At 35.0% G+C, this 144,179-nt stretch overlaps 8 protein-coding genes and 1 pseudogene across 10 annotated transcripts; 4 read left to right on the forward strand and 5 right to left on the reverse strand.

Moving 5' to 3' along the window:
- The first annotated feature begins 27,285 nt into the window (after window positions 1–27,285).
- Window positions 27,286–34,948, forward strand: LOC115961207 (annotated as a pseudogene).
- Window positions 34,949–53,306: 18,358 nt separating this feature from the next.
- On the forward strand, window positions 53,307–54,124 carry LOC115959014. Its single transcript, XM_031077308.1, has 2 exons — window positions 53,307–53,450; window positions 53,528–54,124. The coding sequence occupies exons 1-2, from the start codon at window positions 53,403–53,405 to the stop codon at window positions 54,056–54,058; spliced, it is 579 nt and encodes a 192-aa protein (XP_030933168.1). The 5' UTR covers window positions 53,307–53,402; the 3' UTR covers window positions 54,059–54,124.
- A 2,012-nt stretch (window positions 54,125–56,136) lies between these two features.
- On the reverse strand, window positions 56,137–59,086 carry LOC115961208. Its single transcript, XM_031080226.1, has 4 exons — window positions 58,055–59,086; window positions 56,690–57,958; window positions 56,415–56,521; window positions 56,137–56,317 (listed from the first exon to the last, which is right to left on the reverse strand). The coding sequence occupies exons 1-4, from the start codon at window positions 59,084–59,086 to the stop codon at window positions 56,137–56,139; spliced, it is 2,589 nt and encodes an 862-aa protein (XP_030936086.1).
- Window positions 59,087–59,143: 57 nt separating this feature from the next.
- On the reverse strand, window positions 59,144–60,421 carry LOC115961209. The gene is made up of 2 exons (XM_031080227.1): window positions 59,531–60,421; window positions 59,144–59,479 (listed from the first exon to the last, which is right to left on the reverse strand). Exons 1-2 carry the CDS (start codon window positions 60,419–60,421, stop codon window positions 59,144–59,146), a joined length of 1,227 nt encoding a protein of 408 aa, XP_030936087.1.
- Window positions 60,422–68,642: 8,221 nt separating this feature from the next.
- LOC115962330 (laccase-14-like) lies at window positions 68,643–74,878 on the forward strand. Its single transcript, XM_031081243.1, has 7 exons — window positions 68,643–68,735; window positions 68,850–69,001; window positions 70,766–71,010; window positions 71,216–71,341; window positions 72,093–72,684; window positions 73,160–73,518; window positions 73,798–74,878. The coding sequence occupies exons 1-7, from the start codon at window positions 68,643–68,645 to the stop codon at window positions 73,995–73,997; spliced, it is 1,767 nt and encodes a 588-aa protein (XP_030937103.1). The 3' UTR covers window positions 73,998–74,878.
- Window positions 74,879–89,756: 14,878 nt separating this feature from the next.
- LOC115960516 (abscisic acid receptor PYL8) lies at window positions 89,757–93,612 on the forward strand. The gene is made up of 3 exons (XM_031079446.1): window positions 89,757–90,185; window positions 91,117–91,332; window positions 92,752–93,612. Exons 1-3 carry the CDS (start codon window positions 90,030–90,032, stop codon window positions 92,968–92,970), a joined length of 591 nt encoding a protein of 196 aa, XP_030935306.1. The 5' UTR covers window positions 89,757–90,029; the 3' UTR covers window positions 92,971–93,612.
- Window positions 93,613–96,128: 2,516 nt separating this feature from the next.
- Window positions 96,129–108,991, reverse strand: LOC115960164 (ATP-dependent zinc metalloprotease FTSH 11, chloroplastic/mitochondrial). Its single transcript, XM_031078918.1, has 17 exons — window positions 108,078–108,991; window positions 106,172–106,325; window positions 104,594–104,686; window positions 103,882–103,967; window positions 103,637–103,760; window positions 103,008–103,127; window positions 102,592–102,642; window positions 101,622–101,683; window positions 100,604–100,661; window positions 99,969–100,094; window positions 99,814–99,894; window positions 99,561–99,690; window positions 99,271–99,419; window positions 97,932–98,213; window positions 97,544–97,633; window positions 97,404–97,457; window positions 96,129–96,651 (listed from the first exon to the last, which is right to left on the reverse strand). The coding sequence occupies exons 1-17, from the start codon at window positions 108,800–108,802 to the stop codon at window positions 96,496–96,498; spliced, it is 2,541 nt and encodes an 846-aa protein (XP_030934778.1). The 5' UTR covers window positions 108,803–108,991; the 3' UTR covers window positions 96,129–96,495.
- Window positions 108,992–111,409: 2,418 nt separating this feature from the next.
- LOC115960165 (polypyrimidine tract-binding protein homolog 2) lies at window positions 111,410–119,317 on the reverse strand. 3 transcript variants are annotated; one of them, XM_031078919.1, is made up of 11 exons: window positions 119,111–119,317; window positions 117,887–118,129; window positions 117,487–117,696; window positions 116,126–116,188; window positions 115,964–116,037; window positions 115,473–115,568; window positions 115,200–115,257; window positions 114,432–114,536; window positions 114,246–114,327; window positions 113,423–113,535; window positions 111,410–112,011 (listed from the first exon to the last, which is right to left on the reverse strand). In XM_031078919.1, exons 2-11 carry the CDS (start codon window positions 118,070–118,072, stop codon window positions 111,652–111,654), a joined length of 1,347 nt encoding a protein of 448 aa, XP_030934779.1. In that variant the 5' UTR covers window positions 118,073–118,129; window positions 119,111–119,317; the 3' UTR covers window positions 111,410–111,651. The 3 variants fall into 3 exon arrangements, with proteins under 3 accessions (XP_030934779.1, XP_030934780.1, XP_030934781.1); XM_031078920.1 differs by lacking the exon at window positions 119,111–119,317 and adding an exon at window positions 117,278–117,338; XM_031078921.1 differs by lacking the exons at window positions 117,887–118,129; window positions 119,111–119,317 and adding an exon at window positions 117,278–117,335 and having other exon boundaries at window positions 117,487–117,613.
- A 12,560-nt stretch (window positions 119,318–131,877) lies between these two features.
- Window positions 131,878–136,905, reverse strand: LOC115960166. Its single transcript, XM_031078922.1, is given in 4 exon segments — window positions 131,878–132,080; window positions 132,083–132,193; window positions 135,375–135,631; window positions 136,530–136,905. Coding segments are annotated over 4 exon segments (840 nt in total). The 5' UTR covers window positions 136,888–136,905; the 3' UTR covers window positions 131,878–131,966.
- Between the last annotated feature and the right edge of the window lie 7,274 nt (window positions 136,906–144,179).

The raw sequence follows: 144,179 nt of genomic DNA on the forward strand, positions 1-144,179 counted from the left end.
TAGTTTGTACATGTACTCATAGGTTAATTAAGAAATTAATATTTCTTGTTTGTGTACCCTCTATAGCTTAGTTGAGCACTGTCATGCATTGTTGTTGCATTTTGTTCATTTAGCATAATGTGTGCTTTTTTGTTTTTGGTCAAAAATTTTGAAAATACAAAAAGTTTTTCGTATTATACATCTTCAAGATGTGTAATTGAGGTTGGCTTATGAAATTTACATTTCATGACTATGTACCTTATTTAGCTTAGATGAGCTTTATTTTTTTGAACTTTGCTAGTTTGTGCTATGTAGTGCTTATATTGTGTGAGTTGTGTATGGTTTTTAAACACATGCTCTTGATTTTGAAGTCACATTTTTTTGATTGTAAGGACTAAAAAATCTTAGGAAAAAGGCATAAATAACCATCTTACCATTGTTACTCGCCAATCATGAACACTTGTGTGCAAATCATAAAAGCCATGCTCAGTAAGGTGTAGCACTTGCACAACAAAATTATTAAGGTGTTATTGTACATTAGTAAAAGAAGCTAAAAGCAAAATAAAAAACAAAAGAAAATTATGCTTCAAAAGAATTATAAATTTTTTTTTTTGCATGGTTACAAGCATGTTTTCTATGAGATGTAGGAGTTAATATGATGTAACTCTTTAGATGATAGTCCCTTTCAAACTTATGTGATGGATAACGTAGAAAGTGTGTTTATTCTTCGTTTATATGCCACCTTGTGAGTTTCTTATACACTTGCTAGTTGCACACACCACAAACAAAACTTTGTTAAACCTTGTACATATGATTGTGTGTCTTTGTCAATATGTGACAAAAAAGGGGAGAAATAGATGAAATTTGAAAAGTTTTTTAACTGTTCTTATTTAGGGGGAGTTAGTTTGATTTAGTTTGCTTTTGATTTTATATTTGTTATTCATATTGTTTATCTGTCTTTATTTCCACACATGTCGTGATGTGTTTTTTAAATGCAGCTGCTTCTTTTTGAGAAGTTTCCCACTCACTAACGGGAGTAGTGGGCTTTTCCCATCCGTATTCAACGGAGTTCCACACTCTCTCATCAATAGATTTCAGGAATGCTTTCATCCTTACTTTCCAATAAGCATAATTATTCCCATCAAAGTGAGGAGGAATAACTAGAGAGTGTCCGTGTTCCATGACAACAGGGGTCAAGGATTAGCTCAGTGATCAAAAGATCAACAACAAAAGAGCAACCTGCTCTGATACCACTTGATGGTTTTTAGACCCCTTAAAACAATTGATTTAACCTAGGTAATTAGCCAAGTTGTTACTTAGTCCAATTTAACAAATCAAGATTATCACAATAATAAAGATCAAATCAAGCAAAGCAGCGGAAAAATAAATAACACAAGATATGATCACTCAAGAAACCAAACCGGTAAAAACCTGGGGAGGATTTGACCTAGCTATCCCCAAGGTAAACTTGAATCCACTATCTTGAAAGAATCGAAGTTCATACAATAAGACTTACAAACCCCCACGCTTAACTTCTTATTGCTACCAACCAGTAGAACTTACTAACACGACCACGTGCAAGTTCCGAATCTACGGACTCCTTCTTTCTTGGATTCACCACTAGATACAAGCACACCCGCTTGTGTTTTCTTTAAACTTCAATGGCAGCAACTGAGTTGATCATCAAGGTGTAGATAAATCTTCTCCTTGAAAACCTTAAGTTTGTGTAAAGGAAAGCTCCTCTAGATCTCACAAGAAATTTACACAAACCGCAATATGAGTAACACTAAAACGTGGCTTGGGTTTGCCTTTTATACTTAGGACAAATAAGAAACCCTAAAAATGTTTTAAAACAACTAGGGCTGAGTTAAAAAATTCTGCAGAAAAACATTCTGCCTGAGCTTCGATCAATCGATCCAAGCCGAAATGAATTAATCTTTTCTGCATTAAGCTCGATTCCAACTTTACATAAACGCACAACTTTGAGCAAGACTAAAACACTTCTAAACACATTGTTTTGATCATGGTTTGCCAACAATACAAATTAGAGTTCTAAATACATAAAATCCTAAATCTTTAGAACCTAACAAACTCCCCCTTTGGCAATTCGTGACAAAACACAACTTGGAAGCTCAAAGTTTACAAAATAAAAGCCCTTTACAAAAATAATGCTCATAAACAAATTCAATCCTAACTACTATCTATCAGTTGCAAGTATAGACAGCAGCTCAATTGAATCAACCTGTATATTTCCTGAAACACTAAACAAAATGCATAACCGCATGTGTGGAAACAATACAAGTAAACAAATTAAATTCTTGATTTCAAACAACACACAATAAAGACATATATCAATGAATAACTCATAAATAAAAATCAATAAACAGTTTGAAACAAGAAACATATAAGGTAACAAAAAAAACACTCCCCCTAACATGAATATCCCATCAAAAACATGGTAAGAGCTAAAAAAGTAAAATACAATGTGAAGCACCTAGATACAATCTAAACTCCACAAGCTCCAACCAAAGAAATACTCACTCTCCCCCTAAAAACAAAAACACTACAAAGTACTCCCCTTTTTTGTGACGGAATGCCAAAGGGCAAACAAGGTCCATCATCAAAAGGGAAGTGGTCTAAACTGTGCCAACTCCGCACGCAAGGCACAGATCTCATCCAGCACGTCCATCAAAATCTGTTCATGAGCCGCTTGAACGGTCAAGACATGATCCAACGTACGTCGAATGTCTGAATCATCTGAAGCAGTCGGTGGAGGAACATCAGCATTAGCAGCAGTAGCACCCGATGTCTCAGTAGCATCAGCACCTGTAGAAGAGGGAGGAGGGGGAACAACACTAGATGATGCACCTCTAGGACGCGAAGGAGCAACTCTCAAGTGAGCAGCCATTTATTTAAGAAAGGTGGCACCTATGGGAGCAACGACATGCACAGGCTCACTAGACGGGAAACCATCTAGACCTAAAAAGAGCAAAATCCTATGAATGAAAATAGGATGAATAAGCGCATGCCCTACGGCAAAACTCCTGTGAACCTCGTTCAAAGAACGAAGGAACAGATGAGAGAAACTGATCGACGCACCAGAAACAAAAGCATACAAAAACACACATCGCTCTAAAGGGATGGTGTGGAAGTGAGAAATAGGCCACAACGAATGACACACTATCCTAAAGAAAAGATAGGCAGTCTCGATAAGCTCAGCGGACGTGATCCGAGGATCAGAACCCCACTGGATAGATGACCCAGTGATGTATGACATGACAAAATCTAAAGAGGGTGACTCATCATAGGGATAGTCAGGCTCCCGAATAACCGGAACCCCAAGAGCCTCAGCCACTACCCGAGGGGTAATGGTGAACTCAACACCTCGTATCCAACTCCTAACAAGGGTGTTTGAATCATAGATGCGGCAAGGGAGGTTCGAGAAGAACTCTCTAATCAGGGCGGTCGGGGGTGGATGATCTATCTGTAAGAGAGGCAACCAACCTCTAGACTCAAAGTTAGCCCTAATGGCCGAATCAATCTCATCTAAAACCACAGCATGCTCAGCTCAAATCTTACGCTTACTGTTCAAAGTATCAAAGGCCTCTCTGCACTTATCATTCCTAAACACCTCAGTCCTAGAGGGAGACTTAGAGGAAGTGGAAGGGGTCCTATGGGCTCTAGTTTTCCTAGGCATGGTGCTAGGATAAGGACCAAAACACAAAGTAAAGAAACAAAAACACAAAAGAAAAACCAAGGGCAGACTGCAAGTTAGCACAAAAAAAATATAGAACAAAACTCTATATGATGTATGAAAAATTTAAATGGCATGATGTATGTTCTAATGCAGTGCAATTAAGTCCAAATAAGTTCAAATTCACAAAATTGGCTTGAACATAGAAGTATTAACACAAAACCCCAAAATTTGGAAAACCACTTGACCAATTTGAAAGATATTGACTAATTGATCATCTTACAAGATAGTTGTCATCAAATAATAATACCCAATTACATCAATTGATCAAGCCAATTTCATCAATTTAACCTAATTTGAACAAAATTCCCAAATCGGATCAATTACAAACCCTAGAATTTTCAATTTTTCACAAACCACAAAATTGATCAAATTAAACCACAATGATCATGATTATAACATCCTAGAACAAAAACCCAATGATCAATTTCAGAAAACATGGCTTGAAACATCAAAAACCCCAATCATGAATAGTTCTGAAAAATACCCAATGCAATGCATGAAAAATGCATGAAATCATGAAATAAAATGAAAAAGGAAGGGTATAAGGGTCTTACCGGCCTTGGGAGACAAAAACCGTGCAAAAATTCCAGAGGAAAACGACAAAAAATCCTTAGTGGAGCCTAGCCAAGTAGGAGAGAGAGAGGAAATATTGAAAAGTTTTGAAAAAGTGCCTTTGAAAAATTCCAATCTGACTTTTTAAAAAAACAAGATTCACGAGTTTCGATCGATCGAAAATCAGCCTCGATCGATCGAAACAGACAGAGGCTTTAACAAAACAATTTGAAAAAAATTCGATCGATCGAAAATCAATTTCGATCGATCGAAACAGTCAGAGGCTCTCTCAAACATATTTAAAAAATTTCGATTGATCGAAAAATAGAATGGATCGATCAAAATGGGTAGAGGCTCACTAAATTTGAGGAAAAACACAGTTTTTTTGAAAAAAATTCAGAATCAATTTAAAGCATTGAAATTTAAGAACAAAATGCATGAGTATGTGATGATGTGATTTTCAAAAACAAAAAATTTAAGCCCAAATTTCCCAAAGATAAAATGTCTTGCATTCTCCACAAATTTTCAAGCAACAAATTTACTTTGCACAAAATTCAAAGTATTTGCAAAACTTGGTTGGTCAGACCATAAACATACACAATAACATGTACAAAGTTTAGTAAAGAGTAACTCGTGTAGTGTGTGCAACTAGCAAAAGCTTGAGATATATGTGAGGTGATATGTGAATAGCAATCAATCACATAGTTTACAAAATTCATCACAAAGAATTTAAAAGAAACTATCACTTAAAGAGTTACATCATATAAGTCTCACATTTCCTAAATCATAAGCTTGCAATCATGTAAGTTTCTTGAATTTATGCCTCATAATATACACACCAATTTTAAGTCATGTGAGTTTGGCATCAAGCCTAATAGTACACACCAATTTTAATTTTAAGAATTAAGCAATTTAAACCGATGCTTCACCTTATGTTCTTTTCGTGCATGTGCTACACTTTCTTGAGCACAAAATCTTATGATATGCACTAAGGTGTTCATGATTGGCTAGTGAACAGTAGTGAGATGGTTATTTATGCATTTCTCTAAAAGTTCAAGTCCGACAGTCAAAAACATGTGACTTCAAGATTAAGACAGAGTAATCAAAAACCATAAACATTTTTCCCACATAACATGCACTACAAAGTTTCAACTAGTAAAGTGCAATAAGTAAGCTCATCAAAGCTAAATAAGGTACAAACGACATGTTATGTGAAAATAAATTGACCAACCTTGTTCTCAAAAACCAAGAAGAATAATACAAAACAAAATTTGCTTCCTTTTTCTTCCTTTTTTTTTTTTTAACCAAAAAAAAAAAAAAACACCTAGAATGAAATGCATGAATGTTATGCAATGCAAATCCTAGAAAAAAAAAAAAAAAAAAAAAAAAAAAAAAAACAAAACCAAAGAATAATGGTCACAAAGGGTAGAGCAATGAAGCATAAGGACCATGTCAGAAAGACTTCATTAGTTCGAGTCTTTTGCATCCAAAATCTTTTAGATGCACCATGAGCATTGGAGTTCTTATTCACATGGGAATGATTACCAACTCCAAGATTGGAATAAAGGTTTAAAGCCTTTACCAATTTACCAATAAGTACCATAGGATCTTGTGCTTGAGGCACAGGTACTTTTGGTTTGTTTGCTTTCTTTGTAGCTTGCAGCTTGTAACAGTTTGGACGAATGTGTCCAGACTTTCCACAAAAGTGACAAACCCATGCAGGCTTATCATGTGTCTTGTCCTTAGATTGGGTAGGTTTCTTAGACTTAGATTCTTTCAGATCAACCCTAATCTTCCTAGATGATGAAACTTCTATGGGTTTGACAACCTCACTCACAGGGGGTTTGACAGTTTCACTCACTATCTCACTCACAGAAGGTTCAGAAGAAGATGAAGGAACAAACTTAGTGGAATGGGGAGTAGACACAGAGATGCTTTCAACATAACCTAATCCAGTTTTGTCAGAAAAAGAGTTTTAAACACTCAATATTTGATCAAGTTTAGAACTAGCAGATCTAGCAACAGATAAATCAAGTTCCAAAGATTTAACTTTATCAAGCAAAAACATATTCTCAGTTTTCACATTGTTCAAAAGTTCATTAGCATCAAACAGTTTAACAAGCAAATTCTTCTTATCAAGCTTAAGAGATTCAATTTTTTTCAGGCCAAGTTCAACATTCATAGCATCCTTTGCAGTAACTTTGCAAAGTTTATTATAGGCCTCTTGAAAATTTGCATTTTCAGAGAGTTCCCCATCAGAAGGGTTCTCCTCAACAGATATGCTCTCATCGACTACAACAATAGCGGTGAAAGCAATGAAATTTCCATCCTCATCACAATCAGACTCATTATCAAAAACTTCACCATCACTAAGGGTTACAGCCATAGCCTTACCCTTAGACTTCAAATAGGTAGGACATTCAGATTTCATGTGACCATACCCTTGACATCCAAAACACTGAGAACCCAAAGAATTATTAGAAGATTGACCTATTTTTTCTTTAGGTTTATCATTATTGTTAACCTTAGTGGAATCATGCTTCCTAAAGTTTCTAGGTTCAGCAGTGTTTGTGCCTCTTGCTTTTCTGTTACTATTCCTGAGAAAGTTTCTAAAGTTCTTGGCAAGGTAAGCAATCTCTGTAGCAGAGAGCTCATCATCAAATCCACCTCCTTCAACATCATCAACTGACTTAAGAGCCATTGATTTGGATTTGGTAGTTTTGGGTAGATCCAACTCTTAGGATTGAAGAGATCCTACAAGTTCATCAACAGGGATGGAGTCCACATCCTTGCTTTCAGTAATGGCAGTCACCTTGGGTCTAAGGTCTTCAGTTAAAGATCTAAGAATCTTCTTAACAATTTTAGGTTGATCATAAATTTCACCCAAGTTAAAAGCAGAATTAACAATGTCATTCAATTTAGCATAGAATTCATCAAAAGATTTATCATCAAATCTCCTAATGCTTTCAAATTTAGAAGTCAATTGCTGCAATTTATTTATTTTGACAGCCTTTGTGCCTTCATGCACAGTCTGGAGGATATTCCAAACAATATGAGCAACCTCAACATTAGAGATTCTCTTAAATTCCTCCATAGAAATAACGTTAAAGATAGCATTCATAGCCTTGCTATTAAACGCAGTTGCTTCTTTTTGAGAAGTTTCCCACTCACTAACGGGAGTAGTGGGCTTTTCCCATTCGTATTCAACGGAGTTCCACACTCTCTCATCAATAGATTTCAGGAATGCTTTCATCCTTACTTTCCAATAAGCATAATTATTCCCATCAAAGTGAGGAGGAATAACTAGAGAGTGTCCGTGTTCCATGACAACAGGGGTTAAGGATCAGCTCAGTGATCAAAAGATCAACAACAAAAGAGCAACCTGCTTTGATACCACTTGATGGTTTTTAGACCCCTTAAAACAATTGATTTAACCTAGGTAATTAGCCAAGTTGTTACTTAGTCCAATTTAACAAATTTAGGTTATCACAATAATAAAGATCAAATCAAGCAAAGCAGCGGAAAAATAAATAACACAAGATATGATCACCTAGGAAACCAAACCGGTAAAAACCTGGGGAGGATTTGACCTAGCTATCCTCAAGGTAAACTTGAATCCACTATCTTGAAAGAATTGAAGTTTATACAATAAGACTTACAAGCCCCCACGCTCAACTTCTTATTGCTACCAATCAGTAGAACTTACTGACACGACCACGTGCAAGCTCCGAATCCACGGACTCCTTCTTTCTTGGATTCACCACCAGATACAAGCACACCCGCTTGTGTTTTCTTTAAGTTTCAATGGCAGCAACTGAGTTGATCATCAAGGTGTAGATAAATCTTCTCCTTGAAAACCCTAAGTTTGTGTAAAGGAAAGCTCTTCTAGATCTCACAAGAGATTTACACAAACTGCAATATGAGCAACACTAAAACGTGGCTAGGGTTTGCCTTTTATACTTAGGACAAATAAGAAACCCTAAAACGTTTTAAAACAACTAGGGCTGAGTTGGAAAATTCTGCAGAAAAACATTCTGCTCGAGCTTCGATCGATCGAGCCAGGCCGAAATGCATTAATCTTTTCTGCATTAAGCTCGATTCCAACTTTACAGAAACGCACAACTTTGAGCAAGACTAAAACACTTCTAAACACATTGTTTTGATCATGGTTTACCAACAATACAAATTAGAGTTCTAAATACATAAAATCCTAAATCTTTAGAACCTAACAGAGCCGACTCAGCTTCAATTTGCGTCGAATTGAGCCAATTCAGCAAGAATCGGATCATTTTGGCCGTATTGGATCGAATTGGCCGGCGGCCAAAACTGACCGAAACGGCCGAAATCATTTGGTTGTGAATAAAAGATAAAATTGCTTGCACATCGTTTGGTTGTGAATAAGAAGAAGAAATTACTAAGGTGAAGATAAGTGAGAAGGAGATGAAGAAAAGTTTAAAGGGTTGAAAATGAAGCATTGCCGTTGTCGGACTCTGCAAAAATCAGAATCACGTGAAGGCAAAGGGAAACAACAGAGTGTGACTGTGTTGAGAGAATACTGTTGAGATAATTTACTACTAACAGGTTAGCTTTGTTGATTGTTCATGGGCTTAGCTTTGTTGATTGTTCATGGGCTTTGGCTTTGTTGATTGTTCGTGGGCTTTGGCTGTACATTTTGCTTTTAATGTGCCATAGTAAAAATATTTTTATAGTAAAAATACTACTAACAGGCCATAGTAATTTTTCAGAATATTTTAATAGTAAAAATATATAGAAAATATAAATAAAAATATTTTTAATAATTTTTTAATCGCCGCACCCCACCGCATCCGCACCCTACTTTTTCAAAAATTGCCAAGTCCCGCACCCGCACCTGAATCTGGAAATGCATCCGTGCTTCATAGATAATTGCTGATTTTGATAATTTAATAGTTAGAGATGAGAGATTTAAATCCTGAATGTATTTGTTGAAAACACAAAAAGATGTTAGTTAAGCTAAAAAATTCTTAAACATGTATTAGAGATTTTTCAATTAAAAAATGTTAGGTTGAGATGAAAAATATTCCAAATTCAATCCAAGACTCTATGGCAACCATATCCATTAATTCACTTATACAAAATCACTGTACGCGTTGCCTGCGCTGACAAAGCTCAAACATTAAAAAGTAATAACCCAGCAGATTCACGTTGGCTACGGACTACCAAATCTTTCAACGTGAATTCAACATATATAACGACAAGGAGGTTCAACTCAACCTAACTATTCTATATGGGCAATGACAGATCGAGCCCCCATGAAAAACTTGCTTTAATTTCTCGGCACTAGCTGGCCCTCCATGAAAAAACTTGCTTTCTCAGTATTAGCCAGGAAGAAAAAGATGATGCTCTCGTGTCATGTGGGTTAGTGGGTGTATGAGTAGTCGATTTCAACGTTTGTTGAGGGTTTAGATGTATAACATGCAGGAACGGAGCCAGAACTTTGAATTAAGGGAGATGCGGTTTTATTGTTAATTATGTGTGGTAGTTTTAATTTCTAACTTTGCTACTATTTAGGCTTAGCTATTGAGAATTTTTTTTTATTTTTTATTTTTTATTTTTGTTTAGAATTTTTTAAAGGGTAGGGTTATTTATTTTGAATAAAATTAGTTAGTTGAGCTTAATTTTTTTTAGTTCTACTATTGATAATTTTTGTTGTTGAGCTATTTTTTAGTTTTACAAGCTTTTTTTACAGGGTTCCAGTTAGCTCAAATGGTAAAATCTCTGATGGTTGTATAAGAGATCTAGGATTCAATCTCCGCCTATAAGAGATCTGGGGTTCAATCTCTGGTTACACCAAAAACTGATTGGTGTCTTGGTGATAAAAAGTTATTATTAGAAGCGGACGTCATAAGTTGAAACTCTTTAAAAAAAAAGTTAAAAAAAAAAAATTACTGATATGATAAGTGTAACATTAATGTGAGTGGTGGGCCAATTATGCAAACCAATAAGAATTTGCTACAAAACAGTTTATAAAAATGTTATAAAAAAGTTTGTGAGTATAACATTATGCTTAAAAAAATCAATGATATTATTTAAGAGAAATAAAATGTAATTTTATAAAATAAAATTACTAAAATTAATATACATATATATATATATATATATAATGAGATGAGTTCAAGTTACACCTGGTGTAACTTCAAAAGAGTTACACATTGATTTCTCACATATCTAACGGTAGAAAAAAATGCTAGTATTTATTGCTTTCCAACTCATCTCATGTAATTAATACTAGCATTTTTGTCTCTCCCTTATTTATTAAATATAACCATTTATAAGCATCTTATAATAAAGTAAAAGTCAGCTAACTTCTCTGATCTCTATCTCTCTCGTTTGTACCATTAAAGAAAAAATATCTCTCGGTTAACTCTCAAACCCAAATGCAGGTTTTCTCAAAAAAAAAAAAAAAAAAAAAACCCAAATGCAGGAATTTATCAATGTCCATCACAAGAACATTTTCAATGATACTCAGCAATTTCAGTGAAATCGAGAGCCAATATTTGCGACTACCTCACTGACTACATGCCCATGCCCCAAATATTTAATAAATAAACACCATGGGAAAGGGAAAAGCAAGCCAAAGTCCCTACCTGATACACTTAACCAAACCTACATAGCTTCACAATTTCCTGTTTCATTGTTTCTTTAGTTTTGGATGCAATCCAGGTTCGTAGTTATCAGTGATTTTGCAATTCTTTTTTATTTCCCTAAAGGTTAAGATGCTTATAAATGTAATAATACTTTTTTATCTCCATAAATGTTAAGATACTTATAAATGTAATAAATAAGAGAGAGACAAAAATGCTAGTATTAATTAGATGAAATGAGTTGGAAAGCAATAAATACTAACTTTTTTTTTTCTATCGTTAGATATGTGAGAAATCAATGGTTTAAAATAGGTGTAACTCTTTTGAAGTTACACCAGGTGTAACTTGAACCCATCTCATATATAATAATTTTTTTTTATTTAAATTGGGGCCATTGCCCTAGGCCAATAATACCTCCGTCTCTGATCACATGGTCGGTGACTCTGTGGAGTTCAGTCGGAATTTCGATACGTACGGCGTCTATAGATCAATAATTCAGTCCCTATAATGAGGATCAAATGTCATATCAAACTTTCCATGTAAGAGATTCTCTATCTTAGTCAAATGGCATAAAAAAACACCAGTAAAAATTCTGGGAACTAAATGATGAAACAACGTAGTACGTTCAAACTTTCCATATTAAGATATTATCTTAGTCAAATGGCATAATATTTGTGGTACTATAGGATCTCTTGGGATTTTTTTTTTTTTTTTTTCCAAAATAACATCCATTTTCAAATAATTTTGTTAGTTACCATTGTTTTCAAACTATTTAGAAAATCAACATCTTAAGTCTAAAAGACTCGAGTTCACTATAGCAACTCAAGTATGAAAGACTTGATTTCTATGAACATCGAATTTCTAAGGGTATGTTTGGTACACTAAATGTAGATTACATTAGGAATAGTAATCTTTATTATTGGGAATAGAAGACATTATAATGGAATAACTATTACTATTCATAAGTTTGGTTGTTATATATGGAAAGCTTGTAAAAGATGATGTATAAGGAAACTTTATATTTTTAGAAATATATTAATTTTAAAACCTATTTTATGCACTAAGGAATAACTATTACTTCCATTTTAAAGAGGAATGACTATTCTTCAATTTAAAGAATAATTATTCCAATATAATAACTAATCCATGTAATAAAGATGCAACCAAATGACCAAATTGATATTACACATGAATAACTATTCCATTACAAGAGCTATTACAGCGTACCAAATGTACCCTAAGACTTGAGTTCCACAAAAGAAAATCAAGAAATCAAAAAATGTGTAAGTCTTCTTCTTCTTCTTCTTCTGGTCTCCCTCTTCTCCCTCTAAAACAACAAAAACACAAACACAAGCAATAGATCAAAGCAAAAACCACACGAAGTAAGAGATCAAAACAGAAACCATGAACCCAGGTGGCAAACCCACAAACCCAGGCGGCGAAACTCATGAACCCAACCTTGGATTGAACCCACGAACGTGTGATTTCTTAGGCGAACGTTTCGTTTTTCCTCTATTTCTCTCTTTTTCCTCCGATTCCTTAGGTGAAGGTCCTCTAATTCCTTAGGCGAAGGTTTCGTTTCCTCTATTTCTCTCTTTTTTATTTAGGTTGATTTCTTAGCAAAATTGAGTCTCTTAGACTCAAGATGTTAGTTTCCTAAATAGTTTAGAAACATTGTTAACTAATGAAATTGTTTAGAGATTGGTGTTAGTTTTCAATTTTTTTCGATTCTCTTGCTTCTCCTCCTGGCCAACATTAAAAGCTTACAACAATCATTCAACATAACTTGGAGGAAGCCCAACTGAACCTAATCGTACATGGACCCCTGAGTCCTGAGTACTTTATATATAAGCTTAGACTCCGCATATATCTGGCTCTCAAATATATTTGGCTCTCACTATGCAACAGGGTTTCTGTGGTTTGAATGATCTTGTTTGGGTTTCAGTTAAGTCTAATAGGCCAAGAATGTATTGACCCCTTTAGTAAATTAATCAATTTATTAGCCAAGCGAATTAATTAGATTCAATTACATGCAATAAGTGTGGTAGCACAAACAAATCACCAACTAAGTTAAATGCAACGGAAAATAAATATAACACATATGATTTGTTTACGAATGGAAAAAACCACCAAGGCAAAACCCCACCGGGTGAATTTAAGGTCATCACTCCCGAGAGTCCACTATTATCAAAACAAGCGGTTACAAATAAAAAGAATTCCAGTACATAATACCAACCTAGAGTTGAACCCTTACCCCAATACCCAATTGGACTTGTAATGTAGTGACAATCTCTCTTTTCAATGCATGGCTCCCAGTATGTGACTAACCAATTGATGCACAAATTCAAGTACGTGACTAACACATCAACTTTGAGAAAGATGTTGACTACAAAGTTCTTCAGTTCATCTAGACAATGAAGATCAAGAAGCTCCTTGGTTACAAAACCCTCGGCGCAAGGATGCAGCAGCTTCTACAATGAGTATGATGAACTAGGACAATTGTCTCCGGTCACAATATGCATGCACAATGACTTTGCATCAAGTCACATAACCTTGCATCATGTTTGACGGCCCTTAAAATAATCCTTATATATGTCTAGGGTTATGAGAAAAGAAACCCTACACAAAATAACTTAGATATACGTGAAAAATGGATCTGGAAATCTGAATTTCGTAATTCTCGATAGATACAGCTTCTGTTGAGAGCTGTCGAGAATTCTTATTAAACCTCGATAGATATTATCTGTCAAGCTCTCTGTCGAGATTTAATGAACAACACTTCTTCATTTGTTTCTTGGACATATTTGCATGGATTCAATACTAGGCTTGAACTTTTGTTCCTTGAATTACTAAACCATCCTAGATCTACCCAATTACAAGTAAAGTGCATTTTGTCAAAGGATTAGCCAATTTACAATAACATATGTCCTAACAAGTTCCACATATGTCCTAACAATATCCCCCTTTGGCAATCCATGACAAAACCACAACAAACAAATGAAGTATGAGAGAAGTCATAAATCACTAAACTCATAATCACTTATTGAATACAATAAAATCTAATCCTAACACAAACTCTTGAAAAACTTTGCAAGAAAAGAGTACATGGCATGATAGATTTTGACAACCTATCTTTCTGAAACACTTTAAACAAAACTCATCAAGGCATCTTAGTGTGAAACAGAAATAAAAGATTGCATACAATAATAGAAACATGTGTATAAAGAGAGAAAAGAAACAACACATGGAGAGATAGGTGAAATGATAACAACATCATCATATATATAAAAGATAAATAAGTACAATGTTTGTTATCAGTAAATGATGACAAGACTGATGTACAAAAGGATAACGTAACTACAAAGAAAGAAAAGAAAAGTACATAAATTCTCACTACATCCCTAAAAAACAAAGACACTCACCCTATAAAAATGTCCTATGCTAACTTTCCCCCTAAATACATGACTACTCTCAACCTAAAACTACTCCCCCTTTATGTCACAAATGACAAAAGATAAGTCACTCAGAAGCGGTCATCTCCTCAACACTGGAAGAGCTAGCATCCTTATCCTCATCATCATCACCGGAACCATCATCAGCATCCTCGTCCTCAGAAGCCTTTGGAGAAGGAGACGCAGTGAAGCCACCCATGTGAGCCTGTCGTCGTGTGATACGACTAACACGGGTGTTCACCTGATACAACTTAGTAGTGAGTGTATCAAGGAGAGCATCCATGTGCTCAAGTTGTGCCATAAAGGCCTCAAGCGTCACACCACCACTTGAAGAAGAGGGAGTAGAGGTGGATGGAATGGAAGGGGCTGAAGGAGTCGTCATCTCGATCCGTGGTCGCTTCAATTGAAGCTGGGCTTCGCTTCATCGAACAGACGCCGCGCTAATGACAACCATGATGGTGAAATGAGAAGACTCGGGATAAGGAATAGAAGAATGGCGAATGATCCTTGTAATAGTTGAAGGAAAAATGAGCTTATCACGGGTCGCCCTATCTCTAAAGACATCTATGAGAGAGAGAATGAAGTGAGAAAGAAAGTCTATAGAAAGGTTCTCAATGAGGGAAAGCAAAAAGCAAGAAAAAGGCTTGGTAATGGAGTTATAGTGAGATAAAGGATGGAGAACAAAAGTCATCACCATGTTTAGGAACCTCGGACCTTTTGCAAAGCCCGGGCATGAGGTGTTTTGGCGCTCACCCCATGAAGAAGGTGTCTCACAGAAAAGAGACAGAAGTTTGTCTTTGGACACAGTCCTTAGACGTGGACAAGTGAGGTAATCAAGATGTGAAATCTGTGGAACGAGTAGTATCTCAGAAATAATATCAAAAGTGACTACGATACGTGTACCTTGAACTTGCGTAACAAACCGAGGTATAGAGGTATTGAAACCATGCATATTGGAGTAGAACTCCTGTATGATCATGGTGGGACAACTCACGGGTATCTCACATAGCGATTCTCATCCTCGGCTGTGAATGACAGTGGGTAGAGTAGTATCAAAAAAGTCCAATAGAATCACGCGGCGTTCCGAATGAATGCCACATTTGGAGAAGTTCTCCGAGAAGTCCTGATGAGCCTTCTCATCACGGAATTGAATGTGAAGAGGAGTAGGATTAGAGGAAGAAGCCTTGGAACGAAAAGGGTTCCGAGACGGAGCGGATTTGCGTTTGGGTGCCATGTGCAGACTATCCGAGAGAGAGAGAGAGAGAAAGAGAGAGAGAGAGAGAAGGAGACAAACAGAAAAGCACTATCACAACAGAGTACCAAGAGATAAAAAAAAAAGGGTACGTATGCATGAAAAATGCATGAACATGGGATATGCAAAAAGAAATGCATTATGGGTTCAACTCAATCCAAACCTATCGGCACATAATTTTCAACATATAAACACATATCTAAATGCATGAAATATCGTGAAAATGCAAATGGAATGCAATGCATGATCATATAACATCAAAAACACAACATCCAACCCAAAAATTTCAAGAAAACCCAAAACCTAGGTCTAAATGAAATGCATGAAGAGTGAAGGATTTAGATCACTTACCAAGTGATTTAATCTTGGACAAGGCTGAAAATCTCGTGGGTAAGGAGTTTTGAGAGAGAAAAGAGTGTTTGGAGGGAGAGAGATAGCTTTTCTGTCGAGAGAGATATGAAAAAGTGAAAACGGATTTTGCGTTGAAGCTATTTAAAGAAATCACAGCTAGATGGATTGAGGATCTGTCGAGCACTAAATCTCGACAGATAGAATCTGTCGACGACAAAAATACCTCGATTGATTGAACAGCTATCGAGCAGCTATTGGCCAGATAGAAACTTTCTCGATGAATCGAGAATCTATCGAGAAGCTATCGAGACAAATTCCAGATAGCTTGATGGATCGAAGATGTGATAAGATTTGTCGAGAAAATAAGTCCAAGGGGCTCGATAGATAGCTATTTGTTGAGGATCCTTTCGAGAAGCTGTCGAGCTAGATAGAAAGCAGTTTTTCAAAGAAAGCAAAAACACATAGAAATGAATGCAATCAAGCAAGCTACTCAACTAAAGATCCAAACAACATTTTAAGCTTTCAAAAACATCTCTCAATAAAAAAATGCAAAGCATTCATAGATCCAAAACACAGACACACACACACACAAAACAAGTCTAACCAATTTTATATTTCAAAAACAAGTCAAGACAGTTTAGTGAGCATACATTAACACATGTATACCTTGTGATAGCCAAATCACATTGTACCTGCACGTGTATCAAGAGTAGCAAAGAATTTGTGTGTTGGGTGTGAAAATGGCAACTATATTTAAAAACATTTTGATTCTTTTTGCTCTTATTTTTTTTTTTTGGGCATATTTTTCTTTTTGAGCATATCATGCATGGGCATATAAGAGAGAGAAGAAATATTCAATTATGTTAAGCTTTAAACATCACAATTTTGATATGCCGAAGCACACAGATGTTATTCATGATTGGCAGGCTTTAGTGATGAGATGGTTATTTATGCATTTCTCTTAGAATTTTTTATTTCTTCTCGTCAAAAAGAGTGATATGAGTGTTAAGTACAAGAGATTACTTAATTGTACTCATCACAAATACGAATCACAAAGCTCACTTGCTTAGTTGTGCATTGAGATGCTCATCTAAGCTACAAAAGATACAAAGTTTAGAAAATTTTGTTTCAATAGCCATCCAAGGTACACAAGTACCAATGTATACAAAACACACACTGTTTTTGTATTTTTCTAATTTTTCTGATTTTTCAATTTTTTTTTAAAATTTTTATGAAAAACAAAACAATGCAAAACTGAAAACAAACAAACAAAAACATGTTAAACAAAAGAGGAACATGAGTGCCTTAAGAAGATCTCCAAGAGGAGCAAAAGAGGATGGAAACTGATTCTGGTTTTCAGATGAGATTATACTATTGCTCTGTTGAGTGGCTAACCACTTGTAGCAATTTGGACGAGTATGCCTTGAAGCTCCACAGTGATGACAAAGATGCTGCTTCTTTTGTTTAGACTTTTGGTTTACCCTTCTTAGTCCTAGGGTTTCTAGTTTTTTTCTTTTCAAGTTTAAGGGGTGCTCCTAAAATTGATTTTCCTTTGTCTATGTTCTCACTAGCTATATCGGTTTTGCAATCATTGTTCTCAAAATTAACATTATTCGTAGGTGAGACAAACACAGTAGTACTAGAAGAGCAATATTAGGAGAAGAGAAGTCATACCCTAAACCGGTTCTATCAGAAGTAGATTTCTGAAAGCTAAGCATCTCATCAAGTTTTGCACTAGAAGTCCTCTCCAATTGAGCTTTGACTTATGATAGTTCTGCTTCAAGCTTCTTGGTCTTTTTCTACCAAGAAGTTGTTCTCAAACTGTAGTGCTCCAATGGTCTGATTTGCTTCATCAAAATTTGTGGAGAGCTCCTCTCGATCTAGCTCAATATCACTCAGTTTCTTGGTGGCCAACCTATATAGTTTTCTAATGCTTCTCAGAAACCTTATACAATTTTTCATAGGTTGTATGGATATCATCTTGATCATCCATTTTCTCAAACTTAGAGTCCACCAAGTCCTCTTCATCATCTACTGTTTTTGAAACCCCCTCAGTAGGATCAACTGTAGCAGTGAAGGCATTCAAGATTTCCTCGTCTTCATTTTCATTTGAATCATCCTCAGGCTCGGTGTCACTCAAGGTAGCAACAAGGGCCTTGCTTTTCCCAATGGTCTTGAGATATGTTGGGCATTCTTGTTTCATATGTCCAAAACCTTGACATCCGAAGCACTTTGGTTTAAAGGGAACAATTTACTAACCGCCATCCTTAGCATCCTTCTTCCCTTTATCTTGGCTCTTGAATTGTGAAGAACTGGATTATTTTCGGTCCTTGTCGAATCCTTTTGCATTGGCATTCTTTATAAACTTTTTGAATTGCCTCGTGATATAGGATTTCATCTTAGAATCTTCATCATTAGAAGACTCGTTTGTATCAATGCTTTTGGCCTTCAATGCCATGGTCTTGCTCTTGCTTGATTTCCCGATCCTAGTCAAACCCAATTCATAGGTTTGCAAGTTGCCAACTAGCTCTGTCAAATGAATTTTTTCAATGTCCTTTGATTCCTCAGTGGCGGTAATCTTGGCATGGAATCTCTCCGGTAAAGATCTAAGCACATTTCTTACAACGTTGGGTTCAGGAATGGTTTCCCCAAGATTGAAGGCGAAGTTAACTATGTCCTTCAACTTGACATAGAAGTAGAACTCATCAAATGACTCATTCTCCTCCATCTTAATTTCTTCAAAACTTGTGGTAAGCCTTTGAAGTTTTGAATCCTCGACAGCCTTAGTCCCTTCATATGTTTTCTGGAGGATAGTTCATGCTTCCTGAGCAGTTTTTGTAGAGGATATCTTCTTGAACTCCTTATTGGTGACTGTACTGAATAAAGCATTCAATACTCTGATGTTGAAGTTTGCCGCTTTGATCTTAGCATCATCCCAATCAACCAGCGTTTCCTTTGGCTTAGTCCAACCAATCTCCATAGCTTGCCACACCTTCTCATCTTGATAGGCCAAAAAACGAATTGACCCCTTGTATTGAATTAATTGATTAATTAGTCAAGTTTATTAATTAATCAAATTATCATGCAAGATGTGTGGCAGCACAAACAAATCACCAATTAAACTAAATGTAGCAAAAAATAAATTTGACACAGGTGATTTGTTTATGAATAAGGAAAACCAACACGGCAAAAACCCCACTGGATGATTTTAAGATCACCACTCCCGAGAATCCACTATTATCACAACAAGCGGTTACAAGTAAAGGAATCCCAGTACCTTATACCAATCTACAGTTGAACCCTTACCCCAATACCCAATTGGACTTTATTCTGTAGTGACAATCTCTCCTTGTAATGCACGGCTCCTAGTACGTGACTAACCAATTGTGCGGATCCCAGTACATGACTTCAATGTTGTTGGCTGCAAATTTCTTCAGTTCATCCAGACGATGAAGATCAAGAAGATGCTTGGTCACAAAACCCTACGGTGTACAAACATATCAACTTCTTCACAAGAACAATGAACTAGGGCAAACTCTGTCTCCGGTCATAATTTGCTTGAACAAACTTTTGCTCAACACTTGTGCAACTTGTGTCCACTTTGATGGCCCTTAAAATAATCATTTTATATGTCTAGGGTTGTGAGAAAAGAAAACCCAAACACATAATCACAGATTAGAGTCAAAACAGATCTGAAATTCTGTTTTTCATAAACCTCGACAGATACCCTATCTGTCGAGCTGCTGTCGAGCCACGGGGTTGGAACAGTTCTTTAAGCTCAATAGATGGCTAGCTGTCGAGCTTTAATGATAGACACTTTTCAGACTTGAATCTTGGATAGACTTGCATGGTTTCAACACTTGATCTTGAAACAAATTTTCTTGAAGTATTAAACACATCCTAGTTTTACCTAAATACAAGTAAAGTGCGTTTTGTCAAAAGATTAGCCAATTACATAAAATAGTGACATATATGTTCCTAACAAGCGAATCACATATGTCCTAACACATCTAAGGACTGCAAGAAAGTTCTCATGTGTATTTTCCAGTATGCATAGTTAGTGTCATCAAATAAAGGAGGTATAATTAAAGATTGTCCTCTATCCATGACAAATAGGGGTCAATGGATCATACAACAAAGATTAACCCTAATCAGAGTATGCCCACTCTGATACCACTTGATAGGCCAAGAATGTATTGACCCCTTTGGTAAATTAATCAACTAATTAGCCAAGTGAATTAATTAGATTCAATTACATGCAATAAGTGTGATAGCAAAAAAAAAAAAAAAATCACCAACTAAATTAAATGCAGCAGAAAATAAATATGACATAGGTGAATTGTTTACGAATGGGGAAAACCATCGAGGCAAAATCCCACCAGTGAATTTAAGGTCATCACTCCCAAGAATCCACTATTATCAAAACAAGTGGTTACAAGTAAAAGGAATCTCAGTACCTAATACTAACCTACAGTTGAACCCTTACCCCAATATCCAATTAGACTTGTAATTTAGTGACAATTTCTCCTTTCAATGCACGGCTCCCAGTACGTGACTAACCAATCGATGCATAGATGCAAGTACGTGACTAACACACCAACTTTGAGAAAGATGTTGGCTGCAAAGTTCTTTAGTTCATCCAGACGATGAAGATCAAAAAGCTCTTTGGTTATAAAACCCTTGGCGCAAGGACGCAACAGCTTCTACAATGAGTATGATGAACTAGGGCAATTATCTTCGGTCACAATATGCATGCACAATAACTTTGCATCAAGTCGCATAACCTTGCATCATGTTAGACGGCCCTTAAAGTAATCTTTATATATGTCTAAGGTTGTGAGAAAAGAAACCATACACAAAATAACTTAAATATGCGTGAAAAACAAATCTAGAAATTTGAATTTTGTAATTCTCAATAGATATAACTTCTGTCAAGAGCTGTTGAGAATTCTTATTAAACTTCAATAGATATTATCTGTCGAGCTATCTGTCTAGATTTAATGAACAACACTTCTTCACTTGTTTCTTGGACATATTTGCATGGCTTCAATACTAGGCTTGAACTTTTGTTCCTTGAAGTACTAAACCATCCTAGATCTACTCAATTACAAGTAAAGTGTGTTTTGTCAAAGGATTAGCCAATTTACAATAACATATGTTCTAACAAGTTCCACATATGTCCTAACAAAGTCCACACCATAGTCAGCTTCATCCCAAGACTATAGAAGCATTGATAAATTAAAGGTTAGCAATTGTATAATTTGTATTTATAAAATAAAATCAAAATTGTATTTTTATATTTGCCGGTTATAATTTGATGAAGAATATTCTATTTTTTAATTCATTGTTGTTGTACGTTCTTCAACTATGCTATGAGATTGTACAATTCAAACAATTCTTGATGATGTGGAGCCTAATGAAGAGGATGGAAGTTGTGTCACAGTTGTGGAGGATTAAACTTGTTGGATTAATTTAGTAGCTTTTTAATTTCTTGGACTTGTTGGATTAACTTGTTAGTTTGTAATTATCCTAAACTTGTGGGATTTATTTTGTAGCCTTTTGAACTTGTTGTAATAGTCTTAGATTTGGACTTGTGGGATTTATTTTGTAGCTTTTATTTTTATGTTTAATAGGTGATCTTAGCTATGATTTATTGATTTATGATTAAATGGTGATCTTAGTTAGGTGATTTATTCCCCCCCACCCCCCCCCCCCCCCCAAAAAAAATCTAGGTGATTTATTGATTTATGATCTTAGCTATGATTTATTGATTTATAATTAACAGAGAGAAAACTGAATGCTTGAAGTTAGTAGGATTACCTGCAACAACATTAGATGGACAAGCTACAGTATTGGCCATGTGAGAATCCTGACCTTTTGTGGATTGTGGAGTAGAGCAAGAACCAATTAAGGATAGAAGTTGTTGGTATTGATCATGAGTGAAAACAGGAGCTTGAGATGCAGGCATGACTAAGATAAAATTAGTGACTCCGTTAGATTGATTTCCTTGAATCAACTCATGATTGGAGGAAACCTGATGGGTAGTGGCATTTTTGTTGTTCTTGAACTTGAAACCTGGTGGAAAACCATGTGGCTTGTAGCACTTGTCCACAGTATGGCCTAACTTGCCATAATGAGTACATATATGCCTCTCTTTCCCTTTGAAATTGTTGCCTAAACTCTTGGTGGCTAAGACAGTGGATTCAACTCTAACAGTATTGGTGACAGACCTTTGCATTTCTTCTTTGATGAACAAGGAGTGAGCCTTGTTGACAGAAGGCAAAGGATCCATTAACAGAATCTGAGTTCTTACTTAAGAAAATGAATCATTCACTCCCATGAGAAACTTCATTGTGGACTCCTTAGCTTGAAGATTCTTCAACTTTTGATTAATACTATAGACACACTTTCCATAAGTGCATTGAGGAAATGGACTAAGATTCTGCAATTGATCTCACAAAACCTTGAGCTGGGTGAAGTAATTAGTGAGTGATTGCTCTCCTTGATGAATCTCAGCAATTTGCTTTTGAATATTGAAGACCTTGGTTCCATTCCCTTGACTGAATGTGTCTCTGAGATTAGTCCAAATCTCAAGTGCAGTATCTCTATAGATGATACTTGTAACACCCCAATTATTAAGTGTAATTTGGAGGAAGCTTAAGGGGCAAATTGGTAATTTACTCACAAGATATTTTTGGGGCAAATTGGTAATTAAGCTTTTCAACTTAAGTCACCCCCCCCTTTTCTTCCTCATTTTCACGTTGATATCTCTCTCCCTCTTGACTGGCTGCCCCTTCTCTCTATTTCTCTATCCTTCTATCTCACCCACCCACCGAAACACACACAAGCACACTCTAGCTCCCATCTCCATCATCATTTCTTTCCCCTCTCTAGTCGAAACCTCCCTATTAGGGAGGATTATGTCTCCATTGATTCTCCTAGTAGAGCCAAAACTCCTATGTTCTCGCTCTTAATGGTTCTTCTCTCATGCTTTGGACCCTTTTGGGTTTGAGGCGTGACAATTATGGTATTAGAGCTTAGGTTATGATTCTGTGGACTTTTGAATTAGGAAATGATAATGATCTAAGTCAGAGCATTAGGTTTTGTTATAGTAATCCATTTGAGGTGGTTCCGTTGGGGTAGTTTGGGTGAGAAAGTACCTTGTGTGTTATTTTGGTTGATTGTAATGGCTTGGAGTTTGTTTAGTCCTTGTTATTTCGTGATGCTATTAGTAAGTTCTCAAATCTTCATATGTGAGGTAAACTGTTGTGCTTCATATGCATTGTTCGTGTAAACTGTCGTGTTTGTTATGCATTGTTCTTAAAATTCTTGAAAGTTTTGAGTTATGTTAGGTTCTAAATGTTTAGAACAATTGGCAAATCGTGAACACAAACTTGTCTAGATATAGATCTTAGAGTCTATAGGTATTATTAGACAATGCTCAAGGTGATTCAAGTCAAGATTCAAGAACATACAAGCTGTAGGAAGAAGATTTCTTAATCTGTCTGGTTCGATCGATCGAAAGACAAGCTCGATCGATCGAAAGTCGTATCTGCAGAATTTTAATTAAGCCCAAATAGCAGTTCAAGCCCATTTAGGATTAGGGTTTCTAATCTACTTCTTCCAGTATATAAAGGAAACCCTAAGCACGTTTTTATGTGACTTTTCAGAGAGAAAAGAGTGTGCCTCTTTTGTATTTAGGGTTTTATACCCAAAAGCTCTTTTATGTCTTCTACCGGTGTTATTCCTTGAAGAATCTCAAGATCCGGTATTGTAGAAGTTGCTGCCTTCTCTTGTCATCAAAGGTGTTGATGATCTAAACCTTCAAGGGTGGTCTTGGAGTCACAAACAAGAGAGTTTGTGTTGCTAAACCTTTGAGTGGGATCTCAAAGTCACAAACGGGGGTGTTTGTGTTTTGCAAAGGCCAAAGAAAGAAGGAGTCCGTGGATTCGGAGCTTGCACGTAGTCGTGTCAGTAAGTTCTACTGGTTGGTAGCAATAAGAAGTCGAGCATGGGGGCTTGTAAGTCTTATTGTATGAATTTCGATTCTTTCTAGTGGATTTGCTTTTTACCTTGAGGATAGCTAGGTTAAATCCTCCCCAGGTTTTTTACCGGTTTGATTTTCCTGGGTTACCATATTGTTGTGTTATTTATTTTCCACTGCTATACATTGATATGATATATTTGTGTTAACCTAGACTTGTTTAATTTGATTAAGTAATCACTTGGCTAATTACCTAGGTTAATTTGTTTTATGGTTTTAAGGGGTCTAAAAACTAACAAGTTAAATTCCTAAAATTGTTTTGAGCAAAAAAAAAGAATCAAGTTTTCAAATTTCATGTTTATAAGTATTTAGAATTTGTTTAAAGACAATTTGCCATTAGCAAATTTTGTTGGTTATGCTGACTTTAGGTGGTGCAATCTGGTCAAATCTTGTTGGCCACAAGTGGCATGACTAGTTGTTTACCAACTATCTTTAGCATACTTCAACAAGTTTTATTCATGATAGATGGTTAGAGGAATTGTTTGATCCCCATGAGCTCACGTGGTGTCTAACAAACGACTAACCATCAAGTATGGTGCTATCATGTTAATTATTTTTCTCTAAAAGTAGTTTTAAAGAAAAATGCGTTTTAAACAACCTCTTTGAAATTCCTAATTGTCGAGTTTCAAGATTTTGAGTGTCCTCTTGGGATGTTTATTGCTCTTATATGATAAAAGTACACGGATTGATCTTCCTATGATAATGCTATGATTTTGTCACCTCAAAGAATGATGTAATTTTTTATTTGATGCTAGTCGGGGTTTTTCCCAAACCTATTTCAAATGCATGTTCTCTCCAATATGTTAAACCTCACATGAACAGTTTTGTGGATTGTTGGAGCTTTTTATAATAAAGAAAAGGGGGTTCTTTGGACTTTTGTCCTTATTTATTAAACTGGCATATCATTGTTTGGTTGGTCTTAAGGTTCCATGCTCTTTCTGATTGTTGGTCAGTTTGAACATATATTCATAGTCTTTGTGTGTGATTGCCTTATAATATTATAAAGTGAATTTTCCAACTTAGATTCAGAAACCGGTCTGCACATGACTTGTGTGTAAGATATTTTTCTTACAAAATTTTGTTATCGCTGTAAGATAGAAAAAACTTTATTAGATGTTTTGCAAACCTCGGGTAAAGGGAAGACTTTTGAATGCGAAATTGTATATTTTATGGATTTTGAAAGTCATTTTAAAGTATTCCTTGCAAACAGTTTGTTCGAAATGGACATAATTTTGTCTTCGTGACAAATGTTAAATTTACAAATCCAAGACTTCTTCGGTTCTAACTAATAGTATTTTCTTACCACTTTGAAAAGCCTATAAATTTAGTGGAGCATATGTGAGTTATATTTATAAAAGACAATTTTAATCCTAGTTTCAAATTTTGGACCTTGTGAAATGGAAGGTTTCATGTGACTATTTTGGCTTGAAAATCATTAGCTAGCCTTTTGGCCTTATGGCTATTATTCAACACTTGTGTTTGAAACTAGTTGAAGTCAAAATTATATTTTCAAAGATTAAGTGGAATACTCCTATACTCTTGGTTTCAAGAATGGTTACCCTTAAACCCCTTTATGAGTTCGATCATTATGATTTGAACTCCATATTTTGGTTTGAAACTTAAGCCATTGAAGTAATCCTTGACCCTTTCAGTCGAAAGGTTTATGTCTAAAATGTTAATGCCAATGATTGCTCAGTTTTGTTTTGAGACACATAATTATGGGTTTAATTTCGGGGACAAAATTCTTTCAAGGGGGGAAGAATGTAACAACCAGTTATTAAGTGTAATTTGGAGGAAGCTTGAGGGGCAAATTGGTAATTTACTCACAAGATATTTTTGGGGCAAATTGGTAATTAAGCTTTTCAACTTAAGTCACCCCCCCCCCTTTTCTTCCTCATTTTCACGTTGATATCTCTCTCCCTCTTGACCGGCTACCCCTTCTCTCTATTTCTCTATCCTTCTATCTCACCCACCTGCCGAAACACACATAAGCACACTCTAGCTCCCATCTCTTTCATCATTTCTTTCCCCACTCTAGTCGAAACCTCCTTATTAGGGAGGATCATGTCTCCATTGATTCTCCTAGTAGAGCCAAAACTCCTACGTTCTCTCTCTTAATGGTTCTTCTCTCACGCTTTGGATCCTTTTGGGTTTGGAGCGTGACAAAACTACCTTGGAGTTTTGGTGAAATAGAGTTGATGATCCAAGTGCCAACCATATTATCAGCATGAATCCATGCCTGAGCAGTTGTTGGTGAATTCACCAATGGAGAAGAAATGGTTAAAGAATCATCTATGAAACCAAGCTTGTTCTTGGCAATCAAAGACTTTCTCACTGATCTTGCCCAAGCAGGATAATTTTCTCCCCCAATTAATGGTTGAGAAGTGAGAACAGCTCTTGGATTTTCTCCAGGATATGCAAAAACAGAGGGTCACTAAGATTATACGAATCTTGTGAAGAAGATGAAGACTCTATGGTGGAAGCATTAGCTATTGTTGTGTCTACCATTGAGAAAACTGAAAAAGCTTGAGGAAGACAACAATGGTGGATGAGAAATTGAAAAAATTCCCAAATTTGATTTGATAAACCCTAGAAATGGAAGCATCTAGAAGTTTGGTCTGATACCATATGAGAAAACTTTTTTTGATGAAAATGATTTGCTCATCTCATTCATTGGATCAAACTGTACATATATACACCAAAAGACCCAAATCAACTCTGTAACTAACTTAACAGACTGCTACACGTGTGAACAGGGACTAACAAACATAACAGATTCTTACACGTGCTTGACTCACTAAACTAACTTTACTTATATACAAAACTACATGTAGTTTACTGTACAACACTAACTAAGCTATACTTCTGCTCTGTCGTTTAGACAGATTTGTACTATTCTAGAGCTTCTTCAACTTTGTAACACAAGACACAATCCCTTCATGATCATTTAAACCTTCAATCTGCGTATCATCAGCTCTTGCACTTGCTATTGCATCATCTGATTGCCTTGCCTGCTCTGGTGCTTGTTTGTGCAGCTCTGGTGCACTAGCTGGTGCACTATGTTGCAGCCTGAGCTGCTCTGGTGTGGCAGCTGATGTTGCACCTGCTGCAGAACTTGTTTTATCGTCATGCCTTTGATAACGGGCACATCATTGTATTAAGCATTGTGAAAGCTACACTCGAGCCTCAGCATCTTCAACCCAAAACGGGTCAATCATTGTAGAGACTGCATCTATGATTCTCAGGAAAATAAAAAGAAAGCAAGAGAGACAGCTATGGTCAAAGCAGATGAACTAGCACACAAAATGAACTTGCAGATCACGTTGTATGGTTACAATTAAATTTGATTCAGTACTTAAAATAACACCTACCTTCTTCTTAAAAAAGAAAAAAAGAAAAGGACGTGGCTAATTCGACTGGCCTAGTTTAACAGATGTTAACTATTCACCTTTACATTCTGCTCAAGAGATGAGTTCCATGTTTTATGTTTTTAAACTGGCTACATCAGAAGTATTTTATAAACAACTGTGGAACTCGTCTTTAGAAGTATTTTATTTAAAATTGAGTTTTTATAAGGTAAGGTATCAATTATGATTATGAATCTATGATATATTTAAGAATATTTTTTTTTTGTTGAGTTTTCCTTTACTTAAACCTAATTTCGTGCCTAGCATGTATTATGGTAGTCTAGGGTTTCCTAGCCAGCCGGCCTGTTACCTCTTTACTTTATAATTGTGGTTGTAGCCTCTAGCCATTAAGCCTATTAAAACACTTTTTTTAATAAAAATTTAAGAGAGGTTTTCTCTCTCTCTCTTTTTTTTTTTTTTTTTTTTTTTTGGGGGGGGGGCGGTGGTGGATTCTAGAATTCTTATTGATAATTCAAAGGGTTTATTCTTTAACATAGACATGTTTTGTTTCTTGTGGTGACCCATTGTATTGCCTCTACCCACTCTGTCTTTCTTTATGATGAGTTAACAACGATCTTGTCTTGCAAGTCTTCAACTTCAAGTGGTGTATTAGATAAAACATTAAAACTGTGATATTAAAATTTGGATATTTTGAATTTTTGATTTGTTATGATGATGTGGATATCAAGTTGTGTAATCATGTTAGGTAACTATTAAAAGATGTTATAAACATATCTAAAGAATATCTTTTCAACTGGCATGGAGTGCATCAACTAAGGAATCTATGGTCAGATGGTCCAACGTATATTACACAATGCCCATTTGAACTGGGATCAAACTTTACTTATGAGGTCATATTTTCGGATGAGGAAGGAACTCTTTGGCGGCATGCTCATAGTGATTGGACATGACATAGTGTTCATGGTGCTATTGTTATTTTGCCAGAAGAGGATACTGGTTATCCATTCCAACACCCTAATGGGGAAGAAATTCTCGTATTTGGTATGCAAAATGTTCTTAGTATTCCTAAAGTTGTTCAAACATAGTATTTCTAAAACTGAAGATTTCCTTCAAATTGTTCAATATTGAGATGTACCATCAAATTGTAGCTACCGTTACTAGTATCTATAAATATACCAGTGGTCCAATAGTCCCATTAGTTTGAATATTTTACAATATATTGTCATGCATCTCTTCTCTTTATACTTGTAGGATCTTGGTACATGGGTGATGTGTATAAGGAAGTTACTGAGGACCTCGAAACCGGTACTTTTTGATAGACTAAAAACGAATTGACTCCTTGTGATAAATTAATTGATTAATTAGCCAAGTTTATTAATTAATCAAATTAACATGCAAACGCGTGGTAGCACAAATAAATCATCAATAAACTAATAATGCAGCGGAAAATAAATAACATGGTGATTTGTTTACGAATGGAGAAAACCTAACGGCAAAAACCCCACTGGGTAATTTTCAGGTCACCACTCTCAAAATTCAACTATTATCAAAACAAACGGTTATAAGTAAAAAAATCCCAGTACCTTATATCAACCTACAGTTAAATGCTTACCCTAATACTTAATTGGATTTGTTCTGTAATGACAATTTCCCTTTTCAATCCTTGTGATAAATTAATTGATTAATTAGCCAAGTTTATTAATTAATCAAATTAACATGCAAACGCGTGGTAGTACAAACAAATCACCAATAAACTAATTATGCAGCGGAAAATAAATAACACGGTGATTTGTTTACGAATGGAGAAAACCTAACGGCAAAAACCCCACTGGGTGATTTTCAGGTCACCACTCTCGAAATTCAACTATTATCAAAACAAGCGGTTATAAGTAAAGGAATCCCAGTACCTTATACCAACCTACAGTTGAACGCTTACCCTAATGCCCAATTGGACTTGTTCTGTAATGACAATTTCCCTTTTCAATGCACGGCTCCCAAGTACGTGACTAATCAATTACGTAGATCCCAGTACGCGACTTCAATCACCAACTAGAGAAGGTTGTTGGCTGCAAAGTTTTTCAGTTCATCCACACAATGAAGATCAAGAAAATGGTTGGTCACAAAACCTTAAGGTGCACATACACAACAACTTCTTCAGAAGAGATGAACAAGGGCGAAATTCTGTCTCTGGTCACAATTTGCTTGAACAAACTATTCTCAAAGCTTGTGCAACTTGTGAACACTTTGACGGCCCTTAAAATAATCATTTTATATGTCTAGGGTTAGAAGAAAAAAAAGCCCAAATACATAAAATCGGATTAGAGTCAAAATAGAACTGAAATTCTGTTTTTCATAAAACTCGAAAGATAGCTGTCTGTTGAGGTGCTGTCGAGCAACTGTCGAGCTTTAATGAACAACACTTCTTCAACTTGAATCTTGGACAGACTTGTATGTCTTCAATACTTGATCTTGAAACACAGTTTCTTGAAGTATTAAACACATCCTAGATCTACCTAAATACAAGTAAAGTGCGTTTTGTTAAAAGATAAACCAATTACATAAAATAGTGACATATGTTCTTAACAAGTGAATCACATATGTCCTAACACTTTCACTCTTAATTCAGATGCTTACACTATCAATGGCCAACCAGGAGATCTCTACCCATGCTCTAATGGTACGTGGAGACACACTCACAGTCATAGAGTAAATAATAATGATGTCGTATTATTTTTTGGATGAATAAAAGAGTTGTATTTGTGCAATCATTAATGGTTCGTTTGAATTGAGGGGGAAGGAGGGGGAGTAGAGTAGAGTAGATTTAGCTTAAAATTAGCTTATTTTTAGTCAACTCTACTCTACTCCCCCTCCTTCCACCCTCCATCCAAACAGGCCATAAGTTGTTGTATGTACGTAGTATGTTTCATGACAAAATGAGATTTCACTATAGTGAAACCAACTATAACATCTTTCTAAAATTATACTTATTTTACTGTAGAATGAAGTAGGATAATTAAATTTGGAGCTATATAGTTAGAGTAAACATTGTCACAATTTCAAGTCCTAGGAAGTAGGACCTCTAGCATAAACATCAACTATTTATAAGAGAATAATTGTTCCATGAGGTAATGATACAAAAATTTTCACGATTTTTTTTTCATTGACATGATTTATTGTGGTTGATTCATGATAAAAATGGTATCAAGAGTAGGGTCATATGGAAATGCTATTTCTCTAATTAAGATTTATCACCTTATCAAATTATGAAAAATGTTGTACTTTTTTTTTGTATATTTGATCTAATTGCTCAACATTTTTTCTAAATATGATCAGTCTTGTGTTGCAGAAAGTACATACCGCTGGCAAGTAGAATATGGCAAGACCTATCTTCTTCGTTTAGTCAATGCAGTCATGAATGCAGAAATTTATTTTGCAACCTCACTGTGGTAGGAATGAGTGGATCTTATGTTAAGCCCATACTCACTGATGTTGTCATGATAACCCCAGGACAAACAATGGATGCATGTTTTGGTCACAGCTAACCAACCTCTCGGCCGTTATTACATGGCCGCTAGACAATATGATAGTGTTAGGCAAAGTATCCAAGACTATAACAAAGAGAATGTCACAGCAATTTTTGAATATATAGGCAATTACACTTCCTCATCAAATCCAATTTTTCCAAACTATCTTCCAACCTACGCAGACTTCAGTCCTGCAATAGAATTCGTGAAACGTATTAAGAGCTTAGCAAATAAAGACCATCCAATAAACGTCCCCCAAAACATAACTACTAGAATGTATGTAACAGTTTCTTAGAGCGATGTTCAACTAAAAAATATAATTGCTCTTGGTTCTAGCGTAAACAACATTAGTTGGGTTAACCCTACCACAGATGTACTGCTTGCTTACTACAGGTATTTGCTTATTACCTTTATCTTTCTTATTACATTTTGTAATTCATTTGTGTTCATATTACCCCAAAAAAAAACCTTCATGTAAATGGTTATGTGAATAATTTCTCGATGCAAAAATATGATAGTAGTATTATAACTTATAATTAAGTTATAAAATATTATAACCTTAATGCATTAATATTTTGGAGGTTAAGGAAATACTAGATTCACTTGAGATATAGAGAAAGTCTATTTCATTATTAAAATTTTATTTCTTGGATCTAATAGTGTGCAAAGTGTAATATCATTTAAAATTTTAAATAACTTAGTATTGTGTATACACTTCTAGATTTATAAGATTATTCTAAACTATAAAATGGTTCCATTTCAAATGGAGATCCTTTCTCTTAGCTGTAAACTAGTTAACCCCACTTGGCACCTATGTTTATAACTACGAAATGACATAACGCCAAAACCAGGGCCGTAGCCAGGAATACATACTTGGGGGGGCCGGGTTGTAACGTAAGGTAGACAATATAACGCATCCATTGAAGGTGAGTATTCCAACCAATCCTTATGTGAAACAAACCATGAAGGTTGAAATTGACGACGATGAGTATCATCATTGTATGGATAGACTATATTTTTAGGTTGGTATGGACCTTATATGAGATAAACTCGTCGGATTTTATCTTGTTTGTCGATAGGAAATTCACATATTTGTTTACGTGTTCCTGGATCACGATCTATCTCTTTACATATTTGTTCATCAAGCATCGAAGTATTAACATTTGTTTCTACAACTATAGGTGTCCTAATTTCGGAATTGCTAACATCTTTTTTCTTAAAGAATACATCAATTGTTTTTCATTTGCTCATAATTCTTTTAACTTTAAGAATATGACTCAAAAATTAACCTGAAAATAATTTTAAAAAATAAAATATTAATTAGAAATTTTTATTTAGTTATATGAATGTTATTCATACTCAAGAAAAAAAAAATTCCACTATAATTTAAACAATCAACCCATTTTTAATACAACTTTAATTAATAATAACCCCTCAAACAAAAACAAAAATAATTTAATTAATTTGTCTTTTATAATGTATTGGTTAATTTAATTATATAGTTTTAATTATTGTTGTTTAGCGTAACAATAAACTGTATTGTTTTAATTTATTTATCATTAATTATACTGTTTTAATTTGTTATATTGTTTATCCCCTTGTACATATTACATTAAAAGAGCCGAACATTATACATTTCATGTGCAGCACAATAATCAAAATAGTGTAATGTGTTGCATATTATATTGCTTTAATTATTGTTTACCCAGCCCCATGAGCCCATCTACCCCCTCCCCACCCCACTCAATAGACAACAGACAAGCACAACATGTGCCCCAATCACAATAATCAGCTGTAATCAGAAAATTTCGCAATGCCAATCACAAATCACAACACAATAAACACGTTATATTAAAGACCAACACACTAACTTTTAGCCAAAAAAACAAAAAAAGGACCAGCACACTGACCAACAAAAAGAGAAAAGATAAAGCCAAATTAAAAAAAAAAAAGACAAAAACAGAAGAAAAAAAAAAGAAAAAGAAAGTAAAAGCCAGCCAATAAGAGGCTGTTCAAAAGAGAGAGAGGGACTTGCTGAGATGTGAGATCAGATAATTATTAAAATTAAAGAATAAAGACAGAAACGTTCATAACTTACCTTTCATTTTTTCATTCAATATTTCAGTGAGATAGAGAGAGAGAGAGAGAGACTGAAAGAGAGTTAGAGATAAAAACCTTGAGGGAGGGCCGGACTGCCGGAGGGAGCAACCGGCAACAAGCACCGCTGCACCGAAGCAGAGGCAGAGCCGATCTCCAATGACGATCTACGATCTGCGGCTGTCTGCAAAAATTTCATATCATATTTTCATTTTTTCATTTCAATGAGAGAAAAAGAGAGAAATACCTTGAAGGAGGCCCGGAGGGAGAGCACCGAGCACTGAGCACCAGAGCAGAGGCAGAGGCGCAGAGCGATCTCCAATCTGCGATCTACGATCGCCGATCTGCAATGAGGGGCGAGCGACGACGAGCTGCGGCGTCGCGGCGACGTGATTGTGGTTTTCTGGGTTTGGTTTGCTGGGGTTTGGTTTTGGTTTTTGTATTGGGGAATTTTTTTTTTTTTAGATAAACACCTCTGTTACTCTGAGTCTGTGTTTGGTTTTGCTTTGCTGGAGTTTGATTTAGTTTTGCTGATTTGCTTTGTATAGGCAGTAATATTGGGGTTTGATTTCTCTGGCAGGGACGTGACCAGCGACGTGATGGGTATTTTCTGATTCTCTGTATTGATTTTTTTTTTGGGGTTGAGAATCCGTGGGCTTGCTGTGAGTGAGCCACCTCTGTCATCTATTGGGCTCACCGTGGGCTTTGCTTGCCATGGGCTGGGCTGGGCTGGGCTCTGTCAATTTTTTTTTCCAGATTTTAGTACAAATTTTTTTTGGGCTTTTTTTTTTTTTTTTGCTTGAAAGTAGAACAGAGAATTTTTTATTTTTTATTTTTTAATTTGAGGTGTTCCTAATTTTTGATTGAGGGTTGGGAGAATGGGTGAGAAATGGGTAGGGGGGCTGGCTGTCTAAGGTTGGGGGGGCCGGCTGTCTAAGGTTGGGGGGGCCGTTTAATTTTTTCTTCATAGGCTAATGGGGAAAAAAAAAATTTTGCAGGGGCCACGGCCCCCCCAAACCACTATGTGGCTCCGCCCCTGGCCAAAACCTTTATTACAGGAACATGAGTGGGTTTTACACTGCAGATTTTCCAAACAATCCACCTTCATTTTTCGATTTCACTGATGATTTCTCTTCAGATCTCATATATCCGACTATCCAGGCGACCAAGGTGAGGATGTTGAATTATAATGAAGAGGTGGAGGTAGTATTTCAGGGTACTAATCTGATAGATGCATCGATAGAACACCCAATGCACCTTCATGGTTGCTCCTTTTATGCGATTGGTTCCGGTTATGGGGTCTTTGATAATGAGACTGACCCAAAAGGCTACAATTTTGTTGATCCGCCTAAGTTGAATACCGTTACACTCCCTAAGAATGGATGGTTTGCCATTGGATTCAAAGCGAGTAATCCTGGTATGTACATTCTTGTACTCTTCTTTTTGGTGTGGTATAACTTTTTGGATGATACATGCTAGTAATACTACAAATTTTACTAAATAGTCTCTTTACAAATTGATGGGGCACCAATCATCAAAAATTAAATCTAACATTCATTTATTATGTTTTTTAAATCTACTAATCACATTTATGGTTACAAGTTTGTAAATGTTATGTAATAAAATTTGTAGCAGTTTTAGCATTTTTCTCACCTTTGTATATTTTTGCACACAAAGTGAATTACATTTACTTATGTTTGATTATGTATGTATATATTCTAATTTTGATACATAAATGGATTCTTGTAGGAGTATGGCTGTGGCATTGTCTCTATGCACGTCATTTAAGTTGGGGTATGAACAGTGTTTTTATAGTGAAAAATGGTGGGACAAAAGAGACGAGTATACGGGAACCCCTACCTTACTTGCCTCCTTGTAAGGATTCATTTACCAGTAGGCTACAACAATATGAGAACTCGGCTGCTTATAGATTGAATAAGATTGATTAGTTGGACATCACTTAAAATGTATTTGCTATGCTTACAACTTGATGCAGTGTTATAATGTGTCTAAATTTAAGGCTCTTTTTTAACTATTTGGATAAAGTTTGTTCCTCCAAATATCAATACTTTTGTTTTGACGGATAAGCCTATTTCTTGATTAATAATAAGCCAATTGGAACGGATTCTCCACAAACAAAAAAAAAAAAAGTGCCTTAGTTCGGAAGTTTAAATGTTGTTTTGAACTAGACTTAATCCGATGGATCTTGTCTTAAAATAAGGTCAGTATTTAATTTATTAGTTATTTCCATGTGTGTCTTTTAAGTTGTATTTGACTATTTGTCTTGTAAGATGCGTGTGTTTTAAGTAGTGGAAGTTGTAGCAATTATATATGGGATTGTTATTTATCAAAAAAAATTAAAACAAAATTTGGGGTTGTCTTTTGTTTTTAAGTTATGTATATAGTAGAGATGTGAGAGTCTAGATCTTGTTTTTGTGTTAATTTATTATTGATTATTATTGACGTTTTTTTTTTTTTTTTTCAAAATATATTATTGATCCGTAAAGTTTATCTATTGAATGTTTTTGGTCTCTAAAATTTTTAAAGTATAAAAAAATGAGTGTTATTAGTTCTTCTACTAACTTTCGTTAGTTTATTTGTTTAGGAATCTAGCAAAATAACGACGTTGGTGAGCAATTTTTTAATGACTTGGCCATTTATTATTATTAAAAAATTACACATAAGCATGGGTCAAACCTTAACCCAAATTAATAGAAACGGGTTCTGCTGGTTTTTCACCTTCTAATTTGGTTGCTTGGCCATTCAAACACCATCAAACACCAAGATTCCCAATCCTTCAACCATTGTGCTCACATTTTGTTCTGTCCATTTGATTCTCGGAGTACTTGTGACCTCCCCAATAATACAAGCCCTTGAATAAATACAACCCATCATTGAAAAATCAAATTTTGAGTTTAATTCAGATGCCAGAATTGCGACAACCAATATTTTAACTTAAAAAACCAAAGCGTTTAAAGAATTAAAAAAGGAAAATATTTAGGGTTTTTGAGGTTGGACTAGGGTTCATTCAAGGTCAGATTGTGATGACATTATAACAATTAAATAAATAAAATAAAATAAAAAAGCGAAACAAATTTGTAAAAATGAGCAATCTTGATTTAAAAAGAATAAAGAAATTAAATAATTTTCAAATATATTTTCACAATTTTTACATTATAATTAAAAAATACAAAATAATAAAGCAGAAAAGACATTAATATTACAATTAATCTTTCAAGTATATTAGTTATTATTTGAATTGCTTGATATCTTTCAAGTATAAAAATAGAGATAAATCTAAATATGTTATTTACAATAAAAATTAATATAAAAATTTAAATATTTTATTGATAGATGTAATAAACTATTTTAATTGATTTAATTCGCTAATGCATATTTGAATATAATAGTTTTCCATTCGTTAGCATCACTAGAAAATGAGTCATTTTTTAGAGAGAATTTTCTAGAAAACTATCTCATTTTCCAGTATTTGGCAATGAACTTGAGAATGTTTTTTGGTGTTTGGTATGCACAAATTTTTTTATAGCATTTCTTGTATAATTTAAAATATGTATAACATATGTATTGTGTAAATTCAACTAATGTAATTAATATATATATATATATATATATTCGCGCGTGTGATGAGACCTTTTTTTTTGGGTTTAGTATGAAAATTTTATAGAAAAATAAAAGAGAAAGAAGCAACTAAAAATTATATACAATAATCAAAATCATATGAGCAATAAAACAATTAAAAAAAAAAGTACTAAAAGAATTACCTTGTAGGAAAAGACCACTCCTTCCTCTGAGAGAAGAAGAAAGGATTTTTTTTTTTTTTTTTTTTTTATAAAAAGAAAAAGACTAAACAAATTAAGAGGCATTTATTTATGTGATTTTAGTAATTGACCTACCAGAAGGAATATGGAGAGATGGAAGTGCCTAATTTTAAGGGATATAAATAAGGGGTTATGGTTGAATTTGTTAGGGTCATATTTTTTATGTATTGACATATCTATTGATAAAATGCACTTTACTTGTAATTGGGTGGATCTAAGGTGTGTTTAAGATATCAAGAAGTGTGTTGATAACACAAAACAAGTGGTATCATTAAAGATATGAAGATTGAACCAAGAAACAAGTGAAGAAAAACTATTTCAGTGAACCACGACACTAGTCTCAACATAAGCTCAACACTAGTATCTATCGAGACTTAATGAGTAATTCTTGACCCAAGCTCGACACCTTTCGATCTATCGAGCTACGCAGATCCAGAATTCTTAGATCAGAATTTCGGCCTATGATGATTTGGATTGCTAGGGTTTCATTTACTAAACGCCTAGAGGGTATAAAAGCTTTATTTTAAAGCCATCAAAGTGATAGAGTCTCAATTTAGAGAACTCATACATTCTGTGAGAAGTTACTGCATTTTTGTGCGCCTTAGGGTTTTGTAACCAAGTGTTTCCAAATTTTCAACGTGCTTTAAAGTGAAAATCACCCAATGAGGGGTTTTGGCCTTGCAAGAGGTTTTTCTCATTTGTCAAACAAATCACTATGTCAATTTAATTTCTGCTGCATTTTGATTTATTTGGTTATTTGTGTGTGCCTCCACGATTTGCATGTAATTTAACCTAATTAATAAACTTAGGTAATTAAATTAATTTACCGAGGTTAATCTAGTAATTTTACATATCTAATCCTATTATTTAAAATTTTTAAATATATGAATTTGAGGGTATTTTGGTACACAAAATGATAAAACCCAAACAAGAATCCTGATAAAAAAAAACCAAGTATGAATTTAGTTTTCAAATAAAATTTTGACAACGGACAAAATCAAAATTAGTAATCCATAGTCCATTAGTGGGGTTATATGAATTATGTGGATTAGATTTAATGGGTCTGTTATGTGAACATGAGTTCTATCTCATATTAAATTCATAAATATATTCTAATAATGTAATGCTTAGTGTATAAAAAATTAACAATACTAGAATAAGATAGTTAAAAAAAAATCTGATAAAGTGTAAATTGATTATATTTCTCTAATTTATTTATTTTTAGTCGTTGAAATAAACAAACAACCAATAAAAGAGAAGTTAGTTTTCAGCACCAGCCTCTACAATCAACAATATGCCAGCAAAACTACCCTGCAGATTGCACTACCAGCCCCATCGGCAAAAACTACCTTGTAGAAAGTAGAAACCATCTGCAACACCAGCCCCTATACAGTCAACATATTATACAAATAGAATCCAAACAACATGGCAGTATTGAACCCTATCTACAACATATTGATATTCGAAATAAATAGAGCATCAATTTTCTGAATAAAATTGGGGTTTTGGAAGAAGGGATGAAAAAATTATCATCCTTGCAACAAATATGATCCTCCTTGCAGAGACCAGCTGCGCTTCTGTAAGGGAAAAAGAGAACTCAATAGACACTATCTAGAGAGGGAGAGGGCTTGAAAGAGGGGGGAGAGAGAGAGAGAGAGAGTAAAAGAGTAAAATTCAGCAAATTTATATTTGGCTTCCTCAAATATGTTGAGGAGTTTGTAGCTCTATTGATATTGAATTCTCATTATAAAACTGGGTATGCAACATATTACATTTGCTATATGGTGAGATTGGCTTGAACTCTTGATTTCTCTTCTTATCTTTATCTCGACAATCTTGATGTTGGCTATCACAAGACTGTGTGTGTGTGTGTGTGTGTGAGAGAGAGAGAGAGAGAGAGAGAGAGAGGTGAGACTCTTTGTTTATTTATTTATTTTTATGTGACGCTTGAGTGATCCGAAAAAATTTAGGTGGAAAACAATCTTAAAAAATTATGTATATTTTTTATAGGTTTTTTGTTGATCAAAAATATTTTTTCTTTAACATATTTTTCTAGATATCACTAAACATTGAAAAAATGCGAAAAACTATTTTTATATAAATTTTCATTCAAACAAACGGAATGGAGGGTATAACCTAGTGGTCATTCATATTGGTTGTTTTAAAGAATCTTACACAGGTATATACTATATAGGTTTATTTCTTTTAATTTTAATTTTTTATTTTTTATAGGAAGACTGCTACTTTATTCAAAATCAAATAGAGAAAGATACATCATGGTTAAGAGCTTGCACTAAGAAGTAAGGAGTCTCTTCCATCCATGCTATATAATCAACAATACTTAAAGCATGTTTTGCTAATAAATGGGCTAATCTGTTACCCTACCTACAAATGTGTGAGAAATCAACCCAGCCAAAAACCCCATAGAATCCAAGTATACCCAATATGACAGATGCCACAGAGGATGGAGGAGAGGACTGGCCACACAGAGCATTATACACTGCCAGAGAATCCCCTTCCATAATGAAATCATAGATGCCTACATCCCTTGTAAAGTGAAGCCCCTCCTCAACTGCCTTCGCCTCCACCTCTAGAGCTCCCAAAGGGGCATTTATCTTCTTGCTTAGTGCTGCTACCCCCTGGCCATATTCATCTTGGATTAGGACCCCAAACCCTATTGATTTTCGTGTTCTAAAGACAGCACCATCCACATAAATTTTGTATCTTGTCAACGGTGGAGGAGACCATCCCACAACTTGGATCCTCGATGGCAATTCCGATAAGCAATTCACACTCCTGTACTCTACGAGGTATTGTGAACTCCACTGAACTATAGCCTCCCCAGTCTTCTTAATACCTTTATGGCGAACTTCATTTCAGTTTGTCCATATTGACCATGCAATAATGACCACCATCGCCACTTTATCCTCATCGTAAGCATCCAACAGCATCAAGTGCCATAATAGATCAAAAAACGATCTGATGGTGGATGGTTCAAAAGAAAAGTGGAGTTTGGTACATTGCCATATCTGCTTAGCTCGCTGGCAGCTCCAAAGCAGGTGACCTGAACACTCCGCTTCAGCATTGCACTCCTCACACCGATCCGCTTCCAACACCTTGCGTCGCTTCAGATTCACCTTTGTGGGTAGTATTTCACAATAGGCTCTCCATGCAAAGTGTCGCACTTTATAAGGGACTGGTTTCTTCCATAATAGTCTCCAAAACCTTCGAAGCCTACTACCATCCGAGCTGGACCCAGAATTTTCAGGTCGAGAGAGCTCCATTGCTAACCTGTATGCACTACAAACACTAAATAAACCACTATTAGTCTCAGCCCATATAAGCTTGTCAGGGGGTAAATGTAGGCTTAAGGGTGTTGACGTGTATTAGGGTATGTGGGCTTTAGGCCCACCTTGTTTACTTGTATAGCACACTTACTTGTACTGCACATTCTGCCTCCTATATAAAGGCACTTATGTATATTCTATTACTTGAGAAATACAATACAATTCATTCAGTATTTCTAATATGGTATCAGAGCCACTGCTCTAATTTTCTTGTGTCTTGCAGTCTTGTTTTGTTGGTATTTTCCGCTGCATCAACTTCTGTGGTTAGTAAACCCTTTCAGTGCCCTCTCCCAACTACTCTGCCACTGTTAGAGGTCCTCAGGGTTGAATCTTCACCGCCAGAAGCTCCTCCTCTGCCGCCAAAACCACTACCATCATCGGATCACCTCTGACCTCCGATCAGGACATAAGACATATCACCATGTAGATTTTCACTTGCTCTACACATCGCTGCCAGAAATATCCACATCTAACCGTCCACGCGCCGCCACGCGCTAGTCAAAGTTTCAGCAAAGAATTCAACGCGCCTCACACGCCACCAGGGTATCTCCGATCTTGTTGCTGCCGACACCATAAGAATCTTCCTTCTCCGATCTGCATCATCAGCAAAGAATCAGCTTCATCGGATATTCCACGCGCTCACACGCGCTGCATAAATTTTTGACAAAGTTGATCCACGCTCCTCACGCGCTCCACGCGTCATTGGGTTAGCTACTAACGTCATCTCTGACGTCAGCCTTAGCTGATGTCACCTGCTTACGTCAGTGCCACATCATTTGCTGACGTCATCACCTGTCAACCTGCTGACGTCATCCGTTGACTCTTCTGTTTTGAAAGTTGACTTTGACCTGGTTTGACCGTTGACTTTTTGGCAGAGTTGACTTTTTGCAGTCCAGGTGCTCCTTACCCAGTTTTTTGCGTAGATTTCATTTTTGCAGTCTGTTTTTGCATATTTTGCTTCTAAATGAAAAATAAGGACAGATCTTCTTTTCGTTGCAATAATCGTTGCCGACGATCCAACAAACGTTTTTGCAATTTTTGCAAACGTTTTGGCCACAATATTGAGACTTACTATCATCGCAACAAATCAGCTATTTCAATTTCCGCTGTTACTGTTGCTAACACTGAGAGTGTCCAACCAATGGCTCCCGTCTCTGCACAGTCTAAGTCTTCAGGACGCACTTTCACCATGTCCACAGATGACCTTAAAAATATCATCGCCAATGTCATTCGTATGGTTGGTAATGCATCTTATTCCTCTCTCCTTCCTCTTGGCTTATAGATTCTGCTTGTTGCAATCACATGACTCCTCACTCATCCTTATTTTCTGAACTTAAACCTGCACCACATCCTCTTAATATTCACACAGCAAATGGTTCCACAATGTCTGGTCATAATACAGGTTCTGTTTTGACCTCCAATCTCTCGGTTCCTGGTGTCTTTAATGTTCCTAACCTTACTTACAATTTATTTTATGTGGGACAATTAGCTGAGTTAGGTTATCGCATTATCTTTGATTATTCTGGGTGTATTGTGCAGGATCCAAGGACGGAACAGGAGCTTGGGACCGGTCCCAGAGTTGGGCGTATGTTTCCCGTGGACAACCTTCGTCTTCCACTTGTTGCTCCTGTTTTTGTTGCTGCAGCTGCTGCAGTTTCTTTTACTCCTTCCCTTTCACTTTGACATGCCTGACTTGGTCACACATCTTCTTCTAGGGTACAACAATTGACTTCTAGAGGTTTGTTAGGTTCAATGTCTACAGAAAATTTTGATTGTGTTTCATGTCAGTTAGGAAAACAACCAGTTTTGCCTTTCAATACTAGTGAATCAATATCCACTAATATCTTTGACCTTATTCATTTTGATGTTTGGGGGTCTTCCTCTGTCTCTAGTATTTGTGGATCTCGATATTTTGTTATCTTTGTTGATGATTACTCTCGCTATAGCTAGATTTTTAATATGAAATATCGTTCTGAGTTATTGCAAGTATATTTTAATTTTGCAAAAATGGTTGAAACTCAATTTTCCAAACGTATCAAAATTTTTTGATCTGATAATGCTCTTGAGTACACTCAATATGCTTTCCAAGCTGTTTTGCATTCTTATAGCACTATTCATCAACTAACTTGTCTAGGTACCTCTCAGCAAAATGGTAGAGTCGAACGAAAACTTCGTCATATTCTTGACACTGTTCATGTTCTTCTTCTCTCTGCCAAAGTTCCTGCTCCTTTTTGGGACGAAGCTGCTCTTCATGCTGTTCATGCTATTAATCGCATTCCAAGTCCTGTTATTCAAAATCAAACTCCATATGAGCGCCTTTTTGGGTCACCTCCAGACTATCACCACCTTCGCTCCTTCGGTTCTGCTTGTTTTGTTCTTCTTCAGCCACATAAGCATAACAAACTTGAGCCTCGGTTAAGGCTTTGTTGTTTTTTTGGCTATGACGAAACTCAAAAGGGGTATCGGTGTTATGAACCTGTCTCTCATCATCTTCGTATCTCCTGTAATGTTGTCTTTTGGGAACATCGCTCCTTTGTCGAGTTCTCTCACTTCCGTGCTCCCTATCTTCCTCCTCTGTTTTAGATCTTTTTCTAGATGAGGCACATATTCCTTCTGTAGCTTCTCCTGATCCTCCTATGGTTGCTCCTGATTCTCCTATAGACTTTTCTGTCCAACCACCAGATACCTTTGATCCTTTTCCTAGTTCACCCTTTAATGAACAGGTAGAAGATGCACAGGTTGAAGATGAGCTACCTAACCCTGAGCTTGGGTCCCCTGCTCTTGCTCCGTCTGAAGATCTTGCATAAGACATTCCACCTCGTCACTCAACTCGGGTAAGATCCATTCCTACACATTTACTTGATTATCATTGTTACACTGTCCTTGTTACACTGCACGAGCCTCACACCTATCGTGAGGCTTCCACTGACCCTTTATAGCAGATTGCAATGAAAGAGGAACTTGATGCATTATCTAAAAACCATACTTGGGATTTGGTAACTCTCCCCCTTGGGAAATCTATGGTTGGTTGTAAGTGGATCTACAAGATTAAGACTCGCTCTGATGGGTCCATTGAGCGCTATAAAGTTCGTCTTGTTGCAAAAGGTTTTACACAGTATCTAAAAACCATACTTGGGATTAATTATGAAAAGACCTTTGCTCCGGTTGCTCGTATCTCATCTATTCGTGCCCTCTTAGCTGTTGCTGCTGCCAGTAAATGGGACATTTTTCAGATAGATGTCAAAAATGCATTCCTTAATGGGGATTTAAGTGAAGAAGTTTATATGCAACCTCCTCCTGGTCTCTCTGTTGAATCAAACAAGGTTTTGTCACCTTCGGCGTGCACTTTATGGCCTTAAACAAGCTCCACAAGCTTAGTTTGCCAAATTCAGCTCTACCATCTCTCGTTTGGGTTACATGGCCAGTCATTATGATTCTACCTTATTTCTTCGTCACACTGACAAAGGCACTATTTTACTTCTCCTGTATGTGGATGATATGATCATAACTGGTGATGACTTCAGTGGCATTCAAGAACTCAAAGATTTTCTCAGTCAGCAGTTTGAGATGAAAGATCTTGAACATCTCAGCTACTTCTTGGGTCTTGAAATCACTTATTATACAGATGGACTTTATATTACTCAAGCCAAGTATGCCTCTGAACTCTTGTCTCGAGCTGGACTCACTAATAGCAAGACTGTTGACACTTCAGTTGAGTTTAATGCACATCTGACTCCGTCAGGGGGGAAACCATTGTCTAATCCCTTTCTTTACAGACGCTTGGTTGGCAACCTAGTTTATTTCACTGTTACTTGTCCAGACATTTCCTATGCTGTTCATCAGGTGAGTCAGTATTTGTTTGCTCCACAATCGACTCACTATGCTACTGTTCTGCACATTCTTCGATACCTAAAGGACACTCTCTTCCATGGTCTTTTCTACTCTGCTCAGTCTCCTCTTGTTCTCCGTGCATTTTCTGATGCTGATTGGGCAGGAGATCCCATTGATCGCAGGTCCACCACTGGTTATTGCTTTCTTCTTGGTTCTTCTCTGATTTCTTGGCGAAGCAAGAAACAAACTCATGTGGTGGCCCGCTCCAGTACTGAAGCAGAATATCATGCCCTTGTTGATACCACATCTGAGCTCCTTTGGCTACGGTGGCTTCTCAAAGACTTAGGTGTGTCCACATCCTCTGCTACTCCTCTTTATTATGACAACCAGAGTGCCATTCATATTGCTCACAATGATGTCTTCCATGAACAAACTAAACACATCGAGATCGATTGTCATTTTATCCGTTATCATCTTGTCCATGGTGCCTCAAGCTGATCTCACTCTCCTCTAAAAATCAACTTGCAAATATCTTCACCAAGTCACATCCTAAGGGAAGTCTTCGCACTTTGGTTGACAACCTTAAGTTGGTCTCACATCCACCTTGAGTTTGAGGGGGGCTATTAACGTGTATTAGGGTATGTGAGCTTTAGGCCCACCTTGTTTACTTGTATAGTACACTTGTACTGCACACTTTGCCTCCTATATAAAGGCACTTATGTATATTCTATTACTTGAGAAATACAATACAATTCATTCAGTATTTCTAACAAAGGAAATTCTCTTTATGATGTATGCTTCATGGGGAAGGAAGATTGCCTCTACCACCTGCATTTTCCAACCAATTGGATCGTGTGAAATCAGCTCATTAACCCGTAGATCAGCATGCAGAAACTACCGAGGAGACATCACCTTGAATGTAGATGACGAAGGCAACCATTTATCTCCCCATAAACGGATAGACTCTCCATTTCCCACATTCCATCGGAGACCATGCTTCACCAAATTTTGGGCTACCATGATACTCCTCCAAATATAAGATGGGTTATTCCCCATTGAGGCCTGGATAAAATCTATGTGAGGAAAGTATCTTGCCTTAAAGAGACGATAGACTAGTGAGTCATGCATTACTTGGAGCCTCCATACTTGTTTAGCAAGAAGAGCAAGGTTAAATTGTTTTAATTGGCAAAACCTCATCTCCATTAGCCTTTGGCTCACACATTTTATCCTAACTAAGCCAAGGCAATTTTCTCTTATCTCCTTTTTGACCCCACCAAAAGTTTCGGATCATACTAGTCAGATCATCATAGAGAGAATCAGGTATTTTAAAGCAGCTCATAGTGAATGTCAATATAACTTAAGCTATAGCCTTAATCAACACTTCCTTACCTGCTTTTGAAAGAAGTTTCTCTTTCCACCTTGCTAGTTTTTTGCCAAGCTTTTCCTTGATATCATTGAAAGTGGTTCTCTTATTCCTCCCCACCAAGGATGGTAGACCCAAATACTACTCATGCTGCCTAATCACTTGTGCCCCAAATCTATTTTTTTATTTCTTCTTTAATTTCTCTAGGAGTGTTCTTGCTAAAAAATAAGGAAGTTTTGGCTCAGTTCAATTGTTGGCCGAATGCATGCTTATAAACCCTAAGGATTTTTTGTAAAGTGTTACATTCTTCAAGGGTGGCCTTACAAAAAATAATACTGTCATTAGCAAAAAAAAAAAAAAGTGATAATCGAGGACCACCCCTACACACTGTTACCCCTTCCATCTCACCATCATCCACTAACTTCTTTATTAAAGCAGATAATCCCTCAGCACACAACAGGAACAAGTATAGGGATAAAGGGTCTCCTTGCCATATACCCCTAGATGGTATGATATGACCCCTTGGTTTTCCATTAATTTTTATTGAGTAAGTAACCGATGTAACACATTTCATGACCAGCTTCCTCCATTTCTCCCCAAACCCCAACTTGGCCATAATGTTTTCAAGACATACCCACTTCACTCTATCATATGCCTTGCTCATGTCTAGCTTCAGTGCCATTTAACTTTTTTTTCCTCCTTTCCTCCCATTAATGTGATGCATGGTCTCAAAAGTTACAAGGACATTATCAGTGATCAACCTTCCATGCACAAAAGCACTTTGGGTGTCACTAATAATGGATGGCAAGATTTTTTTCAGTCTGTTTGCAATCACTTGGATGTAATCCTGAAAATCACATTACATAGACTAATAGGACGAAAGTCAGTCACCCTTTTGGGTTCTTTGACCTTAGGGATTAGAACTATATGAGTCTCATTAAAATTAAGGGGAGACAAACCATGATTAAGAAAATCAAGAATAGTTTTAGTAACCACCTCACCTATGATTGGCCAAAAATGTTGATAAAATAAAGGGGGCAGACCATCCAGACATGGAGCTTTTAAAGGATGCATTTGCTTCAAAGCCACTTTTATCTCACTGGCTGTAAAGTCCTTGTTCAACATCTGATTCATGTGTGGGGTCACTTTGGTTGAATGGCTTGCAACAATTCATTGAACTCTGTTGGTTGGCTTGTTGAGAATAAGGCTGTATAATACTCCACCACCATATCACCCATCTTCTATTCATCTTCTTGCCAAACATCCTATGCATCTAACAGCCCTTCCATTTGATTCTTTTTTAAATCTTGCCAATGCCTTAGCGTGGAAAAAACTTGTATTTTTGTCCCCATCCCGATACCAATTTATTCTCGAACGTTGATACCACATTGCATCCTCTTTTTCATGCCATCTGTTCAACTACATTCTTGTGTTCCTCATGTCTTGGATGTTACTTGGAGAAGTCGGTTGGAGCTCTAGCCACTCCAAGCGTTTTTGCAGCTCAGTAATTTCTTCCCAACATGTCCAAACACATTTTTATTCCACACTTCCAGCCTCAACCTACATTGATTTATGCATGAAACCAACGGGAAATCCGATTGTGCTACCAGGCCTTCATTCCAAGCATCCAACACCACTTCTTCACAGCTAGGTTCCTTGAGCCACATTGATTCAAACTTAAATAGTTTCTTCACTTATTTTCTATTGACCTTTTTGTCCAAGTGAAGCAGCAACGGGGAGTGATTTGACACTGAGGAAGTAAGGTGGTGTAGTTTTGCCATTGGAAACAAGTTCACCCAATTAGCTGATGCTAGTGATCGATCAAGCCTTTCCCGAATCTGCCTTCCATCCTTTGTTTCATATATCCAAGTGAAACTCGGTCCCACAAACCCAATATCACATAAGCCACACCAGTTAATTGCTTCCACGAAATTCATCAGTTGTTGTCTTGGTCGAGAACTCCCTCCTTCTTTTTCCAACATGCTAGTGATCTCCATGGTAGCAAGGAAGTTGTACTCAAGTACTTCATCTTGGCCCAAGACTCTGGTCTTTTCTATGTTTCAGGATTATCATAAAACCCAATCAAATGCCACCATCCATATTTGGCCCCACCATCCACTAGTGCATTGATATGTGATTGTCAAAATGTTTGAATATTTAATTTCACCTCTTCCTTCCTTAACATTGCCAACCCACCTCTAGAACCAGTACTGTCCACAAACAAACCATGTTTAAAGTTACATTTATCCCTAGCCATAATCATCCAGTCCATATTTGATTTTGTCTCCATAAGGAAGACAACTTTGGGCTCTTCTTTTTAAACCAACTCTTTCAAGGCGTTAACTGTTCGGAGGTTCCCAAGCCCCCGACAATTCTAACTTAAGAGATTCATTGAGCCCGGCGGGGTTGCTTAACAACCTCCACTGATCTAAATTCTGATGCCAAAAGCATGCTCAAGTTCTTTGTTTCCTCCTCCATTTTGATTTTCTTTTCTTTTTCCAGTACCTTACCCTCCTCATCTATCTGGCTTGCTTTCTTCCATTTGGGCCCTTCTTTCTCAACAAGACATGTTTCACTAGAGTGCCTTGGCCTATCATTTATTTTGGCCCATTGGGTCGAGGTTCTATCACATCTAAAACCTGTGGAGGCCCATTGCCTTGTTGGGTTGGTTTACCTTTGTTTGCAATCCCCACCCCTTTCCTACCCCCCTTTTTTTTTTTAATCTTTTTCAATACCCACCCATCTAGGAGTAAAAATCACATTCTCCACATGCTATGAAGGAATTGTCGTCAACACAATTTCCTAAGTACCTTTTTCCATATCTTCAGTGTCGATTGAAATGGTTCAGATATGTGCCTTGTAACATGCTTATAAATACTTAGTAACATGTTTCGGAAGGAATGCTTAACAACATGCATAGGAATAAAGATATGTTTAGTAAAATGTTTACAATGAAATGCTAAGAAACATGGTTGAGAATGGATATATGTTAAAAACATGCTCTGAGGATCAAATCCCAGGAGTAGGAAACCTATCGCTCGCTTAGTATGCATATGTGTGTGAAGGTAAGTAATATTAGTTATAAGTTATAACTAAGGTTATTAGTATCGAAATCCTACATGAGGTCGGTGAGAGGGTTGGGGGATCAGATCGTAGGATTGGTACGAGAATCATAAAATTGAACTTTCCAATTAAAAAAAAATACTAAAAAATACCTAGAATTATAATTCACAATATATATTAAAGAAACATTGAAATAAAAAGTAAAGTATCAAATTACAAATACATAAACAAAGTTCAAAAGTTACAACTCACAAATACCAAGTTCTAAGTTAAACAACTCAAAGCATACATAATGTCTCAATAAACAAAACAAAGCAAATAACAATGTTTCAAACAACTCCATAAACAAACTCAATCAACAAGACCAAAGTTTTGATTATCTTGAATGGGTTACTCAAAGTACAATTGATTTTTTTAAACAACATTATTGTCATTGTTAGCAGCCACATGTTCGCATCATCCATTAGATAATCATCAGAATCTTTTAGTGTTACATTTTTGAAGGTTCATTCACTTCATTTTCATTGGCAACACCAAACTCAAATTCATTGCTATCACTTATAGTATGTAATTCTTTATCATTGTCACCTACCCCCCCCCCCCCCCCCCCCCCCCAAAAAAAGAAAGGGAAATGGAAGTTTATATTTAATTTTTTATCAATTTGGGTTAGGCTACTGTGATAATTTGTTCTGTGTGTGTGTGTGTGTTATATTAATTTGGGGGCATTTGGGCCCAAATTTTTTTTTTTTTTTGAATTTTCCTTTATATCAATGGATCTTTAATATCGCTATGGGATTGGGATCCTAAGATCCGGATTGAGATCCCACACAGATTTGATCTTAGTAGAAATCTTAGTGAGATCAACGACGGTTTAAGTTTCCTTTTTTAGATTTCAATATATTTTAAAAATTGGAAATTCTTTTCTCTTCAATAAAATCTTAGTATTTGTTTTAACTACGAAATGGGAACATCAGTTAAGCATCCAAATGGGTTTAGATCTCAAGGAAACTTACACATATCACTCTAGTATTGCACATGTGCACACACCTTTTGCATTTTGCACCAAACATGTGTCGCTTAGTGAAAAACCCTTAATGGATGGGGGGATAATGTCAAACGCAGCCAAAATTTGGGTACAACAGTAGGGTCACAAGCCAAACTATTTTTACTCTGGGTTAAAAATCTCATGTTCGGGTCAGGTTATCAAGTTTGAGTCCAATTTTACCAGGTCTAAATGTAGTAAGCATATAAAAAATCATTTGAAATAAAAGTTGTTAATCCAACTCTTATTATTATTCTTTTTTTTTAGAAGCGCAACATTTACAATATTTTTTACAACAAATCCTAGATTTTAAGTTGCTTTTTGTTTTCTATTTGAAAATATCACTATAATTATTTTTTTTGTCATCAATAACAACCTACTACTTAATATTAGTTGTAAAAGTGTTGTGAAAAATACTGTGGACGTTACATTTTTCTCTCTCTTTTATTTGTTTTTTATCTGGTAAAAAAAATTATTTTATTTATTGATTATAAATAACCCTATTGGTTAAAATTTAGGGGCATTTTTTTTACTTGGGGCCTTAGGCGACCGCATTTTTTGCTCTATCATTCAGCCGGCACTGGACTAACCCAAGAGGCTACAATTTTGTTGATCCACCTAAGTTAAACACCATTACAATCCCTAAAAATGGATGGGTTTCCATGAGATTTAAAGCGAGTAATCCTGGTATGTACATTCTTGATGAACTATTGATTTTGGTGTGGTATTACTTTTCGAGTGATGCATGCTAGTAATAGTACTGATGGGTAATTAAAAAGTGTTTCTCGTCCATATGATTTCACACCATCAAGTACAAATTTTACTACATAATTTATAAAAATTAATGTGACACCAATCATCAAAAAAGTAAATCTAACATTCATTTATTACGGTTTTTAAATATACTAATCACATAGCTATGAGTTTGTAAAGGTTACGTAATAAAATTTGTAATGCTTTTAGCATTTTTCTTACATATATGTTCTTTTGCACAAAACGTGAATTGCATTTGCTTATGTTTGATTATTTATGTATAGATTCTAATTTTGATACATAAGTGGATAAATTCTTGTAGGAGTATGGATTCAGCATTGTCACTATGAGCGACATTTAAGTTGGGATATGAGTAGTGTCTTTATAGTGAAAAATGGTGGGAAACCAGAGATAAGCATCCGGGAACGGCTCCACCTGCCTTGCCTCCTTGTAAGGATTCATTTACCAGTAGGCTCCAACAATACGAGAACTCAAATGGGAATAGATTGAATAAGATTTGTACGTTTTTAGATCCCTTAAAACATAACTAGATTAACCTAGGTAATTAGCCAAGTGATTACTTAGTCAAATTAACAAATCTAGGTTAACACAAATATATCATGATATCGCTCCGAATCAGTAAGGTGGATGGCCTGGCTTCGGTGGGCTATCGAAACGGTTGATGGCCTGCAAGGAAGGAAACGCAGTCAAAGAGGAGACCGGAGAAGACCGGTCGAACCCCCTCCGATGGAGAAGTTAGTTTCGTAGAGAAGGAAGTTCCAAGTATTTTGGAAAATTGTCTGAGTGAAAATCTTACCTCTGTCGGGTTCAGACCGGTCCCTTATATAGGGAGCCTGGGATGGTTACTTGTCCAATAACCGTCCCAGGATTTGTGGAAACCAACAACTCCGGAGTTAACTACCTCAACGGATATAAAATTGTAACCGCTAATGGAAGTTAACTTATTTGAAGGGTTTGTTGAGATAGTTGTGGGTTTAGTTGAAAGTCTAAGTGTTGAGCTTCCGTCCGTCTAGCGTAGGACGGTTTAGTTCGTCCAAGGATATCTATCGATTGTTCATGGACGAACCTAATGGACGATCATGTCTTTCATGGAGAACAGTTTATGGAGTGGTGCTATTATTCATGGATGCTTCTTCTTCTTCTGGATAAACTCTGGGATCAACCTGTGTTGTAGGCTCTGGACGAGCCTTTTGGACGAGCTGGAGATGGATTATTTTCCGCTTCTCTATCAGTTGCCCCTTTGTTCAAAGGGTCGTCCAGGACATTGTCGTGATTTCAACAAAATTTCGCTTTTTCGTACGCCACGTGTCACGAAACTGTTGGTTGGCCAGTCGCGTCGATCTCGTTTCCCAAAGGGATCGCCACGTGTCAATCTCTGAGTGGTGAGTGTCGTTTCGTTGACCCTGTTGCTGGGGCCTATAAATAGCGCATTCTCTTTCATGCCCCTCACTTTTTTCCTCATTCTCTCTTCTGCCAACTCGTCCAAGATTTTCGTCTAGCTCTCGTCCTAGTTTCATCAGGTATTTCCTCTTTCTTTTTTCTTTTTAGGCTCTCATTTTAAGTCCTCTACATTTCAACCATGCCTTCATCTTCTAGTCTAGAGAGAGAGATAGACGACTACCAGGACGGTTCTTCTGAGAGTGACGGTAGTGTAGATAGTTCATCCTGTAGTGACTCCTCAGATGAGCATTACTCGTCTGGGGTTCCTGGCATTCCCTTAGAGGAATTTCAGGAACAACGACGTAGGGCGGCTTCTAGATCTGGGGCTAGTTTGTCCAGACAGCCATCAAGTCCTCCTCAAGACGAGGAAGAGGACGAAGATGTAATCTATAGTTGTGCCCCAGAGGTAGCATCCACCTTAGACGGTGCTAAGTTAAAAACTCTTGTAGATAGATACCAAATCCCTAAAGAGCTTAACCCTCGTCTACCCCAGCCTGGAGAATGGTGTTGTTCCCCTTCCTCTGGCTTAGGGGTATACGCTTCTTACCTATTAGCTGGCCTTAGGTTTCCCTTAAACTCTTTCTGCAGAGACCTCTTCCAAAGGTTGGGTATTGGGCCAAACCAGCTCAACCCCAATGGTTGGAGGACGATAGTTGCCATGCAAATATTATGGCGTGAGGCATTGGAAGGGAACCGTCCAATTACAGTGGACGAGTTCCTTTACTGTTATAAGCCCTCAGAGATCAAAAAATCTGCTGGGTTCTACCAGTTCTCGTCCAGAGGTTCATATTACAGTTTAATAACGGGCCGTAGTTCGTCTGACCGGCTTTGGAAAAAAGAATTTTTTATTATTTCTGGAAATTGGGCTGGGGACCCAGCTGATGTGGGTATTCCCCTCTTCCCTCCTTTTACCAGCCCTCTAGGTCGTCTTCGTCCTGAGGGTATGTTTTTCTTTCCATTTTATCTTGTTTGTCCTTCAAAAATTTTTATCTGTCACTCGTCTAACCCTTTATCTTGGTGATGCAGCTGTCGTTCGTCCACGTTTGGATAAGTTTTTCTTGGATCAGATAGAAGTGGTTCGCACTTTTCCAGGAAGGACTTTCCACGACTTGGTTACTTTTTCTCGTCTAGCAACTTGGGGACTCGGTCCAACTCCTACTGCTGAGAATTTAAGTCACGAGGAGCTCACTCGTCGAAGTAAGTGATCGTCCACTGTTTCAGCTCTCCTTTCCTTTTTTTTTTTTTTTATATATATTAAATTTCCTCATCATAGGAATAAGCACGATGAGGGAAAACAAAGGAGAAAACAGTGGCTAGCGGGGACGAGGATGTTGCTGCCCCTACTGCTAAAGTGGCTTCCGTCCAGGCTGGGAAGAGGAAGTCTAAATCAATCTCGAGTACTGTGGATCTGGACGACCTCCCCAGTCGTCGTGGCCACAAAAAACAAAAACCAAGGACTTCCCTTCCAAAGGTTCCCAAGTTCGTGCCACCAACAGTGAACTTGGACGAGCCTGTGGTGGACGTGGAGCCCGTCCAAACGGTTCATCCTGTTCCGTCTGATCCTCCCCCTGCTCCCAAAACTTCTCACAAGCCTGGCCGTCTGAGTCCTCTGATCGTCCCTCTAATTTGGTTCTGGACGAGGGTTATGCATGGAGGACGTTCAAAGGGATCGTCACTGATCATGAGGTTAACGAATGTTACAACATGTCAGTGAAGGAGTTTGAGCGTTCTGGCATCCATGACCTTTTCAAGGTAAGTTTCTTCCTCGTCCTTGTGTGTAGACATTTAATTTTGAATGAAATGTCTAACTCCTTTTCGTCCAAATGCAGGCTATGTCAAAGTTTTATACAGCGACCTGCCAGGCCAAGGAGCTTGCTTCAGAGGCCAAGACAGCCAAGGATAAGGCTAAGGAGCTGGGCCATGAGGTTTTGCTCAAGAAGGGGGAGGTCATTAGGTTGACAGAGGATTTTAATCGTCTGCTGGGAAGCGAGACGAAGTTGAAGAACGAAGTAGAGGAGCTCAAAGCTGACAACTTAGAGAAGGATACCCGCATCGTCCATCTCGAGGGACAAGTTTCAGAGCTTACCTCGTCCTTGGAGAAGGCACGTGAGGAAGCAATTGCTGCCTTTAAGAAGTCTGACGAGTATAAGAATCGTCTAGACAGTCATTATGCAGCTGGGTATGAAGACTTCCGTGCTGATGCCAAAGAGGCGTATCCTGATTTGGACTTCAACTCGTTCAAGCTTCCTCTTGCTACAGAGAGTTCCGCGTTGCAGACGAGTTCCGAGGACGTCAACATCATGGACGATGCTAACACTGAAGTCATTCAGGACGATCCCAAGACGAGCTTGCCCAAGTGAAATCTATTTCCTTAGAAAATTTACTTTTATTTGCCTTTTCATAGAAGTGCCTGTTGTTTTGGGCTTTTTACTTCTTTTTCTTTTTTAAAGTTCATGCAAGTACAATCATCTCGTCCAGGATTATGGACGAGTTTTATATACATTTTCATATTCAAAACTAAAGGGGTTTTTGGACGTTGGTCGTCCACCCTTTGAATTTCATGAAAGAAATGAATACTTCTATTTTTACTTCCATTGTGTTTGAATATATACGTTTCCAGCTTTATGTATGAAATTTTTATTTTCATCAATGTGTGGTTCGTCCATCTAGGAATTCACTTCACCTCGTCTTGGGCATGGGGGTGAATTTTATTACATCACCAAGATAAAGTAAATTGGTTCCTTTTGGCTAGATTTTTCATTATTCCAAAATTATGGACGATCATTTTGTCGTCCTTGATGATTAGACTTTTTAGCGATTTCTCGTCCAATGTAATGGATTGTTAAGCTAGTTTTGAAGTCTTCGCTCGTCCGCGTCTTGGACGAACACTTTTGGGAATTCATCTCGTCTTGAGGTCTAGACGAGTATTCCCTTTTCATCTCGTCCTTTGTTCTGGACGGATGAAACTTTGCTTTATTTTCAGCTTATTTTTCATCTCGTCCTATGTTCTGGACGGATGAAACTTCGCTTCAATTTTTAGGTTAGGTTTCATCTCATCCTATGTTCTGGACGGACGAACCTTAGTTTCAATTTTGGGTTAGGTTTCATCTCGTCCTGTGTTACGGACGGATGGACCTTAGCTTCAATTTTCAGCTTAGGTTTCATCTCGTCTCTTGCTTTGGACGGATGTACCTTTTCATCTTTCCTTTGGAGGAAAGCTCATGGACGATATGTCCTTTCGTCCAAGGATTTCATTCGTCCATGCTCGCTTTCTTTTTTGCGGATCAATCTAAATGATCATATAAGGATTCCAATAATATACTTTAAAACAATATATATATTTGAAAACCCAAACTTATGTAATCATTCGTCCACAGGCATGGCACATGCTCATGAGCTAGTGCCTTATTGAATTAAAAATACAAACCAACTCATCCATGAATAGCACAAAAGTGAAAACACTAATGTACTTTCTAGGGGATTATTAAAATACTTAAAAACACTTAATAGTAGTAAACACTTCTGCTCGTCCGGATATCTCGTCCAAGGACACTGGTGAAGAGTCAGCACTTATTGATGGTACTTCCTGAGGTGCTCAACATTCCAAGGGTGTTCCAGCCTCCGCCCATCCAAAGCTTCCAAATAGTAGGATCCTTGCCTTTTGCAGTTGATAACCCTATAAGGTCCTTCCCAATTTGGGCCAAGTTTCCCGTAGGCCGGGTTTCTTGTTGCCAAGGTAACCCTCTTCAAGACGAGATCCCCGATGTTGAAACGCCTAGGCTTCACCATAGCGTCATATTGTCTTGCCATGAGATTTTTGTACCTTGCTGTCCTCTGTTCTGCATCCATCCTGACCTCGTCCATAAGGTCAAGGTTAAGACGGAGCTGTTCCTCGTTTTCTTCAGTTTGATACTTCCTCACCCTGTGGCTCGTCATGTGTACTTCTGCTGGTATAACTGCCTCGCTTCCGTAGGCTAGTTTAAAAGGAGTTTCTCCTGTTGGAGTTCTCGCCATCGTTCTATAAGCTCATAAAACACCTGGTAATTCATCCGGCTATATTCCCTTTGCCCCTTCGAGCCGAGTCTTGATGATCTTCAGCAAGGATCGGTTCGCTACTTCTGCCTGGCCATTGGCCTGTGGGTGGGAAGGTGAGGAGTAATGGTTCTTCATTCCAAGCTGTTCACAAAATTCCCTGAAAGGTGTGTTGTCAAACTGTCGTCCATTGTCAGACACTAGTACTCTAGGTACTCCGAATCTGCATACAATGTTCTTCCAAACGAAGTTCTTGACATTCTGCTGCGTAATTTTGGCTAAGGGTTCGACTTTCACCCATTTTGTGAAGTAATCTATTCCCACTACCAGAAATTTCATTTGCCGAGTTCCAGTCGGAAAGGGCCCCAAAATGTCTAGTCCCCATTGCGCAAAAGGCCAAGGGCCATCATTGGCGTGAGATATTCTGCTGGTTGTTTGGGAATGTTGCTGAAGCGTTGACATTGATCACATACTTTGACATATGCTTTAGCATCAGCTTGGATGGTTGGCCAATAGAATCCGCTACGGATGACTTTATGGACGAGTGATCTGACTCCCGAATGGTTCCCGCATGCTCCTTCGTGAACCTCCCTCAACATGTAATTTGTTTCGTCTGGAACCAAACATCTTAAGAGAGGCTGGGAAAAACCTCTCTTGTATAACACCTCGTCCATAAGCACATACCTGGCTGACTTGATCTTGAGCTTCCTAGCTTCGTCCTTCTCTTCTGGAAGCCTTCCGTCCTTTAAGTAGGACACTATTGGGGTCATCCAATTTCCTTCTCTCTCTATCTGCATCAGTTCTGGAAGGTCTATACTTGGCATGTAATATACACCATCTATATCGTCCAACGCCTCATTCGCAGATGCTTCCTTCGCCAGAGTATCTGCCTCCACATTCTCTTCCCTTGGGATTTGAACAAAATCTGCTTTTTTGAATTTCTTCACAAGGCGTACTACCTTCCTTAGGTATTTCTTCATTCTGTCTTCCTTGGCTTCACATGTTCCATTGACTTGGCCTATGACCAGTTGAGAGTCTCCCATGACAAGTATTGAGTCTGCTTCTACAGATTTGGCCAGTTCCAACCCCTTCAAAAGGGCTTCATACTCCACTTCATTGTTAGTAGTCTGGTATTGCAGACGGGCCTTGTATTTCAATTTGTCCCCTTCCGGCGACTGCAAAACAACTCCTATTCCTCCAGCATATAATGTAGATGATCCATCTACATGGACGACCCATTTGTTGTACTCTCCTTCCCCCAGGTCTTCGTAACTTGGAGTGAACTCTGCGATGAAATCTGCTAGGGCTTGAGCCTTTATTGCATTTCTCGGTTGGTACCGAATGTCGAATTCGCTAAGTTCAACTGTCCACTGAATCAGTCGTCCTGCGGCTTCCAGCTTGTTCATTGTCTTCTTAAGCGGATGGTCCGTCATGACATTGATGACATGAACTTGGAAGTAATGTCTCAACTTCCTAGAAGCCGTTATCAGTGCAAAAGCCAATTTCTCCATGAGCGGATATCTTCCCTCTGCTCCTCTGAGTGCCCGGCTAGTGTAGTACACCGGTTTTTGTATTTTCCCCTCTTCTCTGATTAAAGCTGAACTTACAGCGTGTGGGGACACCGCTAAGTATAAGTACAGTTCTTCTCCTTGTACGGATGGACTTAATAATGGGGCAGTTGTGAGATAGTCCTTCAGGTCTTGGAAGGCCCTTTGGCATTCGTCCGTCCACTCAAATGCCTTCCTGAGGACTTTAAAGAAAGGTAAACACTTATCTGTGGCTTTCGAAACAAACCTGTTCAAAGCGGCAACTCGTCCTGTGAGGGATTGGACTTCCTTAATATTCTTCGGTGGCTCCATGTTCAATATAGCCTGGATTTTGTCCGGATTTGCCTCAATTCCTCTTTGCGAGACCATGAACCCCAGAAACTTTCCCGACGATACTCCGAATGCACACTTGCTTGGGTTCAACTTCATCTTATATCGCCAAAGTGTTTCAAAGGTTTCCTGTAGGTCGTCTAGATGGCTTCCCTCGTCTATACTCTTCACAAGCATGTCGTCGACATAAACCTCCACATTCCGTCCTATTTGTGGACGAAACATATGATTCACTAACCTTTGATAAGTTGCCCCTGCGTTCTTCAAGCCGAAGGGCATCACTTTGTAGCAAAACAAGCCTTGGCTGGTAATGAAGGAAGTTTTTTCTTGATTGGCTTCATCCATCTTGATCTGATTATATCCTGAGAAGGCATCTATGAAGCTCAGCAACTGATGGCCAGCAGTAGATTCTACACACATTCTCCACTTTCCATTAGCTTTCTTCACCATCACCACATTGGCTAACCAATCCGGGTAATAGACTTCCTTAATGAACTTTGCCGTGGTCAGTTTTTGAACCTCTTCCTTGATTGCCTTGTCCCTCTCGGGAGCGAATACCCTCTTCTTCTGACGGATAGGCTTAAAAAAGGGGTATACATTCAATCGATGAGTGATCACACTTGGGTCAATTCCTGGCATGTCGTCATGACTCCATGCAAAAACGTCGATACTTTTTCTCAGGAACTGGATGAGGTCTTCTCTTGCCTTCTCCTTCATACCTGTCCCAATTCTGGTAAATTTCTCAGGATCATCTTCTTGCAAAAGAACATCTTCCAACACTTCCGTGGGCTCTGCAATAACTCTTCTTTCCTCGATGCTCATTGTCTGCACCTGTTCGTCCAAAGCCATCATGGCTAAGTAGCATTCTCTAGCTGCCAACTGATCTCCTTGTGCTTGTCCTATCCCGTACTCCGTAGCGAATTTGACTGATAGATGGTAGGTCGAGGTTATCGCCTTCCAACTATTAAGAGTGGGTCTTCCAATGATGGCATTGTATGAAGAAGTACAGTCTACCACGAGGAAATTGACTTCCTTGGTTATCTGTTGCGGGTATGACCCTACCACAACTGGTAATGTAATGGTACCCACGGGCTGCACCTTCATTCCTCCAAATCCTATCAGCGGCGAGCATACTGGACGAAGTTGATCTCGTCCAAGCCTCATCTGTTGGAAGACGGGGTAGTACAATATGTTTGCTGAACTTTCATTGTCAACTAACACTCTTCTGGTTGTATAATCTGCAATGAGCAGTGTAATGACGATCGCATCGTCATGCGGGTGATGGATCCTCTCAGCATCTTCATCGGTGAAGGAAATGGTTGGCTCGTCCATTGATCTCGTCCTTGGTGTTCGTCCAAAGAGCTGGACATTTTGTACCGCTTTGAGATACGTCTTCTTCGACTTGGAAGATTGCCCCATCGGGTTTCCTCCAACGATAATCCTTATCTCTCCAAGTGGGGGCCGGGATGATTCCTCCATTTTGCCTTTCAGCTTCTCATCTGTACGATCCCTTCCAACGAAGTGCTTCAACTTTCCTTACCTGATAAGGTTCTCAATTTGTTGTTTTAGGTCATAACACTCATCCGTGTCATGCCCATGGTCCCTGTGAAAGCGACAATATTTGTTCTTATTGCGCTTGTTGGGATCCCCTTTCATCTTCTCTGGCCATTTTAAAGAAGGATCATCTTTGATTTGCATGAGCACCTGATTAAGTGGAGCGTTCAGGGGCGTATAGTTCTGGCTTCTTCCCAAGGGACCTGTCTTCCTGCCATCTCGTTCCTTCCTATCTTCCGTCCATCCCTTCTTTGGACGAGGGGCTTGTTCTGAGTGTCGAGCTGGGTGCGCTTCCATCCTCTCAGCTCTTTTCCTCTTCTTGGCTATGATTGCATCTTCTGCATTCATGAAGTTCTGAGCCGAATGGACGAGCTCGGCCATGGTTTGAGGCTCCTTCTCGTATAGCTTGTGGATAAATAAATCCGAATTAATCCCGTTGTGGAAGGCTGCTAGTAGAAGCTTGTCGTCCACCTCGTCCACACTAAGGGCTTCTCTGTTGAAACGAGTGATGAATGACCGCAGGCTTTCGTTCTCCCCTTGTTCTATGGTCAGTAAGCTGGACGAAGAGCGCTTGTGCCTCTGTCCCCCGATGAAATTGTTAACAAACAATTTGCTCAACTCTTCGAAAGAACTTATGGAACTTGGGGGGATTTTACTGAACCAAACTCGTGCCGGGCCTTTAAGGGTAGTAGGGAAGGCTCGACACATGATTTCATCAGGGACCCCTTGAAGGTGCATTGTTGTCTTGAATGTTGCAATGTGATCAAAGGGGTCATGTGTCCCATCATACGAGTCCAGGGAAGGTAGTTTGAACTTTGATGGTAAAGGGTGGCCATTGATGGAAGCCGTAAAAGGAGAGTCAGTCCTGTGGACCAAATCCTCTATAGGATTCGTTCTCCTCATGTTCTCCTTCATCTCCTCCATGACTTTCTTCATTTGGTCCATCTCCTCTTTTAAGTGTGGCACTGTCCGTGAAGTGGTGCCTCTAAACTGACTTCCAATCTCAGTATTCTGTGTGTCACCATGGCCTTGTGTCTGCCCTGCGTGTTCCTCACGTGTCTGTCTCCTCTGAGTGATCTCCATCCTTAACTCCTGGTTTTGGCGAGTCAATTCCGCCATTGCAGCCGCCATGGATTGCATATTCTGAACGGATGACGTCTGCATGACTGGTGCAGATTGGCGATCACGCTGGGGATCACTTGAAGCGCCTCTGCTTCCCTGACGGCCAGGGCTAGTAGCCCTCGACCTGGTCCTGACCATCCTAACCCTTTGTCGCGGAAAAGAAAGTCGCAAAACAACCTTCGGTTCTCACAGACGGCGCCAACTGATATCGCTCCGAATCAGTAAGGTGGATGGCCTGGCTTCGGTGGGCTATCGAAACGGTTGATGGCCTGCAAGGAAGGAAACGCAGTCAAAGAGGAGACCGGAGAAGACCGGTCGAACCCCCTCCGATGGAGAAGTTAGTTTCGTAGAGAAGGAAGTTCCAAGTATTTTGGAAAATTGTCTGAGTGAAAATCTTACCTCTGTCGGGTTCAGACCGGTCCCTTATATAGGGAGCCTGGGACGGTTACTTGTCCAATAACCATCCCAAGATTTGTGGAAACCAACAACTCCGGAGTTAACTACCTCAACGAATATAAAATTGTAACCGCTAATGGAAGTTAACTTATTCGAAGGGTTTGTTGAGATAGTTGTGGGTTTAGTTGAAAGTCTAAGTGTTGAGCTTCCGTCCGTCTAGCGTAGGACAGTTTAGTTCGTCCAAGGATATCTATCGATTGTTCATGGACGAACCTAATGGACGATCATGTCTTTCATGGAGGACAGTTTATGGAGTGGTGCTATTATTCATGGACGCTTCTTCTTCTTCTGGATAAACTCTGGGATCAACCTGCGTTGTAGGCTCTGGACGAGCCTTTTGGAGGAGCTGGAGATGGATTATTTTCCGCGTCTCTATCATATCATATCCTTGTAAAGTGCGGAAAATAAAGAACACAACGATATGATAACCCAGGAAAATCAAACCAGTAAAAAACCTGGGGAGGATTTAACCTAGCTATCCTCAAGGTAAAAAGCAAATCCACTAGAAAGAATCAAAGTTTTACAATAGCGACTTAGACCACTAACATCCTATTGCTACCCACCAATAGAAACTTACTGACACGACCACGTGCAAGTTCCAAGACCACGGACTCTTTCTTTCTTTGGCCTTTGCAAAACACAAACACTCACATTTGTGACTTTGAGATCTCACTCAAAGGTTTGGCAACAAAAACTCTCATGTTTGTGACTCCAAGACCACCCTTGAAGGTTTAGATCATCAGCACCTTTGATGACTAGAGAAGGCAGCAATTTCTACAATACCGGATCTTGAGATTCTTCAAGTAATAACACCGGTAGAAGATATAAGAGAGTTTTTTAGGAACAAAACCTAAATACAAAAGAGACACTCTCTTCTCTCTCTGAAAAGCCTTATAAAAACATGCTTAGAGTTTCCTTTATATACTGGGAGAAATAGATCTGAAACCCTAATCCTTAATAGGCTTGAACTGCTGTTTGGGCTTAATTAAAATTCTACAGATACGACTTTTGATCGATCGAGCCTGTCTTTCGATCGATCGAACTAGACAGATTATGAAATCTTCAACCTGCAGCTTGTATGTTCTTGAATCTTGACTTGAATCACCTTGAGCATTGTCTAATAATACCTATAGACTCTAAGATCTATATCTAGACAAGTTTGTGTTCACGATTTTCCAATTTTTTTAAACTTTTAGAACCTAACAAAATTGATTAGTTGGACATCACTTAAAAAGTATTTGCTAAGCTTACAACTTAATACCGTGCTATAATTTGTCTAAATAATTTTCAAGCATTCAAGGTCCTGTCTTTGGAAGTTTAAAAGTTGTTTTGAACAAGTCTTAATCAGATGGATGTTGTCTTAAAATAAGGTTAGTATTTGTTATGTATTGTCAAGTGTGTCTAGTAAGTTGTATTTGTCTTGTAAGATGCATGTGTTTTAAGTAGCGGGAAGTTGTAGTGATTATGGGATTGTTATTTATCAAAATAATTTAAACAAAATTTGAGGTTGTTTCTTCTTTTTAAATTATGTATATAGTACAGATGTTCTAGATCATGTTTTTTGTGTTAATTCATTAATGATTATTATTATTGACATGTTTTTTTTTTTTTTTTTGAATATATTATTGATTTGTAAAGTTTAACTACTTAGTGCTTTTTGGTTCCTAAACTTTCAAATGTGCACTATTGGTTTCAAAAATTTTAAAAACGAGTTCTATTAAGAGTCAATTTGGCATCAACTTTAACTTTTCGTTTTTAGCTTTATGTTTTATATATAGGTTTTTAAAACCTCATTTTCCCAATTTTTCTAACTTTTTTTTAAGTACAAGTATACTATAGCACACTTTCAACAAAAAGTTTTTAGAAAAAAGCTAGATAAGTTGTTCCGAAACAAACACTAATAGTCCCTCTATTAAGTTCCGTTCGTTTATTTATCCATGCATCTAATAGAATAATGATGGGAGGCACAATTTTTAGTGACATGACAAATTCTTTTAGGGTAAATTTCATAAACATACTTTGAGGTTTGTGATAATATGAACTAAGTTCAAAACATTTCAAAACTAACCAATTTGGTCCATAAAGACAAATTTGCCCCTAAACAAACCAAAAGTCATTAGTGATCTCTCTCTCTCTCTCTCTCTCTCTCTCTCTCTCTCTCTCTCTCTCTTAGACCCCTCTCTTCGACCCCTCTCTTCTTTCTCTTTCATCCCTCTCTCTCTATCTAACTGAACCCTAGTCACTCCCAGCCTTGATAACCTTTACAAATAATCCCAAAGCACCAAAAAAACCAACACAATAACAACTCAAAAATTCCCAACCCTCTCTGAATCCAAAAAAAATGGTACCAAAATCTCATTAAAGGCCCCTCTAAAAACACTAACCAAAAAAAAAAAAAAAAGCACCAAAAAAAAAATTCTCTTTCAAAACCAATAGAAACCCAAAAAAAAAACCAACAAAAATCCAAGCCAAATAACACACATAAATCCCTTTGTAAATTCCCAATGAAATCAATCCCAACGGAAACCCCAAAAATCCCAGCCAAACAACAAAAAAAATCAACACAACCCCAATTGTCAACCTTATTAGAGAAACCCAAAAAAAAAAAAAAAAAAAACCATATCACGAGATTGATTTCATTGTCTCCTAAAGAAACACTACCCAAATCCGAAATCCAAAGGCCATGCCGCGATCCACGTTGACGCCGCCATAAAGAGGATGAGAGAGTCCATTGAAGGCGATATCCAAATTGAAGCACCACCATCACCACCACCACCGCGCGGGTTCTGATCTAAGAGAGAGAGAGAGAGAGAGAGAGAAGGATGGGAGTCCATTGATGGTGTTGATGGCATCAAACTTGCAGTGGGAATCGAGAAGACCCTTACATGGTGGTGTTGCTGATGTCGGTGGCCAAGCTCATGGGTTTCGCCATGGCTAAGGTTCAATTAGAGAGAGAGAATTCTGAGAGAGAACTCAGAGAAAAGAGTTTAAGAGAAGGGGAGAGGAGAGAGAGAGTGAACCAAAGTAATGGTGCTTGGTCCATTAGGGACCAATATCTCTTTTGATGACCAAATTGGTGGGTTTTAAAATGTTTTGGACCTAATTGGTATTATTTCAAATCTCAAGGTACCAATATCTCTTTCGATGACCAAATTGGTGGGTTTTAAAATGTTTTGAACCTAATTGGTATTATTTCAAATCTCAAGGTAGGTTTATGAAATTTATTTATTTTTTATTATTAAAAAATTACACACAAACATGGGTCTAACCTCAACCCAAATTAATATAAATGAGATTCGATTGCTTGGCTACCCAAACACCATTAAACACTAATATTCTCAATCCTACAACCAGTGTGCTCATTTTTTTGTGTCCATTTGAGTCTCGGAGTCGGGACCTCCCCAACAAAAAATGAGTCAGGCTGTACAAGTACAAGGGACTCCCTTTATATAGGTAAACATATTAGTTTTGTACATGTGTGTAGTACAGGGTTTATGAGTGACAAACAAGTAAACTATTGTGCGTGTAAAGGCCAATGAGCTTGTACACTAACATTTGGAATATTAAGTTCTTTGTGTAAATTATAATAATTTATTGGCATAATTTGCTAAAATAGCCAAATGAAAGTTCAAATTTTATTGGGCTTTACAAAATTATCCCAACTTGATTATTTAATTCATAAAAATTGGGTTAAGTTAGTCTTCATATAATTACTGATTTTGATAATTTGATAGTTGAAGAATGAGAGATGTAAATCCTAAAGGTATCCATTGAGAACACTAAAAAATGTTAGTGAAGCTACAAAACTCTTAATATATTGAATTATATATATTTTTTAATTAAACAAATTTGGGTTGAGATGAATAATATTCCAAATCCAATCCAAGTCAACCCAACTCATACAAACCCTATTCACCGATTAAAACTCCGACTTAATGGCAACCATACACTGATACACAAACACCGTAGACGTTGCCTGCGTTGACAAAGCTTAAACATTGAAAAGTAAAAGTATAAAAAATTAAAAAAGAACCAGCAGATTCACGTTGGCTATTATTTTATTTAAATATAATTTTAAAATAGTCGTTAATACCAACTTTCAATTAAGAAAGGTTGATTCTTGCTAATCAACTGGACTACTGACTGCCCACTAAGGACTACCAAATCTTTCAATGAGAATTCAACATAAATAACAAGAAGTCCAACTCAACCTAACCATATGAGTACCGAGAGATATAAACAAAAAATTTCAGAATATTTTCAACGGTTGAGTTGGTATACTAATAATGTCACTCTTTTACTTATTATTAAAAATTTGCCACATTAGCGGTTGTTAAATTCTTTGTCAAATTTTTTGCATCCGTAGACTTTCTTAATTAGCACTATCTAGAGTAGAGGTGAGCAGCTTCATGGTATGCTTCAGTTGTCCTCTATATATAAAGGAAAAAGTATAGGATCTCAAAATTTTTCACAACTTCTTGCCACAATTATAATGTAGCAAAATGTGAGTGGTAGAAAAAAAATTATAGGTCCATGTGGAAGTAATAGACAATCAATCACTCATATCTATACTGGCAGAGCCAGAGGGGGGCGAGAGGAGACACCTGCCCCCCCTGACTCCTCCTAAAATTTTCTAGTATTGGTAGTCTAAAGTAATTACTTAGTGACATGGAGGAAAAAAAATATGAAAAAAAAAAAAGACTTCTACTTGGTTGAAAGTGACTCTGACACAGGAAAAAAAAGTTCTCAAACACCAAACCATGTAAGCTTTTCACCAATTTCACTATTCTTGTAAGTAGCTTTTGTCTTGTCCTACGTGTTGCACCTATTTCACTATTTTTTATTTTATATCATTATTTACACCATTTTCACTATTTGTGATACTTTTCACAGCATTTTATCATTGAATGATGGTAGATATGCTACAAATTTTAATACTTATGTCTTCTAGATTGGCATGTCACCAATCACAAAAAATAATTTCAAACATTTATTCATTATATTTTTTAAGTAACACTAATCACATTTTTACTCCATCAGTTTGTAAATTTTTTAGTAACTATGAATTGGTTATTTTTGTTTATTTATTTTAATAATATGAAATATATTTATATTTGCTTACAATTGTTTATTTATTTTGTTATTATTGTTGATTAATATTTTTTAGATTAATTTCATTTTTAATATTGTCTTTTAATTTTGTCCCGTCTAGACTAAAATTTTGGTTTCACCGTTGCATATATATGTGTGTGTGGCGCCCCGGGGGGGGGGGAGGCAATGTCGAGATGCTAGCCTTGCTAGGCAGAGAAAGATGATGCTCTCATGTCATGTGGGTGTATGAGTAGTCGAATTTCAACGTTGTAGAGGGTTTCGATGTATATCACATGGTCAGTGGAGATCGGTTGGAATTAATCAATGATTCTGTTTCTGTCCCAAAAATGTGGCTCAAATATCATATTAAAATATAATTTTTTTTAAGAAAATAAAGATTATGTGGAACGTACACCTCAAACTTTCCATATAAGAGATTATTTTAAGTCAAATTGCATTAAAAAAACACTAGTAAAAATTCTCGGAACTAATGACGAAACAACTTGGAAATTGTTGGTTAAGGAAATCGATTATCGAGGTACAAAGCGGCCCAACAAGCGAGAAATAAATAAAGATTATCTGTGTCTTATATTATGCTGTTTTTTTGGCTAAATTCTTCGTTTAGGCTTAAAATAAATAAATAAATAAAGGGTCTCATTTGTTCTGGAATACTTCTAGAGTTTGCGGTATTAGTTATGTGATTTTCTCAAATTTTCCTATTTTTAGCCTAATATGTTGTCTAACTCTATACTACAAATTAGGACTTTCCTAAGGTTTTCTAGCCACCCTAAAAATTTTTCCTTTTCTACAAAATTCTCTATTTTTTAGTCTACTTTCCTGCCAAATTAAAATTAGGGTTTTCTAATCACAAAAGAATATCTTTAGTGTCTCCCTTATATAAATTACTGGTTGTAGGCTTGTAGCCCATACAACATTCACTATTTATTAATAGAATTTAAAAGGGTATTTTACAACACTTTCACAAGAAATCTTAAATAGCATATTGTTTTTGGTTGTTATTTGAGAAAAAAAAAATCAGTGGTAGGTTTAAATTAGAACCAATAGCAACTTACCACCTATAATTTGTTGTGAAAATGTTATAGATGTAACACTTCTCTATTCTTTTGGTGAATTTTCAAACGACAAAATTTAACTACAAAATTTGTTATAATCTCAGACTATAACTTTACTTAATATCTTTTTATAGGAGGTGCATTTTGAAAATCTACCATTAGATTACATCTTCTTCTTATGTTCTCTATGCTTGCAAAATTTCTAGAAAATTAAAAATCAATAGCTATGCCATCAATATATTATTTAAATTGTAAGTTTTTGTAGTATAAAATTATGCATAAAATATAAGTTTATAGATCATATAATAAATAATATCTGATTGACACAAAATTTGATATGTGTATTAAGAACGTAAAGAACATGCAATTTAACAGTTAGATTTTCAAAATATGTAATAATATTTATTTTATTAAGTAAGGTTGTATCCTTAAGTTACAACCAATTTTGTAACTAAATTTTGTCCATTTTCAAATAGTCTTCCTAATTAATAGCTATATATATATATATATATATACACATTATTTATATACATGTCTTCCAACAATTCTAATCAATAAAGTTTTGCTATATGTGAGTGTATCCAAAACATTCCTAGCTCATCATAATAACTAAGAAGTTAGTTTCGTACAGGAGATCGTTTCGATTTAGTTAGTGGAACAAAATATTTCTATACTAATTAATATCAGTGTACTGTTTTAGGAATACTGCTATTTATATGTTTATAAACATATAATTTTAAATCTACACATTTTGTAAGTGCAAATATTTGCTAGCTTAAGAACATGAGAAAAGTTAATAGATGCTCAAATGGCATTGGTTTAGAGAATATTTTTAAAAACTTTTTATAGAAAAGAAAAATTGATTTTTTTGACAGTTTTTTATATTTTCAACAAAAGTAGTATTAAAAAATTCCTAAAATGACCTATTAACAAATACTCTGAGAGTATCCGTTAATAAAACCTTAAAAACATCAACCCAATCTATTAGTTTAAATAACTTGTTTTGTTCTATTTTTTAAACATTTTTAATTAATTTCTATTGTTCCAACTTAAACATCAATACCAATAAAAAAAAAGCTTGAAAAATCTCCGATACAGTTGATACAAATCAGTACAGCCCGATATTTCATCCAGTACTTTCAGAGTAGAACCATTATCAATTTAATAACCGATACGATATATGCTAGTACTAGTACGGTTTTGATTAATTACCTTTGATAACACTACTGCGCGTTCAATTTTCTCTACTTGTGGAAGTCTCTTTGCCTTTCTTGGTGCGAATGACACTAATCAGTTATATTATCTATGCTTGCCGCAGGAATCCATGGGTGCCATAACTGAAGAAATAAAAACCAATATGTTAGCCAACAACGTTGCCATATGATTTGGTTGATGAACTTATTAAGATGCTCTTGCTTTAATTATATTTCCACTCTTAAAAAGTAAAAACCAAAGATCGATTAATGTTGGCTATTATTTTATTTATAATGCTTAATTTAAAAATAGAGGGGAGCACCAACTCCAAGACTACAAGGTTCTCTTGCTTCTCTTCCTGGCCAGCACTAAAAGCTTACAACAAGCATTCAACGTAAAGAGGAGGAAGTAGTCCAACTCAACCTAACCATGCATGGACTTCTAAGTACCATATAAGCTTAGCTTCCACATATATCTGGCTCTCAGAGACAGTAGAGTGAGCAAAATTTCACAACAGACAGCTTGATCAGTAGGGGCTTCAGATGATGGGTATGCTTTCAGGGTTTCTTAAGCTTATCCTTCTCCATGGGATGTTTCTTGGGTTGGCTCAAGGCAAAGTCCATTACCATGAATTTGTTGTAAGTACCACCTCTCTTTCATCTGCTTTCTTGTTATTTTTGATTACGGGATATGCATGAATACTTGTTTGTAGAGTTGCAGTTTTATTTTTTATTTTTCATTTGTTCATGTAGCTGAAGGAGGCTAACTTTACAAGGTTGTGTGAAACCAAGAGCATGTTGGTTGTGAATAACAGTTTTCCAGGACCTGTCATTCGTGTAACAAAAGGGGACACCGTATATGTTAATGTCCAGAATCAAGGAAACTATGGTCTTACTATTCACTGGTAGTTCTCTCTCTCTCTCTCTCTCTCTCTCTCTCTCATATCTATAATATTCATTTGGGTAAAATACACTAATATCCCTTAAAGTTTTATAAAATGATATTCCTAAAATATGGACAAAATGACATTCAGTTTTAACCAAATGGCATACCTTTTTCAAAATAAAATAATCCATATCCAAACTATTAGTATATATTACACTCCTTACCTTGATGTCTGTTGAAGAGCTACCAACAACTAATAAATAAATAAATATCTACATACTTTTTTGTGCTGGTAACATGTCGGTTTATTAAACTAAAATTTGTCATATTCCTAAAATTATTCTTCTGATTGATACCACTTAGCAATATAATAAATATAATTTTATATTAAATTTATTATTTGTAACATATTTATATAATAATACTGATACTAATCATAGCATCTCTTGCTGGAAAGTTTTTTGACTTATTCACTAAAACCTAAAAGTTTGTTAAGGTACAATTTTAAGAAAAAAAAAGTTGAAAATATAAAAAACTATGGGCAAAGCAGATGAACTATACTTAATACGGGCATTGTAAAACCACATTGTGAAAGCTTCACTCGACCCTCAACATCTTCAACCCAATATAGGCAAATCATTGTAGAGACTGCAGCTATGATTCTCACCCCCAAAAAATAAAATAAAATAAGACAGCAATGGGCAAAGCAAATGAACTAGCCGCTGCTCATTCCATGGCTAGAAAAGCTATAGAGATTGATTCAGTAATTGGAACGAGTGTATGGTTAGAAGCTCTTCCACCTGGTTTGGAATTGGAACGAGTGTTATAATTCAGTTTGATTCAGTAAGAACATGGCTAATCCAACTGGGCTAGTTTAACAAATGTTGCTTTTACATTCTTGTCAAGAGATGAGTTCCATGTTTTATGTGGAAGGTATACAACATTTTTTAAACTAGCTACATCAGATTAGCCATATAAACAATACGGAGTGGAACTTTTCTTTAAAGTATTTTATTTAAAATTGAGTTTTTATAAGGTTAGGCATCAATTATGATTATGATCTGTTTAAGAATATTTTTTTGGTTCCTTTTCATTTGCTTAAATCTAATTTCGTGCCTAGCATGTATTATGGTTTTCTAGGGTTTCCTAATCAGCCTATGACTTCTTTAATAAATATTTGTGGATGTAGCCTCTAGACATTAAGACTATTCAATAATAATAATAATAATTTAAGAGAGGTTTTCTCTCACTTTTTTTTTTTTTTTGTGGGGGGGGGGGGGGTGGATTCTAGAATTCTTATTGATAATTCAAAGGGTTTATTCTTAACATAGGCGTGTTTTGTTTCTTGTGGTGACCCATTGTATTGCCTCTACCCATTTTGTCTTTCTTTGCAACAAGTTGAAGTTGATCCTGTCTCTGCAAGCCTTCAACTTCAAGTGGTGTATTGGATAAAACTGTGATATTAAAATTTGGATATTTTTAATTGTTGATTGTTATGATATTTTTAATATCAAGTTGTGTAATCATTTTAGGTAACTACACATAAATATATAAGTTCTTTCTCTCTGATTTTTATTGAGAGACTATACCCAATTTTTTTTCTTAACTATATATGGGTTTTGGAACTAACTTTTTTGTTGTTGTTGCAATTATCTATAAGTTTTTTTTTTACTTTTTAGGAAACTACCTAGAAGAAACATATATATAAAGGAATTTCAATATTAAGAAATGAAAAAAAATTAAAAGATGCTTTAAACATATCTAAAGAATATGGTTTCAACAGGCATGGAGTGCATCAACCAAGAAACTCATGGTCAGATGGTCCAGAGTACATTACACAATGCCCGATTGAACCTGGATCAAACTTTACTTATGAGATCATATTTTCGGATGAAGAAGGAACACTTTGGTGGCATGCACATAGTGATTGGACACGACATAGTGTTCATGGTGCAATTGTTATTTTGCCGAAAGAGGAAACCGGTTATCCATTCCCACAACCGGATAGAGAAGAAATTCTTGTATTTGGTATGCAAACTGTTCTTAGTGTTCCTAATTTTTTTTTTAAATTAGCATTTCTAAAATAGAACTTTTTTCCTTCAATTGAGATGTACCATCAAATTGAAGCTACCGTTGATGTACTAGTATCTATAAATATACCGGTGGCCCAATTGTCCCATTAGTTTGAATATTGTGCAATAATGTCATGCATCTCTTCTCTTTATACTTGCAGGATCTTGGTATAAGGGCGATGTGAATAAGGAAGTTAATGAGGACCTCGAAACTGGTAATGTCACTCCTCAATCAAATGCTTACACTATCAATGGCCAACCGGGAGATCTGTGCCCATGCTCTAATGGTATGTGGAGATACACTCACAGAGTTAATATATAAGATGTTGTATTTATTTTTTGAAAAAAAAAAAAAAAAAGAAAAAAAAAAGAGAGAGAATAAAAGAGTTGTATTTTTGAAATAATTAAGTTCTTGCACGTATGTAGTATGTTTCATGACAAAATGAGATTTCATTTCACGATAGCGAAACCAATTATAACATCTTTCTAAAATTGTACTTATTTTACTGTAAAATGAAGTAGGATAATTTAATTTGAAGCTATATAGTTAGAGTAAACATTTTTCAAGCCCCGGGAAGTAGGACCTCTAGTATAAAATATCAACGTGTTTTATCTAGGCCCTTATGTTTCTTTGATACCTTTTTGTTCACATTTATGTTAATGCCTTTTTGCGCTTAGGAAAATATAAAAAAATTATTTCCCACACAATATATTTTCTTGATTTCAACTATTATGATCCAAGATTTAATTTTTTTTTTTTTTTTTTTAAAAAAAAGTCTCAAACTATTTATAAGGGAAAGTTGTTCTATGAAGTAATGATACAAATATTTTCATGATTTTTTTTCATTGACATGACTTATTGTGATTGATGTATAATAAAAGTGGTATTAAGAATAGGTTTGTATGAAAATGATATTTCTTTAATTACGACTTATCATCTTAACAAATTATAAACGTTGTAATTTATTTTGTATTATTGATCTAATTGTTTAACCTTTTTTTTCTTTCTTTCTAAATACGATCATTTTTGTGTTGCAGAAAGTACATACCGCTGGCAAGTAGAACATGGCAAGACCTATCTTCTTCGTTTAGTCAGTGCAGTCATGAATGTAGAAATCTATTTTGCAATTGCTCAACATAACCTCACTGTGGTAGGAATGAGTGGATCATATGTTAAGCCCATACTCACTGATGTTGTCATGATATCCCCAGGACAAACAATGGATGTTTTGGTCACAGCTAACCAACCTCTTGGTCGTTATTACATGGCTGCTAGACAATATGATAGTATTAGGCAAGGTGTCAAAAACTATGACAAAGTGAATGTCACAGCAATTCTTGAATATAGAGGCAACTACACTCCCTCAGTGAGTCCAAGTTTTCCAAACAATCTCCCAACCTATGCAGACTTCAGTCCTGCAATAGAATTCATGAAACGTATTAGGAGCTTAGCAAATAAAGATCATCCGATAAATGTCCCCCAAAACATAACTACTAGAATGTATGTAACAGCTTCCGAGAACAATGTTCTCGTTGACTTGGGGGGAGAAAATGTAACTGCTCTTGCTTCGAGCCTAAACAACATTAGTTGGGTTAACCCTACCACAGATGTACTACTTGCCTATTACAGGTATTTGCTTATTACCTTTACCTTTCTTATTACATTTCATGATTCATTTATGTTCATGTTACCAAAAAAATATATATATGTATACCTTTAGGTAAAATAGTTATGTGAAGAATTTCTTGGTGTGAAAATATGATAGTAGTATTATAACTTCTAAGTAATTTATATATTATAACCTAAATGCATTAATATTTTGGAGGTTAAGGAAAGTACTAGATTCACTTGAGATATGGAGAGAGTCTATTTTATGAAAAAAAAAATTATTTCTTAGATCTAATTATGTACAAAGTATCACATCATTTACAATTTTAAATAATGTAGTATTGTATACACAATTAGATTTATAAGATTTATTCTAAACCATAAAATGGTTCCATTTCAAACAAAGATCCTTTCTCTTAGCTATGAACTAGTTAACCCCAATTGGGGCCTTTGTTTATAACTATGAAATGACATAATGCCAAAACCTTTATAACAGGAACATAAGTGGGATTTTCACCGCAGATTTTCCAGACAATCCACCTTCATTTTTCAACTTCACTGAAGATGATTCTCCGGATGACACAACTCTGTCTGTTCAGGGGACCAAGGTAAAGATGCTGAATTATAATGAAGAGGTGGAGATAGTGTTTCAAGGTACTAATTTGCTAGATGTATCGATGGATCACCCAATGCATCTTCATGGGTACTCCTTCTATGTGATAGGCTCGGGTTATGGGGTCTTTGATATTGAGACTGACCCAAAAGGCTACAATTTTGATGATCCACCTAAGTTGAACACTGTTACACTCCCTAAGAATGGATGGGTTGCCATAAGATTCAAAGCAAGTAATCCTGGTATGTACATTCCTCTACTTTATTTTTTTGGTGTGGTATTACTTTTTTTTTTTTTTTTTTAAGTGAAGCATGCTAAGAATATTACAAATTTTACTACATAACATTTGTAAACTAATGTGGCACCAATCACCAAAAATGTCATGTAGTAAAATTTGTAACAGTTTTAGCATTTATCTTACTTTTAAGTTTTTTTGCACATAACATAAATTGCATTTACTTATGTTCGATTATGTATGTATATATTCCAATTTTGCTACATAAATGGATAAATTCTTGCAGGAGTATGGTTATGGCATTGTCATTATGAACGACATTTAAGTTGGGGTATGAGCAGTGTCTTTATAGTGAAAAATGGTGGGACACCGGAGACGAGTATACGCGAACCCCCACCTTACTTGCCTCCTTGTAAGGATTCATTTACCAGTAGGCTCCTACAATACGAGAACTTAGATGGGAATAGACTGAATAAGATTGATTAGTTAGACATCACTTAAAAAGTATTTGCTAAGCTTACAACTTGAGGCAGTGTTATAATTTCTCTAAATAGTTTTCAAGTAAGAATTCAAGTGCCTGTCTTTGGAAGTTTAAATGTTGTTTTGAACTATTTTGTTAAGTATTGTAATGTGTCTTGTAAGTTGTATTTGTCTTGTAAGATGCATGTGTTTTAAGTAGTGGAGGTTGCAATGAATATAAAAAGTGTTGTAATTGTATTAATTTATTTTCTTGTATTTGTGAAATTTATTTGTAATGAGTTTAGTATTAAGTTGGTGAAAATTGCTCAAGAAGTTGATCTCGTAACTTGGCTTGCAAGTGGTGCAACTCATGAAGGTCACATGAGGAGCACATGCCAATAGCTGAAGAGTCAGTGAGTTTCGTGACTCATCTTGCAACTTGGCCAACTCGCAAGATGACCCGCGAAATGCACTAATTAGCTGGATTTTAAGTGTGACCTTTCCTCTTCTTTACCCTACTATATATACTCTTATTACCCACAAAATTCCAAAGAGACTATTCAGAAGAAAATCCTAGAGAGGTCTTTACAACACACCCACCCTTGTTTAAAGAGAGCAACTCATCCTTAAGTGAGAATACCTTTGTAGTCTCTTCTCTTTCCCCTCTCCCATTGTTATACCTTGAGAGGAGATTTGTACCCAAATATAACTCACATCTATTCAAAGTATAGAGAGTATTTTGGAGCTTGGGAAGCATTTGAGATTTGCCAAAAGAAGCTGGTGAGGCTTGGCGGATGCAATCGGGTGGTATTGTGAGATCTGGATAACTAGCGAAGACAAGATTCCGAGAAATCCATTGGTAGCTGGAGCTTGGAGGGTTTAAGTACATTGAATAGATTAGGCTTAGACTTATTCATTAGTGGATCAATTTCAAATTGGAGGGTCGCAGAGAGGTTTTTCGTCGAGTTCTTTGGTTTCCTCTTTGATAACACGTTTTGGTGTTATCTTGTATTTGCATCTCTCTTCTCTTACTCTTTGTGTTTTACATTTAATGTTTATTGCTTATATTCATGCATTAGAGTAGTTCTGGTTTATTGTGCTTCATTTACTCTTGTTTTGCACTTAGATAAGTTAGAATAAAAGTAATTAAATCGTGTTTTTAAAATTGAGGGTCTAAACAAGCATTAATGTTTCACACTATTTGAGTTTTCAATTGTTTATCTCAAAAAAAGAATATATATATATATATACACACACACACATGCGGTTGCCGTTATTCATCAGTGTACCCATGAGTACTTTGTTGTAAAAGGTAATTTGAAATTTTCTGCAACTCTTAATGGTCAAAATGTGTCTACGACTCTACCTTAGTTTCCCATATAATGAAAGTCTATATGGTGAAGTATGAATAGGCCCAATAGGGTAGAAGACATATTGTAAGAGTTATTTTAAATGAAATGAGCCACCATAGTTGTATGATACACAAAGATAGGAATTTTATTTTAAAGTTTTTTATTGCTTCGGTTAAGAATATATCTTTAACAAAGAAATCTGTTTATCGCCCATTCTTTCCATGATTTACACTTTGAGATGAAACTTTTGCCTGAGTTATATGTATGAATTGTCATAAACTTATTAGGGGAGCTTATGTTTGATAACTTTTTTTTTTATTAGTTTTCATGAATATACTAGATCTTATTTTCACCTGCTAGGAGAGAAGCTAACGTGTAGCACACCAGTTAGCTTGGTTTGCTAAAGATGCTAGTAGACTGAGCTTGTTTGGATTGAAGATGAGCCTGCGTTTTTAAGGGATAGTTTGAGCAAAGATAAGCATTTTTGTACTTGAATGTTATTTCAGTAATCAGAATTCCTTTCATTCTGTTTTTTTTTTTTTTTTTAAAATATTATTTTCATATTTATGGGTGTGTGTGTATATATAGATTTAAAATAAATAAAATTCAAATGATTTTAAATTATAATCACATAAAACAATTAATCAATTTTTTTTCTTGCTTTCTTTTATCTTTTGCTAAGTGAATGATGGAATACTAACATCATTTCCTTTCTTTACATTGTTATTTTGCTTAGAAACACAACTAAAATTGAAAAACAAAAATATACTAAATATATTACATGCTTAATTAATTGATTTTTATAATATCTTATGAAATTACATGAGAATATAATAGAAGAGATAACATCATATAACATATACAGCCATTATTTTAGTACATGATTTTTTATTCAAATTCATAATTTATTTATGAGTAGTCTATTTACTCTTTTCTTTCATTTCCTTTTTTTTTTTTCTTATGACATATTCTTAAAACATTTTTAAAATCATAAACGGAATAAAACTCATACATTTAGTTGATATCTGATAGTGTTTCTAACGGAAACATTCAGAGTTCAAATCTTTCCTCCTCGATGTATTCAAAAAAGAAAATCCTGCAATGCTAATCAGTTGGGCCTGTCCATAATTTATTGGGTCTAAAGTCTTATAAGGGGCTAAATATACAAAGTCCATTATATTGCTCTTAGTTCCCCAAGTATGGGCTTAGAGATGTACATTTCAATGACCCAATTGTTGTATAGTTGATGAATCTTTGGGCTGAAGTGACCACAAGAACCGTAAAAGTTGTGTATATATCTTTCTCTCTCTGGTGAAGTCACTAGTAAAGCCGAGTATCACATGCTCCAAAAGCAAAAATGTGAAGTATCACATGAATCATGATTTTTGGTAGATATACAATAGGGAGTGTTATTACTTTAGAGAGGTCAAAGACAAGAGACGTGTTTCATCAAACTAGTCCAAATAATGCTCGACCACATGTTCACATCAAAGAAAGAGGCATTTAATTAGAGAGACTTTACAGCACATGACTACATGACAAGAAAAATATATCACTAATGAAGTGTCTGTGAATTACAATATCATGACATCCTTTTCTTAACAATGGATTATTTAAATATTTATTTATTTGTATGTGTGTGTTTGTATAGTCTGACTCTCTCAGTGATATAATAAGAGACCAAAGGAAATGAAAGAAAAAGTTTTCCACCTTCTCTCTTTCCTTTTCCATGTCTTAATTGAAACCAGTATATATATATATATATATATATATAAAAGGGTAGGAAAATGAATCAACTTTAGCCCCACTTGCTTTAGTTCTTTATTGGATATACTTATATATAAATATAATATATAATAAATATCATTTATAAATATTTAGCTATAAGAAAAATAAATGTAGTTAGATAAAAATAAGTGTACAACTCTAGCTTAAAAAGAAAGGTTTTCAATGTCCCAATGAGGTTGGGTTGGCTGGGGCTAAAGTAATACTAACTCCCAAAATTTTCATATAATATTTTATATAATCTTTTTAGACATAACTATTTATGATTTGACTCTCCAAATGTCTCCAGAGTTTTAACCCATCATATTTTAGAAATTTCTTTTAAGACAATAAAACATGATAAGAACTAAAAGTAAAAGTTTTTTCTACCAAAAAAAAATGTAAAAGTTTTCAACTTTCACATCATTCCTATTCCCTCTCATGTATATTTTCAGAAAATGACAGTCATATTCTTCGTACAGCTCTTTCTATTTGACTCGATTACTAAACAACTTGTTTACTATTTTGTAATTTCATCAACTAGGTTGTAAAAAGTTTTGTGCAATAAAATTGTAGTTCAATAATATTATCTGTCTTCTTAATAAGAACAAAGGAGAATCATGTTTTAAAACCTGCAACGTAAGTACATTTTTTAAAATCACAAAAATAATTAGGTTCTTTTCTTTCAAAAAAATGAGGACAACAAAAGTTCTCTTGAATGAAAGTGGGTTCATTTTTTGTCAAGATAAGAACCTAAAATGAAAAAGGATCTCCAAAAATGAAAGTGGGTTCATTCTTGCCTATAAAAATAAAATAAGTATACTTATAAAAAGAAAAGGAAAATGAAGGCAAACTTTAAATATACCATTGATCTATGTGGTGTTAATATTAAAAGTTGATAAATTTTTTTTAACAAAATTTAATTAAACTTTTTTAAGAAATTTTTTTTTTTAAGTTGATAGACCTCACTTAGATCATTTCATCCTAATTAAGATAGTAAAAAAATTTTCCGGGATGGAATCTTTTATTGCAATTGCATTAGAAATAATAAAGATCATTCAATGAACTTCTATTAACTGTTTTGCGAGATTTGATTAATTGTCATTAATCATTGAGAAATAGGAATTCGAGTTATCAAAATATATCATGGGGATGGTTACAAAGTTTTGCCCTTGACAACTAGTAAGTTGAAAAAAAAAAAATTAGTCTAAAAAATGTGAACATTCTCATATATGTTGCTGGAATCTAAGCTTCTTAATCAAGATGCAATATACAGCAGTCTAGAATCTTGTTTAAAGCCTATAAAGAAAATTTTTTTAACAAAATTTAATTAAACTTTTTTAAGTTGATAGACCTCACTTAGATCATTTCATCCTAATTAAGATAGTAAAAAAAATTTCCGGGATGGAATCTTTTATTGCAATTGCATCAGAAATAATAAAGATCATTCAATGAAATTCTATTAACTATTTTGCGAGATTTGATTAATTGTCATTTATCACGAAATATCATTGAGAATTAGGAATTCGAGTTATCAAAATATATCATGGGGATGGTTACAAAGTTTTGCCCTTGACAACTAGTAAGTTGAAAAAAAAAAATTTTGAGTCTACAAAAGGTGAACATTCTCATATATGTTGCTGGAATCTAAGCTTCTTAATCAAGATGCAATATACAGCAGTCTAGAATCTTGTTTAAAGCCTATAAAGAAAATTTTTTTATACATATATTTTTTGTTCCTCTTTTATAAAGTCGGACAGAATATTAAAGGTTCCTTCACTGGTGGATGCTTAGTTGAAGACAAAATAAGTTTTTTTTTTTTTTTTAATTTTTTTTATGGTACTTCACTTCCATGCAGATTTTTGTTATGAAACTCTTACCACCTAGGAAAGTATAAAATGGGCATGAAACAAAAGCCCTTCTAAGTAATGCAACAAAAAAAGGTACCATAAAAAAAACTAGATTAATAGACTGTTCTAATTAATTGATCTTTGTGATATTAGGAAAATAATATTGACTTTAGTTTTTAGGAAACATTTGGAAATAGCACAAACAAAAAGCTAAAAGTTAGGTCTCATCAAACACATCACTACCACCCGGCCTTGAGGCAGGATGATACCTCCCCCATGCATAGAATATTTAGGGGTTCAGGGGGTGGGGTTTGAGTTGCAGGGTCAAAAATATATTAATATATGTATGTCTAATCATCTAAATAAATAGAAAATAAAAAATTCAAACATATCACTCTACTTTTTTTTTTTTAAAGAACATATCATATCATATCATATCATATCACACTTATCCAAATAATTCGCAAAAAACCTAATTAGCAAGTGTAATAATACCAACATTGAACTGTCTTTTCTAAAATTGATTAATACTCAATCTTCTTGATTAAACTGAACCTATCTTATTTAATGCCAATTGGGATGATTTACAAAACCACAACTAGTTTTAAATTATTATTTTGCTTTGCACTAATAACCAGTAATGTAAAGACTTGAAGATATTTTGGCTACATATGCTGTGAATTATTATTTATTAATCTATTAGTCAGTGGATGCTGCTTTGGTGTTAACTTAATTGTCGACAAGTGAAATGATGCTTATTAATATTTTAGTCACATTCATGATTTCTTAATTCTGTAATTCATTGAAATTGATTCTCCTACTTTTATTAGTGTACGGATCTCCAGCCCCTATCTGCTGTATTTTCTCAATAAATAAATAAATAAATATTTATATATAAAGTTTAGATTAAGTTACACTTGATCTAATTTTAAGTAATGTTACACTATTTGGTATTTCTTTATTGGATGTAAATTTTAATAAATCCACCATTAGATTAGATTATTTTCTTACATTCTACATGTTTGCAAAATTTCATGATGATCTAAAATCAATAACTATGTCATTAATCATGAATTTAAATTTTAAGTTTTTTTTTTTTTAATTGTCTATAAAAGATGGGCTTCTAGATCGAGCAGTTAATAACATTCGATTGTCACGAAACTTGACATACATGTTAAGAACATAAAAAACATATAATCTAACACTATGATTTTTGAAATATTAATCTAATAAAAAGCTATTAGGTGGTGTAACATTATATAAATGTACACCATAATCATAGACTAAATGTGGTGGTTTATCTTATTCTGTAGTATAAAATTAAAAATTATAAGGGAAAAATTTTAATGAATGCAACATATACAACATTTTGTATAGATTAGCCAATCAATCAATCTTCAAAAAACTCGTGGGATTGCGTAACCATATGTTCACTTGAATCACACCACTTCTCATCAATTAGCCAATTTACTATTAGAATAAACATTCGATTAATTTTTTTATTTTAATATTGATGAATTGCATCAACACTTTCTTTTCTATTAAACTAAACATCAATTAATTAATTTATTTTAATATTGAAATGCACTGTATCGAAGGACCACATTTTGCCTCCTTATGCCACTTTAAAAACAAGCGCATGGATAACGATTTTAAATCCCATAAAAGACTTTAGAGGTGGCATAACACAACTCACAATTTTATAAGAAATATTAGAATCAATGTCATAGATTCAGGTCGCTAGAGTATCATATTGTAAGGTGGGATTGTTAGAAGAGACCACAATTCAGCTCCCTATGACCATTTCAAAAATAAGTCCATGGGATGTGATGTTCAATATCATAAAAGATTTTAGTGTATCTTATTCATCACTGATTAATTTGTAAGGTGGAGTAACACAGCCCGTACGATAGTTTGAACCAAGAAATATGAGTACATTCTTCAAATAAAGAGCTTTTGTTTTTTTGAGTAAACATCGTTTCTCTCTTTTTTTGAGAGATTCATTACCCGTGTATCTATACAATAAGTAGTTGTGAGAACCATGGCATTCACTTTCTTTGAAGGGGTAATCTTCAGTTTCTCGTTAAACATTTTTTCAATAATTTAATTTTTGCCCATGATAGAATGACTCCTCCAGTGCAGCCAAAAGCTCCTGGCTAGCCTAACTTTCTGTGATCATGATCCAAGATAATAGTAAATGACGTCTTTTTTGGGGTAAATAGTCGTAAATGACCTTTAACACTTTACATTTTTTAATATATATATATATATATATATATATTTAAAAAATTGAAGAGAGAAAGAGATAGAAAACCAAAGAATATGAGAGTTCCATATTCTAAGGTTTTTATTCTCCCACGTCTATTTTTTTAAAAAAAAAATTTAAGACTTTCTCCTCTTTCTCCCTTATTAAAATATTTAGTATTTTAAAAAAACAAAAAAAATATGAACATTATCTTTTTATCTTATAAAATGTGTACATCAATATATTAATCGTAAATATTAAATAAAGCAATGGATGTAAAATGAGTGCAAGAGAATATTCCCTTATTCCCTTTGCTTATTTGCCTTGTGATGCATCCAAAACTTTAATGGCGTAAATGATACGTAAGAGCTCCATTGTCTATGCTTCTCGGAAACTTTTTGCCTTTCTTGTTAGTAATGACACCTGAATTTAATTGTCTTGGCTTGTTGGAAACCTTGGCACCTTTCTTCGTAGTACAATTTCTGTCTTGCAAACGAAGCAATACGATGCAATTTATTTAATAAAGTGCGTGTGTGAGTTATTATTATTATTATTTTGAATAAAGCGATGTATTCTGTAGCTTTTGTTTCTTTTTAGGCGTTGCACTGCAACATATTGTGACATTGATGTTGATACTTTGATCACACGACAATTCAGTTTTACCAATTAATTACACTTATCATGTCTCTATTGACGCAAACTTATTTACGGTAAAAATCTCTCGATAGAGTTTCGTTCCTAAACTGGTTAACAGAAATTAGAACCTTTGGACTCACCACGTGTCCTTCAAGTCCATTGAACCCAGCACTTGAATGTCCCCAAAAGAATGGAGTTTGGTTCCTTGAACTAACCAAATTACCTGGCCCTGAAAATGCCTCATACCAACAACCATTAATTCCTTTGTTAATTGCTCTTTTGTTTGGGTTAAAAGGACATGCAATTCCACAGCCCATACTGCTGCCATAAGTTCTCTTTGCATTCCTTTTAGTCTTTTTATTTCAATATATTCTCCAGCTTATTGTTGCCTGTACTACAAATGCCACTTTGTTACGAGGAACTGCTACATTCACATAGAACCTGAACCTCCAGTTTCTACGGACTAATATTCTCAACCATGATAAATTGTTCCCTAAAATCCTCAACAATGCTAGATTTAAAAACAAAATAAATTTATGGAGGCATTGTGCATGACCTAAAGTGAAAGATATATACCTAACTTCGTACTAATAAATTCCCTGCAATCTAGCTTATGGAATTTAGATTTTTGAACCTGACAAGTGTCTTAACCTACAATGCATGTTTTGCATAAATGGGTTTGATTTTCTTAGTAAACATTATCGCCAACTTTTTCAGAGAATCATTGGCATATGTCTAGCCTATTTGTAGTTGCAGAAGATAAAGAATCCGAACACGCACCTTCTGTAAATGGAAGCCATCAATTTCTCAAAAAGTACTTCTCTCTAGTATGATATTGATGAGAATTAATGTCTTATTATATAGATGAGTTTTTTTTTTTAAAAAAAAATAATATAAAATTTCAATCTATGGTGTCAAATTCATGAAGATTACTTTTATCATCATGCTAAGATACTAATCTGGTGTAAGTGAAGTTTGAATCCAAATCACAAAAAATTTTATCAATTAAGATAACTAGAAACCATGATTCGATTCTAAATGAGAAAACAGCGATATCAATGTCAAAATAAATCCCTCAAGTTTTGAACATAAACCATAGGTTGCTTAGACAATATTCATCTAATGTCAAGAATATGACAATTAATGTTCTCTCAAGCCGAATTTATGAACATAAAGCCAACTTGAAGTTTGAACAATCTCAGTGATTTAGAGAGTTGAGCTACTATTCTCCAAATGAATTATTGATTCATCTAATAATACTTTGGAATCGACCTGCAATCCAACTTACGATAAAGCCCTCGGTTGAGCTAGTATTCTCCAAATAAATTATTGATACATCTAATAATACATTGTAGGATGAAAAGAATAGTCGTGCATATCACTACAGGATTCAAAATCAACTCTCTTGGGAGATCTCATGTAGTCATGTTTAAACTTTAGAGAGTTGAGTAGATCTTCATCAATTATAGAATTTATTAACTGTAATCGATCATTTAATTTCCGGTTTATATTATTATTATTATCAGCTTAGGGGTAAGAGCATACGTGTTATTCTAACCTAAATGGGAGAATAAAGTATTACAAACCATTAAATTGTCTTCTCAAAAAAAAAAAAAAAAAAACCATAAAATTGGGTTTGAGGATTCATTTATGTGTTGCAAAGTTGTTAAGCATACCGCAACATCCACTTAATAATGGCTATCCTATTTCTACCATTTTTGCCAGAGTCTCAACTCCAAAATTTACAAGGTGTACAGCTTACAATTTTTTAGACCATAACTAAAAATAAAATAAAATAAAGAAAATAGAGATTACCTTATATAAAGGTTTTTTTTTTTTTTAATTATATATGTTAATTTAGGCCCTAGCTCGACTTACAATTGATTTTAACAAATTTTACTTAACTAAGTGATTGATTAATCCAATTCCAATTTCATGCATCATGGATAAACAATTAAATATAGTAAAAACTATCAGTAAATAAAACTCAACACACACACAAAGATTACGGAGAGAAATCTGCCAGGGACAAAAAACTCTTTGAGGCCTTGCCTAATAAACAGAGTTCACAACAAAGATAGTTGCAGTACATAATGACTTACAAAACCTCCAGTTGTGCAATGTACATGTACTCAAGCCTCCAAAATCTGCTAGCAACAAACTCTACTAGTCGTTTTCTCTTTACAATCTCCAAACACAAGTTGAGACACCAATGGCCAAACCAATCTCTTGGTTACTTCAAGGCCTCTTGAAGATTCCTAATGGTATTTACGTTTTTCAGCAATCCAAAGCACTCAAGATGTGATCAAGGTGATAGTTGAAATCTCCTCTCAAAGATATTCAATGGAAAAGGGTATGAAAAGGTTAAGAATTCTCAAATTTAGTCTCTTTTTACCATGTGATTGTCTTCAATTCTCTAAATCAAGGTTACAAAACCATTTTTATATATGTGTAGAGTTTAGGGGTTAAGTTGCTACAAAAAAGCTCATTAAAATGCTTAGGTCGATGGCTTTTCGCAAACCTTGCTCTATTGAAGTGTTTGGCAAGTGTCAGGCGAGTTTCTCTAGAAGTCCAAACTGATGCTCATAGTAGACCTAAATGATTAGCGAGGGGTTGGTGAGACATTCTATTTGAAACTTGCTTGATATAACGTACCGAACAAAAGTATTTTTTGACCACCTCTAGCCCAAATGCTACACATATAAAAACCCCTTATGTTGATCCTAATCTCCAAAGAAGGAAGATGGCTATTGAAATACAAAGAAAACCCAATGAACCCATTCCTTGTCTTCTAACCCCTTCCAATTAAACTGTCCATGAGAGGAGATTTCCATCCAAACAATAAGGTTGCCTAGTGAGTGTATTCAAGTACTTCCTAAAATTAACCACAAAGAAATGACAAAAACCTTCAAGTGGCCTTTAGGTAACTAAGAGATTGATTTTACGGTCGGCGAGCAGAATTGGACCATTATAAAGATGTAGGCTTGATCAACAATTACACAACAAAAATGGGGAGCTCAAATAAAATATGACAATATCTGATTACATGTATTGGAGGTCTTGTAAGTTAGCTTGTATCTCAACTTTTTTTTTAATAATGGATTTGACATTCCACGTTTAGATATGATATGGGGTTGCTGTTCGACTCCACTTGGATGCATGAGTTGGGTTACTTAAATAGTTAAATTAATTAGAAGAAAATGGTAAATCTTTTATTTTTTTCAAGTTTGAAGTACACGTTCTCTAGCTTTCGAATGTACAATAAATGCAATCACCCCCACTTATAGTGACCAACTGACCATCCTAAAGCCATTAGACACTGCTAACTACATTCACATAGAACCAACAAGGTCTACTAATATTCTCAGCCTAAAGAAATTATTCCCTAAACAAAATGCTCGTTTAGAAACAAAGCATTGGTTATAGAGAGAAAGAAGAGCCTCGGAGACATGACACAATTATGCTCAAGGATGCTTGATTTGGATGTGAACGATTTGTACTTCACCCTATACACGGATTCTGTGCAACACTAGTCCATGAAACTGAGAAACCGGACATTTACGTATATAATTTCTGCATAAACAGGCTTCGTTTATTAAAAAAAGGCTTTATAATTTTTATGGTCCGGTTAATCCATTTTAGAAAATTGTTTATAGAACATTGAAAAAAATTAGTCATTTTTTAATTTTCTCATAAAAAAATTTTCAAAATGGTTTACTAATATATGACCTGAGACTATGCATTATTAAAACCTTATTTTTTAAGGTTAAGACAATCACACTCATATTTTTAGTCCAAATATCTAGGAAGTGACCTTATATTATAAGTGTCTAAACCAATTCACTTGACATGACACAGACATGTCATGAATCTAAAAATGAAAATGTGACATTTATGTATCCTATACAATGTATTGGACCACTGACAATTGCTTAAATTGTTTTTTTTCTAGATAATCACAACCTATGTAAGATATGCATACCTTACATAATCTTATCTCTTAACCAAGGTCATTTATGAGAAGTCATAAATAACTTCTTATCTCTAAATTGACAAGTTTGGTAATACAAAACACTTATTAGCTAGATTCCTATGTTGGCAATTGAGTGAGGGCAATGCCTCTAATATGAGAATAGTTCCTTTTTAAAGCAGAATCATGGATAACCCAAAAGATCCAACTAAGATTTTGAACTCTCATAGTGATATTTGATGATTTGTTTTGTTACAACTATTATACAATGTAACACTATTGGAAATGTTTATCTACAAAGATGAAATCCACCAAATACCAACTTACAATGAAACCTTCACTATTTTAGTCCGGCAGATTAAATGAAAATCGATCTGCTACGATAAATTATTAATTCACATCCATATCTGGGGTGAAAGGAGGGTCATGCATGACGAAATTGGACACAAAATCCAAGATATTGATTTTGATAAGTGAAATTTGGTGGTTGAAACGAAGACTCGATGCGGTATTTTATCCAAAAAAAAAAAAGGAAGACTTGATGCGGTATGCATTCATACGCATGGTCTAGACTCTAGTGCATGCAAATTAATGCAGAAAGCCTAATGTATTTAAGTGTCTTAATCAATTGTCATTTTCGTTTGGTAAAGTTTCAATTTTTGTCATTTTTGTCATTTTAGTCATGATACATCTGACTTCCTCTCTATGAAATCTTTTTACCTACTCTTAAGCTAGAACTAGAAGAACATTCTCAACTATAATTCTTCCTAGAATAAAAGCTGCTTGAATATTACTGGCAAATTCCACAATACCCTTCAACCTATTTCAACCTATTTGCCAAAGTCTTAATTATGCACTTGTACACTAAGTTGTAGCAAAATATAGGCCTAAAATCTGCCATGTAGGATGGATTAGATACAATAGGAACTAGCATAACAATCTGATTTGGACTGGTCCTGTACCATTACCCCATTTACATTCATAAAATATTTTTACCATTTTAACTTTTTAACTTTTTCTCACTTTTTTTAATTATTTAATGATTAAGATTGAAAGTTATTTTTTTAACTCTCAATCTCAATTATTAAAAACTATTGCATCAGATTCAATATCCTAAGTATTGCACCATCTCAATCCATAACAATCGTTAGCATTCACCTCTTTCAAGAGCTTACACAAGAAGAAGAAATCTTGTACTGCCCTTACTAGTAGGACCAGGAGACTTATCAGCCTTAAAGGAAAACATAGGGTTTATTTGGTCCCTACATCCCTACTCCCTATTTTAAATTTTGTATTTTTATAAACTGTTTTTTTTAGGTGTTTTGAATAAGGGTTTTACTGATGTATGTCTTTAAGGCATATATTAATAAACTGTTTTAAGAAATGAGTTTTACTAACGTATGATCTTAGAGCATATATTACTAAACCATTTTAGGAAAAATTTTATCAAGAATTGAAAAAGTTGTCAAAATTTTTAACAATTTTTTCAATTTTCGATAAAAAAAAAAAATCTAAAATGGATTGTTAACGTATACTCTTAACTGGACCCTTTTAATAAGCATTTTATGGAAAAATGAAAAAATGACTAATTTTTTTTAAAGTATTTTTCAAATTTTCATAAAAGATTTCTTAAAATGAATAATTAATATATATCTAAGGGCATATATTAATTGGATCCTTTATTTCTCTTAATAATAATAATAATAATAATAGCAACAGCAACAAACTTGCCATCCATCACCACAACTTGCGACCTACCATCTCATCCCACAAAAGTCACAACTCACAATAACAATAAAGACGCTACATGGAATTTAGTCGAATCACCCGGCCGTTGTGACCTAGAGAGAGAGAATAAAATAACAAAATATTACAAAAATGCCATCAACTTATTTACAAAAGTTCCATCCCAAAAAAAGAAAAAGTGTAGAACAGTTTTCATAAAACTATTTTCCACAATAATGTCAGAGAACAGTATTCTGAAAATTGTTTTAAGAAAAGAGTAGCCAAACAACTCAAACTTTATATAGTGAGACCTACCAATTTTTGTTTTTAAATACAGAAAACTATTTTCTTTTTAAATGGGATACCAACCAGGCACTATAATATTTCTAGCAGGAGCTCTACTTGATGGTTAGGAATGGAGTAATCCAAGCTTTGTCCAATGATGGAAACGTCAAAGTAGCAAGTGATAGGTGAACCTAGCTAGCACTTTTTATTTTTCATAAAACTTTTTTTTTTTTTGCATAATATATCCTCAAAACTTTTAGTCAAAAACTAATTATTATTCGCAACAGGTGAGTCCATAATGGGATAAATCGTTGGTCTAGAAATTTTTTTCAAAATACAAATAGTCAAACTCAAACTAAAGAACACAACTAATTAAATCCGATACAAACACCTTAAAACCGAGTGCCAACGAACCCGGCTTACAAGCTACTAATTGCATTCTTATCATTTCTAACCATTTCCACCTTTGTGAACTCCAAAGTTCAGCCATATGTTTCTAGACTATACTTTTACAAAGACTCCTCAGCCCATTCTACTTCTCTAATCAAAATTATTGTTGCTGTCCCTCTTATTTGACCAGTTAATAACAGTCAATACCGGAAGGTCCATCACCTCCTAATCATATAGACACTGACAGATCAATCACCCTTCACATCCTTAACTTCGCAATGAATAAACTGATTGGACTGTTTGAACCTTCCTGATACTTATTGTTCCACTAAATCCACACTCTTCCCAACTAGATCAAGACAGTCAAAATTATGAGAGTACTGTAACTTAACATATTAGTATATTCTATTATTTTTAACGAAAATATTCAAAGATTAAATTTATCCACCCTTGACTATTGATATATTAATAAAAAAGTCGAAATTACCTTTAAAAAGTCATGAATTTTATAATTTAATTTGTATCTTTTAGTAGTGTTTTTAACAAAGACATTCAAAATTTAAATTTATCGTTTGTAACTATCGAAAAACTACTTAGAAAAAAGTCAAGAATTTTATAGTTTAATTTTGATAATGTAAGACAAATATCTAGACTTATATGATCCCTTATGAGAATCTAAAATTTTTTCAAGCCCCACAATAATACACATAGAATATCGTTATTGATTTCAAACATGTAGAGTATAAAAATAAAATCTAATCTAACAATAGATTTGTTAAAATTTACATTCTATAAAAAAATATATATATATTTAGTAACATAACTTAACTTATATAAGATGTAACTTGAACTTAACCTTATATAAATATTACTATATGGATATTGTATTCTAAGCTAATTTAGTTTATTAATAAATTCTTTCTTACTTATTCATCAACAATAAGTAAATAAATAAATACATATATATATATATTCTATTTTTCTTGTACTTGAAAAAATCTGCCATTTTTTCTTTCTTTCTTTCATTTGAAAAATTAAATGTATTTTACCACTTCCTTTTATCATAAAGTTTCTAATCTAATTGGAGCCCAAAAATTGCCTCAAATGGATATAAATAAATAAAAATTAAATTAAATTTTTTAAATTTGGGAAACCCAATGGATATACATCAAAATATATACATCAAAAATGGTACAAAAGTTAGATGCTGCTATCAATAATAAAAATGGGTGACATCCACAATAGCTATAACCAAAATATCGCCCGTCATCTTTTCTGTCTAAAGACAAAACAAAAAATATATATATTTAATAAACGCACGCGTTAATTAAACGGAAAACCGAGGGCATTTCAGTCATAAAAAAAAATACTAACAGCTAGACCGCTAGTAAAAGACAAACCATGGCAATCTCGTAATTATAATCCAAACCAATAGCATTTTGGAAATAAATAAATTTAAAAAAAAAAAATTAGTAGTAGTAGTTTTCAACTTTTTATTTTTTTAATATAAAAAAAAAACTGATCCAACTATATATTATAATACAATATTTTTTATTATTTATTATCTAATATTTTATTTTTATTCAGAGATAATAATAGAGAGGCTTAGAGGTAGGTCGGCTATGGCGGTGTGACTCTCAAACACACACTCACACACACATGCTCTTCTGAATTTCAAAGCTAGGCTTGGGTCTGATCGGAGATAGAGACGTCGTCGGTCGGTGATCGGAGTTTGGGTTTTCCGTCGAGTGAGTGAGAGAGAGGGCTTGTGATATGGTGGTTTGAGTGAGAAAAGCTGAGCTGAGCTGAGAGAGAGAGAGAAAGAGAGAATAGTGAAGAAAGATGAATGGGCATGGAGATAGTAATGGTGATGGAAATGGAAATGGAGGGTTTAGCGGAGTGGAGTGGGATTACATTCGGAGACACCATCGCCATGAAACAGCTGAAAATCAGTGTAGCTCAGCTCTCGTCAAACATATCAAAGCCCCAGTTCATCTCGTAAACTCTCTCTCTCTCTCTCTCTCTGTATGTGTATGTATATGCATATGTAGATTGGGGGGGATTGATATGGAGATTTGTTAAGTTTTGTGAGCAAGGGATCGGAGTTTGAATTTGTGAAATTTTTTTTTTTTTTTTGGGTTGAGATTTTTGGTAATTTTTTCAATGTTTGACCTTAATTTTTGATACTGGGTCGATCTCGATCTGTGATTTTCTTTTCCCTTAGATTCATTTCTTGAGGGAAAGATTGCAAAGAAAGAAAGAAAAAAAAAGATGCAATCTTTTTGTTGCTTAATTGATTAGGCACATAAATTTTGGGTGAAATCTGCATGCAAGTTTGGATTTTTTTTTTTTTTTTCTTTCTTTTGGTAATGTTTATTTATGTTGGGTTTGATTGAAGTTTTTGGTTACTATAAAAGGTTTATGGGAAAGGGCTGGAATGGGATTTTTTTGTGAAGGTTTTTGCTATAAAGGTTTCTGTTTTGTTGTTTGTTGCTGTGGAAATACTTAAAAGGAAAACAGTAAAGAAAGCTAGTCTTGAAATTTCCAATTTTGCGGTCGTGTTAAAATGGCAACTTCCTAGCTCAACTCAAGTCAATTGAACCTATTACATTATTCTGCATAAAGCTCTGTTTTTGAGTCTTAAAAAGTTTTTTTTTTTTTTTGCTTTCTCTATCTACAACCAAATACTGGGTTATGCTGTGTTTGTTGGATTTCTTTAATGATTGAAACAAATTACATCAAATTTTGAAGGCTTAAGATGAGTCTGCATGTCTATATTGATGTCTTTCATGGTGAAGAAATGGGTTTCATTTGTTGAGAAGTTTAGCTCTTGAATGATTTTTCTTTTTTTGGGAAACTTGATGGTTGAAATGTTGTATTTTGGGTTTGCAGATTTGTTTCTGACATTTTCTTTAATTCATATAACCAGGTTTGGTCCTTAGTGAGGAGATTCGACCAACCGCAGAAATACAAGCCGTTTGTTAGCAGGTGTGTTGCGCAGGGGAACCTTGAGATTGGGAGTCTCAGAGAAGTAGATGTTAAGTCTGGACTTCCTGCAACTACAAGCACAGAAAGATTGGAACTTCTTGATGATGAAGAGCATATACTCAGCATCAGGATAGTTGGGGGAGATCATAGGCTTAGGGTATGGAATCTCTTTTCTTTTCTGATTTAACCCTTTCTTCGCCTTTTTTTTTTTTTTTCAATTAAAAAAAAAAAAAAAAAAAAGATGATCTCCACATACTATATAATTTTCCATCCCAAAATCAACTTGAAGAAATTTGCTTCTTGATGTGCATGTATTGAGAAATTACTGAACATCTAGCATTACTCTTTGCTCTGCACCAATGAGTATTTTATTTCAGTACTGCAGTTTTTGCTTTGTACCGTGCAATTTTTTGGTTTTAGTTGAAATTTACCAGATTAGAAGAAGTTATGTGCTCAAGATGTACAAAGCATGAGCTATGAGGACAGTATGCTTCTCTGCTAAATGTGAGATTACTGAAAATTGGGTGGTTCACCTGGCATATGTTGATACCAAAATGAGAGTTTTGCGGTTTTGAAGCAGTCCTTAATTAGAGTTGTTTGGACTATAATATATTTCTAATATATTGTTTGAGTGGGTTAAGATAAACCCAGTAAATGCTGTCAGTTATTGTCCGAATCTTTCGTCAATTTTTCTTCTGGGTGTTTTACTTATTTAAAAGATATGCTAGTGTTGTCCTTGATTTATGAAATTCAGTTTCTGAACTGATAGGAAGTGGTTGAATCTGGCCAATATGTTATATCTAGATCCAACCGATTTGTGCACCTGTCTGTGTGAATGCTGGACCTTTCTTTTTTTGATAATGCTGGAAGTCAATGGAAGTTTTTGATCATCAGCATTTGTCGAACATGCAATTGACCCAGGTGTTCAATGCAATAATTGTGTGGTGTCCATTCATTTGTTTCCACTTGCGGATAGTTCTAGACCCAATTTGGACTCTTCTGATTCAACTCAAACTCTTGTGCTCTTATAATTGATTTCGTTGGTTTTAAGAAAATTGTGAGCAGCTGAGAAATTTTCTAACCATGGAAATCCAGTGAGCTTTTTCTGATGATGATATCAGCTCCATGATTATAGTTTGAAAAATTTCTGTTGATTTTTATTTTGAATTTCAAGCCTGCTACATGGAGAGTTCATGTTTTTTCCAGCTAAAGTTGAATTGTGCCTTAATTTGGACTTTCCAGGGCCTTTGGGCCAATTGTGCACACACACGTGTCATGTGCTCTGGCAAAATTATGAAGTTGCTCTAGCTTAACGGAGTGAGCCTCTGCCCATGTTTCAGATCTTATTGTAAATGATTGTTTTTTATTGGTGGCTTAATTGCAGCTGTACTTGCATTATTTATCTATAACTCAATCATATTGACCAAATTTAATACCTTGAAGTTTCCATTAAGGAGCTTGGTAGGATAAGTTAGATCTAGTTTGCTTTATGGCTTGATCTTTTAGTTCTTTTGTTATTATGAAATAAGCCTAAAGGAGCCCAACCTATTTCTTTTTCTTTGGCTGGTTTTTTCAGAACTATTCTTCCATTATTTCCCTCCATCCCGAGATCATTGATGGAAGACCAGGGACTCTCGTAATTGAATCATTTGTGGTGGATGTGCCTGAAGGGAACACAAAGGATGAGACTTGCTACTTTGTTGAGGCCTTGATCAAGTGCAATCTCAAATCACTTGCTGATGTCTCGGAGCGGCTTGCAGTGCAGGACCGAACTGAACCCATCGATCGGCGCTGAAAATTGGGGCTAGGGATATAGTGGAGGCTAGGGCAGCCAAGGATGAAGCTTCCGAGGCTTTCGAAACTCGGAGGCTTTGGAGACAGACTGGCAATTATACTACTTCCTTCTTCATACATACTTGCACACTCTTGTCTGCTATGTTATTTGCCTTCCTTTTAAAAATTGTAGTCTGGTTTTCCTGTCTTTAGCAGATCAAGAACCACAGCTTTTATAAGAGTTTCTGAAACTTTTCATTAATGAAAATTAAAAAAAAAAAAAAAAAAATGAAAAAGAAAAAAAAAGGCAAAAAAACGACAGTGTAGGTTCTCTCTTTTCTTCACGCTTTTGTCCCAATTGCGGTATCCTTTTATGGTTGTATATATGTGCTGGAAAGAGATGATGTCTGTATATTTGGTTTCTGGTGTAGTAGTTTCTTGTTGCATTTAATTGAAGTCTTGTGAAAAGTTAGCAGTGAGTACTATATTCATCTGTACCCAATGTTACTGTCCATTATCCCCTATAGGCCATAAGACCTCTAATCTTGAAATGGTAAAATTGCAGGAAATATGTTTGTGGATTCAGGTGCTGCTGTAAGGTTAGCTACTTACAAATTGTCATGTAAAGTTTTTGGTTTTCCACCAATAATTTGGAGATCTTCAATCTTGTCTCATAGGCTGCTTGCTGGTACCGCTGTAATGCGGCTTAGGAGAAACTGTAGTCATTTTGTAATTATAACCATTTGCCACAAGTTCATGACTCACATCACCTTCCCTCCTACTTGAAAAACCCCTAAAACTAGTTACTCCTTCTCTGCTGTCTTGTCTTTTCTTTTGAGATGGAACTTATTTTTGTACTTCTTAATGTAACATTGATGCTTTATGGATAGGTAATTAGTGGGTTGCTTCCTGTCAAAGGTTTATTTTATTGAGGTTATACTTGTAACCTTAAAGAATGGAATTCAAGTGGAGGAAAAAGAAATGCTTAAGCTATTGTGGATCTTCAATAGGAAGTATTAGGATTGGTTCCATACTAGTGCAACCTCTAATACTGGTTTAGAGGAAAATTCTGTCAATATAGGAGATTGTTGATTGTAAACAGTACTACTCTATTTTGTAATAACGGTCCAAATTTTTGGCAAGAGACCAGAGCATGATCTTAAAAAAACATTGGCATATTCTCAAGAATATTTAGGGTGCCTGCACTCCCAAGTTTTAGTAAATGCAAGCAATTACTCCAACTATTGGATTTTTAGAGGACAAAAATACCATTTTCTTGATTCATGTTGAAGTTGATACTCCAATTCCAAATTTAAAAAAAAAAAAAAAAAAAAAAATTTAAGGAATTGGAATCTAAAATCGTGAATATCTCTGATGAAAATATTAAAATTACCTAATTTCAAAAAGTACTCAATCAATTAAGCTACAGGCTTTTGACAAAAAATTTGTTGTTTTTTTTGTTGTTTTTATGAAAGATGGTCCAACTTTCTTTGACTCGTATTGATGCTGCTCAAATTAGAAATTTCTACATGGTGCTCAAAGGCAGAGGCTATCCGTGTCTCCTCAGACATGAGGAGCATATCATCATTGAAGCAACCAACATTGACACCATTCTAGTAATGTTCAACATAAATGAATCCATTAGTATAGTACCAACAGGATCTAAGTGATCGGTGGTTGTGGTGATTTGAAGAAATCTGTGTGAGGAGATAATTTTTTTTTCTTACATGGGATCTAACAAAAATGTTGGTGGGGTATTTTAGTCCATTGATAAATATCATTGATGTGACTTTACCTCTCTATTACCTTAGGATTATTTATTTAGAAAGTTTTTGTTCGAGCTTTGTTTTAATATAAATGGTTTGAACAAAAATTATGTTACATCATGAACAATAGTAGAGTAATTCACAAATGAAATCCCCAAATGTGTTATTCTTTAAATGGATTCATAAACAAGGCCTATCCTATTTTGGTAAAGCTCTAGTTCAAATGGTAGTTCCCAATAGTTCAAGGATTTAGGTATAAAAATTTGCAATGAAGAAAGTTTCGGAGTTCTGCCAAGAAAAAAGAAAAGAAAAAAAACTCTAATTATATCTTGAACTCAACTTTGGTGGTTTCAACAATGAGATTAAGGGTTTTAAGTGATAGTTCAGTGATAATGGCATCCTTTATGGTTTCTTATGTATGTGATTTGAACCCCACCTCTCCTTCCCCACTATCTACATATTAAACAAAGAAAAAATATTACTATATGGAATGTTATTGTTTTATTTCACTTTATTGAACAGTACTTTTTTATTTGATTTTTTCATAGTTTGTGTACTTCCCAAACAGCCTAAATCTTGCTCTTACTATAGCAAAAGATTTATGTACTTCCCAAACAACCTCAAGCTTGCTCTTACCATAGCAAAAGATTAGAGTAATATATATGCACACAAAAATTCGTAACTTCCTGATTTGATAAGTTGTGATTTCATTGAACTAATAAGTTATGATTTATACAATATCACTTTCACATTAATTTATTATTGACACCACTTTTATTAACAGTGAAAACCATTTTTTTGTTGATTGTTATTACATTCAAACAACTTTCATAGGCTTCATTTCATCTCAACAGCTCTTAATGCTAATGAGTCAGTCTAAGATATTTTAAACAAGTAATGCTGAAGGACTTTAGTATCCGACTCAACCACATTTCGTACGTCTGGCATGAGTTGTCGTAGGATTTATGACAATGGATGCTCAAAAACACATACAAAACGGGACACCTGTATATGGGAAAAAGGATCTTGTGTTTCCCGTTGCTTGTAGCGAAAACAAAGGATACCCTCTCTGTAAATAGGGTTTGGTGGCCATTCCCTCTATCAAATCAATGTGCCAAAAGCATCAACTTCCCACCTTTAGATGTAAGTTCATCTTAATGCCATATCAAAAGAGTAATACTAAGACTGAACAACTTTGACAACAATTAAGAAGATAGGTTTTCATTGTTTCTCATATAAAGTCCGCTATTGATGTCATTTTATCATTTACCATTCAAAACTTGCTATCTTGACAATTGTGAAATATTTTGTAAAAATTGTTGTAACTCTAGAGTCACTGATATCAAAAAAGTTGCAGCCTCTAAATGGAAAGAATGGGCACCATGCTGATCAGAGAACTCTCAACAAAGTACAATACAGTTCCTGTGATCCAAATAATTGAATTTCCTTCAAAATTATACCCAAAATGGGGTAAAAGTTATACAAGATATCTATCACCTTTATTGTCCGTGGGGGTAAAGGTTACAGGGTAAAAGTTACAGGACTTCTCAAAATAATACAAGATATCTAACACCTTTATTGTCCGAGAGCAGAGGCCAGATGGTTGCTTCATTTATGCATCTGGGCGTCTATGAAAAGACTTCCAATAACAACTTGTGACAAGGAGAGGGTAATTGAGAGTGGCATAAATAATCCACCTGTGGACCTGTGCTGCTTCAAATAAACTGTACAGAGCCTCTCCCACAGTCAAGTAAACTACAGACAAGAAAGGGAGCCAAATTCTAAACTAATACAAGGTCCGCTTCTTCTTCTTGTACTTCTTGTTGCTCTGGCAACCGTCCTTCACGGAAAGGAAGAAGAATACGCTTAATTTCTTCAGCACTGAGTGTCTCATACTCTAAAAGTGCGTTTGCCAGTGCATGTAATGCCTTCTCATGCTGAAAAAAGAGTTTAAGACAGAAAGTTAGCTAGCACTTGAAATTCCTAATTCTGACCTTGAACGTTGGTCATATGGTTATTGAACCTAATGGGTAAAGTTAAATGCACATCCGATGGGCCTTAAACCCACAACCTCACCCTCCACCTAACACTAATAAGGTGCCAATTGAGCTAGAAGCTCATTGGCTGCTGAATTGGTATAGACTATGGAATTCTAATTTCATGGTATTTTTGCAAATTTTCAAAAATATTTAATATAGCAATAACGTGTATAGAAAAGTATATTCCAATAATGCCCCTATTCCACCTAATCATTTTCAAGTTTCATTACAATATTAAAAATATATATATTTTCATTTTCTGTTTTTTTTTTTAATTATTATAAAAATAAAAATAAAAACATATGTTCATGGAATACCCCTATTCAAAAAAAATGTATGTTTCAATAATGCCATCATTTTGCTTAATGACAGCTATAATTTCATATGCCTCTCTCTCTCTCTCTCTCTCTCTCTCTCTCTCTCTCTCTCTCTCTCCTATATTTGTTATTTTTAAGAAAATATTGAGAACCTAAAAGCCACAAAAATAATATATTCTTTTTTTTTTTTAAGTGAAATATCCTTTAGTTTTGCCAAGTGGAAATAAGACAAAATAAGAGTGCCCAACAACCTAGGACAGCAGATTTCTCTCTTTTTTTAATTTAAAAATAAAAATAAAAAGACTGCAAACAAATGAAATCTAATGGACAAACCTTCTTTAGCAAGGCTTTTACACGATCATATGCTTCTCTTAGGAGTTTCACTACCTGCACAACCAATTAGAGAAATTTAGATTAAGAATACACAAACATCATTGTTAAATCACAAGAACCCCATATTCCAAAAAACATACTTCAGCATCAACACGTGATTGCATTTCTGAACTTGGCCGGTCTTTGATGTGAACTGGCCCGATTGTATCACTCATCCCACAGCTTGATACCTTGCCAAATGAAAGAAGTACACCGCATTGAGTAACTGAAAAGAATAGTTCTCATGTTTGGGACAAATATAACAATCCAAGTCACAATATTTTGATTTATTCTTATTTCCATATCCCATGGGTATGTCACTGGGAATTGACAAGATAATAAAATGTAGTATAAATACTATTAATATAGAACATGAGCCTACTTTAACAACATTTAAAAACAATGATGATAGGTTCCATATAATATTGGAAATGATCCCCAGTTCCTGTCAGATATAGATTTTCCAAGGCATTTAAATTAAAATCATACCATATAGTGGGCTAGCTCTGTAGCTGTTTGAAGATCACTACTTGCTCCTGTAGTGACATGATCCTGACCAAAGATAAGCTCTTCAGCTACTCTTCCTCCCATACAAACGTCAAGACGGGCTAATAACTGCTTCTTGCTAACTGATGTCTCATCACTTGATGGAAGCTGGGTGACCATTCCTAAAGCAGATCCACGTGGCATAATTGTTGCCTTGTGTATTGGATGTGCGCCTTCTGTATTGAAGGCAACAATTGCATGGCCACTCTCGTGATATGCAGTGAGCTGAATGAAGTGTAAGGAATATCAGGAAGTATTACCATGCATTTTGGAATTCTAAATTTACGATTCCTAGGAAACTTAGTTTATTCTCCTGCAGATGCAATTCCCTACGTTTGATGCACACACCCCCCCCCCCCACCCCCCCTTTTCTTTTTTTCCGTCCCCAGAAAAAGAAACAGAAGAAAAAACTTCTGGTCCCACCTTAGGAAATCCCTGTCAAAAGTCAGCATCTCAAGTATCCCAACCATCTATCAATTCATTTTGTGCATTATACCGCACTTTTTTCCGCACAGCAATTAGATGTCTAATATCATCTGCACAGCCTAGCTGTGATATAAGATACCAGAGATTTCTATACCTGGCCCCCCCATATTTTAAAGTTGTTGGTATGCTAATTGTGATTCACTTAATTCGTGATCACATAGAGATTTGAGGGAGAAAAAAACCAAGGACATACTCAAGAAGGCTCAACTGGATGACCTAATGCACCAATTAATCATAAACATGGCCTTAAGTCAACAAAAAACCTTCCTTGAAAAACAAATAACAGCCCCCTTTCCTTCTGCGTGACTCTCCATTTTCCTCCCAACTCTTCCTTATTATTATTTGAAAGAGAGGTCAAGTTCAAGTTACATTTGGTGTTATTCTTATTAATGTTACATCACTTGTATTTTTTGACAAATCCACTGTTGGATTACATTATCTCCCTATACCTTCTATAATAGTAAACTATCAAAATGGTTAGAGAGTAACTATCTAAGTTCATGGATCATATAGTAAATAACATCTGACTGAAATAAAAGTCATCATACATGTTAAGAGCAAATTGAACATGTAATCCAACACTAGGATTTTCAAGGATCAATCCAATCAAAAGCTACCAAGTGATGCAACATTAAGAAAGAGTTACACTAAGTGCAACTTGAACTTTATATATATATATATATATATATAACCCAAAAGAGTGAACGTGTGATTCTATGGGTATAAGATCGCACTTCAACCATTGAAGCTACAGGTTCAAACCCAACCCTGGATTGCCTCAAAATGAAATGCATACCTTCTTTGACTCGTCTGATATAAACATTGTTTTCCGCTCTGTACCCATTATTATCCTGTCTTTTGCAAATTCCAGCTGAGTAGCTGTTAGTTTTTCTGCACCTTCAACAGCAGCTTTGATGGCAGCAATATTAACCAAGTTTGCAAGATCTGGTAAGGAAGAAAATCAGGGAAAGTTAATTGGCAGGACACTCATATATTTCATTAGAAAAAGCCAAAAACAGTTGTTTAACAGATATTTCACAAATTTGCAGAAAGAACTCCTATTTAACAGAATGACAAGAAACTCACCTGCCCCATTGAATCCTGGTGTACCTCGAGCAATCGCTTTGACATCTACATCATCAGACAATGGTTTATCCTGTAGATAGAGCTCCAATATCTCTTGACGACCTTTTACATCTGGATTTGGAACAACAATCTAAACAGGGGTATTTGTCAGTGTTCTCTCAAAAAGAAGTAAAAAAAAAAAATGTAATGGATGAAGAAAGAAAATTTGGAATAGCACTGTAATGGATGAAATTAAGTGATGACCAGAACTTACATGCCTATCAAATCTACCAGGCCTTGTTAAAGCTGGATCAAGAATATCTGGCAAGTTTGTTGCAGCCATCAATATTATGCCCTACAGAAAAAATGTCACACATATTCAGAAACGTATAAAGCAACTCATTAATAACACAACATGTTTATATGTACCTCATTCTGTTCAAAGCCATCCATTTCAACGAGCAATTGATGCAATGTTTTCTTTGTATGGCCTTCCCATTGTTTTCTTGTGGACCCAACAGCATCTATTTCATCGATGAAAATGATACAAGGAGCCTATGAAAGATGGAATAGGCATATGACACAATCAGAAACACACACACTGAAGCAACAAGTATATATTTGCCTCTTAATGTAGCAACTTATCAATCTAGTACCTAAAGCATGTAATATTTGACAGCTAGAACAATAACAGATGCTATAAGGAATATACTAATAACAAAATGCTATAGTGAATATAAATGTGCCACATGGCACACAAAGGTTTCTCCACCAATTTAAATTACTTTCAGGTTCCTGTTGTGATTTTAGTTCTTGGTATGTTAAATGTTCCAGTATTATTTACAGAATTATCAGGATGTAGTTTCCAAATTTCTCTCCACATTTTCATGTTGCACAGTTGTGACAACCTTCGATACGAAAAATTGTGATTGAAAAGCTACATCTTTATCTTCCATTTATATATCATGATTTCTAGTATGTTTATAAAATCATCAACCCCAAACATGCCTGCATGCACACTCTCACATTATTGTCACCAAAGAATGCCTCAAAAACCAACACACCTTTTTCTTAGCAGCTTGGAATAAGGATCTTACACGCCGAGCACCAACACCAACAAACCTGCCATATACAAAGTACATCAATTAGCATCCTACCACTCAAGTAATTCCAAGATCCCCAGGCAATACAGTTCACTCCAAAGCATACCCACAGGATCCTATCCTTCAAATCACAAATTTTAATGCAAAGCACAACTAGGGAAAACAGCACATTGTAGTCAAATATACATAATGAATTATCAATACCAAGTATTATCAGTACCACATTTTCAATATCAAAAGAAAGTTGGCAAGGCAACTTTACAGCCAAAAGAGTTTAGTAATATTTAAAGAGTTATAATATACAGATTTAAGGTCATCCCGCTTGAAAGTAAAGTTCTATCATGCCACCCAGCCCAATCATGAAACCACTCAGAGACAGGGCTCCAACCATTTTTCATATTTTAGGTCTCATGACAAAACTAGGCAGAAAAGAAGATGCACAGTCCTCATATAGTTATATAAGGGGCATGTATTACACAGATGGAAGTTTAACACATGTTGCAAATATGAAGAGAAGCAAGTATCCCTTTCAAAGTAGATGAGAAATTTTCTCAGAAGGGCATGAGATTCTATAAAAAAGATAGTAAGGCAAAAAAGAAGAAGAAATGAGGTGGACAGCAAAGCCTTGTGCATGAAAAAGTGAAATACAGCCCATAAAAGCCCTCCTTTCTCTGGATTACTCATACAAAACAGCATCATGATGCCTCCAAAAGGATAAATTCAATACTTGCCCAGCAGACAAAAAAAGTACAAAAGGAGAAAAATGGGAAATCTATTGCCACATCAAATGGTAACAGGCATTAATTTTCATAAAAACCAATAAAAATAACACCAAACATTATTTGATTATCCTCATAATTTGTGCCAATAGTTCATTAAATACAAATTGACAAAGTATAATGTGTTTTATAAGAAAGTTTTTATTTAATATACAACATTTTAAGTTAGCCAAATTTATGTACAGTAAACATTGGCTTACATTTCCTCAAATTCAGATCCAGCTCTATAGAAAAAAGGTACCCCAGCTTCTCCAGCAATAGCCTTCAACAGATAAGGCAAATAGTTATCAGGAAGAATTACAAAATATCACTTAGATTAGATCAAAGGTCTAAATATCAGAAAAATATGAACATATTATTGAAATTTGTTTTTGATTGATAAGTCACACATGCACTTGGTGGGTCCTGAACCCATGACCCCACCATCCACAATGCTTTTACAAGAGGAGGTTCCATTTGAGCTAGAGCTCATTGGCATGAACATCCTATTGAATATCAAAGAAACCAATAGGCAAAAGGAAGATGTGATGGAAGCCCATACACGCACGAAAATAAGTTAGACATTTACTTTAGTATAAATCCATGTATATAACATAGATGCAGACACCATTACAACAAGGGAACCAAATTAGAGTACTAGATTTCACACACCATTTGGAGCACCCCACCCCCCACCTCCTCTCTTCTTTTATTTTCATGGAAACAAATTCCAACCAGTATAAACAATTAAACATTTACTTTTTCTTGTGTGATGTCTGGAAGGCAGAAACTTAAAAAAAAAAAAAAAAAAAAAAAAAAAAAACAGAGAACTTTAATTCCACCTGGAGTTTAAATGCACACCAATTTTTCATCAATCATCATTTTAGATAACGCATTTTGTAAATTACTGCCTACTTCCATTCACAGCATCCGAAATTCACTTTTTTTTTAGATAAATTAAATTCACAACTAGTATCTTCATTAAATACATATGCATGGAATCTTACAGTAAAAGCAATAATCTTAAACATCTTAACAAAATGGTAGCTTGCAAACTGTAACACAACACTCAGACAAGATTCTACTGATCATGTGGCCACTCTAACAGACTCTAAGTTCATACACAGATTGGAAAAGGTCTCATCACAAAGAAAATAACCATTTGCAGGATTATAGACACTAAAATCTTACCTTGGCAAGAAGAGTCTTTCCAGTTCCGGGTGCTCCAGTCAAAAGAATTCCCTGCGAATAAGTATGTGTTAGGCTCTGTATTATGAAATTAATCAAGCAAAGATAAACAGAAAAATGCAAGTTACAGATAGATGAAATCAGAAAGATATTACCACTCTTCATGCCAGAGAAGGTGAAGAATGACTACAGAATCAAAGGTTGTAGTTGAAGTAATTAATCTCAAACATTCCACACTCTAGCATATAAAAAATTTCAGGTTTTCTAATAAAACCATAAGCTATTCATATACTTGTGCAATACATGATTCACAAAACTAAACAGAATCAACGTGTTACACTTTATACACAGCAAGGAACACCCGAAGCCTTTTGATGAGCATTCTCAATATCTGTAACGTATAGAATTTAATAACAAACCTTTGGCAACTTCCCCCCAAGGCGAGTAAATTTAGATGGGTTTTTTAGGTACTCCACTACTTCCTCAAGCTCCTGCTTTGCATCATCACAACCTTTGACATCTTTAAATGTCTTAACATTCTGCAAGAAAACAAATTGGTCAGGGTGATTAAATAATATGCTTCAAATGCAAGCATACGGCAAGTAAAAGATGCAACTCCCAAGTTCCTTCGAAAATAACTCCCATAAAATATTCAAGAAACCATAATTACAAGAACTGAAGAAACACCTTTATCTAAACTATTATTGGCAATTTTAGGTGATATCACACCCTACCTTTCCTTTCAACTTTTTTTTTTTTTGAAAAGTCTTTCAACTAAATATAGGAACTAGAACTACACATTAAATTCTCCATTTGTTTCTTAACATGATCTAGTAAAAAATTTGAAACAAAATTTTCAGTACTTGACCAAATTTTCTACATTTTCTTCTCCATATTCAATGGCTTCTCTCTCCTGTGTAACCCCCCCCCCCTTTTTCCTCTCTTTCCTTGGGAAACAGGGGTGGGGACCCAACCTCAAAGAAATACTAAAACAGCCATTCCATGTCAAAGATCACCAATATCAAGAGTACAGATACCAAATATCTACCTTCTCTGGCGTAACTTCTTTATTTAACTCCTTCGGGGAGTAGGAAGAACTAGAGCCAACACCTGATGTTCCTATCCCACCCAAGCTCCCAACATATTTTTGAAGTGCAGCAGCACCCAGTATCCTGAAAAGAAAATCATGTTTGGAGTGAGTACAACTCAAGTATACAGACAAGCACTAACTACTAGATACTCTGTGTGTGTGTGAAGAGAGAGAGAGAGACTTGAGGAACAGAAGGTTCATACCATACTAATCCAAGAGCTATAGTAAATAAGATAGTTGAGATAAGCTCTTGCGTAAAACGTGATTTGTTTGAGACTTTAGGTTCAACCTAGTAGGAAAAACAACTCTTATTAAGTTGAATTTATAATTAAAAGAAGAAAAAAAGTCAGCAAGTATATAATAAATCTCAGACTTTGGCTTTAGTCTCAAATTTGACCCTGAAGTGTCAATTGCATCAGTATCAACCTCATAGTTTCAAATCGTTTCAATCTGGTGAGTCTCATGTTAACTAAAAATAATGGAAGACCACATAAGTTGTACTTGGGACCTATTAGAGCACCACAAAAACACTCCATGTAAATTGAAGTTGGTATTTTGAAGCCGAATGAGCTCACAAATATATCGGTGAGTACAAATGTCAAGAGTTTTTTACCATTCAAATAGGTATTAAGTGCACCTTATCTGAGTTGTCATTACTTTCACTGAGTTTCCAAATGGAAACAATCTTGGAACTATCAAGTAAACATTGATGCAACTGAATTTTAGGATTTAATCTGAACCAAGGTCAAACTCTAGGGTTTTATGATATAATTACCCCCCAAAAAAGAAAAGGAAAAAGAATACACACACACACACATATCAATCTTTCAATAGATAATCAAGGTTTATGCTAAAATCAGCCAATGAGGACCATGTCCTGCCAATATGACTCAAAATTTTTGTATAAAATCTTACCATCACAACATGCAATGGTTGCTTCTCAGATATGCCAGGGTTTAGAAAGGAATCGTCCAAGTTGCCTGACGCCCGCTGCTTCAACTCTTGCAACTACATTTATAAAGTTAATCATTAGTTGAATTTCAATTATGAAAGAGACCGGTTTAAGAGTGGAATGAGGATCTAGATCTGCATTGCAAAACATGGATTAAAACACACAAAAAAAACATAGAACGTTCATTTGAGTAGTCTCAAATACAAGATTTGGTATCTCAAAACTCATGTACCATAGTAATTAGCTAATATTGACATTGCAGAATAATCCAAAAATTTCCTTCATTTCTCTTGCATTAACATTATAAAAATTCTTTTTTTTTTTTATAAGTATATTAACATTATAAAAATTCATAGAACCCATATAATTTTGTAAATGCTAAAAGGTATTTCTTCATGACTGCTCTACGGAACTCATCAACTAAAGAAAAATGTACGGTGGGTTTTTGAAAAGTATTGTGGCAGATTATTATTATTATTATTTTTTTTTTTTTTTTGGATAAATAAAATTTTCAGCTTTAACATACGACTCTATTGTATTACTGTTATGTTTGTGATGGGCTGGCGAATATATTTTATACAGATACAAATATTTTCGATTATTTATTAATTAACCATTGTAAGCTAAATGTGTGCATTTCATAAACATCAACTATATCCATTTGATATATGAGATCAAGCAAAATAAGTTTTTTTTTTTTTTAATTGGTAAGTTACTTACGCACCCAATGGATCTTGAACCCATGACCTCATCCTCCACCTAGAAATTATAAGGAGAGGAGGTGCTAGTTGAGCCAGAGCTCATTGGCAGTAAGTTTTACATTATCATAGGCTCACACACACATAGTTGGTATTAGACCATTTTATAATTTTCATTATCTTTGTTCTTAGTGATACACTATTTGGTTATATGTTACATCAAATGCATATTACTCCACATATACATAAAATGATTGAATGCTATGTTGCAACTTCCTAATTTATTTTCCATGATGTTGAACATTTCAGTAAGATGAGTTCATTATTTTCAATGCAGAATGTAATATAGGGTGATAAATTATGTGATACCAATCTCCTAACTTCTAAATTATATTAGAAGACACACATATAACTATATAGAATATTTATGCACCCATTTCTTTGCTCGCAACATGCACAACATATTGTTTCCACACACACATGTATATATGTATCCATGCATGTGTATATGAGTGTTTGAATATCCATATGCCAAATGCATTTCTACCATGTATCTCAATGTATTCTTTGATTTCAAGACATACCACATATATGGACCCTTAGAATAATATGAGATAAGATACAAAAAAAGAAAAAATAATTAATAATTAAACTCAATTAAATTTTAAAACCATTACTGGCAAGATTCAAACAAGACAAGATACAACCAACCAAAGACAAACTATCTAGGAACAACCAAATACCAAAACATGACAATTGGAACATTAGCCCAAGGGTAGTCACACACATGCAGCATGAAAGGATAGAGAGGGGGGAGGGGGAGAAAAAGAACGGGCTTGATACCAATGTAGGAAGACTAGAAGGCTTTCCAGTCTCCTCATCTGGAAGATATTCGGTGATGGCATTGGTGACGACAAGAGCTCGAAGATATTCTGCAACTCCTCTACTGTCTATTGCATGATCCCTTTGTTCAAAACGCTTAATGACTGATTCTGGACTGATAAATGAGAAGGAATAATAACTTAAAAGAAGAGAGAAAAAAAAAAAGCCATAATATAGAAAGAAAAAAAAAATGTATTTGTCTTGCTCCTTGGAACTATAATTACACCTCCACTGATCGTGGCAGTACTTAAACAAAGAGGAAATTTACCCTTCTTGTGTGTACACTTTTGGGGGGGGGTAAAAGTTTTTTTTTATTGGTAAGCTACACATGCACCCAAAGGGTTTTTAACACATGACCTCACCCTCCACCTAGCATTTGTAAGGGGAGGAGGTGTCACTTGAGCTAGAGCTCATTGGCAAAATCTAGAATAAAATAGACATCCCTGGGAAGGATCATATTGGATTACAAAATCTTTAATTTAGCTGATTTACTAATATCATGCACACATCCGTGCTGTGTGTATACTCATTTTCTTCTCTCTCTCTCTATCCCCCCCCCCCCTAATTCTTAGAAATCAAGTGAAAAAGATAAAACATACAAGCATAAAGCTGAATCAAATACAATTAACATTTTGAACCCCACACCTATTATTTTTCCCAACAAACATGGACACACAGATGTATGTCATACTTGAACAAAATCTTTCATTCTCCAAAAACCAAACAACAACAACAAAAACTAAGCCTTAGTCCCAAAATTCTGGGGTTAGCTATGGATCGTCAACAGACTAACCAAGGTTAACCACACGTATTTTATTCCACCTTCCTATTCTATCTGAAATTGTACTCTTTGTTACCTCATAACTGACATGTCATTTCCTACAACCATTATTAATTTCATTTTCTACCACAAAGAAAGAAACCCGTCTTCTTGGCGCATTCACTCCCTAAATGATTTTTCAAGGGAAGACGACAGAACAAAGACCCCTCAAAGTATATATTGTTGCAAAGTCTAGAATAGTATCTCCTGATTCATTCCTTACTCCATATCACTGGCCACCATGAACTCTTTCAAAAACACCATCTATTTTTTCTGACATGACCACTCAAGTCTCCTCCAACAAATCAATTCATCCATGTCCTCCCAAAACTTTTACTTAATAGATTCTTCCAACCCTATTTAAGGAGAATATGCACTATGTTGATCGTCTCTTCTCTTAAAACAAAGTTTATTAATGTAATGTTGTCCCCTATCCTCCTAACCTTAACTACTTTTTTTTTAAATTTAAATTTTATCTATGATTTTCCTTTGTTATTAGTAATCCTAGTCTAGGAATGGATTAATTAGAGTCCTAGTCCTTCTAGGAAAGGATTTACCAATAACCTATATAAATACTTTAGCGTAGTCAATAAGATTGATGGTGGGATTTACTTATCAAAAGAAAAAAAAAAAATTGATGGTAGGATTGATTTCCTACCAAAGTGTAATTGCTTAGAAAAACCTAAGTGTGACTGACTGACTGTCTAGTGTTTATCTTTCTTTATTTCTTGTTCTATTCATTGTTCAAAACCAAGCAGCCATCAAACATGTTTCAAATTCCATCTTTTCATTACACCCTTAAACATCAAAAAGAACCCTTCAAGAATTCATCCATAACTCTAATTTAGCGCTGAATTCCTAAACATCCTACATCAAAATTGGTATCACAGGCCATTCAAGCTTCAGTCCTACATCAATTCTCTAGTTAATCCTTGCCCATTTTTCACTGCACATCCCAAACCACAATTCCATTCCCTTCCCAACATTTTCCAAAAAGTAAACAAATGATGACACGCTAAATAATAACACAAGACTGAATGACCTTACCTGTGCTTATTGAGCTCAGCCAGCAGAGCACTTTGCTTTGCCGGGTCTTTGGGATTTGCATCAGCTTCTGCAATCAACTTCTCCAACCGCTTTTCCTGCTTCCAAAAGGGCCACCAACTTAACCAATCCCACTTCATCATCTTCTCAAAACAATTTCTCGCCTTCACCCACATCCCCATCAACAACACCACCAATGGTATTTTACTCTTTATCAAATTCCCACTCTTCCCCTCCTCACTTTCACTCAAATTCCCACCTTTTCCTTCACTTTCCTCCACTTTCTCGCTCTTTCCCTCACTACCCACTTCCCCATTCTCCAAACCCACCTCCCCAAACTCACTCTTCATCTCAATTTCATCAACTTTCGAATGCCCAGACTCAGAAACCGAACTATTCCCATTGAAACTCGCGCTCTCGCAATCAAAATCCACGGAATTTGAATCTTTGGAATCAGAAACCGAACTCGCATCCGAAAAATCCAACCTTTCGGAATCGAAACTCGCACTTTCGGGACGCAATGTGCAAGGAACAACAACACTAATAGTCCGGGGACAAAATCGAGATCTTTGGAAAGTAGGGGAAGTGAAGGTAGAGAGAGAAAGTGGGTTGAAAGAGAGAGAAGAAGAGCAACGCGGAAGAGGAAGAGGAAGATGAAAACGCTTGGAAGAAGATAGAGAATGCGAGGGTTTGCAGCAAAGAAAAGCCTGCAGAGTAGTAGCCACCATTGTTGCTAATGCTAGGGTTTATCAGAATCGCTCTGCTTCAGTTTCACTCTCTCTCGAGCCCCAGACAGAGAGAGAGAGAGAGAGAGAGATTATGAGAGCCACAGAGAGACAGAGAGAGACAGAACCTTATCTTTGGGTATGAAATTGGCGCCGGCTTTGATTGTGAGTTTGAGAATTGACTTGTTTTTTATGTTTTGTGTGGGAACTGAAATAATAAGACTAGATTTTTTAGTAGGTGTTTGTTTTGGGTAAAACTTAATGTTACTTGCTGGTGTTTGTTTTGTTCTTGTTGCCCAAGAATTCTAAAAAAGAAAATCACAATTTTTGTCTCTTCTAACCACAGCAAATCGTAGTCTAACACATATGATAATTGTGAATGGTAATTAGGAGTTTTTTTATTTATTTATTTATTTTTTTAGATATGATATAATTTTAACCTTTAAATTTGTCCATGATGATTACTTTTATCATCAAACAAAGTTATCAATTGGATAAATATGATATAATTTTAGCCTATGACAATATTAATTGATTTTTTTAATGTAGGTAGGATATAATGAATTCACTTATTAAGACAAAAAAGAAAAAAGAAAAAAAAAAGACATGTTTATCTCATGACCTTGTGATATATCCAATGTTGTCAATTCCGTATCGTATCAGCCGGTACGGCCGGAATATACCGTACCGGCCAGTAATCCGGTACGCTCGACCCCCCTGTTTCGTACCGGAAAAAATATCTTCCATACCAGCCAATTTCGGGCAATACCGGCCGGTACAGAAAAAATTTTTTTTTTTTTTTTTTTAAGTTTTGTAATTTTTGAATTTTTGTTAGGAAAGAATGGTAACTTATTTGCATTAACTTATTAGTATTACTTGTTTTCTTAGTATGCAATGGTAACTTTTAAGTTTTCTATTTTATTTTTTTATTTTTTTCCCTTTTAATTGATACTAAAGTTTAAAACTATGAATAATTAGTTCTGAATTGAGGAAATATTTTATGATAAACTTTTATATTTATTAATATATATATATATATATATATATACAAACACATACATACATACATATATATATATTTATTTATTTATAAATATAAAAAATAGCAGTAAACCCGAAACGGTACACCGGTATTGACCGGTATCCGAAATATATCGTACCGGTGGCCAAACCGGTACGGCCTCCGGTACAGTATTGACATCCTTGGATATATCCCTAATCTTTTTTTTAGATGTTGGTATATTAAGGCACACTATTGCGTGTCTTATAGTCAAGAGTTTCAATGCTATTATACTAATCCTTCATTAATTTGGATTCTAATCCCATTTCACTACTTAAAACAAAGAAGAAGAAAAAAGCACCCTGTTGTGTGCCTGAATATATTTCCTTTGTTCTTAATCCTTTCCATAGTACTACATATCTTAAACACGACTCACGTATAGAGGTTAAGTTTAAATTATACATGGCCAAAAAAAAAAAGTTTTAAATTACATACGCCAAAAGTTTTATGGTTTACTAGCAATACAATTCTCCTTTATAAAGACTAATAATAAATAAAGAGAACATATAAGTTCAAATCATTGCTTTTAGAGAGAGAGAGAGATACAAATAATGTTATTCTTCACGGATAAGTTTTTCAAATTCACTGTTGAATTACAATGCCTCATTTTATTCTTGCTTTGTATAAATGTCTCATTTATAGATGATTATATTATATTTTCATATATATTATAAATATATGAACATATGGATTAAAAAGTAAATAATATTCTATTGATATAACATACAATTTCAAAGAGCGAGAGATGATATAACTTTTGTGGGTAAGCTTTTTTTCCATTAACCATTGGATTACATTTATACATCCAATTTGTATAAATATCTCATTTATAAATGTTTAATTTTTTTTTTTTTTTTGTATTTTAAAATTATACACACATCATGTGCTTATGTATCTCCCTACACCCTCACTTTGTATAAATATACTTTCTCATCTATAAATGTTATAATGCTCTGTTTGTTTTTTTTTTTTTTTTTTTTTGAGAAATTGCTCTGTTTGTTTTAGTGATGATGTTTTCTAAAAAATAAGTCGTTTCCAAAAAAGTATTTTATATAAAACTATATCATTTTCTTATTTTCTAAAAATAAGCTATACTTTTTTAGTTGACCAAAGATAGTTTTCCTTTGACTCATTTTTTCTAATGCTACTAAACACTGAAAAATATAGAAAACTATATTTACACATTAAAACAAACAAAACATAAATATATGAAATTTGTATGCATTCTAAGAATGGCTATAATATATAATTTAACAATATGATTTTCAAAAAATTAGTTGATTGAAAAATTATTAAGGGGTGTATCATTAAGTTACATGAGTTCCAATTGCACCAAATCAAGCCAATGGAATGCTAAATTCATGATTCACCCGATTATACAGGATAGAGATATCAAATCTTAGAACCTTTATCCCTGGAAGATTGAGAGAATCAGCATCATAGCCACCAAATTTTAAATATGATTGATTCACAAATGCACGTGACTGTTCTGGTGCACAGTAAGCTCATATAGCGGCAAGTCAACCACACATAAGTAGTAAACTAGCATATGACTCGGTATTGAAAACAAATTGGGAATCATCATAGATGCGAAACAAAAGAGGCTAAAACATGACTGTCTATATTAGTTTAAACACAAAAAGAATCTAGCTTTGGTGTGTATTTTGAGCTCTGCCTTGGTTTGAGAGAAAATTACAACCAAAGAAAGGGAGACAATAAAAGCAAACCAAAAGCCAAAAGATGGAACAATCAAGGCAGCTCCTTCACACCAACCTGCCTCCTCCATCTATAGCTATTGCATCTGCCCAGATCCATAACGGGGCAACATTGATGATTGAGGCATGCCACTCTGCATAGGAGACTGCATCATTCCTGGGGCAGCTTGAGGTGGCATTGTCCCAGGTGGCATGTAAGGATTATTATGCATTTGCATCGGCATGGACTGAGGCATTGGTGGAACACCCGGGCCCCACCCAGCTGAAGGTTGTTGAGGCATCCCGGGCTGCTCCTGACTTGGAGTAAAAGGAGCCCCACTGTATTGAACAGCAGAGCCCATCACTGAAGTCGGCTGTTGCCCCAGAATTGAGGGCTGGGAGTTCACCATGGGGGTGGTGTTAGGGATTGTATAGTCTCTGCTCCGATCATTGTTGACCTGTAATCAACATGCCATGCTCCAAATGTAAGGACCATTTGTTTTTTTTTTTTTTTTTTTTAATACATCGATACTTGGGGGAGGGGGGAATGTGTAAGGGCCATTTCTTTCAAATTTCAATCAATGAAAGGTGTGAAAAGGACTGTCATCACTGTTCAATAACATTTTTTTTTCTTCTTCTTCTTTTTAGTACTCTATCTCTCAGCTTTGTAAAGCAAAATACTATAGACCTACCTCAAAGTCTCAAACCCACCAAGGCCCACCCCATTTACCACCCTAAGCCCGAAACATGAGCATCACCGTTCCAGCGATACTATTCTCAACAAAAAATAAAATAAAAAGGTACTCAGTAGTCACTCCCCTTCCCCCCACCCCCAAAGAAAAAGAAGAGAAATGTCAACAGATAAGGATAATGACAGCTGAATGCCCAGGGTTGCAGATTTTTAAGGGGGAAAAAATCTCAGTACCAGTTTTAATCGTGTTCAAGCAGCAAATGTAGGTTCCTACCAGAAAAAAGCAAACAATGGGAAGTTTAATAGGACTGATTCCTAGAACTGCATTTCTATTTCACCAATAGCAGCCTTTGGCGTTATCTATCACAGTGAACCATATCTAAGGCAAGACTTTAAGAAGATAAGCAGAATGAAAATCAAATTACCATCTACAATTCAGTAATTAATCCAATCTCAAAATGCAAATAATTTCAACTTTTTCCCCTAATTGCAAAAAGTTTCAAAATCTATGACTAAGATTTCATCTAAGCCCAAGCCTAGTTGCAAGATTGCCACAAAACCAACAATAAAACAAAGACTATGAATTGAAATAAACTGAACAATGAAATATCTATCGAACTCAAATATGTTTCATAAATCCAAAACCCTAAATCACATCTTAACAATGAAGCCACAAACAAAGATGCTGGTTTTGCACAAAATAAAAAAAGGTGAACAAGATTTTTATTTATTTATTTATTTTGGATAAGTAAAATTATATAAAAAAGGAGACCTTTTTTGTTGGTTGATGTAAGGAAGTGGCATCCTTGCCTTTAGTTCCCTTCCCATGAGACACCCCACAAATCCCATGGACAGATAGTGTGTGGATAGAACCTAAGACCTCTGGGTTTATGTCACTCCCCATACCTATAAACCCACCACCCAAGTACCCCCTTGGGGGGGAAAAAAGGCAAAAAAGATAATAGCAGTAAAAAGTTATTGAGGGCCACAGTGAAAACATTTGTGTGTAGCAAATAAAGTTTTCCTGCCTTCTCCTTAACAATAATTGAGCTTAACCAAATGGTCCAGATCATAAAAGATTGGTTGTATCCACTATCCACCTTTCTCTTTCTAGTAATCATTGTAAGTAAATAGACAACATAAGACAAACTTCTTTTCAAAGGATATAGTTTGATTACCTTAATGCTGAGATCAGTATGGCGTGAATATGAGATGTGAAGCTTGCAAAACCCTCCATCGTAGATGCAGTGTCCTTCCAGGGCTTCCTTAGCAACAACAGCAGTTTGAACATCTGCAATCATGGCATGATCAGTACCAATTATAAATTCTAGTCCTAAGTGTTATAATATAAAGAAGGCTGCAAATCTTTTCTCACTAGCAATGTCTGCAGAACCCATATGGCACTAATACAAAAGAGTTATGCAGTAACTGCACAGTAATAAAAGCATGCCTAACACAGGTAAAATGTATCTGAAACTAGCAAGATGCTCAGGGTCAACGTTTGGGTAGATGAATATGATATTTATCTTCCTCAAGTCAACCAGTCAAGTATGTTTAATATGCCTATATGAATAGGGACAATTACGTAAGAGGATGACTTGTTGCCCGTTATAAATGCTCTGAAATTGTAATGCCCAGGCTCAACAGATTAGGAGATTAGAATGCACACCCACAACAAACAGCTACCACCATTCGGTTGTCATTGAGCAAAAAATAATGATTTATTTTGATGCAACCAGGCAACAGAAAACCATGATAATATATTTTTAATTGGCATTCACTTTGGGCAATTAAATAAGTGCATAGGCATAGCAGCCTAACACGCAGGCTACAGATAACAAATAGGTTAACACCCTTTCCTATCTCTCCCCCAGTTCCCCCCACCCCCCACCCCCCAACGCCACCCCACCCCACACACACAACACCCCTCTCCTCTTCTCCTGCTTGTTAAGCATGATATTATAAATAAATAAAACATGAACAGTCAGGTTTAGAGACTACCAGGGTACTGAATCAAAGCCTGCACACCCCCATTCTTATCAAACATGGCAATCTTTTGTACAGGCCCAAAAGCAGAAAACACCTAGCATGAAGACAAACAAACTAAATATCAGTATTGAGTATGACCAAAAAATAAATAGCGGAGTTAACCAAGAATTTTAATATTTGCTGTGTGATTCTAAGTACCATGTGTAAAACGTCCAAGGTGACAGCGTATTGCATATTCTCAATAGATGCAAGAAGAACGTTACTCTCTGGTTCTAGCTTTTTCCCATCCAAACCCATAATTACCTGCAATTACGACAAAATAATTCTATTTAATCAAACCAAAAATATCATACATTTGAAGCATCTCTATATAACTATATTCACCAAGAAAAATTAGAACTTTCTGGGGACAACACTTTCTGGAAGTGGTTATGGCAGATGAAAACACCAAGCAATATTAAAACTTTTGCCTGTCATGTGATCATGACTGCAAGGAAATATGGCCAACAAAGTCCAAGCTGGTAAAGAAGAAAATCATGGTTGACAACATGCATGAGCGAAGTGGACAAGCAGTGAAAACTACTTTACATGCATTCTGAGGGTGTGATGTAGCAAGGAATGTATGGGACTACAGAACTGCTCGACCCCAAGGCCTGCCAATGCAACAACCATCTTTTCTATTGCTGGCATGGGATGTAGCAGAACAAAGCAACAAAAATGACTCAGAACTAAATATGTCATGCATTCCAAGGTTTAGCAATAGCCACCCTTTGCTATGCTATTGTGCAGAAGAAATCTTCCCGAACATCTAACGGAATTAACAAGGACTAAAAAGTAACATTTGATTTAGGAGACCTCTTTGGAAAAAAAAAAATCTAGCAACCACTAAAGATGCCAATGGAATGTCTGAGTAACACAAACTATAAATCTATATAATTAAAGAAATTGTCAATTCCCAAACATTACCTGCCCACTTCCATCTATGGCTGATGGAGCAACAGGAAGGTAAGGATTAGTGTAGTCCCTGAATCAACATAGAATGTAGTTATAATAATGCAAGGCAAATGATGATAAAAGGGGTGTGCAGGAAAGGATGAAGGGTGAAAAAGTGGAAACAGACTAGTAATAAGTGCATCCATATCGCACGTACAACTGAAACAAGAAAGAAACATCTTATGCACAAAACAATGTAGGAGTGCAGATATTTGGAATTCTTAATACCAAGATAAACAAGAATACCTGCTACGGTGGCTCTGGAATTTCACACTCAAATCTGTGTGTGCAGAATACGTGATCCTAAGGGTACATGGCCCCAAATGCTCAGGGAGAAGATAACTGAAACCAAGGACAAAAAATGTCAGCAAAGCACAATGCTGGACAGTTCATAACTGATAAGGTACATAAAGTGCATAGCTTTGTCAGTGGAGCACATGGTTGCGCTAGGATGTACCAATCAAGGTCCTACTTAGCACATTTTCTACACAAAGAATGGTCTCATTGGCACAACACAGCAATACAATATTTTCTACATGTTCAATGGAAAAAGATATTGAAATGAGTAGGGCAAGGGAAGTTTGAAAGTCCATCTGAAGTCTGACAGATCACTTATACCAAAAATGTTGTCTAACAGCCAATGATGACCAGTCCCAACGCATGTGCACCACGTGACAGCCATATGGTCCACAGAAGTTGGACTAAATACCATGTCAAACAATTAATACAACTGTCACCTAGGAATGCTTCTTCCATCTAGGGCATTCTTTGCAGAAGAGGCAGTCTCTGTATCTGAAAATTGTACCAGCGCCTGAAAAAGGATTGTGTACAACATGAGCTTGTATTCAATGGCCGGAAGAAAAGAGTGAAAAGAAAGAAAGAAGAAAAAAAATACAAACCTGGAATCCAGCTGTCTTCTCAAAGGTAGTAATCTTATGCACAAATCCAAAAGCAGAAAAAACCTGCATCACTAAATAACTTTCAGAATGACATACAAAAATAAATATTCTATGAAATAAAGAGCTAATAACAATTATAACCCCTTCAAAGAATTTATTGCAGAAAACTGGAATCACAGATAATTTCAAATTTTTCTAGATATTGGACAAGCAAAGGCCACCAATAGATTTCATCAATTACGCATGCTGTTAAACTTTTTTTTTTTTTTTGATAGGTAAGAAAAATTATATTAAGAAACTACAGCATGCATGAAAAGCACAAAGTAGTAGATACGTACACAGAGGAAAGAAAACAGGAAACAGGAAACTAATTACAGAAAAGAAGAGCCAGATTCATCAATTACACATGCTGTTAAACTTCGGAACCAGATTTTCTATTTTTTTTTAAATAACATAGGCAACCCGTCTAGAGAATAGCCCTTTGGATTCCCTTTGGACTCACCTCTAGCCAGTAAGACATAGGAACCAAGATTTTGATATACATAAAATAATAATCAAGAATTGCTAGAGAAAATATATCACTATGCATCCACAATATTGCAAACAAAATGCTAACAAAAACTACAAGTTGACCTTCAGATGATTCGTTTATGTGAAATAGATATCTCCCTGAAATAAAGACCAAGAATTAAAAAGAAAAAAAGGGGGGGGGGGGATGCTAACAGCATCCTGCTGTTGGGCACATCATTTGAATCAAGCTTCGTAAAATTATAAGCTTATTCAGCTCCTGACTAGATTCTAAGGCTATAAACCCTCAAAGGAATGAAGATCAAAATCATAAGCTTGCATTCACTTTTCTACACAGACCTCAGTTCTTTTTTTTTTTTTTAAAAAAAAAAAAAACCTACAACTACAATTATAATGGATTTGCATAAATTTAATAACTGAATACCACAAAGTTCCATAAGAATTATACTGGATGTAGCTACGCTACTAAGCACAGAGCATGCAGAAAATAGAGGAAGAGGGATGCACAAGAGAAAAGAAAATATAAAATCCTAAACTATTAGAATGGTAGGTATAGGGAGTTGATGAGGAAGAGTAGGGAAGAAAGAGGCAGTGTTAAGGAGAGGAGAAAGGAGACAAACACACATGCGCTCTTTCTCCCGATGCACTAAGCTGCCATCGAAGATATTGCCTTGATATGGCCCTGCTGATCCATTTACATATATGTCAAACAAAAGCTTTCCAAAACATGACAAACCACAACCTAATTACAATAACTCAGTGGATGCATCCTTATAGTACAAGTTTACTGTTTACCTCTTCAACTTTCATGAAAAAGCATGCAATTTGCTTACCAGGTGTAAAACATCAATGCTAACAAGGCGTGCATCTGCACCCTCTATTGTTACCAAAAGTACATTTCCAGCAACATCTGCAGTAGTTTTGTTGTTCACTATTTCTTGCCTATTTGAATACTGTAGGTAGACAGTTTTTCCACGCACTTGAGCAGGCTCTGAGGATGAGGCATAATATGATATCATAGCAATAGCTTGATTTAAATCAGCCTGAAGAAATTAAGATATAAAAAAGTAACAATTAGTTGCGTTGTATAAACAGCAGGACAACAATGAAAAGATTGAAAAAAATAAAACTAAAATAAAATTGTGCTAAAAAATTCAATAATTGCAATGTATAAACAGCAGGACAACAATAAAAAGATTGATAAAAATAAAACTAAAATAAAATTGTGCTCACAAATTCAATAAAAGCCTGATTTCGGTTTGCTCCAACATTGCACTTTGTGTTCACAACTTTACCAAATGGCTTCCCAAGTTCAATCAGTTCCTCCTCTGTGCACTCCCATGGCAAGTTTCGCAAATGGAGCACCTTTGATGGAGGTTGGGTGTAACGAAATTGTGGCTGACTGGATACCGATGCCATTCGAACAATAACCCCACTCCTTATTAGCCACAAAAAAATGTGTAGTCCCTAAGACCACTAGAAAAATAACCCATTTCATAGTCAGGTTCCGCATTGGAGAAGCACAAACTTAAATTTCCTCATCTTTGCTACATATTATCAAAACTAAAAATTCACAACCTTAAGGTTATCTCCTGTCTTGCTTCGATATTAACACAAATCACTTTCATGACATGCACGCATCGTGTATTATACATACTACATATAACAGGGTGTAAACGTGCAGATAGATGAGTTTCTTATCCAACACAACCAGATGTTTTTGGGTCCGTTTGGTTAAGCGTTTTGGGAGCCTAAAAGCGTGTTTTTTAAAACCCAAAACTCCGTTTTGCAACACCAACTCCTCATAAACTTTTTTTAAAAACGCTCATTTTAAACTCAAAACACCGTTTTGCAACAGCTGCTTCTACAAACACACCCTTTGTATAAAAAAATGCACTCTTAGTCTTAGTATTACATAAATTCAATTTAAAACTTATTATTCTCTCTCTATTTTAAGCAAAAAAAATTAAGACAAACAATGTGGAAGACACAACTTCACAGAATTTTCAATATATACACAAGCATAAGCAGAAAATTACAAATTTGAAAGTGACAGCAAATCTACCCAAGTACAAGCAACCCAAGCAAATACATTTATCAGCTATAATCAAAGGAAGTTATAGATACCAAAATCAAAAAGAAAACAGAAATATAGAATTGCCCATTAACATTAATCAAATGCCCAATTTAAAAAAAAAAAAAAAAAAAAAAAAAAAAAAAAAAAACCCAATAGCAATTTTTATACATAGCTACAAATTGTTAAACATTCAAGCTCATATACATACAAAAAGAGTTCGCTAAACCAATACATAAACAAACCTGCAAGATATAAATTTCACCCAAAAAACAAAAAATTCTATAACCGATTCGCAGTATCAATTTCAATATTACAATAGAGAAATTAGGGCAGAAATCAAAATCGAAAATTGAACCATGAAAAATGAAATGAAAAAGTACCTGAAGAAATTAACGGAAAGTAGAGCTTCCGATTATGGGTGAAATTTTCTATGTTTGATTTTGATTTTTTTTTTTTTTAGGGTTTTGAAAGTTTCAGAGATGCCGTAACGGAAAAACAGGTTTTTATAGAGCTAAACAGAGACGTATCTGCGTTTTATCGACTGGCGTTTTTTTTTTTTTTTTGGTTGGCGCTGTGCGGTGTTGAAGAGGATCAGGATTCTACTAACACGCTATTTTACCACAAAGAGCTAAATAAATACTATTAGATAGTAATAAAAAAGTTACCTTGCTATTTAAAATATTAAAAAAAAAATTATTATACTCTTTTCGTTCCAAAAATGTTTATAAAAAAAAAAAATCAACTTTTTAGAGAATTAGGTCCGATAAAAGATTTTTAGTGATATTGTTTAAGTATTGTGAAAATATATATGGAAAAAAAATGTTGTAAAAATACGTATTGTAATGTTTAAAAATGTAACTTTTTAAAGAATTATTATTTATAGGTTAAAAATGTACAAATTTTCCAAGCTATTTTTGTTTTTAAATTACAACGGTTGTCCCTTTTTTCTTTTTCTTTTTTTCGGTTTTGGAAAATGCCGAGATAATTTATTTTAAAAAACACTGGTAAGTTCTGTTTTTTTTAGGGTAACTTTTCAAAATACCCAGCTAGAATAAGTTTTGCCACTCGATCTATGCCTACAATGGATTTCATTGGGTTTGGTTGGATTCAATTGGGTTTTAGACTTTGAGAGTCATAATTATCTAATTTTTTAAAAAAAAAAAAATTGTTCTTTTAGACAGTTGATGGGTCAATATGGATTCCATTTATTCTTTTCCTAAACATTAATTTATTAAAATTACATTCGTCAATTAATTAGTAACATGTATCAAATATCACCATTGAGTATTGTCATTATCAATTATATTATTTACTATATGATATATATAAGTTTATATTTTATACATAATTTTAATCTACAAAAACTTTCAATTTAAACAATTTATTGATGACATAACTATTGATCTTTAATTTTCTAGAAATTTTGCAAACATGGAGGACATAAGAAGAAGATATAATCTAATGATAGATTTATCAAAATTCACTTCCAATAAAAAAATATTGAATAAAGTTGTAATCTAAGACTACAACCAATTTTATGTGGGATTATAAGGTTAAACCTTTTGATGAAAAACTATCCCAAAAAAAAAAAAAAAAAAAAACCTTTTGATACCATTTTATGACCATCAAATGATTATCCAGAGGATAAAACATTTTGATGCTATTTTCCGCAAATATTTGTGACTCAAACATTTTGTTTCACATATAATAGTAATAATAATTATAATCATCTCTATAGTATATAATCGCAATAAAACTATTTGGTGTTCACCTTTTCCACTGTTTGAGTCTGTTTCCAATATTATTATTCTGCTCTTCCCAAAATTCCAAAAATTAAATCAAGGACAAAATTTATTTTACCGAATGGTTAAAAAAATTTGGACTGCAAAAAAAGATAAGAGGTGAAAAAGTAAAACTAAAAAGAATCCTTAAGATTTTCAACCCAAAAAAAAGAAAAAAAGATCCTTAAGTAAATCTAAGTAGTTTTATTTATAATTGAGTAATGCTACACTCACAAACTATTTTACAACATTTTTAGAAAGTATTATTGTAACCAACTTCTTATTGATTTTCATTTGGACTCATCCATAACATCATTTTTTATTTATCAATAATCACTCGTCACATTAGCAGTTTGTAAAAAAATTTGTAAAAATGTTTGTATTTATAGCATTTTCCTTTATAGTTATAAATGTTAAAAAAAATTAATAAAACTATGACAACTGAAATTTTAATAACATTTTTCAAATTCAAAATTTACTTATTTTAAATAGAAGTGTATTACTTGAAATTTTACTAATAATGATGGTGATGATAACAGGTTGCTATGTAAGGACTAAGGAGTATATTTTTTTGCAACTATACTTAGGTTGAGTTTGTTTTGGCTTCAAATCACTTTCGGAAATGCTTTTCTGTAAATGCGGGTGTTTGATTGTGTATCAAAAATAAAATTTTCAGAAAATATTTTCAGTTGACCGTGTGTTTTAATGGTTTTGACCCGGAAATTGGTTTTAGTCAAAATTTTCACTTTAAACAATTTCCAGACTCACGCGCAGAGAGAGAGAGAGAGAGAGAGAGAGAGAGAGAGCACGAGCACACCCACAAAACCCAGATCACACCTCACCTCAACCAAGCTCCGATCACGTCGGCCTACTGCCCAAATCACGCCCCGGTTAAACACCCAAGACCCACAAACACCGGTCCACCCAGATCTCAGCCCACCCCTCCCTCATCACCAATCCACCTCTCCGATCGCCAGCCATGCACCGACGAGCTCCGATCTTGACAACCGACCGCAAGCTGTGCTCCACCAGGCTCTCCAACACACTGGCTGCCACCACCGATTATCGATCTGGCCGCCATTGACCCCCAGCCCATTCCACTCCACCCCCAAACCCACCCGATCTAACTGCCGCCACCTCCATCCACTCCGATTCTCTCTTTCCCGATCTCTCTTTCCCTCAATCTCTCGCTCTTTCTTCCCCCTCTCACTGAGTTTGTGAATAAATGATGTTTTTGTTTTGATTTTTATTTCTTGTGTTGTTTATATATTTTGATTCTATGTAATAATATTTGTTTGGATCTTAAGAAAATGTGAGAAACATGATAAAAGTGGGTTTTCTAGAGCATTTTCAGCAAAACAACCAAACACTAGAAAATATTTTCCAAAGCATTTTTTGGAATGCAACTAAACACATGAAAATATTTTTCTTTCCCGAAAATAGCATTTCCGAAAAATATTTATTTTCCAGAAAATATTTTACATGAACCAAACACAGCCTTAAGCTCAACTTTCCATCTTTCCTTTTTTGGGCTAATGGTTTAGGTGGTGTTTGGACAGGGCTATTTTCATCACTCATACCACAGTTTTGTTAACTCATCACTTAAAATAAGTGGGCCCTACGCATACAAATGTTGTTTGGCAATATTTCCTCTCCCAATTTCCTTAACTCATTTCCCACTTTTTTTAGTTAAGAGTTACAGAACTAAGAAACCACAAAAACTTGTTTTCAAAAGACTAAAACTAAGTTAAGATGGCAAAGTTGTAAATACCCTCACACGTTTAGGACCCATGGCAATGACTGGTCACATTACCTCGTCAAAATTCACTCCTCCCAACAGTCACATGCACCACATCTCAACCAACCCTCTTCACTCTCTCATTAGACCACCTAAAGCAAGTCTCAAGCTTTTCTTCTCCTCTCCCAAACCCACGGCAACACCACATAGCGAAACAAGCTCCAACCTTCAGTCTTGCACACCCTTCCCAACCCTTGAAGCTCCAGCTCCGACCTCTGAACATCTTCAGCTCCGCCGCTCCAATCCGCTACAAGGCATCGCCACTCCCATTAAACACTGATCAATCTCTCAAGACAGACCCTTTTTTCAGTTGAACAGGTACCCACCCTCCTTCTTCCTTCATCTGTGGTGCTGGGTTTCATTTCATTTTATTTTGTTTTGTTTTCCATTTTCTCCATTCAGTGCTGTTAATGTTTGGCCGGATTCGTGGGTCATAGTTGTTGCTGAAATGGGTTTTACAACTCCCTCATTTCTTTAATACAAATAAGATGCATATGTTTAATACAGATTTTTCCCTTACTACTTAGATCTGTGGGTCATAGTTATTGGAGATTTTTTGCATTTGACCATGTTTTTTGTTTTGTGGTTCTGTATACAGTGTTTATATGTTAGAGGAAAGGGTATGATGTAAGCATCTGGGATAATGGTTGTGTGATTTTGGGATAATTGTTTTTGGTTTTTGGTGAGAGTTGAAATGGGTTCCGCGTGGTTTTTGTTTTTTTTTTTTTATTTTTTCTTCCTCTTCACTTATTGGGATTTGGGGGAACAAAGCATGATTTGCATACAGTCAGACGTGGATTCCATATACTTGTCACCTAAATCGGCATTACATACATAACCTTGGATTTTGTTGTTTAAAAGTGTTACTTACACGGTCTTGGATTGGTGTAAGATGGCTGGGGATTTGAGAACGTGAGATGATGATTGTGTTGATGAACTATGTGATATTATGTTCGGGGAATTCTTGCTTGGTAATTTTGCGCAAGGTGTTCCTTGTGACCTGGTGTGGGATGTGATCACCCAAACTCTCAATGCTCGTATTGGGAAGGATTTCTGCATGAGACAAGTTGAGAATCAGTTCCGTCGTCTTCAAAGGTGGTATTGCGAAGTAAGGGGAGTTCATATGTATGCAAGGTCTGGGCGTGGGTATCTGGTGGGCCCTGCTGATTTAGGGGATGATTCGTCTTAGTAAAAGACGAACTTATATTGCTGAAGTATTGTAATGCATGTGCCTTTTGTTTATGCTAACTTATTTTGTTTCCTTTATGGTTTGTACATCGGTATGGTGTTGTTAGCATCTATTTTCGCATGTACTAACTAATGGGTATTATTGACCAGTAAGGTGGTAAATCAATGCTTCAGTCTTTTGGCTTTTTGTGTGTTACATGGTCATAATGTATATGTTTAACCATCTGTTAATGACATATTTGTTACTATAGTGTATGGACATTATGTACTAATTGTTCATTTACAACTACGTAACTTGGCAGCAGAAACTAAACAGTGTATCATATTCATTTATTTACTTATCATCTGCATATAGTGTTCTGCTTACCATGTGAGATATTTGAATTAGATGGCACATGAATCACAAGATGTGGATGACAAACTGTGGCCTCCCCATGTAAAACATATATTTATTGAGATTATGTTGAAGGAACAAATAAAGGGTAATATGGAGAATAGTGTGTTTAAGGGCCTTATGCGACAAACAACGACACAAGAACTTAATAACCGGACGGGTAAAAATTCCACGTCTAAGAAAGTTTTCCAAAAGCACAATAGGCTCCGGCAAAAACAACGCAAGTAGAGTCAATTGTTGAAACACACGGGATTGGGTTGGGACGAGACCACCCATATAGTTATTGGTTCGGACGAGGTTTGGGCACATGTGGTGGTAGTATGTTACTTAATGCATTTCATGTTCAATGTTAATTGTGTATGAATTGTCATTCTTGTGATTACTAAGGGCAAGGGGAGGTACATTTATTTGTGAAAACTATTAACAAAATAGATATATATATATATATATATATATATCTATTAATTTTTGTGAAGTCATGTCTCTTTCCAATATTTATTCTTTATTACATTACAATATTTATACCAGAAGATTTAATCAATGAATTAGAATGAATCAATCGATTCATTTTTTTTATACTATGTTTCTAATGGATACGTTTCTTTTAGATCATGATTATATTTTCTTTTTTAGACTGTGATTCCATATTCATAAAATTTATAATATTTATTTCCAGTTTTAGATCTTTCAATAATAACTCCTTACTCTCATAGATCTATTTCAAATTCATTAATTATCCCAAGAATTTTTCTATTTGATCGTATAGTTTATACCCACTATGTAATGCACACAACACAAAACAGATGGTTATTCTATTTTCATCATAGAATGATTATTCAAGTCGTATGCCTAATTATTGTTCCCATACTTATGTTGTTGTAGGGAGATCGGAGCACAGCAAACTTGCAGAAGAAATGATGCCCAGACCATGACAAGCTCAAACAGTTGTTTGCTTCGAGTACTGCAACTAGGCACCTTCAAATATCTTCAAACACACTTGCCTTGACTGGCGACGAAGAGCGTGCCTTGGAGGAAGAGCTTGCCAATAATGGTATTACCACCCATTTTGATGATGATTGTTACACTCCCAACTTGGAGAGTATACCTCAGATTGCAGAGGAAACAGAAGTTGATGGCCAAACCTAAGCTGCTGGCAAAAGTCCCATGTAAAATGCAAGTGCCGAGAGTAAGAAGGTGTCGAAGAAAGTAGATAGAGTAAGTGAGATGACTATGGCTCAAAAGTACATTGCAATGACAAGGGAGAGGTTTAGCGGTAAGAAGGGCAAGTCAAGTGGTATCTCTGAATGATTCGCTCAATCAGCAGCTGAAGGTGATCCTTATTCTCTAGGGAAAGTATTGAGGTGCTTAATCAGTATAAGGACCCAATGAACAAGGCATATGTGAAAGTCTCAAACGCTCTCCAACAAAAGGATAGTAGGGTGGTGTTTATGGGCATGCCGGAGCATAGGAGGAAGGCATGGATAGATGATATTGTTAACCCAGAGGATTGAATCATGTTTCGTATTTTATTATGTTGTAGTCATAGTATATGTATTTCTCTTCTTAGTTGCAGACATTATTGCAGTGTAACAGTGTAGTGTGTGGTTTTCTTTTTCTAAACCATGGATGTTTGTGGGTTTGCTGTTTCTTTTTTTTAGCTTGAATAGGATGTTATGTTGAAAAACTTGCGGTTTTTTATTTTTAGATATAATGGTATGCTATGTTGAACAATTTGTGGTTTTTTTTTTAATTATTTTAATGGATTTTGGATATAATAGGATGCTATGTTAAACAGGTTGCATTTTTTTTAATTGGGTGCTATGTTGAACAATTTGATGGTATTATTGGAAAGCGTTAAGAGGATTTCTTGTTTGCATGGTTAAATAATATAGACGACACAAATTGATGTGAACTTTGTTGAGTTGAGTTATTTTCGTTTTACTTAATGTGTACATCACATAGCTGAAGAGTGTGTTATTGCAATGTGTAGGTGACAATGGCGTTAGGGGTTGAATGGTTAGATGCATTCCTGCATTATGACTTTGACGATACTTCAATGACGTTAATGTTAATGCTATCTGTGAAGATACTGAAGAGGATAACTCAGATTCAGAGTGTGATAGCGAAGATGAAGCAGGATTTGATTTTGTGAATCCTTTGGTCGGGGAGATGTTTGCCTATATGCAACGACATTATGATAAACAGTCCATGCGTACAAGTATCCTGATGAGGGATGGATACATGGAAGAACTCAAAGACGGTAATCCTAAGAAGTGCTTTGAGATGTTTCGCATGACACGCTCGTTGTTGCTTCATTTAGTGGATGAATTGCGCGGCTATGGGTGATGTAGATAGCACGCAAGTGGTAGTCCTGTTTTTGTACATACTTGGTCACAACACCTGAATGAGATGTGTTGCAAACAAGTTTTAACACTCAATTGAAACGATCTTGCGCCATTTTCGCAGGGTGTTGCGAGTTGTTCACTCATATGCGAAACACCTGATTAAACCTGATCCAAATGTAGTTGGCCTCCTTGAATATCTTCAAGTGAACAAGTACTGGTCATGGTTTGAGGTAATATTATTCACATACTTAATACTGAGTTATGTCCAAACTTAATTAACTATGTAGCTCCATTTGTTGATGTGTCTTATTTTATTATGTTTTACTATTTCTCATGTGTAGAAATGTGTTGGGGCAATTGATGGAACCCATGTTAATGCTTGGCCCCCTTTAAATGAGACTCAAGCGTACAGGAGTCGCAAGTCTACCATAATCACGAATGTGTTGTGTGTGTGTGTGTGTAATATGGACATGCATTTCACTTATATTCATGCTGGGTGGGAGGGTAGTGTTAATGACTCATGGGTGTTGGATGTAGGGTCATACTACTTGGTGGATTCGGACTTCCCTATTGGCACTAGTTTCCTTCCATCGCATAATTCAACTAGGTATCATGCTCAGGAGTTCTGTTCAAGTAATAGACAACCAACAACAAAGAAAAAGTTATACAACTATAGACACTCATCGTTGCGGATGGTTATTGAGCGATCGTTTAGAGTGCTGAAAGCTCGTTTTCCCATGCTTAATTTAATGTCAAACTTCAAGCGTAGTAGGCAGCGTTATGTGATTGTTACATGTTGTGCTCTTCACAATTTCATATGTATTAATAACTAGAGTGATGAACTATTCCACACTTGGGTACCCTCAAGGGTTGAAGCAACTTCCACTCGAAGCCAAGCTAGTAGTAACACCAGAGCATCCAGTAGTATTGCAACCCAAAAAAAAGTACTAAAAATGTCAGATGCAACAAAAAGACTAATGACCCAATTAGGGATGATATCACTGACCTTATGTGGGCTAATTACGTGGTCCGTCGGCATTGATTCACCACATTATTATATTGTATGAAATTTATCTTAGGTAATGTTGTAATCTTATTTCAAATATTTTGGAACTTATATATATGAGGATTATGTTGTATGAAATTTATATTAGGTAAGGTTGTAACGTTATTTCAAATAGCTTGGAATAACACATATATATATATATATATATATATATAGGAGGATTATGTTGTATGGAATTTATCTTAGGTAATGTTGTAGCGTTATTTCAAATAATTTGGAACCAAATATATAGGAGGATTATATTGTATAAAAATTTATCTTAGGTATTGCTATGACATTATTTCATAAATTTTGGAACGAAATATATATGAGGTGCATATGTATGAACTATGCAACCAAGCTGTTGGATAAAACATTTAACCATTATGAACAGTTCCTGTGAACAAAATTTTTTCCCTTACTTCACTTTGGTATAACGAATTATAAAACGATGCAGGCAATGAATACAAGTTTTGTCCTTACAAAATATCGATATTCTGAGTTAATCAATATGTACCAACCAACACAAAACAACAGAACAAAACAATTGTCAGTTGTAGCTACATAAAATATGTCCGACAGCAAATAATAGGGCTACATATGTTTTTAGATATAAATATACAAACTCATGGTAGACACAATTGCCTTTGTCCATTTCCTTCAAATATGGGCGTAACAACAAAATACAACCCAATCATAAGTCAGGACGTAATCAAAGCAATCCTATACTTGTGCACTTTCTCCACAGCAATTCGGATTGTGACTTTAGACTTTTCAGCTTTGTGCTTGACTATCTGTTTCCGCTCTAGTGCTTCAATTTCCATTTGTCACGCATTGTCCCTCTCATTTTTTACGGCTTCTGCCTCAACTGCCAGTCTCGTAAACCTTTCTCACACAATTGGGGCTGTTGCACAGCCACGAGGGTATGGGTCCTTATCCAGCCACCTAAAGAACTTACACGCCTGATCGGAGTCCTGCAACAAAATTCATACCATATAAACGACGGTGAAATTAGATAGATTCAGAAGTTCACATACAAAATTGTTACAAGGGCAAATAAATTTGATACAGACCGACGACCAATGTTGACATCCATAAAACCTCCTTCCGAAATTGTAGGGAGATAAAGACGTCCTAAGCACACAACGGTCCATGTTGCACATATGTTGAGTAGAAGTGGAGTTGTAATTATTTGCGGAAAACATTGTTTGTATTGCCCCAACACTAAATGAAAACCACCTTCATAATTACATTAACAAAACCTAGGGAAATGAATGGCAAGTTGACAAAAATAACTTAATACTCTGTAGTGTCATTACAACAAAACATTATATACGTATGTATAGTTTATCTCTGTTCCCTATGTAATAAGGAGAAGAACTTATATTAGTGATTAAATAATCTAATATAAGAATGTTGACGTAGAGTATGGTTAATTAAAATGGCTTGATAATCAATTGTTCAGTCCTTGTGTTTCATTTATAAATTGACCCATCCCTTCGTGCAAGGTCACGGTAGATATGATTTATAAGGTCATAACCTTGTGAGTTGTATCCTTTCTAACAATTGCAATTATTGATAATGTCACACCTACCTAGCTAGGCAATACACCTTCATAGATCAAGCAAGAAGTAAAACAGAGTATTTTACACCTTCATAGATCAGACAATACATCTACATTACATTGTGGTACTCCTGTTGCCAAATATACATTATATATATAGTGTTTTACAAGCAAAGTTTTGATTACACAAACAATGAGCAAAACAGTTTCTTATGGATGCCCATAAAAAATGGAAAATTTCTACCAAATAATAAGCTATATAAAAGCAGCAATTGGTAATCTAAGCAAGACAATGCATAATTTTAACAAAGCCAGCACGCCATTTCTATGTACCAGTTGGGGGAAACAAGCATAATTTACAATTTAAGATCAAGCAAGAAGTAAAACATAAGAAAAAAGAAACACATTACAACTTCTAGCACCAAGATTTGCAAAACTAAAAGCATGACTGAATTAACTTTACTCAAAATTGAAATTACCTTCTTTCCCCTTTCTATGTATTTCACTGCAACAAGTTCTTTTGTCTTGTTATCTATCGCCAACCTTGCCACCCCAAATTGTCTTGTTATCTATTACCAACCTTGCCACCCCAAAATTCCCTACACCAAGGTCCTGCAATGGCTCATATCACTCCTCCATCTCAACTCACCCCCAATGAACAATCACACACACAAAATCACAATACCAATATACCAAAATTCACAAAGCAAGATAAACCAAACAACCCTAGCAAAATTTTATAGACACCAAGCACTAACAAATCCTAAAGTCCCATAGATAACAATAAAAAGCACAACAAGAGAAGGGGAGTGTTGCAAAAAATGAAGACAGAATCATTTTGCACATAACCTAGGTATACTAAAAATGAATTTTCTATTATCCATTCATCCACATGGAAATAAATTTTCTATTATCCATTCATCCACCTAGAAATAATTAAATTTGAAACAATACCACAAGTGTTCTCAAATGTGCAAGCTTTTTTATTATCCATTCCTCCATTCTCCAATTAACAGAGACACATAAACAATCTTGCAACAATAAATCCATAATAAATGTATTCAACACCATGGCAGATTTTTGCAAATTTATTCTCATATTTCCTAAAATTGCAGATGAAATGGGGGAAAAATTGACATACAATGGTCTTGCTTGTCTTTAGAAATGAAGTGGATTTGTCGTGCCGTTACCCACCGCCAATCAGCTTTAGGAGTAGAGGAGGGATTGTGGAAGTTTGGGCTCGGTTTTAAGGATGAGGCTTGGTTTCAGGGGTAGAGGTGTTGCGAAGAACGGAGGTGTAGTGTCCTTTTGGAGGTGTAGCGGCGCTCGCTAGGTTCGGTGTTAGGGACGAGGAAGGGGGAAGTTGATGTATGTGGGCCCCATGGCAACGGTGCAATTGGGCAAGGATGGAGGAGTTGAGGTCAAGGGTGGTCGGTGGGTTTGGGTTTTGAGAGCTGAAGTGTGAAAGGGAAATGAGGTTAGGGAAATGTGTTTGAGAGATGAAAGTGCAAAGCAAAAAATGAAGGGCTCTTCACGGGTAATCGTTCTGTGCGCATTACATAGTGGTCAGCCTATGGGTCCCACAAAAGGTGAGTTTTTAGGCAAAAAATTGATCTAGGTTTAGTTGCCAAATAAGGGTGGAAGTGTTTTGGGGATTTTTAAGTAATGAGAAATCAGTGATAGGGTGATGAGTTACCTATCACTTAGCAACCAAACAAGGCCTTAGACTTTAGAAGATTTCACACACTAAAGAGAGCTTACAACTTCCCGTACTCCTAAGGGCATTTACTGTTATATGGCATTTATTGTTACAAAGTAATGCCTTTTGGACGAAAGAACACTAGCGCTACTTATGAATGAGTCATGCAAAAGATCTTTGATAATATACTCCATAAACATGTGGAGTGTTATGTTGATGACCTAGTGATTAAACAGAAAGGAGGGAAGACCATTTGGTAGACTATTCTTTTAGATGTTGATTAGCAGTTTTTAAACAAAAATCTCTTGAATCTTGTGAGCCTTTGAAACAACTAGACCCAACCCATTAGGAACCACAAGTGACCTTCCTTATTAGTGTGAAAATACTGTGGTTCAATTCCTCAAAGTCTTCACATGGATAAAAAACACAAAACCAAAAAATGTTGGATAGTGACAACTCTCGTATATAGTGCTATATATAGTGTGCTTAAGCTTCTTCCCAGGCCAGGCTGAGTTTGTTGCTGCTTGTGTTTGTTTGCTCTGTTAATGGTTTTTAATGAAGCTTCATCCTTATTTAGGGGGAAAAAATCTCACACGAAAACCAAATGGAAAAAGAACTATTATCAATTTAATATAAGTTATGAATTTCACACTACATGTGGATTTTACATAAGCTTATAAATGCACACAACTTATTTAACTTTTTTTTCTTTTTTCTTTTTCTGAAAATATGTTAAAATATATTTGACTTTGAAAATGTGAAGTTTTGAAAGAAGCTCATTTATAATCTAGTCCATCCATTTATAAAACAGTAATAGGAATGGCAAAATTGGCCCAAAAGGAAAAAAAGAAAAAGAAAAAAAAGGAACAATTTGTAAAACGGTAAAAGCCCAAATTGAACACACGTTCAGCCCAGCGGAGTGAGAGCCCTGCTCAGCTAGTTTGACTAGCCACCAATACCAGTGCAGCACAAATAAATGTTGAACTATGCTCAAAGAATGGGACCCTGTGCTACACTGCTACTTTTAAATCGTGCAATAGGACAAATTTCTAACTTTTGCTGCACCATATGATCGAGAGCTAGCTAGTAATGTCAATGACAATTGAGAAAGAGGCAAAAATCTACTTTACTGGTAACTAGAGCCCAAATTAAAGGCCTGAGACTAATGTAACTTAGACATTCAGTTTAGGCTCTTGAGAGAGAAGACAGAAAATGAAATCACTTGTGTCTCTTTCGCAACACATCAAACTGAGTTGTAACACATCAAAATGAGTTATATTGAACCACATAAAGTACAGGCAAGTCGAGAAAATGTAAGGTAAATCAAAGAACCAAGGCTGTTGTTACTAAAACAAATATTATTTAGGACTGACCAACGAGGACATCCTTATATGGAGTTGAAGCTGCAGGTGCAGGTAACACTTATACTTCCTCGACTTGCCTTATTTTTCTTCTCTGATGATCTTCTAGGATGAGGGGTACTCGGCCTTCCCTTTCATGGATAAGTCGGTCATGTGCCCCTCCCCGCAATTTCTCAACATCCTTAGTCCATCAATTTGTTCCATCTTGAACACCTTAATTACATTTGCTAATCCACCAATAAAGAACAACAGGCTTCCAAAAATGCCTAGCCAAATCCAAGTCCTACCCTGCATAGAGACACTTCCAATAATTAAAATAATAATATTACTCAAGCTGTGTGGAGCATTACTTGGGTGATTTACTAGGCCTAGGGGTGGCAAATGGGTGGGTTTGGGCTGGACATAATTGAGTTGGGCATATAAAACCCATTTACCAATTTAAATCCCATTTAACTAATTGCTTCTAACCCAAGTCCAACCCAACCCAATTATTATGGGTAAACCCTAACCCACCCAATTATCCAATTATCAAAATTACCAAAATGCCACTAAAGTGAAAATGACCAAAGTACTCTAAAATCTTCAAAAATGACCAAAATACCCAAAAACCCAAAAATGACCAAAATACTCCCTAAAACCCAATAAATGACCAAAATACTCCCTAAAACCCAAAAAATGACCAAAATACCCCAGAAACCCAAAAAATGACCAAAATACCCCAGAAACCCAAAAAATGACCAAAACACCCTCGAAACCCAAAAAATGACCAAAATATTCTCGAAATCCAAAAAATGACCAAAATACCCCTGAAACCCAAAAATTTACCAAAATACCTTCGAAACCTAAAAATACCCCCAAAACACAAAAAAATGACCAAAATAAAAATGACCAAAATACCTCAAAAACCCAAAAAATTACCAAAATACCCCCGAAACCCAAAAAATTACCAAAATACTCCCGAAATCCAAAAAATTACCAAAATACCCCTAAAACCCAAAAAATGACCAACGTACCCCTGAAGCCTAAAAATTACCAAAATACCCCCAAAACCTAAAAAAAGGACCAAAATACACCTAAAACCCAAAAAATTACCAAAATACCCCCGAAACCCAAAAAATGACCGAAATACCCCCCGAAACCAAAATACCCTAAAAATCTTAAAATGACCAAAATACCCCTAAAACCTAAAAATTACCAAAATAATCACAAAACCTACAAAATGACCAAATACCCCCAAGAATCCAAAAAATGACCAAAATACCCTTGAAACCTAAAAATTACCAAAATACCCCCCGAAATATAGAAAATGACCAAAATACCCCTGAAACAAAAAAAAAAGACCAAAATACCCCCCAAACCTAAAAATGACCAAAATACCCCCAAAACCCAAAAAATGTCCAAAATACCCCCGAAACCTAAAAAATTACCAAAATAATCTTGAAGTCTAAAAATTAACCAAAATAACGCCAAAACCTAAAAATGACGAAAATACCCCCAAAACCTTAAAAATGGCCAAAATAACACCGAAGCCAAAAAATTGACCAAAATAACCTAGAAACCAAAAAATGATCAAAATACCCTCGAAACCTAAAAAATGATTGAAATACCCTCGAAACCCAAAAATTAACTGAAACACCCCTTGAAACCTAAAAAATGACCAAAGTACCCCTGAAACCTAAATATGACCAAAATAACCCCTAAACCTTAAAATGACCAAAATACTCCGAAACCTATAAAATGACAAAAATGGCCCTTAAACCTATAAGTCGATAAAAATACACCCTAAATCTAAAAAAAAACCCAAATCTCTCCTAAAACTAAAAAGTGACCAAAATACTCCTTAAACATAAAAAATGACCAAAATACCCCCTAAACCTAAAAATGACTAAGATAGCTCAGAAACCTAAAGAATGATTGAAATATCCCCAAAACCTAAAAAGTTATTAAACGACCTCCAAAACCTAGAAAATTACAAAAAAATGGAACCAAAATCTAAAAGTTAACGAAACAGCCCTAAAACCTAAAAAATTAGTGACATTACCTCAAAACCTACAAAATGACTAAAATACTCTTAGAACCTTTAATTTAACGAAAATACCCTCAAAACATCCAAAATACCCCAAACCCCTATTTTGGTAATTTTAGAGGCTTCGGGTGTATTTTGTTCATCTTATAGGATTAGTGGTATGTTGGTCATTTTAAATATTTTGAGGGGTATTTTGGTTGTTTTAGGGGTTTCAGGGTATTTTTGGTAATTTTAGAGGTTTCAGGTTGTTTGTGGCCATTTTAGAGGTTTTGGGTTTATTTGGGTCATTTTAAAGGTTTAGGGGTATTTTTTCACTTTATAGGTTTGAGGGTATTTTGGTCATTTTATAGTTTTAGGGGGGTATTTTGGTCATTTTTAGGTTTCTAGATTATTTTGATCAATTTTTAGGCTTCGGGGTTATTTTGGCCATTTTTTTAGATTTCGAGGGTATTTTTGTCATTTTTTAGGTTTTAGGGATATTTTGGTCATTTTTTAGGTTTTGGGGTTATTTTGCCCCTTTTTTAGGTTTTAGAGGGATTTTGGTAATTTTTAGGTTTTGGGGGTACTTTGGTCATTTTTAGGTTTTAGGGGTATTTTGGTCATTTTTAGGTTTTCAGGGGTATTTTGGTAATTTTTAGGTTTCGGGGGTATTTTGGTAACTTTTTGGGTGTCGGGGGTATTTTGGTCATTTTTTGGGTTTCAGGGGTATTTTGGTCATTTTTTGGATTTTAGGGGTATTTTGGTTATTTTTTGGGTTTCAGGGGTATTTTGGTAATTTTTAGGTTTTGGGGGGGGTATTTTGGTCATTTTTTGGGTTGAGGGGGCATTTTGGTCATTTTGTAGGTTTTGGAGTTATTTTGGTAATTTTTAGGTTTTGGGGGTATTTTGGTAATTTTTTGGGTTTTGGGAGTATTTCGGTAATTTTTAGGTTTTGAAGGTATTTTGGTCATTTTTTGGGTTTTGGGGGGTATTTTGGTCATTTTTTTAAGTTTAAGGGGTATTTTGGGTTTTTTTTTAATAGGTTTTAGGGGTATTTTGGTCATTTTTAGGTTGAAGAGGTATTTTGGTAATTTTAGTGGTTTTGGGGCATTTTAGAGTTGGGTGATTTGTAGAAATGATAGTTGGATCATAATTGGGTACCCAATTAAAACCCAATAAACATTAATGTTAATTAGGTTAATACCCATTTAACCCAATTAATAATTGGGTGGGTTTGGGTCTAATTTAAGTAGGTGGGTTTGGGTGGACAAATAGGTTTGTGTTGATTTTGCCACCCCTAAGTCTAGGCCTAAATAGGAAGCTCATTAACATGCGCTGCTCATGTAACTCAATTTTCAAGACTTTTTGTTTTCGGGTCATTGCGATTGTTAATTTTGGAGACAAAATGAAGTAAATCCCTTCCCATTAACAAAAACTCAAAGATGGGATTATTAGGAAACTTACCAGTAGCTCTAGTCCATAATGGGCTAATCCAGCTTGCTCATGGCTGTTGAGAATTGCACCCACCATGAACAACAAACTTCCCATTAAAAATGGAATGTGGACACTATGCTGCAAGATTTGGACATGCCCTCCAGCTCTCTCATATATTTGGCATGAGTTGTGGATCGATCCAAGCACCCATAGGACTGGGCCAGCAATTAGCATGTTCAAACCATGCTTTTGCAATTTGAAGTAATCATATCCTTTCTCTTCCTGCACTTATTTTGTGGTCACAACAAATTAGAAATTGAAACTCATGGGAAATTCTATTGTGCTACTATGTACAAATTCATTTAAACTAGCTAGCCAAAACGGGTAGACAAATTTAATACTAAATACTCTAATTAATGGTGAGTTAAAAGCACATTCCATTTGAGTCTTTTGAGAGCTCGTATAAGGTTGCATAAATCCACAAATTTAAGTCTATACTACAAGAAACACACAGCAAAACAAATTGAACCTTATTTTTTTAATAGATACAATAAAATTTAAACTTATAATGTCTTCTTAACATTGCTGGTTTGTTTTTTGAACACACGTCCCAATATTCGATGATAAGAGATTCATTGAAATTGGAGGAAAAAAACTCACTGAATTGAAGAGCTGGGGCACACTAAAAATCAAAATAGACAACAATCAAACTAACCACCCCAACATGCTTCTATAGATAAAATAGTTTAAAAATTCACCATCTTATATTCTTATACACAGCATAAAAATAATTAACCCAAAAAAAAAAAAAAAAGATGGGGCCAAATAAGTAATTGAAGCTAGAATTCTAAAACTGATACAAAAATTAATTCTAGAATGACTCCATTCTGTTTATTTTAAAGTAAAATATTCAGCATTTTTCATTTTCAAGAATTTGTTTGCAAGTAAAATATAATTAAACTAAAAAATTTCCGTCGATAGTAGGCTCAGTGACTTTTCCTCCCTCATCTAGTCATGATTGGGTCACGGGTCTGGTAGTCAGAGACATCACTCCAAGCAACCAGTGTTGGCGGTCCGGTGATGGATTTATTTGTTGGGATTTACACTTATAAAACACTGCATAGAATACCCAAAAAAAAGAAAAAAAAAAAATCACTAAATTTGGTCATTAAACAATGATCGTACCTGAATAAAAAGGAAAAGAATCCCCAAGAAAAAAAAGAATGGATCCGAGCATCTGAACCACAGGAACCGCGAACTCGACGAGCGCGAGCTGTAGGTCGAGCTCCATCAACTGTAACCGGCAATCGATCCCAGAAACATGAGCCACAAGGTCATGCACATGGACCAATATGATAAGCGCCAAAGCTATGAGCAAAATAACAAGACCAGATTTGGGCTCGCTTGAGAGTTGAGCCTCAAACCCACCAAGAAGAACAAGGGTGGCAAACAAGTATAGCCCCGCGTTTATGTACTCCAATCTGTTTCGAGCTAGTGGAGGTCCGTACATTCGACTCTCTCTTGCAGATGATAGTTTCACCATATTTGTAGTATACTATGTGTGAATATGATGATGTTTATGCTTTTGGAAAAAGAAAAAAAAAAAGGGACTTTAAGGTTATGATGCAAAGTTTGAGACTTTGCAGTGATATGGTTTTATAAGCTGTCCTAGTTTCTTTCTTGATCTTGGTTTGGTCAGAATTTGGAGAAGCAAATGGTGAGTGTGTGTGTGTGAGAGAGAGAGAGAGAGAGAGATATGGTTGAAGTTTGGATAGAGACATGGGGGTACGTGGCTTCGTGCATGGAGTTTTTATGTTTCTGCAGAGTTTGAAACACAGATTTATGACGCGTGGCTTTTTAAAGACAAAATTTAAGGAATTTTTTTGTGAAAAGCAGAAACTTGCAGATTGGGATTGGATTTTTTTTAATAATTTTTTAAAGTTCTTGAAATATTAGATTGGGATTGAAAATTGTATCAATATCCTTCGATAGAAAAATGTTGAACTAATAATTTGTAAAAATTATTAAGAAATAAGTTGTATCCTTACTATTACTGTAGTGGACCAATAGATAGAATAATTAAAGTTTTAAGCTATTAGTAAGTTAGAAGATAATGATTTCAATCTACCCACCGACAATCACTAATTATAAATTAATGTTCTCATTATGACATTATCTAATTGTGTTTATGCGTATTAGCCATTGAACAATATGTAGTGTATTGTGACTTGTGAGTTGAGACTCATCTGAGTGTGACACTTTTAATTTGATTTTCTCATTGCTAAGCATGTCACTAACTATGTCCATCAACTAAGTCCGAGTAAAACAGTATAAAAATAATAAATCTAAAACAAACCACATTATATTGGTTTGGATCAGATTGGGTTGTTTATTTTGGGCTTATTTTGTTAAACGTATTGGACAATTTACTACCAATAATATTTACATGCTTTTGAACCGGTATTTGAGTTCATACATCCAAAGGACTCACATTGTTACTACATACAATTGTGTATGCATGGTTGGTGCATGCACTTATGTATGCACACCTAGAAGCAAAAAACCCTAAGACCACTTTTCTTATATAAAACTTGCCGAGCCCACAATTGTCAAGGGCATTTTAGGGATTTTGTGATATGCACAACCCCCCCCATACCTATATAAAAAACCTCAAGGCCATGAGGATCTATTACATACATTCTTCCTCTTTCTTTCAAAGTTTTAGGGGGAAAAATGTATTTTTTTCTTTTAAAAAATCTCTCAGAAAGGTTGTTGATTTTGCTTTTATAATCTTTGTTAAGCTTTTGAGTTTTTTGTTAATATGGTTTATCCTAAAGAGTTTTCAAAACCATTCTAATATTGGTCAAAGTTTTGTACTTAGTGACCCTAAAAGCTAGGTAAGTGTCCTCAGAGATAGATTCCTAATCCAGTGTATCTAGGATTAATTTGATACCAATTGATAATATATGATTTAGACCCCCAAACTTCTAAGCAAGGGATTAATTGATTAACTATGACTACTTTAATTTTCTAATTAACTACAAAGTTAATAATTTGTTAGATTTCACAATCACAATAAATATCACTAAAATCTAAACGTAGTAAAAAGAAGTAATTAAATAGCTAACACCGATTTTGTGATGAAGTGGAAAACCTTTGAAGACCTCTTTGAAGGAAAAATCATTTTGAGGGTACCCAACCCTATAGGAAATTACTATAGAAGAAATTATTACAGTAGTCAGAACTTATAATTACCTTTGTAACCTAAACTCTCTATGAAAGCTTTAACAAATGTCTCGTTCGCCTCCCACCACAGTGGCCCCAAAACTCTAAAATTCTTCTATAGAAACTGTGTATATCCACAAATGAACTAGTCCAAAACCGCCAAAACTTTGGTACTCCAAAGAACTCTTTAGAGAGATCAATAATGAACTCACCGATCACATATTTAATTTGGCTCACAGGGTTGAAGAAACAAAATGAGTTTTTATTTATTTATTTATTTTTATTTTTTATAATTTATTTTAAATTTTATTTTGTTGCTCCATCCCAAGAGAAGGAAACCATAGATCTACCTTGGTTTAATTTATTGAATATGATAAATATATAATTAAGTCCAAAGTTAGCAATTTGTTAGATTGCGTAACAACAATACTTATTGTTAGGTTCATATTTTTATGTAATTGGTATATTATATTGCAAAATGTACTTTACTTGTATTTGGGTAAATTTAAGTAAGTTTAAGATGATTATTACAAGTGATTACATTGAAGATATGAAGATTACTCAAGAACTACTCAAGAAAAGCTGAATTTGCAGGTCTCAATACCTCCACAATACCTGTCGATCTATTGAAATTTATTGAAGCTCGATACTTGTTTCGATACCTCTCAATCTATCAAGCTTACTGGATTTTTGATATAGTCTGCAACGTTTTAATTCTGAAAGGCTATTTGTTTATGAGTTTGTATAATCCTTATAGGATTAGGAAAGTCCAAGGTTTGTGTAAACCTAATTGGAATAGGAAAACTTATTTAAAAGGCCCATTAAACTCCAATTTAAATAAGGAGGTGGAGAAAGCAAACCCTGACCCTAAAAAAATTCATAAGATTTTCTTTTTGAAACCCTAGCCCCCTTCTACAGAAGAAGAGTTCTTACTATGTTTTTTGTACGCTTTTGGGTTTTGTAACTGAGCAAATACTCTAGCACCAACATTGAAGATCTTATTGGTGTTTCTATGTGAAGCTGTTACAAATCAACTACAACAATCAAAAGGTTGTTATGGAGTTAGTCACATATAGGGATCCATACAAAGGAGTTAGTCACAAATTGGATGTTTGTGCATTAAAGAAAAGAAGGCAACTACAAGGTCAAGTCCAATTGGGTATTGGAGTGAAAGTTCAACTGTAAGTTAGTATTTCGGGATAGGTTAAGATAGTTGGTAAAATTCTTTATACTTATAACCGCTTGAATGTTGATTAGTGGATTCTTAAGAGTGATAACCTTAAAATTATCCGATGAGGTTTTTGCCTTATGAGATTTTCCTCATTTGTCAACAAATTACCGTGTCAAATTTATTTTCAATTGCATTTAGTATTTTTGGTGATTTGTTGGTGCCTCCATGATTTGCATGCAATTGAACCTAATTAATCAACTTAGGTAATTAAATTAATTAACCGGAGTCAAGCTATCTTCGCCCAACACTTATCACTAAAATGTAAAAGCAATAAATAGCATATCACATATCTATATATAAAAAGCGCCAATGCGCTAAAGCAGTAATTTGGTTTATTCAATACTTAGCAATGTTTCGTTGCGTCTTTTTTTTTTTTTTTTTTCTTCCTTCGGGTAATATCGGCTGGTCTACATTTTTATTATTTTTTATATATAAGTTAACACAATAAATTGTCACAATAATTTTGTAATTGTTGAGGTGTTAATTCCTTATAGGTCAAAATAAAATATTATGCTAGAACCAACCATAACTAAAAATAAAAGTATTGTGAAAAAAAAAATGCTACATTCACAATATTTTTCACAACACTTTCATAATAAAAGTGTGAATGCATAAATCTATAATAGTAGCTACAATTTTTTTTTTTGTTCAATTTGCATTGTTCAATGGCCATTTTTTTTGGGGTAATATGGCCCAGTCAACTCTTTATATATAAATATATATATATATATATATATATAGTAAGACTTAGGTACAGTACTTAAGTGTTGTTCCTTGAGTTTTTCTTTTAAGATTCTGCCATGTGAATTTTTTCTCATGGGAAGGAAGTGTATTTTTTAATTAAGTAACCACATAGTTGAATCTTATCAGAAGGATATAAGGAACAACACATAAGGTACTGTACCTAAGTTTTGTCTATATATATATAGCTGTTAGTCAACACAATAAATTGTTACAATATCTTCACAATTGTTGAGATGTTAATTCCTTATAAGTCAAAATAAAATATCATATTGGAACTAATCACAACTAAAAATAAATATATTGTTATATTGACATAACAAATTTCACAATATTTTCACAATTATTGAGGTGTCAATTTTTTATAAGTCGAAATAAAATATGAGATTGTGACCAACCACAACTAAAAATAAATATTTTATAAAAATGTTGTAACACCTGTTGTGTGAATGTGTAAAAGCTATAGTAGTTTTTGATTTATTCAATAGGTACTATTCATCACTTCATTAGCCATTTCTCTTCTTTTTGTTTTTTCCAGTCATCGGGTTGTGCTCTTAAAAAAAAATAAAAATTTATATGAGCTGGCATATATATTGTTATACTGACACAACAAATTTTACAATACACAATTATTAAGGTGTCAATTTTTTATAGGTTGAAATAAAATAATAAAATATGAGACTGTAATTAACCACAACTGAAAATAAATGTTTTGTGAAAATGTTGTAACTTGTAACATTTGTTGTTATCACAATATTTTCACAATTGTTAAGATCATAGTTTCTTATAGATCAAATAAAAATTTGCTAAGTCCATAATATTTTTACATTAATTTCACAACAAATCATAGGTGGTAAGCTACTATTGATGGATAAAAAAGTGATATTAGTTATGGGTCCATTTTAAAATTAGTAACAACTTCTCATTTAGAATTTGCTACGGAAATATTATGGAGATAGCATTTCTATAAAATAAATAATAATATATCAAACCGAAACTTATCACGGTTGAAAATAAAGATATTGTGAAGATATTGTGACATTTTGTTGTGTTCTTAGACTTTTTTTTTTTTTTTTTTTTTTGTTTAGTCAAATTTGGTGAGTAAAAATTCACTGTTTCATGCACAATTTTCTTCTGTTGGTTTTTTTTAATGCATAGTTTAAAGTGGTTGTCCCAATTAAAAATCAATAACAATTTACCATTTAGGATTAATTTATTGTGAAAATGTTGTGGATATAGCATTACCTTTAAAAAAAAAATATAAAATATCATACCAAGGCTCACTATAGTTAAAATAAAGGTATTAAAAAAATATTATGACATTTATTGTGTTCCTGACTTTTTTTTATAGCCATTTTGTTGAGTCAAAATTCATAATTTTACGGGTAGTTTTCTTGGGTTTTTTAAACACATTGTTTAAAGTAAAAAACACATAGTTTTACCAAAAAAAAAAAAAAAAAAAACAAATTATAGAAAAAAGTTGTACGTTTTTAGACCCCTTAAAATAAATACAGATTAACCTAATCATATCATGTAAACAATACAAAAAATAAAGAATACAACAATATGATAACTCAGGAAAACCAAATCGGTAAAAAACTTGGGAAGGATTTAACCTAACTATCCTCAAGGTAAAATAGATCCACTATGAAAGAATTGAAGTTTTACAATAGAGATTTAGACCACTAATATCTTATTGCTACTTCGAGTAGAAAACTTACTATCACGATCATGTGACAACTCCAAGTCCACAGACTACTACTTTCTTGATCCACAACAACCGTAAGTTCACCCACTTGTGTTTTTCTTTAAACTCTTTATGCAGCAAGTGAAGCGATCACCAAGCTCTCGACATCAATCTTGATCTTGATAACCCTAAGTGCGTATGAAGGCAAACACCTCTAGATCTCACAAAAAATTCACACACACAGCATAAACAACAACATAAAAATGTGGCTAGGGTTTTTTCCTTTTATACTTAAGGCAAATCATAAAACTCTACACGTCATATGGACTTGGACTTGAGTTGGAAAGTTCTGTAGAAAGTGAATAGTAATTTTCTGCAATTACTTAATTCCAACTTCACAATAAACATACTTTGAGCAGCCTAAATCTAGACTCTAAGTTTTGATTATGGTTTGCTAACGTTACATATTAAAGTTCTAAAACATTTAGATCCTAAATCCTTAGAACCTAACAAAGTACTTTCCCCCTTTATGTTTGGAATAGTTTTTTCCCCAACTTTAAAGTTGAATAATTTCTTCCTTTATATTTTGTACACAAGCATATAGTTCTTGCTGTTACTCTCTTAGTTAAATCTTAACAAAATCTTACGATTCCTAGAATATTTCATTGTGCAATATCTAAAATGCCTTACTAAATTTTAATGTTCTAAAAATTTTCTTTATGTATTTGAGTTTTATGTGTTAGTCATACTTAAAAAGTAAAAATGGTGATCTATGGTATTCTATTTGTTACCTAGAGAACACTAATTTATTAAAAGTTTAAATCTTTGAGATTTATAATTTTATCTAATAGAAACTTTAATGACATATGTCTTTTGTTATTTTGTTATTTTTTCTTTTCTTTTTTTTCTAAAAAAGGTGCTCATTATAAATTAAGTAAGCTAACCATCGTAGTTAGGCTCATAAAATAAAATGATAAAGACGGAAGTACGAATAATAAAATATTCATTGCAAATTGTTGTAGATATTTAATTTTGGTTGTAGGCATTTAATTTGATGAAAAATTTCAATTGTAACATATGTTATCATTTATTGCGAAAATTCAAATATTGTGATAATGTTTTATCAAAACTTAGTTGTTTATTATTGGAAGATGACAGCATCTGTTACCATTCTTAGTAAAAAAAAAATTTGTCAATAGATATTATCTTTAGTAAATAGGTTCTAAGAAATTATTATACTAAATAGATAATCATATGTTAAATAATTATTATAAATTTAAATACATGATTTGATAATACTTTTTTAAAAAAAAATTCTATCTAAAATTTTTCACTCAAGGGATAGTGCAACCCTTACTAGTTTGTTGATAAAGTTGAAAACATTTAAATAACTCCTCAATAGAAAATAAAAAATAAAAAGCCACTTTGTGGATACCCAATCTCGTAGGAAATTCACTAAAGAAGAAATGATTACCTCAATTAGAACCTACAAAAACTTTGTGGCTTATCTGTGCAAGCCTAACAAATGACCCATTAATTCGCCTCCCACTATAATGGCCAGGTACTCCAGAATTCTTTTATAGAAACCTCCTCCATGAAAGAACTTTTTGGCAACTACCAAAACTCTAATACTCCAAAGAACTCTCTAGGAGAGATCACCAAATGAACTCACTAGATATACTTATGTGGTTTTAAGGAAAACAACTTAGCTCACATATTGGCTCCTGAGGTAGCAAAAACACAAGGTTTTTTCGACTTTTACTCCCAAGGGAAGGCATTTTATAATCTACTTTGGTTTGCAACTTTCTTTTGTTTTGAAAGTTAAAAGAAAGTTGTGCATCAAGAAGTATATGATAATATAAAGGTAGAGTAATTTTAGGATCTGGACCATGATTTTCATAATTGTCCTATGAGACACATCGTGATTGGTTGCTTGTCAATTTCAAATAAA

Source organism: Quercus lobata, chromosome 9 (genome assembly GCF_001633185.2).
Source record: "Quercus lobata isolate SW786 chromosome 9, ValleyOak3.0 Primary Assembly, whole genome shotgun sequence".
NCBI lineage: Eukaryota > Viridiplantae > Streptophyta > Magnoliopsida > Fagales > Fagaceae > Quercus > Quercus lobata.

What these genes read in the sequence shown, in the direction of transcription:
- LOC115962330 (XM_031081243.1), top strand. Translation starts at nt 68,643, where the DNA reads ATGGGTATGCTTTCAGGGTTTCTTAAGCTTATCCTTCTCCATGGGATG. An exon ending in TATGGTCTTACTATTCACTG is followed by an intron (nt 69,002 to 70,765) that starts GTAGTTCTCTCT and finishes TGGTTTCAACAG; the next exon opens with GCATGGAGTGCATCAACCAA. An exon ending in ATTCAAAGCAAGTAATCCTG is followed by an intron (nt 73,519 to 73,797) that starts GTATGTACATTC and finishes AAATTCTTGCAG; the next exon opens with GAGTATGGTTATGGCATTGT.
- LOC115960165 (XM_031078919.1), bottom strand. Translation starts at nt 118,072, where the DNA reads ATGGCATCGGTATCCAGTCAGCCACAATTTCGTTACACCCAACCTCCA. An exon ending in GCATTGATGTTTTACACCTG is followed by an intron (nt 116,189 to 117,486) that starts GTAAGCAAATTG and finishes TTAGTGATGCAG; the next exon opens with GTTTTTTCTGCTTTTGGATT. An exon ending in GGCTTTGATTCAGTACCCTG is followed by an intron (nt 113,536 to 114,245) that starts GTAGTCTCTAAA and finishes CCATGATTGCAG; the next exon opens with ATGTTCAAACTGCTGTTGTT.
- LOC115961209 (XM_031080227.1), bottom strand. Translation starts at nt 60,421, where the DNA reads ATGGTCAGGACCAGGTCGAGGGCTACTAGCCCTGGCCGTCAGGGAAGC. An exon ending in CTCAAACCATGGCCGAGCTC is followed by an intron (nt 59,480 to 59,530) that starts GTCCATTCGGCT and finishes ATCATAGCCAAG; the next exon opens with AAGAGGAAAAGAGCTGAGAG.
- LOC115960164 (XM_031078918.1), bottom strand. Translation starts at nt 108,802, where the DNA reads ATGGTGGCTACTACTCTGCAGGCTTTTCTTTGCTGCAAACCCTCGCAT. An exon ending in ATAGCTCTTGGATTAGTATG is followed by an intron (nt 103,761 to 103,881) that starts GTATGAACCTTC and finishes TTTTCTTTTCAG; the next exon opens with GATACTGGGTGCTGCTGCAC. An exon ending in ATGGCTTTGAACAGAATGAG is followed by an intron (nt 99,895 to 99,968) that starts GTACATATAAAC and finishes TTTTTTCTGTAG; the next exon opens with GGCATAATATTGATGGCTGC.
- LOC115961208 (XM_031080226.1), bottom strand. Translation starts at nt 59,086, where the DNA reads ATGGAGGAATCATCCCGGCCCCCACTTGGAGAGATAAGGATTATCGTT. An exon ending in TGAAGAAATACCTAAGGAAG is followed by an intron (nt 56,522 to 56,689) that starts GTAGTACGCCTT and finishes GAACTGATGCAG; the next exon opens with ATAGAGAGAGAAGGAAATTG. An exon ending in CTCAAGATCAAGTCAGCCAG is followed by an intron (nt 56,318 to 56,414) that starts GTATGTGCTTAT and finishes ATGTTGAGGGAG; the next exon opens with GTTCACGAAGGAGCATGCGG.
- LOC115959014 (XM_031077308.1), top strand. Translation starts at nt 53,403, where the DNA reads ATGTCAGTGAAGGAGTTTGAGCGTTCTGGCATCCATGACCTTTTCAAG. An exon ending in GCATCCATGACCTTTTCAAG is followed by an intron (nt 53,451 to 53,527) that starts GTAAGTTTCTTC and finishes GTCCAAATGCAG; the next exon opens with GCTATGTCAAAGTTTTATAC.
- LOC115960516 (XM_031079446.1), top strand. Translation starts at nt 90,030, where the DNA reads ATGAATGGGCATGGAGATAGTAATGGTGATGGAAATGGAAATGGAGGG. An exon ending in TCAAAGCCCCAGTTCATCTC is followed by an intron (nt 90,186 to 91,116) that starts GTAAACTCTCTC and finishes TCATATAACCAG; the next exon opens with GTTTGGTCCTTAGTGAGGAG. An exon ending in GGGGAGATCATAGGCTTAGG is followed by an intron (nt 91,333 to 92,751) that starts GTATGGAATCTC and finishes TGGTTTTTTCAG; the next exon opens with AACTATTCTTCCATTATTTC.